This window comes from Brachypodium distachyon, chromosome 2, assembly GCF_000005505.3.
Source record: "Brachypodium distachyon strain Bd21 chromosome 2, Brachypodium_distachyon_v3.0, whole genome shotgun sequence".
NCBI lineage: Eukaryota > Viridiplantae > Streptophyta > Magnoliopsida > Poales > Poaceae > Brachypodium > Brachypodium distachyon.
The window spans coordinates 8912801-9039562 of record NC_016132.3 but is presented as its reverse complement, the minus strand read 5'-3'; the positions used below and the strand labels follow the sequence as shown (position 1 = coordinate 9039562).

Below are 126762 nucleotides of genomic sequence, written 5' to 3'. Positions count from 1 at the left end.
GTCAATTTACCACTAAAATTAAACAATTTGTTCCGCCGTCGATGGCAAATTCAATAGCATGCCTTAGGGTGTGCTTGACTCTGATCCAAAATAAGTTCGCAGCGAGCTAGGGATCGGAGGTAGTACCAAAGTGCTTCAAGCTAAAATTTGGTCATGACCAAAATTTTAGTGTTTGTTTGGATAGTTGTCTATTTTTCGTCGTGCCAACTAATTTGCCAACTCCCTTCCAAAAAAAAACTAGTTTGCCAACTCTAGTTTATTTTTGGGACCAAACTGGCATGGCAATTGTGGGCTCAGAACAAACATTCCAATTTTTGTTCAATGACCAAAAAAGTGGTATAATGTTCTTTTATGAAACACAGTACAGACGCAGACGCTCACACACTCACCCTACACCTATGAGGACCTCCGAGAAACTGGTCTGGCACAACATCGTGAGATTGACGAAGTCACCACAGGGCCTCATAGTTGACGGTTACATCACTTCCATTGAAAGCACAACGTCGGTTAGGTCCTGAAATAAATTCAGAGAAATTCGAGCACCCATGTCAAGTCGAAGACTTGAACCTGGGTGGGCTGTTTCCAACAAAAAAAAACCGACCACCTGGCATAATGTATTTTGACATCAAACCAAACACATCCCTTCTCTACTTTGCATTTTGGTAGTATATCGGTCGGTGTCAAAGATATGCGGGGTTTGGATTCATTATCAATGATGCAAAATGACTCGAATGTAATCAAGGTGCAGAGTAAAATAGATATATGATCAACTATGTTGATATTTCGTCACCGGCAATTTGGATTTGCGTTTGAAAATTTAAATTTAGAATTACATAAGTGTTTTGTTCCATTTCCTAAAATCTTACTGCCTCCATTTCGTATTAATTGGCGCGGATTTAGTACAAGTTGTACTAATTTAGAAATATGGAAACAGTTTGCCTAAGATGTCCTAGAAAAAGATTGCTTTGTAATTTATTTTGAAAATTATACATATACCTAGAACTGTTCGCTAATATTATGTAGGAGTACCATTATTTCTCTACTATTGCTAGTTTTTTCGGTTGTACTATTGCTAGTTCTTTTTGCTAGCATTCAGTTTATGTGCGGGTTTGAATGTGTGAAATACGAAGGAGAGTGTGATTTGTGCGAGCTCTCTTTCTTGCCAAATACATAACCTTCAATCCGAAAACATGTATAACATGTATTCCCAGGTCAGAATAATCCGGTCCGTTCTTTTTATCACATCCGGCCCGTTCTTTCATTATTACTAGTTCTTTCATAAAAAAAATTGAGAATAATTTAGTATTTTTTAGCAAAAGAGAATAATTTAGTATCCCTCTGTCCTAAAATAAGTGACGTGAATTTATATATGAATCTTTAAGAATCTATACAAATCCACGTACTTATTTCGGGACGGGAGTAGTTCTTTCATTTTAGGAGTATCTTGTTCCGCTTCCTCTCGTTCCGACGGGGGGGGGGGGGGGGGGCAGTTTGTGTAGCTAGTACATAAAGTTTGTCCAAATGTGGATGTACATGTAATATTTCGACAAGAATTATGAAACGGAGGGAGTACAAAGTAAGAAGAGAGTGGTATCATGTTAGGTTTTTGTTCCCAATAGTCAGGATAATTACACATGGCTAATTTACCAAACGCGAACATACATGATAGATTGAAGTGGAGTAGTATGCAAATCAAGTACTTTCTCCGTTCAACAAAATATGTCTCAAGTTTGTCAAAAATTGAATGTACGTAGACATGACTTAGTGTATAGATGCATTCAAATTTAGTCAAAGTTGAGACATCGTTTGTTGGATCGAGGAAGTACGAGTCTCGTGGTCTTATGTCTCTGGCCGAATATTAATATTCAGAGGAACTGAAGGAGGTTCTCCATCCACTTTTGATCCACGCAATGTTTGTCTTGTTGAATCGAAGGACACACACGTGCCGCCATTAAGTTGGAAGTCTGTCAAGTCTTTAATATCTTTTCTTAGCATATGAGAATGGTGATTGAAATGGTATGTATGTGAGGCCAAAAATTTATACTCGCACACGTCATCCCGTAGAATGCATGCATGCATACTTTTTTTTTTAGATTTTCCAAGCGTACATGATACTGGAACAGGTGCATAAGCTAGCACCAGAGGACGTTTGGTTTGTGCCAAATACAACCCTACCAAATGTTGGCAAGATTTGGCTTGCCAATTTTTTGGTAAAGGATTCTTTGGTCCTTATTTTGCCAACTACTCCCTCCGTTTCATAATTGTCGAAATCTTACATGTATCTAGACATTTTTAGTAATAGATACATCTAATTTTGGGCAAATTTGAGACAAGAATTATGTAACGGAAAGAGTATTTGACAAGAATATGTGAGAGAGTGGGATGAATCATATTGACAACCAAAATTTTGACAATAAAACAAACAACAACTAAATAATCATAAGCTGCCAAATTTTTGGCAAGGCTGGTTGGAAGCACAAACCAAATAGCCCTTAGGTTTTCCAAGCCACGGTACAACTTGTTTGGAGTAGTGGCGATTATGGAGTCTGATTGCGCTCCAGTTGTCACGAGCTTGAAGAAGGAGTTGACAGATTTATGCTTGCCCATGTCTTTACCGAGATGAAGGCTGTTATGCAGCTTAGTTACCCCTGATTACCCCTGAGTAAGAGGTTGCTCGTACTTAGCCTAGTTAGCTACGAGAAGTTTAATAGGCATGCTTCGGTATTATCCCACGCCAACAAACTCAAAACTCAAAGCTCAAAAGTATACTAATTTTTTTTTCTTCCTCCGTCGTCTCTTACCTCCAGCCCTCCGTGCTCAAGTCATGCCCCACCGTAGTCTCCGGCCTTGCAGAGGATTCCTTCGTCGCCTTCTCCCTCCTTCCACACACACTTCCGCGTGGCTTAACGCCACATGCCCGGTTTACGACTACGTCGCACACATCTTCGTGCTCCAGCAGTATATCATGAAGATCCAGTCTCAACTCGCGTCGTCGCATCAGCAGTATGCTCGAGCGTCAACCTGCGCCATCCGACCGCACGCACACAACAAGGGCAGTGACCTAAAGCGGAAAATCCCCAAGCACATCTGCAGTAAAGTTAGTGAGACCAAGAGATTCTATCGATGAGGAAAATTAGAAAAATAGGGTTATAATAGAAAGGGGCCTGAGGAAAGCAAGGTGAGGAAGGCGCCATGTCCGTCCAGAGCATGGCGAAGCTAGCCGACCATTGGAGCCTGGGCAAGTTATTTTCTGAACTGAAGTTTGCCCATATAATTTACTAATATAATCATCTTGCTTCCTTTAGTTAAGTAAGGTTCAATTAAGAGAGCATGGGCAATTGCCCGGGCCGGGCGTTGGCTCCGCCCATGGCCCAAAGCATGCGCAAAAGAGAGGGGTGGAGGAGCAAGCGCTGGACAAAAAGAGAAAGCTAGGAAGGAAAGGTAAAGACTTATAAATTCTAAAATTACTATCGTGCTTTTCTTACCGAAAGGGTATCATGAGATCTGATATGTTTTTTTATTTTAGAGGAAGAGTGGTGTGCATAAGGAGAAGTCTTCCGGCTATACCTGGGCATGGTGGGCTGGCCCGGCCCAGCAATAAGCCCGGCGTCTCAGGCCGGGCTCGGGCCTTACTTTCCAATCCCAAGCCCGGTCCGAAAACCCGGAAAAAGCTCGAAATGACTAAAAACGGGTATTTTTTAAGAAAAATAGATAAAAAAATCATTTATTTATTTCAAAAATAATTGTTTAAATGCTTAAATGACATATTTTCAGGATTTCGGGCCGGGCCGGGCTCGGGTTTCAGGTTTGGCCGTCAGACTTTTATGAAGCCCGGCCCGGGGTTTTCCCAGGTACACTTCCGGCGATACTTTGCCCTCCTGCATCGATAAACTCCTCCGTGTTAATCGTAGCAATTATTCACTGTGATAAGTAAAGCTCTCTCGCGTCTCACCCTGAACAAAAACGACCGATACTGCAATTTCTCTCTTGCCAGCTGCCACACCCCCACAGGATAAGGACCGATCGATAAGGTGGTGCGTGCATTGAGCGGTCCACTTATCACTACTGTCCAGTACACGTCTCGCCATTAATTAATTTGCCGGCGGCGGGCTGCTAGGAAGCAAACGGGCCGATGCATGACTCGTTGCTATCGTGCAAGCCTTGTTGCGAAAGCAAGCAGAGCAGTGAGCTAACACGGCAGTAGTGCTGTCGACGGATCGACGGCCCGGCGGCAACGTACGTACGGACGGATGCCAAGGTGACCAGATGGTGTGCACGAATACATATACACTGGGTTCAGTGGCATTATGGCAAGGCAAACGAGAAGATTCACACCGTACGTGTTTTTCTACGGCTGATAGGTTTCACGTGTTTTCGCTTGAAACAAAACGTAGGAATACTTATCTCATTGTGATGACAGGACGAGGATATATATATCGTCCTTTCTGAACTGTGGACAGTGCAAACACGTTCCTCTTCTGGTCCTCATCACCGTACGCCGTTCATCGAGATCCGTATACACTGCGTGCGCCGTATACGTGGGCGCGCGACAGCACGCGGCACCTAAGTATCCCGCCACGCGTTACATCGTCCGCTGCTGGCGAATTTACTCCATTTTGCGTTAGGTGTCCTCCATTGCTGCTCAGCTCTCTATTGTCGTGTGGGGCGTTCCAGTGCTACATGGGGGGCGACGTCTCCTATATAGGGCCCGCCTCTTATTACAGAGCGATGATAAGTGGTCAGGGACAAGATAATATATATATGACCAATGTCGTCGTGCAAGGTGGTTTTACTTTCACACACATGCATTGTGAGTTTCGACAATTAGTGAAGGTTAGTCTGGCTTTGGACATCGTTTTTTTTAATGTGTATTTTCGGTCCTCAACTTGTTGAAAACTATGTAAACGATTTCTCTCTTTTTTTCCGTTCTCTAACCGTTGAAACTTAGTTTGACAATCTGTGTATCTTTTTTAAACCGGATTATCCTTTCGGTGATAGTATCGATGACTTCATCAAATTTAAGTGCTCCATGATCCGATCTTACGTAGGTGCAGTCTAAATACGGTATCGATGATGGTGTGTAGATGTATAGATGTATGCACCTCTTTAATTTTTTTCTGGTACAAAACTAACGTCACAAGGGACCCGCCATATTGCCCGCATACACCCAGCCACGCTCTCTCGTCCTATTCCCTAGCCTAACACACATGCAACATTTAATACTATTTTTTGGTGTTTAGTAACAATGCAAAGTAATCTTTCGTTGGAGCACTTGTTACTTAGGATGTGAATTGTTTCTCTCTCTTCTTAGTATCAGCTGTGCTACCTGCCTATTGAAGATGTCCTAATTATGTTGTAGGGGTCTTCTTACAGTCTTTCTATCAAAAAAACCGCTGGTTTCACTTAAAACCAACTGATTCCTCCTTTTAAAAGAATGAGATGATTAGACATATTAGGAGAATATTCCCTTTTGAGGAACCAAATGGTTCCATTCCAGATTCATATATTTTAGGAACCAAACATGAGGATGATACTTCAATGTGAAACCATTCCATTACATTCCACCGTTTTGCAGCAACCAAAGTCGATGTGTTTGGCTGTCAGATCTTAATGTTTTATTCTTAGAACCTCGTGGAATGTAATGGATCCGTTCAGAATTTGAAGACAATTCTCGTGTTTGGTTCTTAGATTATATGAAGTGAAAATGAACCATTAGGTTACTCAAAATAGAATATTCTACCTAGAAAATGTAGTAATTAGTTGATTCCTAATGGAACCAATGGCTCAGCGTGTGGTTCATAGAATATATCTCATCTTTTTCATAAAGGTTGACGTATTTGATTTCGTTAAGACAATCTTTTGACCAACAATAATTGTACATGCAATGGTATCACAATTATCGGCAAGAACTTTCAAACACAAATTTATTGACATATATTTCATGTTTTAAAAAACACGTTCATATTAGTTAAAGCCTTGTCTCAACGAAAGCAAATACGTCAAACTTTATGGAAAAAAAAATAGAAATGTAGAACCTTTCGGTTTCATTTCATTTCTACATGAATTGAACCGTTGCATTCTATTATACCTCGAGAACTAGACACTACTCTAGTGGCAACACGTCAAGAGTGGGTACGACACGAGATCTTAATCAAATGATTCCGACTGAGATTTTAACTTTTAAGTTACAAACCAGACGCCTTGAAAATCAGACACCCTGAAATATGCCCACGTATCAAATAAAACTAGAAAAGGCTGCACTAAATAGTCGACAACGCGGCTGGCGTCGGTCGCGCCACGCCGACCCGAAACGCCAGTTCGGCCATGACCTAAACGGCCGGCACGTGCTATCGGCCGCCTCGCGCATGCATCGAATATTCGCATCCACCGTCCCCTAAGCACCGATGAAACGGAAACTGGACAAAGAAGGTCGTGTATTCTGCCGCGGGCGCCCATATCTCAACGCTGGATCACGTCACACGCGCACGCACCACATGCCTCCACACGCTCGTGTTCGTTCTCCTTTCTTTTGTTCCACAAGGCCGCTTCTGGAAGTCACAGCTAGTTCACTGGGATCAAGCTCCGGTCAGTAACGGAGAGAAATGAAGTACGGAGTACGAGAAAAATTAATATACGCCCATAAAGAAAAATACGTACAGCAAGGTCCTCGAAAACAGGTTAGACAAGTCTGAACAGTTCTCGGCTCTTTTTTTATCGCGAAAAGTCTGCGCGCGCGGAATCCCGGCACGGCACGGGAAGGGAATTACAAACTCATTCTTTTTTCCCCAGGATACGCGCTCGTACGGAAAGTTTTCCACGCCGTGGTCGGTCGTTCCCGTGGAACGACGGACCCAACCCCTGTGTATTCCTGATCGATCTCTGTTCTCTCCTCACGCCACACTATAAAGAGCGCCCCTCTCCCAGTCCCTCGGCTCGCTCTTTACGGGAGTAGTGTAGTACACAAACTAGACAGTGCTGCTTCGCTAACGCTTGCTTCCTGCGCGTTACTCCTGCAGCTTTTAGCAGTTTGCTGCCGTGCGGTGAACGGCGCGTACGGCTTTCTTTGCGACCGCACGAGCCACATCTTCGCGGCGAGAGAGAGGAAGGGGGGAAATGGCCGCCGGCGAGAGGAACGGTGCGGCGGCGCCATTGCTGGCGGCGGCGAGTTGGGGGAGGAAGAAGCTGTGCAAGGAAGGGTGCCCCGGGTGCAGGCTGGACGAGGTCAACAAGGCCAACACCGGCATCCCCTACCTCAACTTCTTCTACGTCTGGGTCGTCTGCCTCTGCGCCGGTAAAGCTCTTCACTCTCTGAGCCTCCTTGATTTACTGTCTTAGTGTGAGTTTTCTTGGTTCCGGCATGGCACGCACGCACTTTCCGGACGCAGCAGCACGCGTCCGCCACCTCCATCTTCTTCCTTCGCATTGACATCCACATGGCATGGGAGTATTATATTCCCAACTGAATCCGCCACCTCGGTCTTCTTCCTTGGCATCGACATCCGTTTATTTTATTCGCATTGCATATTACTCCTACTGAGTAGTAGTACTGGCATGCGGTCTTAATTTACTACTACTCCGTACGGATTAAACTGTACTCCGTACTGATTAAACTGCTGTCCTCTGATGGAGTACATTGGAGATCGGTGTCCAAAGTCCAAACCCCCCAAAAAATCGTACAAAGTTACAAAGCTAACAGGAAAACGTGCCCTCCACAGATTAGTAATTAGTTAAACACGGAATAGACGTTTTCATCAGAAAATTAAGGTTTAACTATGCCATGGAATTATGAAACAAGAGTAACAGATCAAGGAATCCACCGGCAGTTAAGTTAAAGCTGGAGGATGGATAGATCATAGCCTCATACTAGCTCATAGGACATGGACGACGATAACCCTTCCCACCTCCGTGGTACAGTACACATGTGCCTCCGGCTGGGGTGAAAACTGAGAAGGATGTACCTTTCTGGCACATGCCTACAGACTACTGAGTGGGGCCTAAAGTCAGTCTTAGGCAGTATTACAAGACAACGAATACATGGTGTGCGACCTGTGGGTGCAGAATCTCACCACGTTTGAACTTCAAAATGAAATGGCCCTGCGTTGCAAGCTGCAGCTTTATGTCAAGGCTTCAGTCCAGCTTGAACTTGACATGGTAGTACAGTCTTAGGCGGTGGTACAGGACAACGAATACATGGAGTAGCTTTTTCAAAAAAGAATTTTTTTTAAGGATCTAAACAGAAATCGTAGGGTCGCTTGTTGGAGCTAGAGCCAGGACCTACTCCAGTCCAGCAATAGGGCAGGTAATGAGCAACGGACAATTCGGTCCAAATTTTGAACTTTACTGCTTACGGCTTGTAGTTTCTCCTACTACTCTGAGTCGATTTAACGTGCAACTACGCGTACTAGTCATGCGTATCTGAAAATAGAGCGTAAATATCAAATGATATGGACCTATCTACGTTGTTAATATCTCGGCCTCACACATATACAGAAGTGATGTTTCTCTGTAATCTACTCTGCGTAGAACTAACGTAGTAGACCTTTCCCCTCTGCAAGCCTACAAATGATTTGGCCGTTTTGAAATTAATTTTGTAATTATCTTATTAGCGAAGAAAGGATGGACGTACGCTATATAGCTTTTGGTTTGTCTGATTCTTGATTCCTAAATCCTAATGATCCGACTTGTATGCATTGTCCCGGCTTCTGATAAACTGGCAAATAACGGCTCTCAAATGTCATAATTTTGACAAATCACTTCTTTGAGTTGCAACCAATGCAAGTCGCCTATTGTTATATTAGAAGGGTGTGGATATATCTAAATTGCCTGATTTTTAAAGAAGAGGGTTAAATCTAAGTTGGCTAATTAGAACCGTTGTATCACTATCTAAATTTCCTTTTACTCTATTTTTTCATCATCCGTTTTGAATCTAAAAGCATAAACCATATTCAACAGTTCAGGAATCAACTTATCTCTAGCAAAAAATCAGACAACTTATATATAGCAAAACCGACATTACAAAGTACTAAAAGAAACAATGAGTGGAACTGTGTAGAGGAGCAAGCAATAGAGAACACACTCCATCCGATCCAAAATAAGTAGTGATAGTTCAAAGCTAGTTGAAAGCTGCGATGCTTATTATGAATCGGAGGTTGCATTAATGTCTTGTGTAGTCATCATAAGTTCACAAGGACAACATTGTTGAGCTAAATTTAATCCGATCTGCCAAATGTATTTCCATTTCCCCCAAACCTGGAACTAGTATTGAACTGGCTCCAAATTTGCCATGTCTTGAGAGTTTCAATTCCAGAGGATAGGCGGCTTTGTGTAACCCAAAAGGTGCATGCTCTACTGCTCCGTACCTGACATACGCAGCAGTATTAGTATCATATATTGAAAAAGAATACCGCGATGCGGTTACATGCCCGAAGACGAAAGGGAAAAAAAACTACTCAAATACATTTCACTCGGAAGCCACAATACTAACACTAGGAAAAGAAAAGTTGGCCCCACGAAACAGCCCCGCTCGCCTCCACGCCACGCCTTCAGAGCGAATCCAGTGTTGCACACGGGCAACACTAAACCACCGAATTCCGATAATGCACCAACAAACCAGCGTAATACTAGTGTTTTGAACCACGAGGCTAGTCCACCAGCATACTAGTTGTACACGGTAGAGAACGGTACATATGCAGAGTATACATAACAGCCGCTCCCTGCATTAGTATCATCCACACCCCTCCACACGCATACCCACTGGCTGGATCGAATCGAACATGGGCGAGTTTCCTTTCACGGTGCACGCACGCATCACCCCGGCCGGTTCATCAATTCCCTGACAGAGAAACAGAGAGAGAGAGAGAGCGACTCACGAGCCGGGGACGGACGGACGCCCACAGCCGAGTCCGATGGCCGGCCCTTGTCGCAAAAGCCAAGACAAAATGCTCCTACTAGTACTCCTCCTTGATGCTCGATCGATCCGTCGCTGTCTGGATCTCGAATTAATTCCCGCTGCTACTGTTGTGGATCGGACGCTCCAACGCGACCGCACACGGTGGTGCTTCGTCCGATACGGCCGGTGTCGACTGATAATGATGCTAGATGGCAAAATATTCGGCGAGGTTGACACGTTATAAGTACGGTATATATCAACGTGACAGTAGGACCAGGACCATGTTTTCAGGCTGGCTGGACCAGACCAGGTGCGTTAATGCGTTGTACACGTGAGTACGAGACGTGGACAACGATCGGAAACGAGTAGCATGCAAGCCGCCGTACGGAGAGGTACGTGGCCGTACCTACTCCTGCCTTGTGGCCCACGGGCGTGGGAAGTAGGCGTGGTCCTCCTCCTGCCTTGTGGCCCACGGGCCGATCTGATCGATGGAACGTGTGCGCCGCGTCGAGTATGAGAAGCCACGACACGACTAGGTAGCTAGGTTGGTCCATGCAGGATGCAGCTTACTAGCTTGTTGTTTTCCTCCTCCTAGGGTACATGTGTTTGGAATTTTAATAATGTTGAGTTTTCCTACCAAAACAAACGAAATACTACTGTACTAGTACTCTGGTTGCCTTGAGGATGCGGCTGCAAAAAGAAAGAAAAAACATGAATGCGCTCTCTGACCGTGCATACACTTCAATTGTTTGAATTCAAAAGTTCCACTAAATTTCTAGTGAATGCGTGTCGGAATCATCTTGATGATGAGTCATGCCTCCACGCCTCACTTCCACCACCCACGTAGCAAGCGCCGCGGTTTATTAGAGCGTGCTATTTTCTTACCACTAGATGTTGTAGCAATGTTCTGTACATATATATAGTCATGTGATAAAATGTCTAATTTGCAAGTGTTTATTGGTGAGCTGATCGATCACTCCTTTCATCAACTCGTACTAACATGCTGGACCAAAGTTGAACTTCTAATTCTAATCCCACTCAATCAGTTTTCTTCTGACGTTAAACAATTATCCTGTTGTCATATGAGACGCGCAATTGTTTGTTTCGTATAATTGATAATCAATCCAAAACGATTACACTCAATTGGCAAATTATTCTCATTTTTTTCTCTTCTAGTTTGTAGCAATCTCATAGCCACTATGCTAAAATGTGACTTAGGACATCTCCAATGGGTTGCTTAAAAATGGACGCTAATGTCAAAATTCTAGTTTAGCTCGTTCGGGATTTATTTCCAACCCGAAAGCTAGCATGAACGTTTAACATAGAGTCTAGCACTTGAGTGAATTTTTAGTTCTCTAGTTTGCATTGAGAGTGTGATATTTATATAGATTTTTTTTCATCTCTCACTTTAAGCATCTGCATATAAAAGCTCTTGCATCGGAAATGGCCTTTAGAGAATAAAAAAAGGGGCTCCCATGACAGGTGGGGGGACGAAGAAGGTCATGCAGGGGACTTGGCCAACCCTCTCATCCCGCCACCTAAATTTAGCCGAAACGAAACCAAGGCAAGGGAAAACCCGAGATCCGAACGCGAGCTAGGCTTCCATTTCAGCATCTCTCTCTCGGGCGAAGATGATGCCGCGCCACGACTCTCAGAATCCATTGATGTGGATTCAGGAGCTCGAGCAGAGGAGCCATCAGGTAGCACCTCTTAGCCGGCGCCCTCAGCAACGACCGCCAGGGGCTTCCCTTGCCTGCTGCCGCCGTCGAGATGACCGGAGCCGGCGAGGCGCCATTGCTCCGCCTCCGGAAGGTGTACCATGAGCGCTGCCCCGGGTGCAGGCAGGAGAGGAAGGTGCAGACGGACGGCAGGATACCCTACACGGACTTCCTCTTCATTTGGATCGCGTGCTTGTGTGCCGGTATGATCCGTATTTGTGACCATGTTCGATATCCAAAGGGGGCTCTTTTGGGGAAGATGATTAATCCGATGAATTTAAAGCATTATACTGCAGCTTGTCGATTGTGATTTCCTTTGTTTGGTGGGTGTTTAATCAAGAACATCGACAGGTTCCCTTCCCAATTCTAGTGCAGGTAATTCATTGCAAAGTGCGATCGAGTCGCCGCCAGTTAACATCACGAGAAGATATTGTGCTCTCAGAGTTTAGACCAATAGAAACCAATAGACCATTAGGGGATGACTCCAAACATATGTGTTTGTGCATTCATTCTTCATTCATGGTTGTTACTTTAAGCCGTTTGCCCCCCTCCCCAAGGACACCGTGTATGGTCTATGTGCTAGAGTCTCGTGCATTTGATCTTAGAAATACGAGATTTTTCTGTTACCATAATTACTTTGCAAAGAAAAAACACACAGATATATTTCTGTCATTTGGTTTAGTCCAGTTATTTCACATTAATTTTAGAACTTTCTGACTAATACAGTGCTTTGTTGTATTTCCAGCCCTACCAATCCAGTCACTGTTCCCTTATCTATACTTCATGGTATGTACACATGTTGGAAATGCATCCGGCCTTGGTATATACACTAATGAATTCTTATGTGCTTGTGTTCACTTTTGTTCTGACGCAACAGATCAGGGACTTGAATGTCGCGAAGGAAGAGCAAGACATTGGGTTCTATGCTGGTTTTGTAGGTGAGCATTGTCTCCAACAGTGACAAACTACCGGAAAATATGGGCAGAAAAAAGCTTATGCTGTCATAGAATTCTTAGATTACACTGACGGTTAATAGTATTGTTTGTCAAGTGTTATTGCCTCGTAGTAGTTACTGACTGTAGTACTGTATTGTGAAAGGGGCAACTTATTTCCTTGGGAGAACCATCAGTGCTGTGCCATGGGGCATGTTTGCTGACAAATATGGGAGGAAGCCCTGCATTGTGATCAGTATCCTTGCAGTGTATGGAAGATTCAGTTACATTTTGAAAACATACTCAGTACTCCATTCGGTTTAACTGAAGTAAATACCGTTGACCTTTTTTTCAGGATTGTGTTTAACACACTCTTCGGCCTCAGCACGAGTTACTGGATGGCAATTGTAACTAGGGGGCTACTTGGGTTACTCTGTGGTATACTAGGACCAATCAAGGTAGTTTAATTGTTGTGTTGGTGACTGCTATTAATTCGGCACTTATTTGTGGAACACTCATGGTTGCACCTTTTTATACTTCAGGCCTACGCATCAGAAGTCTGCCGGAGAGAGCATCAAGCTCTAGGAATTTCCCTTGTAAGAACAGTTCCTCTTTATATTTTGCGTTTCTCTCAGTTTCATTGTTCTGAACAAAGGCTTAAGATTATCATGCTTCTATCACTGATCCACTTATGTCTGTATTATGTCGTAGGTTACATCTTCACGAGCAATAGCTCTTGTTGTTGGACCAGCCATTGGAGGATTTCTTGCACAGGTTTGGATCAGTCCACTCAGATGAGCAGAAAGTTAGCCTTTTTAGAAATACTGAACTGTTCCTGTGGAAAAAATAGAAGTGCTAAACTTTAGGGTAACAACCAAATATTTGCATCTCACATGAATGCCAGTCTGGTAAGATAAAATGCTGTATCTGACGAACAAAGCTATTATTGCAATAAACTCGTTACACTGATATAATCATGATAAGAATAACCATCTGCTGATTAGTGTGAAAACGAAACACTCGGTGAATAGGCAAGAACGTCCCTAACATGGCAGTTTAAGGAAAATGATGAAGTTCATAAGTATCAATTTTGATAGAGATTTTGCAGAAGTTAATACTCCCTCCGTCCAACAAAGGATGTCTCAACTTTAAACAAATTTGAATGCATCTATACACTAAGTCATGTCTAGATACATTCAAATTTTGACAAATTTGAGACATCTTTTGTTGGACGGAGGGAGTATTACTGTTCAAAGTGATGAATAGAATTTTGGTTGCAGATATGAACATAACCTACGTATTGTTGTATGATAATTAGTAATCTTATATATATGACTCTTAAAACTAACTTTCTTGGCTAACATTGTGTACCATCAATCCTATGTCAGCCTGCAAAGAAGTACCCGAATCTTTTCTCCGAGGAGTCTATATTTGGGAGGTAACTATTATTCGTACTATTTTAATTAGAATGTTATTTGTTTGCATCATTGGAGCATATGAGATAACCTTTGGACCATCATCCACTTTTAGGTTTCCATACTTCCTCCCTTGCTTCGTCATATCCGTTCTAGCAGCAGGAGCATGTGTTGCCTGCATTTGGCTTCCGGTATGGCCCCCTACATTTCGCAATGATTCTTCTTCATTCCCTTGAAATCCCACTTGATGAATAAATACCACCGTTCGTTACAGTATTCACTTTCCAAAATTTCATAATCTCATACCATTTTGCTTCACACATTTCTCGCATTTTGTTAGGAAACTCTGCACATGCACCATGATGACGAAGTAGAAGCTATTGACGCACTGGAGGAGCAAGTTGTTGCTCCGAACTTACAAGATGCGAAAGCTAATCAGTTTGGATCAGGAAGAATGTCATCTACTAAGAGACTGCTAAAGAACTGGCAGTTGATGTCAGCTATAACGCTGTACTGTGTCTTCTCACTCCATGATACAGCTTACCTTGAGGTAATCTCGCTTTATGAACCTTAAATGACCATGGTAGTAGCATAGTCACAAAAATACATTTCACCTTATCTAGCCTATAGAATTCCCAGATTAGCTAACGTATTAATGTGTGTTTTGCGATTTCCATTTTCAGATATTTTCACTCTGGGCTGTGAGCAGCAGAAAATACAGGGGACTGAGTCTTACATCCCAGGATGTTGGCACTGTGCTAGCTATCTCGGGTATGTGAAATAAATGAACATAACACAACTGTAGCATAATCTTACCTATTCCGTGTAGCACCCACTGGTCTGATTTATTTATCTTTTGCCTCATGACCGATTTGTTTAATGTTGCAGGTTTTGGTGTTTTGGTGTATCAACTTGTAATTTATCCGTTCCTTGCCAAGTATGCTGGATTAATCAAGCCATTCCGTTTTGCAGCGGTATGTGAAGATAATATCTTATGTTTAATATGCCTCTTTGCTATGATGAGTCTTTTTACAATACCAAATGGGTGTTCAATTTTTTAGGTGTTATCTGTACTTCTCCTGACAACATATCCATTCATGGCCAACCTATATGGCCTGGAGCTCAAAATACTCATCAACATAGCTTCTCTTCTGAAGAATATGTTTGCGGTAAGTCAGTTTTGATGGCTCTTATATATCATTAGGAAATTAAGATGGGGAAGCCTGAATGATGTAAACCGTGTTTCATTTGGAATTCTATTTGAACAAATCTGTTGACAATATCAATTTGTTGCCGCTTCTTATGAAGTGAAAGAATAAAACGAAGAAAATGAACTCGCTGCTTTTTACAAGATAATTTTACTATGAACTATTCTGAGATATTATTTGAATGGAACAGGCTACGATTACAATTGCATGCAACATTCTGCAGAACACTGCGGTGGTATGTATCGATATCCCATTCTCCAGACTCATCTATCTCATTGCTTCTGTTCTGGATAATTTTGCTATGATCTAACTTCTCTGATGAAACATGTGCAGACACAAGAACAAAGAGGTGTAGCAAATGGCATCTCTGTGACTCTTATGTCAATCTTTAAAGCCGTAGCTCCAGCAGCAGCAGGAATTCTGTAAGTAGATTGTTTCTTTTCTGTTGTGTCCGGCTTGGGATTCTTCTTGCTATTTATTTTTAAGAGGATAAAAAGGAATTGAATAGCTCCAGCAGCAGCAGGAATTTTGTAAGTAGATTGTTTCTTTTCTGTTGTGTCCGGCTTGGGATTCTTCTTGCTATTTATTTTTAAGAGGACAAAAAGGAATTGAACAGGATATTCTTGGTTTTCCAACCAAGTAACTTCTTTTCCTGCCCCCAAATTTTGTAGGTTTTCGTGGGCTCAGAAGCACATAACTGGGATGTTCTTACCAGGTGAAAACATTGTTCTTCCAAGTCACGCTAATTTCCTTAATTTGGATGGCAAACTGATACTTGATCATGATTTATCGTGCAACATGCAGGTGACCAGATCTTGTTCCTGATGCTGAACATGGTGTCGGTTATTGGGCTTGCACTGTCGTTCAAGCCATTTTTCTCTATGCCGAGTGCGATGCGATGATATGGCCATAGTTGTGCATATGTAGTTAGTTAAGTAAAAAACAGCGGCGCTGCCAGATTGCAGGCCTGAACCTAAACTAAGTGAATTCATGTATTGTATCATCACATGTTTTTCTTATTTTCGGCTGTGTAATCATATGTGATGAGTATCTTGTTTTCTTTTTTTGTTGCCTAAACTTCGAGACACCGGATTTGTGATTGTGTGATTGTACTGATAATTCAGTAACCAGATCAGGCCTTCTTCCTGGAATCCTGATCGGTAGAGTAGCAGTTATGTCTTCAACTCAATTACATTCACTACATTTTTTTAGGGTGGAAATCTGTTAAGAACCTTGGTCTGAACCATGTCAATTTACGTTTGCAAGCATTTTGGCACCTAACAAACTGAAACAGCAAGCTAGCCGCTTGTAGTAAAGGGGCAAGGCCACAACTTGGTAATTCTCCTAGCAGTATGACTATCAAGGGTGATCTTTTTCTATTGATCAATGCAGATTTCTAACACAAAATTGGCAAGGGAAAAAAACAAGGAGAAAATCAACTCCAGGACTTAAGAGACAGATGGTGCTTAATTTTTATTTTGGTTTTGCAGTGTGCCGGTTAGCTAATCCTTGTGATATTTATTTTGCTTATTGTTGATTAGTTGGCACTTCCCTGTCACTAATTTGTTCGAACAATCTTGAACACATGGAAAGTTGGAAACTAATTAGACAAATATTTGATCAATACCAGTGGCAGAATGCCGTATTTGACGAGTATCATGAATATGATGTAATATTGAAACTTTTGAAGCGAATATCATAAGGTTGGCTTTTGAGATGCTATGGGAATCATATGATCATATTTTCTAGACCAGAAAATGATGCGGGCTGCATAAGAGAAATATAAGATGCTTCGGCAGGTCCCAAGCCTCCTAGTAATCAAACATGGTGAGGTGACCGTCCTTCCAAGTTCTACACTGGTAAAAGCTTCCAGTAAATCAGTTCAATTTTCTATTATTCTCATGCATAATTACCATAAAAGATGTAGAGTAACCAAACCTCTGCAACTGGCGATCTAGTATCAGAAAAACAACAATTTTTAGAAAAACAATTCACGTGGCCAAAACTATTGCGCCCAAAAAAAGATACCGTGCGAGGAACAACTAAGGTGAACGCCTGAACGGTGAACCAGATGGTACAGAAGACCACGGGAAGAGGACATCATGCGAACTTCATCTTGATTCGGTCCTGGTCATGTTCTTTTTCACACATGGCTCTGATTGGTTGGCCCAACCGATCAAATTCCCCGTCAAATGCCTTTATTCTCAAAATTTGGGTTTTCCTATACCAGCGTAGTACTTGTGGTCATGTGAAAAAATAATCCAGGAGTTGTGGTTTTCTGATACTTCTAGATTCCCCAATCGTATGGGTTTTGTGAAATTTACTCAAAGACGCAAGATATACCTATATCAGACATACCCATCACATACCCAAAACTAGGGGAGAAATGGTTAGCTCACAATGAAAATTATGGAACAACAAAATACAATTGTTCATCAACACAATGTAGCTACACTCTTGAAAAGTTGGAAAATAAATAAACAGAGATAATCGAAGAAACAAAATCAGAAAGACCAAAACAGGATCTATAAAACCTTTAAGGCAAACAAGCATTACCCGGAGCATATGACACAGCACAAGAAGTCTCGCAGTCTTATAATGTTTTCAGTTCATTACTATAACCATCCCACAAAATAGCATCGGGATAGGTAATTTTGGTCTCTGGATTCTGATTACTGAAGCTTCTCTCAGAATGCAACTTACTTGGCCATCATGACTTTAACAAATTCATCATAGTTGATCTGGCCATCACCATCAACATCAGCCTCACGGACCATCTCGTCAACCTCCTCATCAGTCAACTTCTCACCCAGGTTGGTCATGACATGACGTAGTTCAGCAGCAGAGATGAAACCATTTTGATCCTTGTCAAACACACGGAATGCCTCCTTGAGCTCTTCCTCGGAATCAGTGTCTTTCATCTTGCGGGCCATCAGGTTGAGGAATTCAGGAAAATCAATTGTTCCATTGCCGTCTGCATCTACCTCATTGATCATGTCTTGTAGCTCTGCCTCAGTCGGATTCTGCCCCAGTGATCGCATAACAGTCCCCAACTCCTTAGTAGTAATGCAACCTGGAAAGAACACAGTCTGTTACTCAAGTCCAGGAATTGTTCAGCTCTTAAGTATCACTATGTAATGCTTTACATCATCAAGTCATGTTTGCGTATATGACAGATCTAAAGTAGAACGAAATCGAACAAGACCAAAAATGAACCTTACATGCAATGAACATAAAAAACTTGAACCTTACTTGCAATGAACACACAAGTTGTGATGGCTATTGAATTGGTAATGACACCCTCCACTTAAATTTATAAAGCGCTTGCGTATTTTGAGATTCAAACTGCAAATTTTATGCCAAAATCATTCCATCAATGCATAGCTTCTGTGAAAAATTGCTGCTTGAAACTTGAAAGTACTTTCATGTGGTCATGATTGTGTACTTACTTGGAATATATATTAAAACTGATGCTTAACTTCGGATACCGTGTTTGCAAACCCTCAAGACCATTTATCTCCTTCCCATCTACCTAACAACGTGAGAACCCACAACAACTAAGGATATTCCAACGATTGCTGGGTAAATTGTGGTTTGTCGACCTAAATTCAAGAGCAACTAGCATACCATGGCCCTTGGACTGATTCTAGCGTGCCACTTGTTATAGGATAGCATGGTGCCGAACTATTGAATTCATGTTTTTCTTTGTTTCCAATTTACATGTCCACAAGCAAATGCATGAGGCATATTTAACTCAATGCTGCATGCCATAATATCATAATATGTGTTTCAGTTTTACTCCTACGATCATTGAATTTTGCCATCAGAGACTCCAGGGAATAACACTTTGAGATGGGTCATGATAGGCAAGCAACCAAAGTGAAACCTTCAATCAAATATTCAATTGGTGTTGGTCCTCCTGATGGTAGTCTTCAGGGATGATGAATCTATGTAGGTCAAAGAAGGCATGTAGGGTGGCACTAAGGTTTTCGGGTGAATAGATTCTGAAGATCCTTAACCGCTCTAAGTTTACCTTCTCTGTGACAAAAACCTACACAACTTTTGATCATACTTTTCCTGATTTACCTTACTATCCAGTTGATAGCTTTCCGACAACTCATGTACCAGTCTAAGGAACTCTGAAACAACAAGATTGTAATTCATGGGTGGATGTTGTGTGGCCCCTAAGGATAGGGATACCCTCGTTGGATAACTGTAAACCACATAATACTCCCTCTGTTTCAAATGTAACGCATCCACCATTTCAAGATTATGTAACAGAAAGTGATATCATTGGAAAATGTTTTTGGGTACCAATCCAGTGCTATATATTCTAACTAGAATCTTGGAACGCATTGGGCCTAAAGATTTGAATTAGCCTAAACTTCACAGCACATATTTCTTTTTGTTCCTTTTGCCTTAAGCTCTAAAGGTTGTTCCTCTGCAATACGTGGAAGTTACTACAGCAAATCAGAGCGAATATCTAACTGATAGTGGGACTCATGACAATGGTTCCATGAAAAGCTAATGAAACCACGGTATACGAACGACGAATCAAAACTATGCAGACCTCCGATCGTTGACACAAACTGATGATAGATCACGCGATACGCTATCGTTTACTCCCAATCGAGTTAAGCCACTCCCAAATCAAAAAACCTATGAGCAGTCAAGCATCGCAGGCAGGCCCATTGGCTCCGAATGGATCTCAGGAAATCACAACAGGTGGGGATTTAGCAGGAGGACGGCGTGCGGACCAGGAATCGAGATCCTCGATCCCGCGCAACGGAGAAGCGATCCACGGACAGTTCCTGATCGGTTGTTGACCCATACTGATGAAGCAAAACAGATCACGAAGACGCACGATCGATCTCTTCGCCTAATAACATCCGAGCGCGAGGGGAGGAGGGAGTGAGAGGGAGGAGGCAGTACGTACCGTCCCCATCCTTGTCGAAGAGGCTGAAGGCCTCCTTGAACTCGGCGATCTGGTCGTCGGTGAGCTGGTCCGCCATTGGCCGCAGGTCGAGTCGGGATGGCGAGGTAGGAAGGTGGCGATGCGAATGAGCGTCCCTGTGGCTGCGGGCTGCGGCTGGGTTAGAGAAGACTTCTGCTGGTTGCGTCGTCAACTTGGCTGGCCGGCTGGCACGTTCAATTGCTCAAATGGCGCTGGCTGTTTCCTTTTTCTTTATATGTCTGTTTTATTTATCGCAAAATCTAAATCCTGCCCCGCGCGCGCTCTCTTCTTACGGGGTGTGCGTCATTCTTTCCCGTTGGATGGAAATCGTGTGGATGATATTCGCTTTGGGGGCCTACATGTCATTGGGTCTTGGTTAGGGTTGACCAACCGATCAGGCTATTTTTCCAGGTTTACTTTACCTGTCTAAGAACAGAGACGCACGAGACCACCCCAAAACGTCCTTTCCTCTCTCCAGTTCCTCTCATTGCTTGTCGTCTACGTCACTGACGATTTTCTCACGCGAGCACATCAATCGGCGTCACGGTTTCGCTAGGAAATCTCTGGTGAGTAGTTCATGCCATGAACATTTTGTTCCTAGTTCACTACATTGGAATCACATTTTGCCATGTTGATTCAGGATAATGACCTATGTGTCTTGATTCGACAAGTCATTTCATTTGTTATCTCTGCATGTCCATTCGTTGAGTAAGGATGGTCTCTAATTGCATATTGGATTTTTTAGATTTTTCGCTCACATATATGTATGTTAATGGGATGGATGTACTAGTATGCTGATTAACTTCAATCCTATTTCGAGTGTAGCATATAATTTTTTCCCCAGTGACTAGGTTTATCGAACCGGAAATAGATATGCTTGGTGAAGACACGTCTTCAAATCTGTCAGTCATGTTGAGTTTTTGTTTCCGGACCAACATAAATTCAATAGAGGATGTAATCAATATGGAAAAATAGGCCTGCGTAAGTTTCACCTGCAGTTTAGTACACATGTAATGGATGGATTATAAGATAGGCAATAGACATCAGAAGATACTAAATATATAGTTGACAAAAGCATAAGTCGGCGATGCGCCCTTGCAACACCACTACTTGGTACCGCAGAATTGTGGATTGTATCGTCCAACCTTGGCCCAGTTTCTGTCTCGCGAGGTTCCATGGTTATTTAAGGTTAATACCGAACTAACACGTTACCGTTCGGTGATGTCATCTCTCTTCATCAGGGAATCGGATCCGGCTAGTGTGCTCACTTCACTCTTCACCAGGTTTCGGTATAGCCTTCCTCTTCCCCTCGCTTATTACCTCTCCCTTGTACCGACCTCCGATTGCTTGGTTACCTGCAAGCCTAGGCCGAGAAAGGGACACAGGAAAAATATTTACACAAGTATATGAAGTATATCAAACCGTAAATACTGCCTTCATGTGTACATGGAGCTGCAAGGATTAGCGTTAGCCGTTAGCCCGTGAGGACTACCCACGCATCATGATCGAATCACAAAAAGACATTGTATCGATTAATAGTTTGGAATTGATAACTACAAGTCTTACAATGTCGACGATTATGATGGAATCAAGATTACAAGTAGTATGATCTAGATGTATGGCGGTTATGAAGATGTAGGTGGAGATGGATGTGGAAATCCTTGGGGTGTCGATTGGTGGCTCTTTTCCTAGCGGCTCCCTTCTCATCTTTATAGATTAGCAATGAATATGGTTTCTACCCCCAAACCAAGGAAATTGAGGCAGAGAACATGGAAAAGTTGGGCTACAATGGCTAAGAGGAGGCGGCGGTTGGTTCAATTGAGAGGATGAGGGAGCATCCATGGGAGGGCCAGACGGCCCTTGGACTCGGTCCGGGCATCAAGGCAATAGCGGCGGATAGCGCTGGCCAACAATGGAGAGAAAGAATGTGCCCGACGGCGCAGAAGGAAGAAGGGGAGAAGGATGCGCGGGAGACGGGAGCCAACTGTTGGATAGGAGGTCCCTATCCAACCCGTAGGAATTTTTTTATCCTACACCCTTAAAAACATGATAGAGATCCGGTTTAGAGACTCTTTTGAACCTCATTTTCTACCCTAAACCCTTAAAAACACAGTAAGGGTCCTCTTTAGGGGCCATATCGGAGATGTTTTAAGAGCATATATACCCTAACATCTTTCAATAAAGAAAACATGGTTTTGATCTCTCAATTGGTTCTCTGCTTTTTACAATTATTACTTTCAACAATTAAAACTATTGTACAAGTCCTTTGTCTAAACCCTAGATAATATGCGGATGCCAATAAATTAACCATTGACTCTTTTCTAAAGTAGACCCTAAAATTCTCAATAGCTTTTGAAAATTCGGAAGTCTCGAGAGTACCACTGTTTACAAGGAAATCTGATGCAAAATAAACACACGACTACTGCTTGCTTTGTCATAAGTCAGTGCAGTAGTACTTTAACAATCGTTCATACGGGTTAGGTGCGCCTGTGCAGTCAATTCTAATTCCACAACATTTACACAATGTGCATCTACCTCGCAAAAGCAAATTCGTGTAACACTAATTATTTCGTGTGTCAATGTTACCAAAATATTTTAGATTTTGTACTCCCTTCGTTCCATATTAAGTGACTTAAATTTTTTCAAATATGTACTCCCTCCGTCCAACATAGAATGTCTCAACTTTTACTAAATTTGAATGCATCTATACACTAAGTCATGTTTAGATACATCCAAATTTTGACAAACTTAAAACTCTTTTGTTGGACGGAGGAAGTACTCCCTCTGATCCTATATTGTTGTCGAAATATTACATGTATCTAGACGATTTTTAAGAATAGATACATTCATATTTGGATAAATTTGAATCAAGAATTTAGGATCAAAGGGAGTATATATCTATGTCTGAAAAGCGTCAAGATTAATACTCCCTCCGTCCCATATTAAATGTCTTTCTATTACATGTATCTAGATATTTTTTACACATAGCTACATCCATATTTGGACAAATTTGAGTCACTTAATACGAGACGGAGAATGCATTCGACATGGTCCAAACTGACAATAAGAACATGGAATGCACTAATGCGCAACGGCACACGCTAATCTATCATTACGACAGCCCTAGGATAATAGTTAAGATCTTGCGTCGCGCGGGAAGACTATCCTTACAATTGCCGTAAAAATATGCTTGGTCGGGAAATTTTCAACTGAGCCCTAGATGAATACCTCGACAAGCGCAATTTCTATGAACAAACTGTAAATGGCTAAAGCAGCTGCTAATATGAACAAGCTGGCTATGCTCTATTACATACCATAAGCATAATTTTTTGTGCTTCTCCAGTGGCATTCATTTCGAGTTTTCAACCGCAGAAATCTCAGCATACTGGAATTAGCACGGCGACTCAGTTCAGGACAAAATCCCAGCACCCCACTGGCCAACTCACAGATGAAAAGATAGACAAGACGATATGATCCACCAACTAAAGTGCTACGTTCATCACACTGGCAAGTTTCTTTACCCACATCCATGATCCAATCTCAAGTATACCGCAAAATACCCCTCGCATTACGCCCCAAGACACCAAAATAAGCAGGTACAAATGGAAACCTGCCTTCTCTCACCCAACTCTGTTGGACACCGTTTGGTAGATGGACTTGAGCTGAGTATTCCACTTGTCAATAGCTTGATATTTCCGCATCCCCTTTGACCTGAAAAATGCCAAATGGATCACCCTCAGAACTTGCTCAGAAACATGCCAAGAGACTGAGAAAGGTGGAAGTACACACCTGTCACCACATTCAAGCAGCTTGTTCACCTGATCGATGTGACCCTGGACACGGTTGTCCAGAATTAATGACACCAAGAGCTGCTCCACATCCTTTTCTGGGAAATTTAGTTCCTAAATACAAACAATTTTCATAAACATAATCAGTATTAAGATAAACTAAACATCACACAGGATATAATTCACAAAAACTAGTGCCACCTTGTTGCAAAAGAACTGTATATAATACTTTGCTATAATTAAGTGCGCAAATATGCTTGTGTTTTTAATTGAACTGGAGTGGGTTAGTTTTGATAAGGAGATGATCAACCTTCAAGTTGTACATCTTGTAATCACTTGACATAAGCCCACTTCTTTTCGGCTTCCAGGACGTGCTTCTCGGTGAAGCTGCTCCCCCTCAGCTTCCGGGAGAAGCCGCCCTAAATTTTTTGCTAGGTTTCCAGATTAGGTTAGGCTAACCTAATTTGGAAGCCTAACAAAATTTCACATGCGGCTTCTCCAGGAAGCTGGGTGAGAGCAGCTTCTCGGAGAAGCCCATCCTAGAAACCGAAAAGGAGGAGGCCATAGAATAAGTACATGCAAAGATAGCATGATATATATTCCTCATGCAATTTAGTCGTCACAATAAATTTCTGGTGTTCGTTTGGTGGAGAGAACAACATATAGTCCAGTTGAATTATGAAATTTGGCTAGCAAAGAAAGTGAAATATGCACAAGTGAGTATTCACCTGTGAAATGAATGGAATCCTTATTCTTGTATATGGCTTAATAAGCTTGAGCAGAACTTGAGTTCTGATGTTCTTCAATAAGTCCTCAATGTAATTACGGATAAAAGGATCATCCATTATTGTTCTTCTATTGGTCTGGCAAAAACTCATAACAATTACAGCAGAATCAGTGAACCGGAATGAAGAGCTTAGTATTGCCGCACCTAACAAAAATGGCATCTGTTCAACAAACACTGACCTTTAGGATCTTTTCAAATTCCATGATGTCATTCTTCTGGTATGCTGCAATCAAGTTTGTCATTGCAAGGATTTCAGGGTCATTTTTGTACCTGCACGCATTTAAGGAGTTTCAGGAAAAAATCAAGCTACAGGACTTAAGAGGGGCATCAGATGGATGTCTTACGGCTTGGCTTCTTGTCCATCAAAGGGATTCACTTCAGATTCCATCAACATATTGGCAAGAACGAGGTATCTAATGGGCAGTAAAGAAAATTATGAAAGGGATCATAATGTGTTATCTAATCTATCTAGCTACAAAGTTAAGACAGAAAAGAAGCGTCAATGATCGAGTACTTGAGGCACTGAATTCTCCGTGGATTGCCAGCTTCATCATAATTTTTGAATGCTTCAAAGAAATCAGTCGCTGCATCTGCCCACTGCCTCTCTGCCATGTGCATCTTCCCACCACATTCACGGATTATACCCATAATTCTTGGATGAGGTATTGCTGATTTGATAGAGAGAGCCCTCTGGTACAATTCCTGTAACAGCATTATTCACTTCAGATAGTGCATTTCAACTTTCTTGCCAACATTGGCCAAATAGTGGGCAGCCAAAACCTTAGTGGGCAGCCATAACCTTAGCGAACATATTAGCTTGCTAAATTCTTGGTGGGGTTAGCATGGGCTCAAAACTAACCACACCCTAATCTTGCAAGAGAATACAGAAGACCCTCACACTTGCATGATTCAGATAATAAAGAAAAATATCACAAACATGAAAGCAAAACATTTTCCCTCAAGGCAAGATAAAATTTGGTATTCCATCCAATTTAAGATTATAATCTGCTTGTAGACAAATTCAGCTAACAGTGAAGAATCCCTTGATGAAACAAGCCAACAACACTGTAGACTGACTTTGTGTGCAATCACATAGCATTTAGCTGCACTAGTGTAATGCTTTACGGGAAGGTACCGTTCGACAAAAGTGACAGAGTAATAGAGCGGCACACGAGAAGGGAGCGAAAGGTAGTCTAGGAGTAAAGAAATATTAAATGAGTATGTCTTTTTTAGAAAAAATATATACAGCTAGAAAACGGCAGCACCAGGAGAAAAGAATTCAACAGATAATCTAGAACAATATAACCTGTAATTCACTGAAACATTGCCAGTAAAAGGCAGTCGCAAACAAAGATGCCTAACCTTCAGTTTTTTGTTGTTCTTTGTTTCCGTATACATTTGGATCTCAATAGCATAGACTTCCAGAAGTTGTGTGCCTTTTTTCTGGTCGTCAGAACCATCTTCCTTTTGACAAGATTTATGCAGCTCCTTGAGTATCTGTCAGTAAAAAAGACACATGAAACAAACGAAGAATAAGGAACCAAGGGTTGCAGATTGTTTAAGTAACTCATCTACACACCTTGCTCATTCGACCATACTCCCCCATGTCAAACCAAATTTTGCAAAGCTTCAGATTTGTCTTAAACCATAATCTCTGCACCACAAACAATAGTAATAATATATGAAAAGCAACCACCCAATATATCAAATTGTAGTTTCGATAATGCAACAAACCCAACCTCATTTTTTGCCTCTTCAAGAGCTTTAAGTGTTGTCTGGTAGAACTCTTGCAAAAGAGAAAAGTTCTGGCTAGCAGATCCAGAAACAAAATCCATTATGTTGTTTATACATTTCTCACTGTAGTTACGTGTCACAGCAGATTTTATGTATGTCAACATCTCTCTGTAGGCATCCATCATTTCTTTGTACTTCCCCAGCTTGTAATAAATCTTCACTGTTTGTTTGAGAGCCTTGAATCCCCTATAAGGGTGAAGTTACAAGATAAAAATTAGATACCTGAACATGAATAATAGTTGAATAATATGACAGTTAATTTCACAGAAAATTTGTATGGCTGAAAAAGGGCAATTATTTAAGTACGCATGTGTTAAATAGATGACTATTAAATATTTCCGTTGTCATTGGAAGCATCGGACAAGACACTCCTTTTCACCAATAAATGTCCAATTAACACTGAACAACAATAGAAATCCTGATCAAGAATATTGTTAACAGGCATGGAGATGTCAACCAAAGGGGGCTTACCTTTCAGGCAGTTGACCATAACCTAGTAAGTACACATTTTATCTACCAGCCAAACCTAAAAATTCTTTACTATATTAAGATGCTGGAGTTCAAGTGACTCATATGCAAAATTTGAAGTTGGTTTTCTGAGTTCTATTCCTGGTTTTTGAGTCAGCGACTAGTCCCCAAGTCTGTGCAGCAGGCGAGACTTGCGCCAGCAGCGACTTGTAGGTCAAGTTGCACGACAAGGGGACTCGCCGGAGACTAGGTCCGACTAGTCAGTGACTGGAAACCATCAGCCACCCGACTTGCCCAACGAAAGCCCCACATGCCAGGAAAATTTCAGGCTTTATATAGGTTGCCCGAGAGAGAATCGGGCGGGAGAGAGAATCGGGCAGGAAGAGGAGGGAAAGGGTGTGGAAGAGCTAGCCGACAGTGCTGCCACCACCACTGCCCCAGGCCATGGCCTCGATGGCCCTGCTTCCTCTGCAGGGCTCCTACGCTGCCTGGCTGCTCAGTCCTCCTGTCCTCTCCAGAAATCTGCGCCCTGAGACCTGCTGCCTGACTCCTCCAACTCCCCCGCCCCAACTCTACCTCCGCCACCACTCGCAGGCAACCCACGCCTGAACCCTCTCCTCTGTTCTCAATTTCTAATGCGCCTGTGCTGTCTGATTTCTGAAATCCATAGCTGCACTGCTGTCTGCTGCTCCAGTGCTCTGTTCAATTTTGCAAACAATTTCTATCTCTCTGTCCAGGTCCAGTGCTGCTCTGCTCTCCTGTCTCTCTTTCTCTACAACTGATGCTGCTAAACCTATTTCTGATGGCCGAAATGAGCTATAAATATGCGTACTAGTCAAGTCGACTTAGGTCGACTACTCCAGCCTAGTCACAGACTAGTCTACTACGGTACTACCTAGTCCCCTAGTCTGTGAGAGGGCGACTCGACTCGACTCGACTCGCCGACTCGAAAACCATGCTTCCATTTTCTTTTGCTTTTCACTCCTACTAGCCTGAGCTAGACTAAAACATACTGGAAATGGCCTCCTACAAAAGAAAGAATGAGTAGACCTTGCTGGAAATGGCACGTTTTTTAAGGTTGCTTCAAGTAAAATTTTACAGAACAATATTCATAGAAACAGGGAGGGGCAAGAGGCATACCGGCACTTACTGCTAAGTGCAAACAAACTGGGTAAGACATAAAAATAAAGCATGTCTTGCATTCATATTGATCCAAGACAGCGGGCCTCCGAAAATGTGACTAGCATGAGCAATTTCTTATTGGGGAAAGTTCTGGTGAGACCATCATACAACCTAAATTTGTCTACGACTCACCATATGTCCTCAACTTTGGGCACGCCCACAATTAAGAGTAACGGCTAGAGAGAAACATTAGCATATTTATGTATGCAGCATATTAGTGTGTGAGGTTGCTAGAGCCAAAAGATGAGTTCAAAAAACCCCAAGGCTTTGTTCGTTTGAATATCCAGGGGGAATGGTAGGGAGAGAGAGGAATTTTAGTTCATTTTCCTCTCAATACCTCCCAATCCCCTCAATCCAGGGGGGTTGATGAAGAACCGAACAAGGCCCAAATGGGTGCAGATGAGGGCGTGGGGATGCATCATATAACTTCTGCTAAAGATAACAGATACTAGCCCATATATCAGATCTAGCATAGTTAATATTCATTAAGATGACCAATACTCAAAAGACTTGAGCATTCATATTGTCCTGTAGCAAACAAAAACATACTGATAAAATAGATTGGTGAATCAGAATAGCAGGAAAAAAGGTTATACCATTCACCCTTTTCAGGCTCCATACGGACTACAGCATCAAAACCAGCAAGTGCTCCCTCTGCGTCTGTCTCAACCATACCTGCAGAAGGATATTCTGTCAACATCATGCGGTGCAGCAGCATATGCATCAACAACTATAATGCATCAAATTATTATCATTTGAAATTGGTACTAACTGTTATACACAAAGTCAATTTATGCTATTCCCTGCCATCTCGCGGACAGAGTAGAAATAACAGTCGACTTTCTGAAGAATATTTTCACTATTAGATTGACCTAATAAGCTTAAACTTCAATTTTTTTCCAGTCTGCATCAAAATATTGCTTACAGAGGCTTATTTTACAATCTGCTGTGGAGAAGTGGCTGTCAAAAAGCAGATGAACTGTTTGGCAAATCAGATTATAATCTAACTGACTCGTGGTATGGAGAATAATCTTTACTCTTATAAAAGAGCCAATTGGTGGCGGCGGTCCGTCACCTCCTGTGAAGAAATAGCCTCGTCATCTTTTTGTATTGTGAAAAAAACAACTGCCACTCTCTTTCTAATGCAAACATGCATAAGATTGATATGTGGATAATGTTTGTCAACAAAATTGGAATAAGATGGGCAGTGCTGCTAACATGTAATAGTGATTTTAATCTAATTTAACGAGTAGTCTAATTTTTCATCCATAGCAACGCATGTGTATTTAGCTAGTAATGTAACTAAAAGTCAAGAAAGAAGGAAAAAAGCACCGTACCACCAGATAAACAGTATTTACCTTAACCGTGAAAAATTCCAAATAAAATAATAGAATAATTATTCTAGCGCATATCCTGACACAAAGATGTACAAAATAATTTCTTAGTACTACTTTGAAATAGTTAGTTGCGGTGGGGGTATCTAGTCTGTTATCCGGATATCTCGGTAATCTGGTTCAGCTCTAACGCGATTTTGCACTGCTTTCCTGCTGATTATAATTGAAGCGGGTAGCCAAACACTAAAATAGTCAAAAGCAGGTGAGAAAAACAGGATTATGATAATCCACCACAATGCCAAACGAAGCTAAAGTCATTTAGTCAGACACAAAAAACAACAGAAATTTTATATATAGAAACAACTTGCGAGATTAAAGAAACCTAGTTCACTTTGAAGGTAGAAAACACTACAGGAATCTTAAAAAGAACGGGAAAATCCCAAGAAATACTCAATCCTCGCAGTAACTAAGAGGGTGGGAAAAGAAGACATTAGACATTTATCTGGTACTGCAGTGACCATTTATAAATGATAATTACAATGATAAACATTTCTTCCATAAGAATTCTTTAGACTCTCTTTTGGAGTGCTGACCAGTTTGTTTAACTTACATGCAGAAAGAAATAGATGAACAACAGATGGTTTGTGTACTATGTAAAAATAGAAGGATGAAGCATGTGACAGCCTGAAGCATATGTCTTCATTAAATCAATGAAAAAGTATGTCTTCCTGTCCTGGCTTCGTAATACATACTCCCTCCGTTCCTAAAAGCAAGGCACATATTTTTTTTTCAGAAATTCCGAGAAGTAAGGCGCCAAACTGCTTTCTCCACCCTTCTCCCCAAATTGTCCCGGCCCTTAGCGCCCACCGCAATCAATCAGCACTTACCGTTCCATCTTCCTCCTCGGTTCTATCGCATCTCACCCCTCTCCTAAAAAATTCCCTATCTTTCCAGGGTAGAAATTGCTAGCTGCTGCTAGCTGGGGTTTCCCGATCCCAAAAATCTATTCATTGCTGGCTTTGTCTCATGCGCCGCCATCTTGGCGGCTAGCGACTCCACAGATTTTGTTGTCGCGTCCAGCATGCTCGAGCCGTGCGTTGCCGTGGCTAGCAACACCGAGAACTCCATTTCTCGCGTACGCGCAGGGAGCGAGAAGATCTGAGGCGGATTTTCAAGGTGCAGATGGCAAGAAAATTGCATAACTATATGGGTAAGAAGGTTCAAGTTGTGTCAAAAAACTCTTTACCGTTGCTGCCTTGGTCCTAGCTAAGGAATTTATGCGCCTTGCTTTTAGGAACAGAGGGAGTATATAGCCACGCTGGCTACATTTATAAGTTAAGACATAACATCAGTAAGATATACTTTTTCCTTTTTAGATGAAAAGGAAGTTTCTGCAGGAACAAACTTTGCAAAAGGGCAAAATAGAACTTAGCTAAACATCGTAATCGTGTGACAAGCACCACATGCATGTCAAATCTACATAATAGTAAATTTATTCCCAGAGAAAAATAAAATTGCAGTGGTGCCTTGAATACCTTACTAAAATCCACATCACCACATAACAGGGCAGAACAGTCACAAGTAAACTGGCACTAGAATTCAAGATGTAACCCTGCTAACACTACGAAATGACTGGTACATGATAATGCAATCGGGCTCTCTTCGAACGCCGCCAACACTCGGAACAGAAGAAATTGAAGAACAAAGTAAAACGGGCGGAAGGAACGGAACCTTTCGAGTTGTAGTACTGGTTCTCGATGTCGACGTCCTGCTCCTCCGGCTCGTCGTCCGAATACTCGAAACCGTAGTCCTCCATGTCCGCGTCCATTGTAGGACCCTGTAGGGCAAGGTAGGACGGCCGCCCTACCTTGATTTTTGCCGCAGTTACGAATTAGGGAGATGAGGAAGATGAAACGGCAAGCTAAAGGGCAGAATCGGTTCGTGGGGTGATGGGAGGAGAAACGGTCGGGAGCGAGAGAAACGAACGGGAGATCAACCGGCGGCGGCGACGCTGGAGTCGCTGGAGTCAGTAGTGCTCGACGAGGAAGACGAGCGAGGGGGATCGGGGGTGGAGTCGTGGGGAAAAACAGAGAGGGTCCGAGGGAGAGGGGATTAGGGTTTGGTTTATACCGGGCCTTTGGTACCAGGCCCTTAAGGGCTCTTTGATTTAAGGATTTTCATATACAATAAGGATTTGTATCCTTGCATTTTTTTTCCCAAGTGGTTTCTTTGATTTACCATTGAATTCTGTAGGAAAATTTTCTAAGGATTCATTTGCACTACATTGTATAGAAAAAAATTCGTTCACTCCAACCGGTTGTTAAGATTTTTTTTTTGTTCAATCAAACGAACTTTGGTGCAACCATATTCTTGTAGGATTCAAATGAGCATGCCATTACAATCGTGTGGTTTCATGTTCATGCGTTTTTCCTATCATGAAAATCAAAGAGGCCCTAAACATGCAGGTAGGGTTAGGGTCTTTCATTACTAGACCCAATGGATATAAAATTTTACCGTTTACAGGTCTAAGGGCATTTTTATTGACCAAATCCGTAACGGGTCAATACCTGTCAGGTTTGCGGGTTTTGATACCCATTGTCATCCACAGGCGTCGCCCTAGACCATGTCGTACGACGGCTGCCCAGCATATCCTTCTGCGGTCCACGCGAGCTGGCTGGCTTGGGTTGTGCGATTGAGCCATAAGCCCACACTTCAATCCATCTTTTTTTCTTGACTCGACTAAATTTTTCAAAGATAAAAATCAATCCAAATAATTCATAAGAAATCAAACAAGTCTATATTCGTATAAGACTGGTGTCTTGGAGCATCTAACAACACAAAAAATTGTCCGTACAATACTAATCAGTCACTCTCACATACATCTTGATTACCCCAAATCATCATGTACAACACATCACAACACAATATGCACAAAAATCACAAACAGAACGTGACTGCATCGTTGCACCCGCAGCAGCAACTAGCCAACTTCGCCTCGCGAGCCGCAGCTACAGGCCCAGCTTCGTCCATATGTGCGCCGCAACGGCCCAGAAAATGACCATATATCGTTCACAAAACAAATAATAAGTTAATGAATATACTTAAAACCGAACATTGAGTGGTGCTAAAAAACAACGAGTAAAACATGTGGCAATTTGAGCAGTGACAGAAACAACATACCAATTTAGGATCAAATAATCTGGTCACTAGGAATTAAAAAATGGCAATTTGGGAAGGTAAAAACAAACAAGGCAACTAGAATAAATTATATGGTGCTAGGGATAAAACAAATGGCAATTTGAGCAAGAAAACAACATGTCAATTAAGATCAAATGATTAGGTCACTAGCAGTAAGAAAATGTGGCAATTAAACAGTAGTAAAAGAACATGGCAACTGGTGTCAAATAATCTGATCCCCTGGGATAAACCTTATTACTTGGGCAAAACACATGGCTATTAAGATAAATCATCTGGTCACTAGCAGAAAAAAAAATGTTAGCTAAGTTGTGGTAAAACAACATGACAATTACGATCAAATAATCTAATCGTTACAGATAAAAATATGATAATTTGAGGGGAAAAAAGGTAGACAAGATCAAATAATATGGTCCCTAGCGGTAAATAAATATGGCAATTAAACGGTGCTCAAGAAAAATTACAACTATGATAAAATATTTGGTCACGAGGGATAATAAAATTTATGGCAATTTGAGCAAAAAAAAAGTAATACGTCGATTATGATCAAATAATTTGGTGACTAGCCATAAAATATGGTAATTAAGCAATGGTAGAACAACATGGCATGTATGATCAAATAGTCAGGTCACTAGGATAAAAAGTATGGCAATTGAGCAGGAGTAAAAGAACATGGCAAAGTAAGATCAAATAATTTGTTCGCTAGGTGTAAAATAATATGGCAATTAGACATTGGTCAAAACAAAAAGAACGACTACAACAACAACATAGTAACTAGGTAGCACTGTGTAAGATGGCAACTAGTATTTTTCATCAAACTACGTGCATATCCATCCGTGATCCATTTTGTGGACACACGGTTTTGTGCACATGCCCCGTTACCGACAACGATACTCTTATATTGATATAAATTCGCACCGTCACCGACGACACTAAAAATTCCAATGATATAAGACTGGGATAAAAGATCAACGTCGTTCTCATGACCCACGAAATATTATCACATCATATTAGAGATGATACGATGATTATAAATATTTGAAGTGTGTGTGTGCGCCCATCATGAAAATGGCTAATGGGTAGGCGTGCGTTGCGCCCGTAAAAAAATGATTTGCACACAAATAGACGTTAAACATCTCTATGATTAATTGAATAAAAAGAAACAAAACAATTGATGGCATATACAGTGGCCACACTTAGCACCTTTTGGACGTGCATGCCCTAGGTGTATGCATGATTAAATTGCATATTCGTCTTCAATTTTTTTTCTAATAATGACGGTTTCGTATCATATAACTTACACATTAGTTAGAGTAAGTTTTTGTCAAAGCTTTGTATTAACGAAACCAAAAGCGCCAACTTTTGTGAAAACGAGAGAGTAGTCTGGTAGGTGCAACCATTGTTGCTACCATGTCCGATCATTAACCATACTGGTCTAACATGATAGCATGCTCCATGTAGCCTGAAGCTAAAAGGCCGTGTTCGTATGAATCCTACTCTTTAATTCCTATGTGTACATTTAGTACAATAACCATGTCAAAGCCACGGTTGTCCTCCACCAGGACCTAACAGCATGTCATGTGTGATATATAGCATGTCGAAACAAAATTGGATGCTATATTACATAACATGTCTAAGTATCAACACAAGTTACACAACAACTTCAGATATACTTATCCATCTGTAGGAAAACTGGAACACCCACTCGGCCACTCTGATGCAGTTCACTGCCACTTTCATGTAGATGTAACAACAAAACTGGCCAAGTCTTAATACTTTACAGGTGAGCACATGAGGATGCAGATCCTGTTAACCATGGATCATCTCCTGAATCAGATCCCCTCAGGGAGAATGACGCATCACTATGTCTTCTGGAAGAGAAAGGTGGTGATGAATCTTTTTACAAAATCAGTAGACAAGCTTGGGCTCAAATTCAGCAAAATCAACAGATCCAGACTCGATCGGGGGCATGAGGTACGCGGCGATGATCTCAGACACCAGTTGGGCAATAAGAGGAACCCTCTTCAGGTTCTTCACCACGGGCATGTCGGTGGACTCTCCTATGGCAAGGATCTTCGTGTTGATATCTACCATCCTGTCTAGCTTCCTCTTGAATTCAGGGTTCTCGACGTCGGGGACAGCAGGGAAGATCCTTGCTGTTGTCCGGTTGGTCTGCAGAAATATGCACCCATTGGATCATTGATAGTGGCCTTAATTTAAGTTGAAGCTCAAATATTCTCATATGCATATAATTCATATGGGTTATGGTGTGCAATTGTCACTATTGTCATGTTCAGCAGTTGTCCAGAAACTATCTAAAACACTACACAAAGAAGCAACCAAGACGCACAGTTCATGATACAAACAAGGAGTTGAAGTTCGATTTACCTCGATGATGACATGCATGTCAAATTCTTTGGTGTTCAGACCAATTCCTTCGTAGAATGCAGTACGTTGGCAGTCATTCAGGTACATGGTCACATACACCTGCGAATCCGATATACAGTCAGCTGTTAGAAGAGGGGCATGTCAAGGCTCATGCAAGAAAATACATGGATTAGATTGGCATTACCGAGAGGCAGAAGAAGCGTGACCAGAGCTTGGCCTTCCAGTCGTTGAGGAACTGTGGCTGCGCCTTAAGCAGCGCGGAGAAGAAATCCCCATGCCGGTTCTCGTCCTGGCACCAGTTCTCGAAGTACTTGAAGATGGGGTACACCTGATACTCCGGGTTCGCCTTGAGGTGCCTGAAGATGGTGATATACCTCCAGTACCCGATCTTCTCCGACAGGTAGGTGGCGTAGAAGATGAACTTGGGCTTGAAGAAGGTGTACTTCCTAGCCTTTGTCAAGAACCCGAGGTCCAGCGCCAAGTTGAAATCGGATAGCCCCTTGTTCAAGAATCTACATAAGAAAAGCATCATGAGAATTAATTAATACTTAGTCAGTTAGTTGTGTTTCTTGCCATATTGAATTGAGTTGGACTATTTCGCCCAAATTTTAGGAAGCTTAAATTTTTATGAGAAGAATGCATCATTTATCCTTGTTTATTGCGCCAAATGAAATTGTATGACGGGGATAAACTAGAGTGTAGTAATTACATACCCAGCGTGCCGGGCCTCGTCCCTGGACATGAGCGAGAAGATCTCGGCCACCACGGGGTTAGTTTTCTGCAAGAGGAAACATGGTACCGTCACTTGAGCAAACGCCCACACCATGTTCGCTGGAATGCCTACATGCAAAAGCAGAGAAGAACCGGAGGAAGGCGTACGAACCTTGAGCCTGCGGCCGAGCTCCTTGTAGAGGAGGAAGCCGGAGAACTCGGCGGTACAGGAGCGCTCGAGGAACTCGACGAAGATCTGCCGGAGCGGGCCCTGCATCTTGTCGGCGGCCTCCTTGAACTCGGGGTTGCGGATGAAGTGGGTCTGGTTGTAGTCCGTCTTGAACTCCTGCAGCAGCGCGTCGAACTCGTCCTGGTTGAGCTGCTTGTTGATCTCGGCGTTGAAGAGCTGCTCCATCTCGTCGAAGTCCGTGGTGTAGAACCGCGGGGTGAGCAGCGACTCGTTCACCTCCGTCTTGCCCCGCTTCTTGGGCGACCCGGGCTTGGCTGCAGGGGGCGCGGCGGCGGAGGCCCTCACGCGGAAGCGGACGGCGGAGAAGGCCCGGCGCGCGGGGAGCTGGGAGGCCGCCTTCCCCGCGATGCCGTGGTGGTGCACCGTCGGGTTGAGGAGGGAGAGCTCCATGGCGGATGCCATCGGCGCTGGAGCAGAGGTCGAGTGGCACTGGAGGGAGCGAAGAGTCTGGGGAAACGCAGAGGGAAGGGGTATATGCCGAGCGCTGACACGGGTAAGAGATAGGGTGGTGCGATAAGGCGGCGATGAGGTGTAATCTACGGCTTCAAATGGGCGCTCGCCATGTGTAGCGGAGGCCAATCTAAGCACACGCTCGCTTCCATCTGGCCATCTCCTTGTTCTTTGTACTCTTCTCACAAGTCACAAGGTTTCTTTTAACCCAACCGCTAGAAATTGCAGCTGCACTTTTTGTGCCAAGAGAGCGCACGCATGCGCGCGTCGTCCGATCGAGGCGCGCGCTGCATCCAACCGCCCCAGATCATCCCGATCAGGTGTTGGGCAGTCGGAGCCAGAGGCGATGAAGACAGTGGCATGCCGTGCACGTGCAGGTCTCGCACTGGCCGATGACCTCGGTTTGCACTAAATTGTTCGGGAGATAAATGTAAGGATTTTCACTAGAGCAGATTTCATCTTTTAAGGAAGGTCGGCAAACGTGGACGCCTATATATCAGGCACTCCATCCAGGTATACTAGGCGTTCTAGTTTTTCGCGGGTACTAAGAAACTGAGTACACCAGCCTTCTTGCATGCATTTTATACTTAAGGGCACATCCAATTACTTTGCAGCTAGTCTTGCATGCAGCTCTTGGACCAATCATAACTGTTGCAGGTGGAATAGGAAAACATTTAATAGATGAAGAAGAGTGGTCATAGCCTATGCGCCTCATATTAGTGGGCTTCAGGTTTTGAACAAGACGCCCCTAAAAGCTGGACAGAGGGAGTAGCTAAAAGCTCTGTAAATTTATTAGGTAGACATGTTTGGTTTTTAAAGCACTGAATAAATAAAGTCAGTGCTCCCTTAAAAAGAAAATGTTTTATATTTTTTGTTCCACTTTCAGCCTTTCTCTTGATACACCCGCAGACTGACCAAAGGATCTCACGGCTCCGACACCGAAATTAATCCTAACATACTTGGTTTCTCTTCTAGGCTGAAAGACCACGTACATTTTGTGACACGTGAGAAATCCGCTGCATTATAATCGTGATTATTATTTTTCTTGTCTCACCCCTGATGCTTTGAGATTAGTTTTAAGAGAGAATTCCATATTTTGCCACTCAAATTTCGCCCATATGTCCAAATGCCACTCAGAATTTATTTGTTGCAAATTTGCCACTCAAATTTTGCATGGAGTACTAATATGCCACCACCATTAGTTGACCGCTAATTGACCGTTAAATAAGAGATGGAAAATACAATTTTGCCCCTAACTAGTATGTTGATTTTTCCTTTACAACAAAGTACTCATTTAAAGAACTTATAATTCCAAAATTTTAAGAATTCAGTAACACAGGTTATTCGAGGAACAACGTGAGCATGTTCTTCGAGAAGCCACTCACCAGCGCCACCCCTTTCTGTTGCGAATCACGCAGGTTCCAGAATACAATCTCTAGAATGGCGTTGCAGTAACCGGCCTCTGAAAAACTTCTTGGTGACGGCCTCGTAGTCCGTCTCCAATGGCCTCGACGACGCCTGGTCAAACTCCATGTCGCTGAACACAAACACCTTCTTCACCATGCGCTCCGGACCCTTAATTATCAGGGGTAGATTTGGGGTGTGGTTTGGTTCAAATTTATATTCAACCAGATACAGAAAATGTCAATCAAGCAATTCAAGAACTTAGTTTCTAACCTTTTATGTTCCAGGCTACGTTTTGTGTGAGCTGTCTTAGATTGAGAACTTTTTTCTTGCAGTGGATAGTGGAGATTGCAATGTTTTTAGTTGGGTTAATTTAATAAAAAGATTCGCACAAACTACGGTCTACAAGCAGCATGACAGAGATGCTTCACCTTCTCCACTTCACCTAAAGTTGGGATTTATTTACTCAATGATCAATGATGCCACCCATTAGTCATTTTCCCCGAACCGTTACCATCGAACGTAGCACCCCGACTCCTCCTCTCTTCCTCCTGTTCACGTTCCTTCTCACCATGGCAGCACATCTCCCACGAATCTCCCCCACAGCGGCTGGGGGTCCTTCTCCAGCGAGCCCCCTGTCCTCCTCCGGCTAGCCCTCTCTACATCTCCGTCCAGCCGCCGCCGCTTTCCTGGGATTCACCGCCGCCACCGCCCGGATTCGCCGCCGGTGCCGTTTATCCAGGACGCCAAGACCACGATTTGTCACTGCTACCACCGGAATTTGTCTCTGCCACCATCGGGCTTTGCCACCGCCGCTCCTCCGGACTGCACCGCCACTGGATTCGCCGCAGTTTGCTATTTCGGATTAGTTTTCTTGGAGAAAATTTCAGTTCATTAGTGATGAACTGATGACCCGTAGCAAATTGCATCAGTTTTGTTTGAAGGTCAGACGTACGGGTCAGTTTTTCCTAAACTTAAGCTTTCTCGGGATTGTTGTTGGGATTTTTTATCTGAACGTCAGATGGATCTCTTGGTTCAGTCCGTCTGATGGAACTGGAAATTTTGAAATATTCATGTACTAGCTCGCAACCAACTGTGGGGATTGTTAAAAATCAGCGATGAACTCTGATTCTTGCAGGTCTGCCATACAGGAGTACCAAATTTGTATGCTTTCGATTATGTGGTTTGAGCGCAGTGTAATTTGATGGGTCAAAACCTGGCTCTGAAGCCAATCTACTGGCCAAAGAGCAGGCAGGTGAAGTGAAGTTTGGAGGTGAAGTGGATATAAGGTATAGTTTCAGTTGTTCCACAAGTCCGAACAATATAAGAATACAATGAAGAGAGCAGAACACGCACGCGTCCCATGTCTCTCCTAGGGGCGTCAACGGGGCGAAATCCTAGCCGCCGCCACTAGGACCTCCTGCATGCTCCTCTCCATCGCCGCCGCTGCCGCCGGCCTCCTCTGCCGCGGTGGCGGCAGGCCCCACACCACAAAGGGTTCGTGCGGGTTTGCTGTGGTGGCGGCGTTCTCGGGCGGCGGGGCAAGCGAAGGCCGGGGCAGCGGCCCCGGGAGTCTTGGCGGCAGCGTCCCCGGGCGTTGTGCGCTCCGGTAGGCGGAGGCGGCTGCAAGCTCAGGCATCGGCGGGTGCGGGTGGCCGGGCGCGGCGGCGGTTCGGCTGGATCTGGCCAGGTGTGGCTCGTGGCGAGATGTGTGTCGCGGGCGGGGCTCAACGCGGCTGCTGGCGCGAGGGCGTCCAGCGCTGCTGTGTGCGGCGTGGTGCGGGGGTTTGTCGGCGGCGGCGGCCTTGCTGCTTTAGGTGCAGTTGGCGCTTCTCCCTACCCCAGTGCGAGGCTTCGGCACGTAGGCTCTGGCCGACGTGGCTGCGGCAGCGGATGCCGGGACGGCGGTCTCGGGATTTGGCCGGGTCTGTCTAGGCAGTGGATCTGGCGCCTTGGGCGCGGATTTTGCTTGGGCATGCGTTGGCAGGCGATGGAAGTCGAGGTGGCGACCTCGGAAAGGAGTGAAGGCGGTTTGTTGCGCTGGGCGTAGTCGGTATCTGGATGACAGGGCGGCGGCCCTGGGCAGCGTTGGTCCGCAGACTGTTAGAGGCAACGACGAAGGCTGGGCTCTTGAGGCGCCTCACTTCCACCTTTGCAGGGGCGGCCCAAACCCGCTCCTCCCATAGCGGATTTGGTTTCTCTCCCCTTCAACGGGGCGATGGTGTGTGCGGTGTGGTACTCTGTCAATGTTTCTTCCGTGCTCCTTCGGAGCCTGTTGAGGTACTTCAACCCCTCTCTGGTAGGTCGCGCCGGATCTGGCTTGTGTGATGTGATTCCGATGCGACGGGGATGCTTTTTCAGTTGCTTCCGTTGTTGTGTTGGTGTGTAGGTGGTGGTTTGTTTTGTTGGTTCAGACCTTGTGTCAGCCGGTTGGGGTTTCGTCCCCTTTGTATCTGGTTTTCGCCTGGTTTTCTCTAATTAACCGGACAACTCTATTTCTTCTATAATGGATTGCAGGAGCCCCCTGTCTCTTTGGGGTGTCCTAAAAAAACACATAACAATGAGATGATGTTTTTTGTTTATTTAAACTTATTTCAGGATGATACATTACTACACACAATTAATAAAAGGATTCTGACATCAATATGTAAGTATCATGGACGAGCAAAGTATTTGTTTTGTGCTAGAATGCATATGGTTTCTTTCAATTATCTTTTTTTTTTCATGTGTTCCAATGCTAGGTCCATAAGAACCTTTAATTAAATACAAATGAGGAACATAACACCATACGTGCAGACATCATACATGGCACACTTCTATACACACTTTGATTAATACTCATCACTGAATGTCAAATTATGTTGTTATCATTTCTATAAACATGAATTTAGTTTGGAAACTCCTGGTGGTGCCCCATTAATCTTAGTTTACGCATCACACGTATCGCCGGCAATAAACTTCGATATCTTCCCTGGCTACATCTTCATCATTTGTGCTCCTGTTTTTCAAGCCCAGCTTGTAATAAATAGCTTCAGCACGATTTATCTTATCAGCATAGCACTTCACAAGGTCAATGTCTCTGTCAGGATCGAAAAACCTGTAGTCCACGTCAATGGTGGTTGGGCAATCGCGGTCATCCTCAGTTTCATCTGTCCTGTGCGGATGCCCTCCGAAGTGCTCCTCACCATTTGGATGGTCAATTTTTCTTGATCCTCGCACAGGCATAACAATTATCTGCGTTTGTCCACAAAAAGGATTAGAGACAGAATCTGCCACTGAAATACGCCAAGAAAAAAGGAACTTAACATCAATCAAACATCATATTGCAAACAGGACATGGTACTATCAGAATGTACAAAAAAAACTAGGTTGCAATACTCTACATTAAAAATAGACATATGCCAATGCACACCGTGTAGATCCCAAAATCCTTTGGAGTACAATACAAGGCAATCACTGCTGCATATAAATCAGCGTAAACCTATTATTGGTTCTTTTTCTGCAGAACCATTGTTTGTTCTGGCATTAAGCAAGATCCATAAGAAGATTTCATCTACTCTGTCTATTCCAAATTATACTTTGGTCAAGTTTATAGAAAAATGCACCAACATCTACAATATCAAATTAGTTTCAGTGAATTCTCCATAAATATGATTTGATAGTGCATTTATTTGAACTTGTAGATGATAACATAATTTTATGAAAACATGGTCAAAGTTAGAAAAGTTTGACTTGGAACAGAGGAAGTACCAACTACCAACCAACAATGAGTCTTATTTGTGGAACTAATCAAACGGGGAACAGATGCAACAAATAGGGAACTAATAGAAACTTCTTGGTTACCAGGTTTAACTGGTATATGCACAACAAGCAGCCTAACCCAGAATCCGCTAGCTAGTCGAAAAGGAACACCCAATCTACTAATCATACATGAACGTTAATAACAGGATTTGCCCTGCTATTGCATTTGCAAGGCAGACAAGCAAGCAAGCATGATATGTTGCCCCAGGTGGTCAGGTGGCGCTCAACTTTTAGGAATGTATGGTGAAAAAGGGATCTGAGATAAATGAATAAAAAAAACATACCAACATGACTTGGTGATGGTTGTGCGCATCCAAGCAAGCAGCAGAAGGTGATGTCTTCTTCAGAGCAGTTTCTGGTTGCTGGATTATGAGCTTCAGCAAAGAAGCAAACTGGAATCTGGCTTTGGGTTTGTTTACCCTTTGGCCAGGCCATGAAATTGATGTGAACATATCGGTCCATGCCGCAGCAATCCCCAGCCTCCACGATGCTTTGGCCATAGATAGTATGAAGGCGATATCGTGCCCCAGTTTTACGAGCAAACTTGTGCAATGCCGCATCTGCAATGTCAATATACATTTGGTACGCGATCCTCCAGCACCTCCTCCTCTCGGCAATGATTCGGCCGATTCTTATGCTCAGCTCTTGAGAACACGGCTGCTGTGCCAGTGCATCTGGCAGCGGGAGAGGCTGCAGCATGGCGGAGAGGCGCAGGATGTCATGCGAAGAGAGCCTACGCCTGCCAGCAAGCAGCGAGAGCACATCGCGTTCCACAGGTGGCAGCACCGAGGTGACGAAGCTCATGAGGGCGGAAGGTTTTGGGTGCCGCGCAGCCTGCGCAGCCACCTGGAATGGAAAGGATTCCAATCCCGTGCGGCCGAACGGCACAGCACCGAGTGCGCCATGGGAGAGGGCGAGGTGCCAGAGGGCGTCGTCGTGGGAAAGGTCAGGGGATCGGTTGCAGAGATAGGCAACCAAGCCATCGAGAGAGCGGCGGGCAAGGCGGTTTATGGCGTCGGTGGTGACGACGTCAACATCGATGGGGTCGGCGCGGAAGGGGAAGGCGGCGGCGTACCAGACGGAATTGAGGATAATATTGTGGACGGGGTGGAGTGGGCCGTAGCAGTGCCCGCCAACAAGGAGACCGCGCGCGAGGGTGGTCCTGAGCTCGGTAGCGGGCAGCCGGGCGATGGCGTCGATGTAGTAGCCGCGGATGACACCCAGCACGAACGCCCGCACATCGCGAGCATCCCGTGTCCTCCTCGGCAGATCAGGCCTCTCCTCAAGCACCTGCTGCTGCCGATTCGGAATGCGCTGGGAAGCGCGGTCATCGGAGGACTATTGGGGAGACGATGATTCGGATGCCTCCGAATCTACCTTAGCGCGGAGACGGCGGCGGCGGCGGCTACGGTTACGCCGGCTAGCCATGCCCTAGCTCTTTGTATCGCTTTACCGCCGGTAGGGATTGGGACGGGACGGAGTTAGAGCATCCACGCTCGAGCCTTGATTTTCAGTTTGGGGTTGAACCGGTTCTGTGTGGACAGACCCTCAAACCCCTTTCCTATACCAAATTTCTTAAATAATGCAAATTGAAACGAGTACTTTATTTGATAAGTTTTGAATCACGATTAAGAAAAATTAGAACTTTTTTTCGAGCCTCCACAAATGCTCCACCAGATCATCTTGAAGCTGCTGATGAGTACCGCTGTCTCGAATTTCCTGACGCTTGCCGAGAAAATCAGCAAAGGCGGCTGGCACATGATGATCAACATCGGCTAAAGAATCTATCCGTTCATACGGTTCAATACACCGGACATTTCCGGTCGCTCATAATTATCATTTATGCACGATCACATAGGCAGTCATGACCTCCCACATCTGATCATTGGACCAAGTAAGAGCAGGGTACCGGACAATAGCAAATCGAGCCTGCAACACACCAAATGCCCGCTTGATAACCTTCCTACAAGCTTCCTGTTGCGTCGCAAACCGAGATCTTGCTCCTCCTAGTGGTGCGTTTGAGATCATCTTCACGAAAGTTGACCATCTTGGATAGATCGTAAATGCCATCTGCCAAGTTGGTTATACCTTACCAAGTCTTTTCCTTTGGCATACCTACTATGACTCGGCGGAAAGCCCACCGAAGGCCCACTACAATCCGTGAAGCCCAAGCACCTTCGATTGCGGCTCAAGATAAGAAAACCTTCTAGGGTTTGTTTTATGTTGTAACCGATCCGGACTCTGCACCCGAGACCTAGCCACCTATATAAAGGACTAGGAGGGGGAGGTGGGGAGGATAAGCCATCTCATATACACTCGCCAGATTCAATCAGCGCAACATAGCCTTCCAGCGAACTTGTAATCTCATCATCAATACCAACACAGACGAGCAGGAGTAGGGGTATTACCTCCATGAGGGCCCCGAACCTGGGTAAATCGTGCCCCTTCTCCTTGTTAGCGACAAAAATCGCCAACACACACTTCTTCTCTCGAATCACAAGTCCATAACAATTGGCATTGCCGAGAACCAACCTCGACAGTGTACATATGGCCATTGATCTCATAGTTCATCGGAGGAGGAGTGTCTTGAACAAGCTTGGCGAACACATTCAACCATTGTAGCACATTGATGTCATTGTGCGATCCTGCCATACCAAAGAAAACATGCCAAATCCACAGATCCTGATCGGCCACTGCCTCAAGCACCACACTACATGATCCTTTGTGACCTTTATACATGCCTTGGTGTGCAAATGGTCAGTTCTTCCATAACCAATGCATACAGTCGATGCTGCCAAGCATGCCTAGGAATTCTCTTTCTGCGTTCTGTGCAAGATCTGAGTTGTGTCTTCTGCAGTGGGTGTTCTCAAGTAGATATCTCAAAACACTGCCACCATTGCCTTACTGAACCTGTACATGCAATCGATGGGTGTGGACTCGACCATGCGGAGGTAATCGTCTTGTGTATCGGCAGGAATTTCATACCCAAGCAACCGGAGGGATAACGTGCATTTCTGAATTGTTGAGAAACCAAGTGTGCCGACCACGCCTCTCTTCAATTTGAAGTAAACGTCTTACTCCCTGAGGTACTCGGCAATCTTCAAAAAAAGCTTCCGAGACATCCTGAAACGGCGCCGAAAGACCACATCGTTGTGCAATGGATCATCGGCAAAATATTCAGCGTACAACATGCAGTAGCCCTCCATCCTCTGTCTCGCCTTGCTCTTACGGCAGCCCTTCCTCGATCCTCCCATGCCGGCCGTTGTGCATCCTGGGCGACCAGGATAAGAAGGGCAGAGAGGATCACCTGATGCTCCTCTTCGCCATCGGAGGCCGCATCATCGATCGCCCGGCAAAAGTACTGCTAGCAGGGCAGTTGAACTGCCGGCAAAGACTTTTGCCGGCAGCGTTATAGGCGGTAGGCAAGACTGTCGGTAGTAACTCTTTGCCGGCAGTTATGCCGCGCTCTTTAGTGATCTTTGTCGGCAGCAAATGTGCCCCTAGGTTTGGTCCATCGTGTAGTGCGACAGCAGCGACTTCCTCATCAAACAACACGGCGAGCATCTCCTTGTTGTCTGAATCCATGGCCTTGGCAAATCGTCGAACACCTCCTGCGCAAGGTGGCCGCCGGGTGGGCTTGAAGAGAAAATAGAGAAAATCTATTCAGCACACGTGTTCCCGCTTGTCTATTGAATCAATAGTTTCTAGCCGAGTATGCAGAAGAAATGAAATTGATAAAATCCCTTGAATGTATTTACAAATAGGGTCAGAAAAACTATTATACCGAGAGGAATGCTTCAGTTTTGCCACAATATAGTAGCTGAATGTACCATTAATGTCTCTTTCGAATATCACAAGGAAGAGAAGAGAACATTTCCATGGCCCTACTAACCTCATGCTCTGAAATGTAGCAAGTTTGTTTACAATACATGATTGGAGAAATAGTGCATAATCATCCTAGTCATGATAACCAGAGAGATTAAATTGATGATGCCACAGACACCGCGGTAGCTGCAGTATTCTATGCTATTTTGAAAAACAACCCAGTAGGTGTACAATCGCACTTGCTTAGTTGCTGCCACAGACACCCAACCAGTCCCTATGGTTTGTCTTCCAGGTTCAAAGATTAACAGCACGACACCACTCCTAACAACCAACCTCAATGACCCGTGCTCTCCCTCGACAAGTAATTTGCAAAACCCCCGTCTCTATCAGCATAAAAAAAGATATAGTCCGCATCCAAGGGACTTGGAAAATCATTGTCATAGTCGACTTCATCCTCTTGAAATTCACGGCCACCAAGGTATTCATCATAAAAGGGGTGAACAACCTTCTTCCTGTTGCTCTCGCAAGCAAAGCAGCAGCCTAAGAATTTTCAAGAAAGGTCAGTAACTGTTATTTGGTTACAACTTCTCAGGCATGGACTAAAACAAGAAAGACCAAATTGTAAGTCATTTTGGCTTTTTTCATACTCCCTCCGTCCCATATTTAGTGATGAAATATTGTATTTATCTAGACGTTTTTTAGTTATAAATACATCCATATTTGGACAAATTTGAGTTATTTAATATGTGACGGAGGGAGTACATAGATAGATTTTACTATGCATCTAGAAATAGCGTATATCTAAGGTTTGTAGGAAAAACTATACACCTAAAGCTAAAACGATTTACAATTTGAAAAAGAGGGAGTATCATCGAACCATATCTGCACATAGATAAGGATAAAGCGTGTTGCTGATATGAATATGTCAAAGCAATTAAATGAAGGATGATATTAGTCTGATAAACAATCAAGTAGCCATGTGAACTATCAACAAGTTCATAATCAAATCAATTCTACAGGTACACAAAACTGAAGGGCCTAAGGAAGGGAATACTAATATCGTAAGGCAACATTTAGGAGAGCTTGCAATGTGGCATAATTTTAATGAGGACAGGGGAAGTGTATATTGTATTCAAGGGAATTATTTGTAGCTGGAAAATGATGATACTGGAAGCTACTAGTGGAACGAGTCAATCAGTTGACAGCAGAGCATCGAACTCAGCTGCTAATCAAGCCTGAAATATGGAACACACCGGAAAATATGCTAATTGGTGACTGAATACTTGGACCAGAAAAGCTCTCGGTTGTTCGGTGAAGCAAGAAGAAGCACTTCACTGTGAACACTCTGGACAAAGAAAGGATACTGCCATATGTAAAATAGACGCACCTTGGCTAATTGAGATTTCAGCTAAAGAGGACCGGTAATATCAACTTTTGTACCAACAGCAAATGCTCCTTGACAATAAAAACTTGAATAAGAAGTAACTAAAAGAAAATAAATAAAGTTCATGGTGGTAGTTGCCAGCCATGCTTCACACAGATTCAACATTGTGTTTCATTCATGTACACCCAAATCAAAATTGAACTGTTTCACAGAGGAAGGGCATACCAATGTCTGTGACCGGATCAACTGGCGCACATAGGCGGATATCAGTCTCATCACAAGAAAGAATAATTGCCTCAGTGAAGAAGAGCACAGTGGCACCTACTGCCGAACCAGAGCCCTCGTGGTACGCCAGGAAATTGATGTGGTAACAGTTCTCTAGTCCCTCCTCCTTTAGCAGACTAGCACCACACACAGAATGAAGCTTCAGCTGTTCACCAGACCGTTGAGTGTATTGTTGCAGTGCCATGTTGACAACATTAACCACTTGTTTTCCTATGCCCTTAAATTGCTGCTTCTGAGATGCAATGCAGTCAAGGACTGGTGCGCTTAGCATGAGAAGCGACACAGAAGGTTCATGTGGTGATGACGGCACCAGCACTTTGGAGAGGTAGTTGATGTGCCGAGATGCGAGCACATGTTTCATGATCAAGAGCTGAACAATGTTGTGTTGCCCATTGATAGAAGGTAACGCTGATGATGCGAAGTGAGCAAAGGCTGTGGGATCGGGGTGTCGCGCAACCAGGGCGGCCAGATGAAAAGCGGCATGGCCCTGAGACGCGACGACACGCAGGGCGCTTGATTTGCTGACCCCGTTTGCCAGTGCGACGGCAGCGGTGAGGTCAGCGCCAGCGGAGAAGAGCCGCCACAGAGCATCACCGCTGGAGATGGATGGGCACAGGTCGCGGAGGGCGGCCACGAGCCCGTCGAGAGAGCGGTGGCAGATACCGTCGGTGCTGAGCAGTGCGTTGGCCTCATCTTCGTCGTCGCTGCCGGCAACGGGGAAGGCGGCAGCGTACCAGATGGAGTTGACGACGATGTTGTGGACGGGGTGGAGTGGACCGAAGCAGTGGCCACCGACGTGGAGGCCCCGCGCGAGGCCGGTGGTCCTCCTGAACTCGGCGGGGGGCAGCCGCGAGATGGCGTCGAGGTAGAAGCGGTGGATGATGTCCAGCAGCCTCCGCCTCATGGCCCTCTTGTCCGATTGAGTCCAAGACCCATTGTCGTCGTCCTGGTGCAGTTCAAGCCCAGAGAGGGGATTTGTGCTGGCAGGCGGCGCGCTCGGAAGGGGAAGAGGACGAGGATGTCGGGTCCGTGTCGGGCGGCGAGTCTTCGGCAGGCTTCGCCGCTACCTTAGCCCGACGGCCGCAGTGTCGTCTACGCCGGCCAGCCATACGAACGGAGAGGCGGAAGATGCAATTGGGATTTCGATTTGGCTTTCGTTTTGATCGATCTGGCACCACCCGCACCGGGGAGAGGCAGTGGGGGCTATTTGGGGCATGTGTTGGAACGCTGGAAAATATCTGTTTTTATGTTTTTATAAAAGTTAAATTAATTCATGTGATATTTCTTCATGATATCCGATCCATATTACTCGTCGAAATATTACATGTATCTATGCATTTTTTAAACATAGATACATTCATATTTAGACAAATTTTGAGACAAGTAATTTGAGTCAGAGGGGGAGTATAAATTTTCTGCTTCCAAACCGTTCTTAATGAGAATGAGCAGCTGCTGATCCTTAGAGGTATTAAATGTGTTGCTTATTTGGACTATCAGTTTCAAAATCAAAATACTTGATAAATTGTGAATGCTCCTTTAAATTCGCTCAAAGCATTGCATTCCCTATAGTCAAATCCACAAATCAAGATCCATGACACCTATGCTTTGTCCACGTGTCAATCTCACAGTTTTAACAATTGACATGATTATTATAAAATACCTCTCTTCAACCTAAATTTGGCTTGGCTATAAGCCAAAACCCAACACTTTAGACTAAAATTTGATCTGGCTGGTGTGGCTTGTCGCTTGGCGATGTTCTAGGCCTAGCTTGTTTAGGTTACTTCTGGTTGTCAAGATTTTTTTGGCTTTACTCTAATATAAGCCACCTTGTACTGTTTTTATGTCCGTTTTTCCTTATAGACGGGGTCACGGTCATCGGTCTTTATTTCTTAATAGAATTTTAGCGGCTCTCCTGCTAACTTTCAGAAAAAAGAAACCGGACAATAGAGGAGCCAACGATTCTTTTTTTTTAGAATCATCTGTAATTTTATTTAAATGTGACATCCATTAGAAGTACAATGCTTTGCATAAAAATCAAATAAAGTACAAAGAAACTTCTGTAACTAAAAATTACATTGAAGTATTTCAAAGAAATCTTCTCCATGGTATTAAGCTTCGCAACACGAAGTACGGCCAATGCTTCGGTAAATATATTGCAATCAAACTGGAGCAACGACACTGTCACTCGAACACCTGCACCAACTTGAATACCTCTGAAGAATTGAAAACCATGACCGTTGAACGTATTTGCGCCGGTGATGATTCCCTAAAAGTACAGATCGTTGAACCACAAAATCTTTATCGGCACACCAAAGAAGGACTCTAAAGCTAAAAAAATAATGCCAATAAAAACACTAGCACACGCTAACAAAAAATAATGCCAATAAAAACACGGGTCAACCGGTCTGTCGTACAGCGTTGGTTTTGTACCCGGTAAGGACTAGTTCGGTTATGCCCATCCCCACCGGGATTGACATGGATCGCTGTCATTTTAGTGCATTTTTTTCATGATCCCTCTCAATCCTGCGGGGAATGTTGCAACCGAACTTGCCCTAGTGGGCCACGTTTGCTTCTTTTTCCACCGCGTATATCCATTACCAGGTGGAAATTCCGCCATGGCCTACATCTGCCAATCGATCACGCACGCCAGATCCGCCGCCGCGACCCATCATACCCCCAGGTGAAAAAACGCCATGTCCCCCAGCCACCGCGATCCTTCCCTGCCGCCGGCGTCTCCGATCAAGAAAGAGCTATCGCACCTGACGCTACCCGTCGCCCGCCCACAGCCCTCCGCCGCCGTCGCATCGCCCGTCTCCACACTTCGCCAGCCCGCGGCCGCCGTCGCGCTCCACTCGTCTCCGCCGTGGCCCGTAGTTCCGCCCGTCAACCGCCCACCGTCGCGCTTCGCCCGGCCGTCGCTCCACCCGCCAACCGCCCGCCTTCGCCCGCCGGCGGTGGCGGAGAGCCCGATCCGGCCGGAGGAGTCACCTCAATGACGGGTGTGCGGGGCCGCCGGCCGCCAAACTCTCTGCAATCACCCATCGGATCTACAAGATGACAGGTAAGATGAATAGATTTATTGTGTTCATTGGTTTCTGATGGAGATGGTTAGCTGTGTCCAAGAAACCAAATTATTAAGAAGCAAATTTGCCATAATTTGGTTAATTCATACGAGTAAAACTTATTGATTTGCTGTATATTTTTCTCATAGATATGATATGGTTGCTTCTGGAGCTTCGGATGTTTTTTTTTTCTGTCAGGCACAAAGGAGCAATAGCTTATTTCTTGCGTACAGGATTTGTTGCTCCATTTAGGGACTCCATCCCCATAGTAACTAGCTGAACCTATATTTATTCCTATTTGTTCTAGCATTGTCTTATTGATGCAAGTTTAAGCGTGTTTTTGTATCTCCATTTAAGGACTATAGCTTTAGATTTGATGCTGCTACACTAAATTAATGTTCATCTTTGGAGGATCTGGAAACTACTCCCTCTGTTCCCTTTTATAAGACGTTTTGGCAAATGACTTGCCAAAAGGGCTTATAAAAAGAAACAGAGGGATATAGTGGTGTTGCTGCTCACAATTCTCTAGTCTCCATTGATGAACTAAAACATTCATGTATCCTGGAACTTGTTTGAATGAAATATTTATTAAGCATTTCCAGATCTTCTCAAGATATCGAAAACATGCATCTTATGTAGGATGGAAATGCCTATTTCTATTTATTTTCCTTACATTGTTCTGATACCTAAGCTTTTTATTTGCTTAGATTTATTATGTCCATTTTTCTTCCTAGACTTGTGCAAGTGTGGCGAATTCCTCTTTCTTGAGTGCACGCCGGGAAGGGAGGAAGAAAGACACGGTGGAGATAGTGAATCTAGCGTTCTCTGCACACAGAAACAACATGTCGCTCCCTGTTCTTGCTGTTCCTGCATCCATTTTCTTCTTCCTGACATTGCTGCTGCCATGTGAAGTTCCATCATGTTGTTCGCACCTTTTATTTTCTTACGTGCTTTCATCTACAAGGTAATGACTTCTCCATTGCTCTCGGTTAGGAAAGGCTCCGGCTCATATTTGCTAAACATTTTGGTACCATCTTTGGGCTCTGATTCTGTTTTTCATTGGTACTAGATTACTGTTATGATGGTGTTGCTTCATGTCATAGCTCGGCAAGGAGAGGGAGAGCAAAATGAGAACTGGGCGGAGCCATGAATCCACCGTGGCGAGAAGATGTTGCTCATGATGCTAGGGTTGCAGTGACGACAAGAGGCTCGCCATTCCATTACTTTTCTTTGAAAAGAAATCTATAATGTTACTAATGACTGTAATGCTTCTGATCCGGAAACAAGGAGCTCAAAGTCAGCATGTCGCCTATTCATATCTACCCATCCTTTAGTTGAAGGTGAAACTGGGCATTTGTCTATCGCATATTTCTCGGTGGTGGTTACCTAACCCATGTCACAAAGCAATTTTTTCGTTGCTAAGACTCGCTTTTCCTTTAATTGTTGCATGCAGTTAGTTAGATCGTCACCTCTTCCCAGATGGATTGCAAATGGCGACGACCCTTGCGGTGAGTTTGCAGGGTGTTCTGTGTATCCGCTCAAATATATATCCTCATTTATATAAATAAATATTTCAGGATATGGGACCGCCAATTAGAATCATCAATTGATTCATATACGATAATATTCTTTATAAGCCTTACAAGGCGGGTAAACTTGATGAAGTTTCAATATCTAAATTCATTTCTTATGATATTATAACCTATAAACCTGATGTCTATACAGATGATATACTCCTGTTATTTTTAGATACATATTTAAGTATGAATTTCCCAGTGAAAGGAAGTAAGAAATTATTAAAAGAATGGGGGAAAAGGAACAAAGATATAGTTTTAAGATACAGAATGTATGTAGAAACAGTTTATTCACGAAACTCTTTTGTAGGTTTTAAGCCAATTATTCTTTATGGTTCCTTTCTCTTGTAGAGCTTTTATATTTTGTGCTTTTTATCAACTCATTGTTTATAGAAATTTTGTTGCTGTAATAACTATGGGAGGACAACTTTGCAGCCAAGAAACTTACCTGAACAACCACAATGTAAGGCCTTTTTCGTCAATATTTTTTTCTCTCACTCTTGGGCTCTTGGCTGATAGTTCTATCATATCAGAATGTTCCATGGGTGAATTATTAATTTCTAGGAGTTCATGTATATATTGGCATCATATCCTCATCAAGCTTTATGAGTATCTATTTCTATTTTTGTTTTAGAAATATTAACAATAACAAATCAGCAGAACTATACTAGATGATCTGCCTGTTACACCGCAGAATTTTTTTTTGGCGGGGAAGTTACACCGTGGAATCTGTATGTGTTCTTGCTTTGTACAGTTCTTTTGGTTATTTGTGATAAAAATATAAACATTTTTGTGCCTTGCTGTGTAGTTTTCTCTATGATAACCAACTCACTGTGGTATCAATATCAAATCCTCGAAGTTTAACAATCATGTAATTTCTTGTTTCCCTACTAAGAAAATGACTCATGTTGTACCTGCTCCCTCTATAAGGAGCATAAATATAGTGTATCATTCAAAATCTGCATTCTGCCGTTTTCTGTTGTGAGTTCACTTAATGATAACCATTTCAATGGACAGACTTCCAGATGCTTTTGATTTGCTTCTGATGATGATTTAAGTGTGTCCTTGGATGATATGCACTAGTTTTATGAATATTCCATGGCAATGATACACTATATATATGCTCCTTATAGATGTTATTTTCCCTAAAGAACGGGTCTTCAGCGGCTAGAAGGAACCATTGGATGGTAGCAATGATGATATAGAATAACTGGATGGTTATCCCATAACCCTACCAAAGACATGTGAGAAAGTGGTTCCCAACATTGAAGAAAGCTAATGGAACTGCCAATTTGGTAATGACAACAGGACCATCAGAAAGCTTTGATTCTGATGGAGAGCTCATTACTCTTTCCAACGAGCGACCTCCAGAAGCATGGATATTGGCTTCGGTAGTTTGTTTTATGTGACACTTATCAAAGATGGCCGTGGTTATGTCAATAAGGCAGACGGGTGGCATGTATGCCGTACCTCTCGTGTGCAGGTCATGAAGGGCGATAAGTGACCGTTGAAGAACCTGATGGAGAGCGGGTCATAGCAGCCTTGCGTGGCATGTATGCCATACCTCTCGTTGTTTTCCCCGTACAATGATGTTGCGTTGCAACCTCCTCGCTAAGTCGGTGCCCTCCACCCAGATAGCGGCCACCTCCGAAGCAATCGGAGTGTCTTATGTTCGTTGATCCAGCTTCTTGTCGATGTTTAGGTTGATGCGGTACTCCGCGAGGTTGCCCACACAAGTTCCTAGACTCTTAAACGTCTCGGAGTAGGGGTTTCCTCTCATGATGTTGGCCACCTTCTTGTCCACATCTTGGTCCAGTCTCTTGGTAGCTTCTGCGCGATGGCTTAGACTGGGGTCGTCATCATAGAAGGAGAGTTGTAGATGTTTTGGCTTAGACCCAGGTTCGAAAGAATGCACATTATGGTACACTGTTCCGTGAGCCCGAAATGTGTACACCCCAGAACTCATGTTTGTATAGTTATTGTCAAGGCTGACGCCGAGGATCGTGAAGGAGAAGTGATCGTTGAAGAACCTAATGCTGTTCCGAAAATGGCGTGAGTCCGCATCAGCGCTAGACTAGAGCCTCATAAGCTCTGGGTCAGGATCTGGCACCGTGTTGTCGAGCTCTATCTTTCCTCCCCGACAACAGAAACCGTCGGTCTCGTACTCAAACTTCTTGGTTTTACAGTGGCTGCAGTCGTCGACTTGCTTCAGGCTATGGGTTCTGTCGGTGATGTTGGAATAGACAAAATCGAATGGGTCGATGACATCGCTCACGGGAGAATCCCCAGTTGGCTAGTCGATGTCCATGTCTTCGATATTAGAACCTGCAGGTGTGGAGATAGAGATCAATTTTATATGACCATTTGACACATTTTATAGCATCGGTAACAGCAAGGATAGGGCGTACATTCAGCAGCAAAAATATAGTACTCATCATTCATCAACTCATCGGAAGAGGCATCCTGGCAGGCGTACTTGTCACATGTAACATGCAAAAATATAGGACAAGACCTTCCTGAAGCGTCTCATGGAAGCCGAGGAAGGAACACCCTTCTTCGGTGTTACATGTGACAAGGACGCCTATCAGGATGCCTCTTCCGATGAGTTGATGGATGATGAGTATTATATTTTTGCTGGTGAATGTACGCCCTATCCTTGCTGTTCTTGAGGCTATAAAATGTGTCAAATGGTCATATAAAATTGATCTCTATCTCCACACCTGCAGGTTCTAATATCGAAGACATGGACATCGACTGGCGAGCTGGGGATTCTCCCGTGAGCGATGTCATCGACCCATTCGATTTTGTCTACTCCAACGTTCCCGACAGAACTCATAGCCTGAAGCAAGTCGACGATTGCAGACACTGTAAGGCCAAGAAGTTTGAGTACGAGACCGACGGTTTCTGCTGTCGGGGACAAAAGATAGAGCTCGTCAATGCGGTGCTAGATCCTGACCCGGAGCTTATGAGGCTTTGGTCTAGCGCTGATGCGGACTCACGCCATTTTCGGAACAGCATTAGGTTCTTCAACAGTCACTTCTCCTTCACGACCCTCGGCGTCAGCCTTGACAACAACTATACAAACATGAGTTCTGGGGTGTACATGTTTCAGGCTCATGGAACAATGTACCATAATGTGCTTTCTTTTGGGCCTGGGTCGAAGCCAGAACATCTACAGCTCTACTTCTATGACGACGACCCTAGTCTAAGCCATCGCGCAGAAGCTACCAAGATGTGGTCAAGAAGGTGGCCAACATCATGAGATGAAACCCCTACTCCGAGACGTTTAGGAGTCAAGGAGCTTGTGCGGGCAACCTCGCGGAGTACCGCATCGACCTAAACACCGACAAGAAGCTGGATCAACGAACATACAACACTCAGATTGCTTCGGAGGTGTCCGCTATCTGGGTGCAAGGCACGGACTTAGCGAGGAGGTTCCAACCGACGGGCTCGTGTGTGCCATCGCACGGTAGCCCGTCGTGTAATATTTTGATTTTTGGGGGAGTGCGAGCGATGTGTTAGGTTCTGCATATTGCCCAAGAAGGAATTCACTAGATCCCTGAACTACAAGCAGCCCAACCTCTTTCGTCCCAATCACTCAAATGTCAAAATCTACAAAAAAGAAGTATAATAAACACGAGGGCAACCAGTCATCAATGGTGAAGGAGATTATTTTGCTGTCATGCATGGTTGCTCTCTGTTAGTGCCTGGTCCAGGATTGATGACTCTCCTTGGATCTTCTAGTAATGATGAAGTGCCAGTATCAAGGTAGAAAGAGGCATGTCAGAGAGAGGTTTGGAAATAATGGGGTTTATTGTGATTCATTCGGCAGCCAGCTGAGAAATAAATTGTATCCTTTATTGATCTATCAAATACATTGTTTGTTGACACAATTGTTACAAAGTTATTAACTAGATGTAATAAAAAAATGTCAGATGATTAAGATGGTCACATAGTGAGTCCCTTTATGATACGTCACCCTTTGCTTTGTATCATGGCTTCAGTTTTGCAGTGCATAGTCTATGTTTCTTATGTGCATCATATTGTAACTGTTTATATGTTCACTTGTCAAGTAGAACCCCATTAGGCTGTCTCTTTCATGCATTTCCTTGCACGTCTTGTTATATTCAGTAAGTACATTGCTACTACTTGACTAGTACTTTACTCTGTCTCATTAATGAAGCACTTTCTATAGCATTTGCAAGTCCATTTACTCTTTTATGGGCTGTACCACGCTTGCGCTCCAAGCTAGCTCACCGTATGGTTGTTTCTGTTGTGTCCTCGATTTGACAATCTGCTTATGCTCTAAGCTAGCTTACTAAGATGTACATAGTGAGTTGTCTGTCTTAACCAAAAAATTCTTGGATATGTTAGCTGCATAATAGTTGAAGCTTGCCAGATTGGCAGGGATGATTTAAGGCTGAAGCTAATGAAGAAAGCTGTGTCACATCTGCGTCAACCCAGAGCTATACCAACTGGTAATCAGTTTCTTTATTGATTAAATACTAATAAAATGCTTGGATCTAAGGATAATATTTGCACCCATTGCTGCATCAAGAAGACTGCAAGCAATTGCAATCATCTCATATTTGAAGGTTCACAAGCGCTTGCAAAGATAAGCTGGTGCAAAAGCTTATAAGGGATGCGTTTGATCCTGAAACCTGGTAATTTCAAGGTTTTTCATTTTTCTGAATGTTGTCTAGTGATGAAGTTGTTAGTCTAGGCCCTATAAATTTGTTGCATGTATTTCTGCGAGAACTGAGAGGTCAATAGTCTTAAATGTTAGGCAATATCTATTTTCATCTTCTCGATTAATTGGTTATAACTTATAAGAACGTTAAGTATCCATTCAGGTAGACCTACGTAGGTTAACTTAATTGTACTAGCATATCTAATTTTCTGGAAAAGTAATTCCTTCATCTTTGTGACTGCACAGTTTAGCAAGCTATATCTGACAGTTTACTTTTGCTAAACATATTGTTAAGCAAAGTTCTCCTGCACTCCTGAGCATTTATGTGTGGTTCAAGTAAAAAAAATACTCAAAGCTATAACGGGTTGTATTAGTAAGCTGGCAAGAAGAAGAACATGGTTTTAAGGCAATGCTTATTTGCAGAATCTAATTTCTCTGCGCGCGCAAACTTGTCTTATGGAGTGCTCACTTCCCACTCCGTCCGATCTAATCTAACACATGATACAAAACACCAAATGCCTCTCTTCAGTCCTCGGTACTCCTCACCAAGTGCCCTGGCGGCTGGGAGCACTTCCCCTACATCTTTTAAGCGTGCTTGTTTTCAGTCCATCTGGGTTCTGTTTTCGTGCAGTTATGTGCATGATGTATGAAGAAGGGAGCCAGTGGTTTTCCACTCCATTACATTCTGTAACCACATGTGCCAGTTCAGTTTTATTCAGATCGAACTTCTATTTAAGACGATCTCGAGTGCTTAGAGGCTTAATTAGAAAGAATTGGGCTTTGAAGGCTTGAGATAAATCTCTACCCGCATTGTAGGTCTTCCTTTCAATTAAGGGATAAATAGATTGTGTTTCTTATGCTAAAATTTGTTTTCCTTTCAATTAAGGGATAAATAGATTGTGTTTCTTGCTAAAATTTGTTTTCCTTTCAACTAGAATCAATGATATATACAAAGCAGATTTTTTTTCCATAGCTGCTCTTTATTTGAGGGTATTTTGGCAAACTACTTGTATTAGAAAAATAAACCAATATATGTACAATGTCTAGCCATCTCATGGTTCTTGTATCAGTCTATGAACCAATGATATATGCATCCTCCCAATCTTCGTTTCATTCATTGCCATTTTTGCGAGAAAGTTCCATTCTATACTTGCTTATGGCATGGCAGGTTTTAGTCATTATTACTTTGGTGCTGTCTTTGTAACTATTCAGAAAAAAACGGCTGCATTTGATGGTTCAGTAAAACAAATCAAAATTGAGCAATGGTATGCTTGAGTGCTATATACTGTTCTTGTATGTTGTGCTTTAATTTTCTAGCAATTAACATCAATTTTTATGAACATTCTTCCTAGTAGGGAAGTAATTATGTATGTGTCTAGAACTATTGGAAATAACTTGTAAAAGTCTAGAACCATTGGAAATTACTTATCTCCTTGAAAAATCTGGAGTATTTTCTTTTCATAGCTGTGAACATGCATAACATAACTTATTTAGGGACGCTTCATGGCTTGTTGATTTGTTATTTAGACTGAAGTTGTTTTTGACCTCTAGAACTAACAATCTTGATACTACTGTTTATGGGCTGGTTTTCATCACATCTCTCGGTGGCTTGTTTGTTCCTTTGGATGCATATATGTTTCATATGAGGTGTAATTTTTGTGATGTGTAGAAGTTAGTTTTTTGCTAACATGTCTGAAACTTTGTTGATGATCTGTGTATATGTAGTCCTTAGTTCAATTTTTATGTACCGCTTCTTGCTCACAGGGATGTGATTTTCCACAGTTTCAAGGTGTGAGTTTTCCCGTACATATTATTACTGACGCACCTATATTATCTGATGAATGAGCTCGGGGAAGAATGACGCGGTAGTGTCCCCTGGGTGCGAAGTTCTGAGGACTGCTAGAAGTTGATGCATGGGTGAATAAATTGCAAATGAGGGTCAATAATATGTTCTTTTTCCCTCTTTGAAAGATGTAACTTTGTATGCTAAATCGCATCTAATATATGTTGAATTACTCTGGACAAAAAAAAAATACTTCCATCAATTTAACTGCTAGAGTTGCATATGCCATCAACACTCGTGCTCTTTAATTTTGAATTACATTAGACGCACTTTGGATGTAACTACGAACTGTAATGGATATGCCTATAAAGTATCTACATTTTGCACGCACAATTTCGTAATTCCGCTGCTCTATTGGTGGGAAGTAACTTATCATCATTGGTTGTAAATTCAAATTATATTAGATGTAATATATTAAATATGTTGGATGTAACTAGGATTACGTGGTTCATCAAGGAAATGTATATCCAACCTGTTAGCATGTTCTCGTGTTGTAAAATGAGCACTTGAACCTTCCGTCTTCCCTTCTCGGTGGGACACTTCGTCTCCTCTTAAGCTAATTACAACCTTTCTCCATGTTGAATATTTGGTTTTTTGGCTTTCTAGAAGAAAATATATACTTGGTGGGGAAGTAATTAAGTGTGTAAAAGTAATCATATGCAAATTTGTTCATTAACTGCCATGGTTCTCAATTTCTTCCTCCTTTTTGCAGACATGGATCTCAATGTGCCGCTTGAAGGTTTTCAGCATTAAGTCATAATTGTATTAGCCCTTTGAAATTCCCAAAAGTATAATAAAGTAGAAGTGAAATTATGTGCATTTTTTGAAGTGGTTGAAATTCAGGTCTAGAGCAGGGTTAAATACTTAACGATTTTTGGTTCAACAAGCAAGGAATGACGACTTTTGTTCTAGGGAACTGGCCTTTGGTTGTTACCAAAAATAAGATCGAGATTTGGACTTTACCATTGCTTTATTTTCAGATGAATATTCGTTGTTCAGAGTTTTAGTTTTACATATAGATTTGTTTTTCTTCCTCATTTCATATTAAGCTTTCTGGGAGTTTTGTTAAAAAAACAGATTTCTGGGAGTGTTGTTATAGTTTGAAAGTTTGGGCTGCTTAGTGAAATTTCATATGATCTTCATAATATATAGAAGATATACGGAGATCTTGAATCAATTTCTCTTTGTTATGGATACTGCATAGTTATTGTTATTTTTATGTGACGAAGAAACCATTTTTAAAATCAAAATTATGTTTATTATAACTTGGCAATAAAATTGTTGTGTGTATCGATTGATTCAGAGGCAAGGTATTCCCTTTTTTTCAAAAAAACAAAAAAAACAAAACAAACTGACAACTAATGCTACCACTATGTAAGAGTTCGCCAACTGAGTGATAACAGGTTTGTTCCATCTTTAAGAATCAGAGGACATCCTCACGTTTGTGGAAATATGATATTTTCATCAATATTCTTATGAATGATTTGTCGATCTGTAACGACGCACGGGCTCTTGTCCAAAAAAACATGATAGGTGGGCCTAAGTAAAAACAGGCTTAAAAATTATGGCATTTTGTGTAGCAGTCTAGGTGTCAAGAGAAGGTGTGCTATTTTGTCCAAAACAAGAAAGTATTTGCATTTAGGGCAAGGTCCAATGAAAACCTGCAACATTTTGTCATATCTCTGAGGATTCAGTGGAACGAGCAATATCAAAATCCTGTAGAATAAGCTAGCACAGTCCCAGAACCTTCAAAATGCATGTCACTGCTGCTTGCATATATAGGGACGTTGAGGAGAAAATCTCAATAGCATCGAGGCACCACTAACCGGTGAGATCAAAAGTTGTTTTCCCGAGAGCTGCTACCAAGTACTGACTCGATACCGTCAGGTGCGTAGCATACCCCTCATGGCACCAACAAGGTGCTCGTGAAAAACAAATTCTGGCATGATCACCGTTCAGAATTTACATCGGAGCTCATCACCGGCGGTGCCCTCTCAGCATCTTGATCGCGTACAAACGGACTATTATCTCCTCCACCGCAACCCTCGTCGTCGTGTCGCTGCTGCACCGCCGGGACCATAAGCAGGTCCGGCGCCTCCGCTCCCCGGTCCTTGACGTTCATCTTCTCGATGTCGCCGTAGTCCAAGCCCTGCAGGATCGGCGGGACCCCGCCGGGGCTGTAGTGCACGCCCTTGCGCCCCATCTCCAGATCAACACCGCCGCTCATCGGCGAAAGCACCCCGACGACGTCCATGGCGTCCTCCGGCTCCACCACCCATGACCGGAAGCGGTTGAGCGAGGGCGGCATCCCGGCGAGGAACACCTCGGCCAAGTTGGCGAGCGCGCCCCGGTTGTAAGGGTTCTCCTTCTTGTCGTACCTGTAGCGGAAGTTCTCGTACGTGGTCTGGTTGCTGGCCATGAGGTAGAGGTGGAACGCCGTGAGCCCGCCCACGAACCACACCGACACGAAGCTGTACACGGCCAGCACCACCGACAGCACCTCCCCGCCCATGGCCCGCAACAGCGATCCGTTGACACTCTTGGCGGCGGCCACGATGTTGAGCCACGAAAACGCGAAGACGTAGAAGCAGAGAAGCGTCGAGGTCGAGATGAAGAGGAAAAAGAACCTGTAGTTCCTCTGAACAAATAAAATCTATCTCTCGGTTAATTTGATCAGGGAAGCAGAGATGGATTAATTGTCCAGGATATGAGATGGGGATGAGGGGACTGACGAGGCCGATGCACTGGCCGACCCAGGGGCAGTGGTGGTCGAACTTCTGGACGCAGTTGTTGCAGATGGAGCAGTGGGAGGTCCGGGGCGGGCGGTAGAGCAGGCACGTGTCGCAGTACTTCACCTTGACCACGCACCCGTTGACCACCACGTCCTTGGTGCGCGGCACCCGGAGGTGGGGGCTCGCCGCGCTCACCCACTCCGTCGACGGCGTCGTCATGTCGACGACGCCGCACTCCGGCGGCCGCGCGTTCCTCGGCACGATCCCCGGGTCCCTGCTCGATGTCAGGAACAGGAACGCCATATCCTGCACACGCACAAAGACAAGAATCAGCAGCCGGCCGCGACCCAAGGGAAAATTGTGGGCTGGATTTTTATTGTGACTCTTACCGCGAGGCCGAGAATGACGGTGGCGATGAGGACCGGCAGGCCAAGGACTTGTTGGTTGTGATCTGGACTGCTGGAGTTCATCTTTGTGATGCACTGGCAGCATAGGCCGACCAGGGGGCCTGCTATCAGAACTGTGGATAGGAACAAGGAACCCGCGTCCGGGCCGAAGATTAGGCGCCCGCCGCAGAGGAATTTCTGAAATTGTTTTTGGGGAAAGTTGACCAATGTCAGTTGGAGCTTCGAAATAAATTTCTCTAGGACAAACATAAATCTTGTGCATTCTTCATGTTCCAGTTGATACAAATTTTGTTCGATTTGGTACAGAAATAACTGCTGAAATGCACTGGTTGCAAAAGGATTAAGGGCAAAAACAGTGCAAAGTCCTCCGATACAGGGGACAAATTGTTTTGTTCGTCGTCCGGAATCAAATTTGACCAAACAGGAGGGTACAAAAAAAGGAGGGGCAATAGAACGAAACCACATAAAAATGAATTTCGCTCTCATCTTAGGGAGGATTGCCATCGAATGTTGCAGGAAAAAAACACTGGTCAAAAGATGCAACGAACTAGGCAAGAAGATGAACATTGTATATATGAACGTACATTGTTTCCTCTCCAGACTTGATACAGCCTCCTCCGCTTCGGCTCTTCTTCCATCCTGCTTGACTGCTATCTCCCTCCCCGCCGCGATTCAGCAAACCTCTTCTCCAAATTTCTATTGGAGACTCCAATAGCAAGAAATGCAACTACTTCTCGGCCACCGGAGTCGGGGACAAAGAAAGGCTATTGGCAGCTCTTCAGTTTCCTGTCTCTTCTTTCTCTCTGTGTGTCTTTCCCAGCTCGTTATGGGGGGTTACAAACAACTTACAGAAGCCACGGCGGCTGGTCTCTCAATCTCATCGCCTTTCTGCCATGGCGAAGAAGGCCTTGTCCAGCATTTCCCAGGGCGCCAGGTGTAGACGTGTGCATTTGTTTTCCGCGGGAAATCAATCATCAGGAGGCTGGCTCTCAACGACCTGCCTGCACGACAGGGTGGATCGGCCGGCGCCTCGAGGTTGTGGGTGGCCCGCCTGTCGGTCGGTGTACGGGGATATTATATCCTAGGCCTCTCGCATGTTCTATTATTCTCTTCGCCTAGGTAATCAGCATCGACTTACCCTGAAAAAGGCGTACTAATATGATCATGAGCTCCTCAATAATATCATTTGTTTCGTTTTTTCCGAAGAAATTTATTTGGGTGTTAGAGGAAATTAATAGAACGTGCATGTAATCTTTTTATTGTGCTATGCTTTTCAAAAACTAAAATTCTCTAGGGAGGAAAACACCTTTTTTGTACAAGAAAGTGGCCTCTGAATGATTAAATATATTTTTCTCTCTAAATTTTTTATTGCCCGAGAGTACATATAATGGTCATGGCCTCCACGTACGTACTACGTGAGCTGCATGTACCAAACAAGTACTGTTAAGAAAACATGCGAAAACAGGAAGAGAGCAGCTGAAACCAGCGGGAATATTATGCGCATAGTTTTGGTGGTTGCGATCAGTCTGAACTGCAATCTTTGTTCTTTAGTGCAACATGTACGCCCAACACCCATTTATAGTCACCCCTTAAAAATTAATAGTCGTCTGTTTAAAAAACTGACTCACATCAGTCTCCTTTACGTACGTGCCAACATGTCATCTCGATTTTGATTTTGGACTTGGTCGCTTGGCGTGCAAGATCATTCACGAAAGTGCTCATCCGACACTCCTCCATGTGTAGTAATTGGACAGCACGTCTATGTGAGAAAATTGTCACTATGCTAGTTGTTCGCCGGCATGGCATATGTCCTTTCATTCAACTGGTCCAAATGGGCAGGGGTGGTAGATCCAGTGAATAAAAATATCAACCGGCAAAGGCCGAGTTATCGCTCATTTTCGAAAAACATCTAGCAACTAAAAAATGGTATTCCTAAGAGTTTTCTTTAGAACAACGAATATGGCTTTATTTATTCAGCCAATAGAGTATATACTTGTTTAAAAAAACTAAGACACCGACAAAGATTTTTTTTTGACGAAAAGTCAGCAGCGCTGCTTTTAATTAATTACGATGAAAGCACGGGAGCTTTTTTTGTCATCATGCATATATGCTTCACTCGGTCTATCCTTCTATTTACGATCGTATCGGCTTGATATAATGTAACAGCCTGGTTTTGCAGCTTTCAAAAACATTACCCTAAAAAGGTGGATCGAAAATTTCGTTGAATTGATCAAAACTTAGATGGAAATTTCTTACTTCTTTGGTTTCAAATTGAACTAACAATAACTAGAATCTAAATTTTAGTTTCTTTGCCTTCTGACTTGGAGTTTGTTTCATTTCAGTAGTGCATATAAAGATACACAATTCTGGATTTTTATGAGATCTTATTGTTTTCGAGCTTTAGTTGGATTTCTGGAATTTATAAGATGGAAAATCCATTTTTGTCGCTTTAGTTTGTTTCTGTATAGTTTGTTTTGCTCTTCTTTTGAAGCTTGCCTCTCTTCTTTTTGTTTTGCTTTGTTTGCTCGGCCCTTGGCCTTTGAAACTTTTGCCGTCTCGGCGCTTCTTCTAATGAAAATGGCACACACATAGTTGTCGGTTTGAGAGAAAAAATCGTTTTATTCCCACTGTCTGTGCCAAGCCCATCTCCCGCCTCACCATTATATAATGAAGAATAAAATGCACTCAAGGTCACTGAATTCAGTTTTGATTCTCGATTTAGTCAATGTATTTTGGAAATTGAAAGTTACGGTTCATGAACTTGACGAAATATCCCACGTACGGTTACCGGTAACGTATTTTGTACGTATGAGTCCATAGCCTATGCCAGTTCAGCTCGGATTTTTGCATTTTGCCCCTCCCCCCCCCCCCCCCCCCCCCCCGAAAAATGCAAAAAATGCACTCCGGTCCTCGTGGATTAATTTTTCTTCAATTATCTGCAATCCTTTTTTAGTCAATTGATGGAGAAGTGCACCTTTTATTAAAAGATTAAAAAACTTGTACTTATCAACAGGATGATTAAGGGGATTTCTCATCTGTGAGCATGGACACTACCATGGCAATCCAGACACTAGAAGCAACATACGTCGGCTGAATCTGCCTCTGTTGAATGAATGATTGCAAAATTTAAAGTACCACTGTATTACACCCTGGAACAATATACGGGCCATCCATGTCATGCTTTCATCGTGCATCCATAGAATATATGTAGAGTTCCTTTGGAATTATATACTTCCTCCGATTCATAACAACTTTGTACTAAATCGGTGACAATTATTATGGATCGGAATACTATTTACCATATCAATGCTGAGGAGAATTTGGGTCAGGTCCAGTTATTTGACTTGCAATTTGTGATGTGGTGCGTCATAGTGTAATCTCAACCATGCTCGCCAGGTTTGGACTGCTATCGCGCCGTGTATCAGGTGTGCGGGCTTCGACCCCTCCGGCTAGGAGCCGAATGATTCGATGGAAAGTTGGTAGCTGCATAGGAATGAAGCGGCGAGGACAGTGAACTTTCCATCGAATTTTGGACCTTTTGAAATTGGTAGATTATAAACCCAAACACGTGGGAAAAAATTTCTCCTCACGGCGCGCTAGGCGCGCTTCTTTTTAGGAGAACTAGGCGCTATTGGGAATAAAAACGGACGCTGGGACAAATTGAAAGGATAAAAGGACCAGGCCCAAGCGCGATAGCTTCATAGCCGGTCCAATAGAGGAGGCCCAACAGCGAAGCGACAAAGGCTCTATCGGCGTTGTCTGACGTCTCCCCGTCCATAGACCGAGCACACAGAAAACCTTCAACGCACCCCTTAAAAACAAAAAACCTTCAACGCATCCGCGGTCGGCGTTGCAAGGCGAGCGCGCATCCGCGGCGACGACGAAGATGCTGTAGAGGGCACATGCGGGCCGCGGCGGAGTGAGGGGAAGCACCTCCGGCGGCGGCGGCGGGCGGACAAATCGGGGTAAGTAAGCGCTGCTCTACTGCAATTGAGGACTCTTTAGTCCAATGCGCTCGCGGAGGTGGAGAGACGCCGGCCTCAGCTCGGTTAGCAAGTCTTCTAGGCGCAGGCCAGAGGGGGGGAGGGGGGCTATGCCCTGTATTGGGGAAAGACGGAAAGTTCAATGTGAAAACTTCAAATGCAAATTGCAAGTGTACATAAGGAAATTATGGAATACTTCTTGCGTGCTTCATGGCCATTAGTTAATTTACTCCATGCAAAAACCTCAAATGCAAATTGCAACCTTATTAGGCATGCATGAGGGGTAAAAGAACACCAACGCATACACAAGCTTCCCCAGCAGTGGGCAAAATAAAATAAAAGAAGAACATACCAACTTGCTACAAACCCAACAGCAATCTGCAGCACAATAAAAGAACAACCTGCAGGCCAATAAAAAGGGAGTTGCAGCATCTTAGCTAGAAAAGCCCACCTATTTAGACTCGTGGGCCGTTGCCTGCTAGGAATTAAGCAAAAGAATAAGAAAAACCAACACAGAATTCTGTCTAAAATCTGACGGTCCTACGAGTCAATTGAGAAATAATTAATTCTCAATCGCTTGTGAAATAGCAATTCCCTAAGAAGGAATGATATCTAGCTACTTGCACCAATATCATGACTTATCCAATGGCCTCGAGTGTATAACATTTCAACAAAACACATCTTCCTCTTTTTGGGAAATGGATCTTCAGGACCTGTGATGAAAAATATTATTGGCATTGTTGGGACATGGATCACCCTGTAACCTTACAAGCCCGTGTGCCTTTCCCTTTGAGGCCATTCATGAACGTGTCCTTTTGTGGCATGATTCTCTCATGCAGCCCCCCCATTATTCAAAGCATCTTGTGCCCCCACAACGTCACCTGGATTAACATTCATATTCCGCTCATGTGCATTGGAGATCTAGCTTGGATTTTACAAATGCACCGACAACGCAATCATTACATATATTTAGCAGGCCCAGCAACATATCTATCTCATTGATCTAAACAAATGGAAGGGATACATACATGGATGCTACAACTGACAACTGAACAAGACAAGGGATAGAAATTACAACTAGAACAGACATCGCAACATCATGGAAGATCAATTTAAAATGGTTCTGCCTGTGGAGAACAGACGACACATGACATTATTACACGACACTTCATGACTGGATCTAAGACTGGATAGGATCATGTGACCCATGCGACAACAAAGTAAATGAGACTCATAAGAGATGGATCGATAAGCGATCGACACGAGATGCACATAGCTGGCCAAGCATGCATGCAGTATGGAGATCACCTCCTTACTTGGGATGGAAAGACGAACTAGAATCGCCAGTATCATCAGGCCATTGCCATGAGAACCCTGCACTGGCGCTGGTGCTGGCCATGTTGTCAGCCGTGCTGGAGCTGGCATCATTGCCACCAATAAATCCACCTTGGACCAGGGGGGCTTCACCATGTCGAGCCAGGTCTCCTGCTACGGCACCTGCATACGTCAGAGGGGGAGCCGGCTGAGCTTGGAGCTGGAGCGCCGCCTGTGCTTGGAGATTCGCAATGCGGTCACCAATGCTTTTGAGCTTCATCTGCACCATCCAACCAACGTTGGCGACCTCCTCGACGGTAAGGCCCTTGAGTCCCGGGAGGCGGCCAAGCATGGCCTTGTGCACTAGGCACGCTGTGTGAAGCTCACGGTTCTCGTGCCTCGCCTTGTGGACCTGCTCTCTGAGCTTGTCCATGCGCTGGCGGAGGAAACCCTCCTCGGTCATGGCCTTATATCGATGCAGGATGGGTACCGCCTCATCGACGGATGGCCATACCTTGGGCTGCGCCTCTCCCTCACCATACACAATCACACAAGTGTTGACATTGCAGAACGTGGACAGCTCACTCGCCTTCTTCACCAGGTCATTGTGGAGGTTTCTGAAGGTGGTGCTCCGTGCCGCGTCATTGGGGATCCGCCGGGGGGTCGCCTTCTTGCGAGCCATTGCCTCGGCTCGCCAGACGGTACCAAGCAACTACGCAAGATGGGCTAGCTAGCTTCAGGTCTATCAGAAACCAAGGAAACAGTCAGTGTGGTGAGGAGAAAGCAATGAGGGGCTGGTGGATTTATAACGAGGGTCCGCATGGAAATACATGATCGGATAGCTAGCACATCTTTAACTCCGGTCTTAATTGTGGCCATCTATCGCTTTGTGATAAGCCATTCATTCATTTGTAGCCAAGTTAAGAAAAACAAAATCGACGAATACAATTATCTTATAATGGAAGGATGAGCTGGATTATTGATTTACAAAGTTAGACCAATTTATCCACCTATACATTATTTGTGTGATACATGTCCAGGCATAACTCAAAAGAGGCAGGTACATGGCGAGCACCACACGTAGCACTAGCCAGTGCCGTAAGATAGCGCCCCCAGGCCTGTTAGCAGCAGTGGCCCGATATACCTCCTTATACTACTGCAAAACTTGTCATCCCTGCATGGCCACCCCAGACGAATGTTGACAACGTGTCAGCACAAATTGTAATCTCAGATGCTACTTATATGGGCATGTTAGACAAATGTCGACAGACGGCGTAGACAATTCATCTCTGACATGTCCTAATAAGGAGCGTTGGAGAAGAGGGTATGTGCCACCTTCGGCTGGCACATACCTGAAGCATATACACTTCTCACAATGCTGTATATGAACGTCGGAGGTAACAAGCACATCTCAGATTGTTGAACTGGTAAGTGACACAAGGCCCAGCCCATTACTCCATTAGGCCCATCTCTTGTTTAGAAGAACTGGAGAGCCACCTCCTCCTGACGCAGCCGCCTGAGTCACACCAAGCCTAGGTCGAGGTACGACATGGTATCAGAGCCAGGTTCGGCGGCGACCTCACCCGCGACGGGGGCGACCTTCCCGGCGATGGCGGCGGTGCTAGCTTGAGGCGAGGCGGCGTGGTCCAAGAAGGGCGGTGTGCTCGCCCTCGAGCGACGGTCGCCTGCAGCAGGGCGGCGCACGGAGGTGCGTGGGCCAGGGGGGCACCATGTGAGGAGCTCTGCGTGGGGCCATGGCAGAGCCGCTGGAGAGGGAGAAGATGGGGAAGCTGCTCATGACACCAGGTTGGGAGCAGTCGCGAGAAGATGAAGCTCAAGGTGGTTGTGTGCGTGGGTTGCCAGAGAAGACATGCGGCTCTGTTGCCGGACAGGATGCTCACGTGACGTGGAAGGAGAAGGCGGTGGAGACGGTCATGGACTTGGAGGAGCAGGCATTGTGGGTACAGAAGAATTTGGCGTGTGGAGCTCGGTGCGAGGCACGGCGCAGCAGGCACTTGCTGCAGCGTGGACCGCAGTGGCGCAAATAGTGGAGTAGGGCACAGAGGATGCCCTTGATGTGGCTTTAAATTCAGGACTCCCTGGTGTCGAGAAGATTGAGATGGCGCCGGTGCCCTTGGTGGAGGGGATGGTTCCCGTGAAGGGGGAGCAGCTGACGGAGATTGAGGTGCCAACTGGGTGTTTGGAAGGAGAAGCCGGCATTGGGGAGGTCATTGATGTGAAGAAGAGGAAGATGGATGGTAAGGTTGTTGCTCCTGCTGATCTGAAGTTGAAGGTTGCAAATAAAAATGAGGAGGTGCTGATGCAAAGGGGCATCAATGAGTGGAGCCAGCATGAGCTGTTGGAGCTTCTCAAGGTGATTCTGGGTGAGATTGGTTCTCGTAGTGAGATGGTTGGAGCTGCGAACTTTGTGCATACTGTTGAGAAGGCCGAAAACGTTGTGTTTACGGCTCATGGAACATGTCCGGAATGCATTCGGCAATTCGAAGGAGTTTGAACACTACGACTCGTATCCTCCCACACACAAGGAAACTGTTTAGATTGCTAATGGCACAAGACAACCCGTCGTTGGAGTAGGGTCAGTGCAGTGTACTCCAGCTATCAAACTGTACTCGACTTTACATGTTCCTACGTTCCCGGTGAACCTTGTGTCATTGGGTGCTCTTGGAATTATTCTTGACAAAGTGGGCTGTTCAATACAGGAACAACAGACAGGAAGACAAATTGGTGCAGGAACTAGGCGTAGAGGATTGTGGTACATGGATCGAGAGGAAAATGGCCAGACGAGTTGCTCTGTGTTTGCTGCAGTGGTTAGAGAGAGGGAGACCAAGGCAATGATTAACCATTGCAGGATGGGTCATGTCTTTTGACAAGATGTATAAGGTGTTTCCGGATATGATGAAAGGAGTGGATAAAGAACAAATGAGATGTGATGCATGTGAGTTTGCAAAGCACACACGGACTGTTTATCTGAGTAGGGGATTGAGGAGTATAACCCCATTTACGCTGGTGCACTCTGATGTTTGGACATACCCTGTTACTTCTATGAGTGGAATGAAATACTTTGTGACATTCATCAATTGCCACACACGCATGACTTGGTTTACCTCATGAAACATAAAGATGAAGTGTTCACCTATTTTAGGGATTTTTATCCCTTTGTGCAAACACAATTTAAGGTGCAAGTCCAAGTGCTTAGATCTGATAATGGACAGAGTATATCAATAAGAAGTTTGGGGGTTTCCTTTCAGATCATGGAATCTTGCATCAGACCTCTTGTCCAGATACCCCACCACTGAATGGCGTACTTGAGAGAAAGAATCATCACAGCTTGGAGGTGGCTAGGTTGTGCACAATGAATGTTCCAAAGTTCCTTTGGAGTGAAGCTGTGATGACGGCTACCTTTCTCATAAATCGTACACCTTCCAAAATCTTCCAAACGAAGTCTCCATGTGAGTTGTTGCTAGGTGAAAACAAGTTTGAAGTTCCTTCTAAGGTGTTTGGCTGCACTTGCTTTGTTAGGGATCACAGGCCCTCTGTCACAAAACTTGATCCGAAGGCAATCAAGTGTATCTCTTCATTGGCTACCCCTCTGGACAGCGAGGGTACAGATGTTGGAGTCTCTCCGATAGGCGCACATTTGTAAGTGCTGATGTTACTTTTTGGGAATCTAACCCGTTTTATGGTGAACCAACAGATTTGAGCATATTGTCGAGACGCTTGACCAGCGGGAATCTGCAGCCGGTCAAGAGGGGAGTGTTGGCAATCCTTCTAGTAGTCCTGCTGCTATTTCTTCAAATGGACAACAACAACAACCTCTTGTTGGTTCTATTCCTCTGATTGTCGGTTCTATTCCCATCCCTGTAACAACGGAAGTGCATAATGGCATGAGGTGGCCAAAGGTTAACGAAGAGCAGAACCCTCGTGTCTACTCCCGAAGACACAAGGTTGAGCAGCAGGGGGTGCAACAGCATTAGGGGGAGATGCAGAATGTATGTTCACAGTGTGAAGATGAGTCATCTGAAGGCAGTTCGTCAGAAAGTGAGTCAGGAGATAGATCAGGTGTATCCCCCTCAAGCTTGCCAATTGCATTAAGAAAGGGAACAAGAGAAGCTGCAGCAAAACCGATTGAGAAATATGGTTTTGAGCACAATATCAGAACTATGTATCTTATGATGCTTTCTCCGTCTTATAGAGCGTTTGTTGCCTCACTTCAGACCATTTCGATTCCATCAGATTGGAAAGTTGCAAAGCAGGATCCTAAGTGGTGCGCAGCCATGAGAGAGGAACTGGAGGCATTAAGGAAGAATGAAACATGGGTGCTAACTGATCTCCCAAAAGGAAAGAAGGTTGTTGGTTGCACATGGGTCTATACGGTGAAGAAAAATCCCGAAGGGAAGATAGAGAGGTATAAGGTAAGGCAGGTTGCAAGAGGCTATACTTAGACATATGGGATGGACTATGATGAAACCTTTGCTCCCGTGGTGAAGATGAACACCTTGAGTACTCCTGTATCATGTACAACGAACCTTTGGGTCTTCATCAGCTAGATGTGAAGAATGCCTTTCTGCATGGCGATCTTCAAGAGAAGGTATACATGGAGGTACCACCAGGAATGGCTGCGGCCGGCAATGGTGAGGGGAAGTTATGCAGGCTGAAGAAAGCACTTTATGGGCTGAAACCATCTCCAAGAGCTTGGTTTGATAGGTTCAAGCGTGTTGTTTGTGGAATGGGGTATGGACAATGTAATGTTCATCGCATTGTGTTTACAAGCGTTCAAACCGAAAGATAACCATCCTGGCCAAATATGTGGATGATATTATAATCACTGGAGATGATGAGGCTGAGATATGTGGATTGAAGCAATGTCTCAGCAACACATTTGAAATAAAGGATCTTGGCCAGTTGAGGTACTTCTTGGGCATAGAGGTTGCAATGTCAAGCAAGAGAATAGTGTTGTCACAACGAAGGTATACTCTGGATCTACTCAATGATGTGGGCATGATTGGGTGTCGAGCAGCTGCCACTCCTATTGAATCACAATATAACAGCGGAATCTGGTGAGCCTGTAGACAAAGATAGATACCAGAGACTTGTGGGCGGACTACTCTACTTATGTCACACTAGGCCAGATATAACCTTTGTCGTGAGTGTCATAAGTAGGTATATGCATGATCCAAGGAGTGAACACCTTGAGGTTGTTAACCGCATCTTGAGATATCTAAAGGGTACCCCACGAAAGGGTTTGTTGTTTGAGAGTAATGGACACCTAGTTGTGGATTGGTACAATGATGCAGACTGGGGAAGTTGCTTGGATGACCGACGATCAACTTCAGGGTATTGTGTGTTTGTCGGAGGAAACTTAGTGTCATGGAGAAGTAAGAAGCAACCTGTGGTGTCAAAATCAACAGCTAAAGCAGAATACAGAGCCATGTCCCAGGGGTTGAGTGAGATGTTGTGGGTGAGAAATCTTCTAACTGAGTTGAAGCTGCTAAGAGAAGGGCCCCTGCATGTCTGGTGTGACAATTGGTTAGCTATATGCATAGCAAACAATCCAGTGCAACATGACAGAACTAAACATATTGAGATTGACAGGTTCTTTATCAAAGAGAAGGTAGATGCGGGGATAATCAAAATAGATCAGGTGAGTTCAGGGCAGCAGATTACAAATTGCTTGACCAAGGGACTGGGAGCTAGAGAATGCAGTTTGGCCCGTGACAAGATGGGGATGATAGATACACCCATCTTGAGGGGGAGTGTTGGACTGGCAAGTGACACAAGGCCCAGCCCATTAGGCCCATCACTTGTTTAGAAGAACTAGAGAGCCACCTCCTCCTGACCTAGCCGCCTGAGTCACACCAGGCCCAGGTCGAGGTTCGACACAGATGCTTCAATATTAAGGTCCGTCAACAATGAGGACAATGTCTTCTCTGACGCGCCTCCATGGTGAGGCGTCAGAGTTGTTCTGCTGCTGCGCTAACGCATGCTTTTAAGGTTCGTTAGAGGTTTTCCTTTACTAAGTTTAATTAATTCATTGACAGTACAAATAGATGTATGACCAATAGAGCTCGCTACAGCTAACAATACACACACATGCACTAGCACTAGCACATGCTACACAATACTCAGAGTCATCTTCAAAATTTCCATCGATGGAGGAGGAGCAGGAAGCGGAGTCCCTAAGCCACGACATTATTGATTCAACTCCTTCGCCGGTGTATCCACTATTCCACTATGGCCCATATTCGAAGATTGGAAACTTTGAGAACAGATCGAGAAGTAGCTAGGGAAAATGGTGTACATGTTTTTATATAGGTTGTTATACCATTGACGTGTCTACGCTCAAGAAGCATCAGGGGTGTAAATGGAACCTCTATTGAGCCCACGCTTCCCTAGCATTGGTAGAGCAGAGCAGGGATATAGAAGAATGAGAAGCTCAGCTCCAGACCTGCCATCATTGCTATTGGACGCTCGAATTATATTTCTTGGAATGCCAGTCAGAGATGGACTCCAGTAAGAGATCAACATTCTACCTTCCACTATCTGCAGCATAATATTTGCATGGTTCCAGTTAGCAAAATGATAACCTTGTGTTTTAACTGTTTTATTTGTAGATTGTTCCAGCAGCAACTGAGCTTATCGTCGCACAATTTCTGTGGCTAGATTGTGATGATCGCACCAAACAAATTTACTTGTATATAAACTTCACGGGAGATGCATATGCAATTGCTGATTTTTTCAATGTAAGCACTTAACTTAGATTAACAGGACACTTGACATATCTTTATACCACGCTCATTTACAAAATTTATCATGTCCAGTCTCCTGTGTCAAGTGCATAGTGGGTGCTGCATCCATGAAGGATGTTTGCATTAATGATGCACTATTTTCACTATTGACCCTATGTTTCAAGTTCCAACATCATGATTGATTATATTGTTTAACAGTTTTTCTACAAATGCACACCCCATTCCATTCAGCCCTTTGGGGTTTGCAGTCTATGACAGTGAAATATTTTGCATATTGTATTGTGCTCCTTATATTTGCTATCAGAGATGCTAGCTGTTACATAGATTCTTAAATTTTGCTTGCACATTTTTTAAGGGCTCTTGAGTTCACTTAACTAGTGATTAGTGAACCATGAAACTACATCTATAGAAGGTGATCACCTATACCTCTCAGACTGTGCAGTTACGCCGTAGCAACTGTGTTGACTACGTACCTTGTATGGGGCGGGGCTAAGCTTAAATACCCTTGTACTACTAGGGCCTTGCTTTCCCGAGGGAAGTATCAGCTTAGCCCCGCCCCATAGGTACGTAGTCAACACAGTCGCTATGGCGCTTAAGCACGTGTAATCACTTATAGCTTAACCTTATAGGAAAGCCTAGTGGAACCCACCTTCCATGTGCCTTCGACCTTCCAAAGTTTCACCAGATCACGCCCATGGATGGCGATCACTATGCTATTTTATTCACTTCAGAAAATAAGTTTGGTTTGTGTGCTATTTTAGAAGAGATAGAAACTTTTGTTAAAGAGTATCAATGGACATGAGCAAGACACTGGACATGCCAAGTGACGGATAGGTAATGGAGTTAGATGGGTTTGCTTGATTAACTCCTGCTTTTGAAAAGATATGAAGTCCGATAAGGGCTTATTCCAAAAAAATGCATCAAACGCATGAAATGCAATGCTAATGATATGCTCATGATAATGATTTAGAGAATGTGTCATAGCAAAGAATCAAAACATTTGCGAAATGCAATGCTAATGATATGCTCATGATAATGATTTAGAGAATGTGTCATAGCAAAGAATCAAAACATTTGCATCTAAGGCTTTGGGCAGTTTTATGTACTGCTCCCTCCGTTTCATAAAGATTGGCACGGCTTTGAACTAGCTCTAGTTTAAATCCGTGCCAATCTTTATGGAACAGAGGGAGTATACATTTTTATTGAGGTTTAAAGGATTTAAAGCTAAATAACATCATTTAAGAACTAGTTATATTTTTTTGAGGTTTATTAAGTCACGTTAGAAATTATCTGACTGACAGTTTATTGCTGAAAGGTTTGACATTTTGAACTGAATTTGGATTCTCCTCATAAATTTTACCATTTTGTACTGACTTCACTAAAGGTCTACCTGATTTGGTCATCCTAAAGCTAACTGATGTATACCTGGCTCAATTAACCAGAAAGTTAACTGTCCTACCCAGATTACCCAAAGACCTATGGGCACAAGCATTTTACTGAAACTCTGAAGATTTGCTGGAACTACGGATTTCATGGTATGGCTAACTAGTACTAAGCCTGATCTAGTTCCTTATTAATTACTCCCTCCGATCCGTAAAAAGTGTCGCTAATTTAGTACAACTTTGTATTCTAACAAGATTAGGCTATATGCTAGCTGAAGTGCAAGACTGGTATTCTAACAAGATTACTTGGTCTAATTGCATAACCTGAATGTTTCTAACCCTAACATGAAATTGGTTCCTGGGTTCTACTTCTTTTCAAGACATGCTACAGTACATCCCTTGGTTTCAGTGAGAGTAATCCTATTCCTGGTCTTCAAGTCAAAATGGTCCAGTTTAGTTCTTAATTGTACACTTATTTAAACAAGCAAGCAACCAGGCACTCATTGACAAGACAAAGTACTGAGTTTAGATGAAAGATTCTTCTGCAGGCCTGTGCTTCCTGTGGTTACTCTTCCAGATATGAGAAAAAGTTATGCATACGCCCTGACGCTGACGGTTATACAGTGCTGCAACGACAAAAGACTAGATCCTAAAAACCTGAAGACATTTTGATACTCAGTTTGTCATATAAGACAAAACTCTGGTACCTGGGATTTAGTTACTGTGTTCAAGCTAAAACCTGGAACCTATTTCTAGTGTTCTTGCGTGCAGGTGCATACTAATGCTAGCATATCCCACTAGTAATGGTTGTCTGCATCTCTTAAAAGGATCTTTAACTTATCAGGTTTAAACTGCAAGAGTAGGTGCTCCCGGGAGGTGTAGCTTACATATGAAACACTTGGCTGCGCTATTCTCCTCTACCTATTACTGGAGTTCACAGATGAAACTTGTTTTCAACTAATTCCCTGCTCTCTGATTTGAAGCACTATGGTTTAGTTTATTTTTCTAAAAACTTAGAGTATTTGATACCTCACGTCAAAGATATTCAAAATTATATACTCTCTCAGTCCCGAATTAACTGACGTGGATTTGTATAGTCTTTTTATACGGATAAATCATCACACCAGTTTTATTAAATCAATTTTACTCTTAATATATTTTATAGGAACATGGGGTTAAAACTTATCTAAAAAGGACCACTGAGCCAGCAGACAGAGATTCGTTTGAGCAAGGTAGCAAGGTCAGTTGAATAAACTCGTCCAAAAGGACCAGAGTTTTTTCAGCAAGTAGGAAGCTTATCTGAAAATCCACCTCTGAAGTCAGAAGCAACCGAGTATTTCAAGGCTAGCAGGCATTCAAATAGCATCTGCAATGATGTTTGACAAGTACAAAAGGTTACACAATACTACATCCGTCCCACAATAGGAAGCGTATTACCTTCTTTTTCTTTTGACCAATGCTTTGACCACAAATTACTCTGTTAATATATAATTATATGACATAGATTCATATCCATTATATTTCTACTTAAGGATATTTGCTTATGGTTATGATTTTGATCACATTAGTCATATATTCGTGAAGTAATTTGTGGTCAAAAGTTTGGTCAACCGAACCCTTGGACGGAGGGAGTAACATAAGAAACCCCAAACTTGCTTGAGACAGAGCACGGGCAGTTCTATAGCATAGATTAGCAATAATGCTGGTCTCCAAACAAAGGTAAAGCACGTCAATCTTCTGCTGTAGACATGCCAGAAGACTTCATCATGGTTAGAAAAACAACTGCATTGTACAGATAATGTGTTTTAGAACAGCAAAATTGTACATATAAAATGAACGCCAATGCATTAGTTAAGCAAAGACAGCATTGGAGGAACAAAAATACACAAGTTTACAGAACAACAGCCAGTCAGACGTTCTTGAGCTTCTTCATCTTGGATGGTGGCCACCTGCCCTTCTTCCTCAGCCTCCTCTTTTGGACAAGCCGCTTACGCCGCTGCCTCAGCTTCTTGGCCAGCTTCATCCGCGCCCTCTGCTCCAGGATCATCTGCTGCTTGGACTCAAGCGGCATGTCCTCGATCGAAGCCACCGGTTTCGGCTTCTCTGGTTGCTCTGCCGCATCAGCGGCACCAGCCTCTGCGGAGGCCTGGACATGTACCGGCATCCTCTTTGCAAGAGAGACATGGCTGGTTACATTCAGAGGGCTCGGCAAGGAGGCAGAATTCTTGCATTGCAGCCTCGAGACTACAACATCAATGACAAACAGTAAACCACTTAGTAGGATCAATGCATGCACAACTTTAAACACTGCAATTCTAAGTTCATGTATGTTGCATGGATCATAGCATATGTAATGCACAGTGGCAAATTGTAGTGTGCTCGCTGCTATCATTAGATGAAACTGGTATAGAAAACGTATAACTGGTATACTCAATTACTCATTTATAGCACAGGTATCATAATTGCATGTGGACTAAGCTCTATGTCAGTTGATAATAGCACTAAGTTTTGAAGCACTCCAATGATTTTTACAGCACCTAATTGAGGCAAAGTGTTTGATGAAATTGCTGCAGACAAGATGTTTGATGAAATTCCGCAACAAAATATCCCCATCCTCGAGCAGCAAGAATACCACAACCCAATCTGCACACGCCCAAACTAATTCCTCCGTCGATTTCTCTATCAGATTAGCGACAGGGATGACCTAGTTAGGTACTTCACCTATGGACCCTCAACGAACCGACGACAGCGCACTCTGCCAGGGAGGCGGAGGCATGAGGGCAGCTTACCGGCGTGTGGAACGGCATTGTTGTCGACGGAGGCGGAGAGAGCTCGGGCACGAGGAGGAGAAAAGGGGGAGGCAAGGAAGGAAACATTGTAGAGTAGGCACCCGGAGAACTCGGCGGAGGCCCTCACGGGGAAGCGGACGGCGGAAAAGACCCGGCGTTCGGGGAGGTGGGAGGCCGCCTTCCCTGCGATGCCGTGGTGGTGCATTGTGGGGTTGAGGAGGGAGAGCTCCATGGCGGATCCCCTCGGCGCAGGAGCGGAAGTCGAGTGGCGCACTGGGAGCAGAGAGTTTGGGGGAACGGAGAGGGAAGGGATAGAGGGAAGGGATAAGGCAGCGATTAGGTGTAATCTACAGCTTCAAATGGGCGGTCCCCGTGTCAGTGTGTAGCGGAGGCAAGTCTACGCGCGCGCGCACTTCCCATCTCACTATCTCTTTGCTCTTTGTGTATTTTTCACTTCTCTTTGTTATTTTTGCAAATCATTATTATTCCGTTTAATTATGGATATAAATGACACTTCTAGTTCAATTCGAACCCGCGGTCGAGTCTCATAAACTCAAAGGTATTCAAGCATGGAGCCCAAAAATGCACCATCCCATCTCTCTTTCCATCCTCTGAGTTTCCCCGAGGATCTTCGATCCCTGAAAATTGAATCATTTGCTCCATTCTCATAGTCTCATACTCCTCGATTAACTGCTGCACTTCGCACTTTCTTCTAAATCCTCAAACAGACATATCGCCAAATCTAAAAACCTACCCACCTTTCGGTGTTGGCCAGCTAGACGGGTTGGTCGCTACTCCGCACTTCAACACTTCTACCGTTCCGCATTTGCACCGTGTGTGCACAAGAGGACAAGCTGTTGGGTTGATCCCTCCACATGGAGGTGGTGAGATGCAACCCAAATGAAGCCCAACTCACGTGAACCGTTGATCTCAACCCCATATAACGGCTGAGATTGCTCCTTGTTGTAGAACGAGAGTAAAGAAAACCCTACCACATGTGAGAAGAGAGGAAGAAGAAGCAAGAGGTGATTTCTGTTCAGATTGGTGACTCCGTTGTCTTCAAATCGGTGATCGAAGGTTCAAATGTGTTTGGATTGGCTCCAAACTTGGTGAGCTTGTTTCTTACTTTGGGTACTTCGATCTGGTTGGGTGGTTTGAGTGTTGGGTCAGAGGAGCATCAGATTTGAGAGTGATTTCGTCAGCTTTTTTATTGCAGTTTCACAACAGAGTAGTTTTGGTAGACGAATAGTTTTTGTAGGCAAACGATGTCTGATTGAGCTGAAATTTGGAGGGCTTGTTGGGAACTCGTGGATCTTTTTGTCTGCCAAATTTGGTGCTGTTTGGATCAACCGTTTAGAACAGTTGACAGAATACCGAAGGGGATAGAAGTTGTGTTAACTCTGCTTTGTTGTGATTCTGCCTCGCATGTTTGTTGTTGTAATCATCGGTCTGTAACGTGCTAAGTGTGTTGTACATCTCTAGATGCTCTAGAGAGACTCTTGTACCCATTTGCTCATAGTGGACGTTGCGTGGACCGGTCGAGTCACTTTTGCATGTGATTGTGTTTATTCCGTTGATTACTTGTTAGTTTCAAACTATTCTCAAAGTTCATTACAAATTGAGAGGATTGTTGTGTTGTCCAAATCCCAACACAAGCGTGAGCAATCGCTCGGTTAGAAACCATGCTAAGTTGCAATTTGGGTAAACAATTTCTAATACTCGCTCGTCATAATCGGAGGAGGATCCCTTGACGTACGGCTGCTGCGCCTGACCCGTGGGGGACTGCCTGACCCGTGGGTCCCACACGTCAGCCACCGTCAGGCAGAACGTACGTCAGAGGAGCTATCTCCTCAAAATCGTGAGCCCTCCCATGATTTCCAGTGCAATTTATTCAAAACTGTAGGTACAAAAAATTGAACGGTTTGGCTCTAAAAAAAATTGAACGGTTTCATATCGATCAAACGCACTCAAAATTACCAAGAAAAATCTCCCCAAAACAAAACGAGAGGAAACAACGAATACGCAAACGCAATCAATCACACGACGTTCACCGCGAAGGGCGTCCGCACCCAGTGCGCGCCATCCGACCAGGTGACGGCGCCGTGCGCGTACCCCTTGCTGGCCCCGGCTTGGCTCGCGAAGCTCACCACGTACGCCGCCGTGGTCCACCGGTCCGAGAACACCAGCCGCTCGGGCGCCACCGTCACCGACAGGCCGGACGGCGCCTCGACGACCACCGCGTACGTGGCGTTCGGCGGGCCCACATTCATGGCGGTGCGCGACACGGCGACCGGCTTCCCGGCTAGGAGCCGCGGCACGGAGATGGACGGATAGTTGAAGCCCGTGGCGATGCGGTCAGGCGAGGCCCCGCCGCGGGGGCAGGCGAAGCGGGCGTCGCCGGAGACGGTGCGGACGGCCTTGTCGTCGTAGCCCATGTAGCAGAGGAAGTCGAGGTAGTCCTTGTCCGTGGTGTCGAACACCAGGCCCGGGCTGAGCGCGCGCAGCGGGCTGATTTCGCCGGCGCCCATGTCGTGCCCCGTCGCCGCCCCGCCCGTGCTGCTCGCCACCGGCCGCCCGAGGTTGTCCCTCGTCGTCGCTGCAATTCACCAAGATGGTTAGATTTAGAAATGCAAAACCCCAAATCCTTCGCTTTTAGTACTCCGTGCTTGATTTGTAGAGAGGAAATATACCTGTGGTCATGAGAGCTGATCTGATCATGGACGGCGTCCAGCCCGGGTGGGCCGACTTGAGGAAAGCGCCGGCGCCGGCGACGTGGGGGCAGGCCATGGAGGTGCCGGACAGGAAGGCGAAGGCAGACGGTTTCTTGCCGGCGGGCACGACCGCCGGGTTCGGCGGCGGCACCCAGGCGGCAAGGATGCTCACCCCGGGCGCCATCAAGTCAGGCTGCCACCCAAATACCGCCATCAGAAATTCAGAGCTACCAATGCCAGCTGAATCGCCCTTCGACAGGGCTAATCATTGCTCTTTTTTGCTTTAAAACGACAGAGAATTCATCAGTTTTACCTTGAGGATGGATTCAGTGAGCCCGCCAGGGCCACGCGCCGAGAAGGACGCCACTGTCGGTGCCGGCTTGAACTCGTTGACGTCCTCGGTCGGAAGGATCACGGCCGTCGGGTTCCTGAATCAGCGAAAGATGAACCGTATAAACGTGACCGAACGTGACATTACATTACTGACAAGTCCAGTTTAAAATTCGAGTGCAGTATTTGGCTACTCACTTGGTGGAGTTGATGTAGTCGAGGATCTGCGCCCCGACGTGGCTGCCCACCTGGGAGAAGGCGAAGCTGCCGGCGTCGTACGGCTCGTCCATCTTGGCGTCGTCGATGAGCACCAGCCCGCTCGCTCCGCTCCCCTCGGCGACCACCTTCTTCACCCGCCGCGACGCCATCATCGTGCCCGTACTGCCCACGCACACCACGATCTTCCCACGCACCTTCTCCGGGTCCAGCGATCCCGGATAACAGTTGCTGCAAATGCACTTGGCGACACCAATCAGTTTCGACCAATTTGCAGCTAGCCATTCATGGAGTATGTATACTACTACCTCCGTGCCATAAAGGTTGGCACGGATTTGAACTGAGTTCAAATCCGTGCCAACCTTTATGGAACGGAGGGAGTACGTACCTTGCCTCCGCCACCGGCGTGTACCGGCCTACCGCCTGTGCCCCGAACACCAGAGGGTAGTGCTCTCCGCCCAGGCTCTGGTTGGAGAAGTTTATGCCGATGCCCTGACATGCCATGGCCCGTGGATCAAACAAAGCAAAGGCAATGGTGATAGCGCAGTATATGGTGTGTGCAATGAGACCAATAGTGGGGTACCTTGACGACGTTCCCGTTGCCGAGGACGATGCTGGACTGGAAGGCACGGTCGATGGTGGAGGCGGCGACGGTGACGATCCAGGGGGCGGCATTAACAACGGTGTAAGGGACGGGCCCGTCGTTGCCGGCGGAGCAGACGACCAGGACGCCCCTCCGGTGCGCGTGGAAGGCGCCGATCGCGATGGGGTCGGAGAGGAAGTCGTCCGGGAACGCGGAGCTGACGCCGACGGACATGGAGATCACGTCCACGCCGTCGCTCACGGCGTCATCGATGGCCTTGAGCAGCGCCGACCCGGAGCACCCGCCCAGGATGCACGCCCTGTACGCCGCCACCCGGCTCCCCGGCGCGCCGCCCCTGGCTGGGCCGGCGCGGCCCAGCCCGTAGTAGTCCGCGCCGGACACCGCCGCGCCCGCCGCCGTCGACGTGCAGTGCGTGCCGTGCCCGTCCGTGTCACGCGGCGAGTCCGTCGCGGTTGTCGACGGGGGTTTGACGGTGGCTTTGGACCCGCCGGGCTCGTTCCCGTAGTAGCGCGCGCCGATGAGCTTCCTGCGCGCGGGCGCACAATGTAATGTCACGATAAGTTTCCCCACCCAGAAAGTTAGAAGCAAGTGAAAGTGTTTACTACAGTACTTGTTGCAGTTGGTCTTGTTGAAGTCCGGGCCTTCCATGCACACGCCGCGCCACCTGGCCGGCACGGCCCCCATCCCGACGTCGTTGAAGCTCGGCGACTCCGGCCAGACACCTGACGACGGCGACAGACCAAATCAACAAAGCGCGCGCGCGCGCGTCAGAACAGTTGCAGCCACTGTGTGTGCGTAAGCGTCACGAGTCATCACGGCTGCGCATTCGTAATACCGGAATCGATGACGCCGATGATGACGTCGGCGGAGGCCCGGGCGGCGAGGCGGTCGGGCCGGAGGCCGGACTGCGCGTCGAGGAAGTCCCACGACCGCGTCGTGTGCAGCTGCAGCGTGCGGTCCCGGAACACCGAAACCACCCGCTCGTGCGCTGCACATCCAGTAATGCAAGAACCCAACAAAAACCCAGCATTAATCACCGCAAGCTAATCAACAAAATAAATAACGGACGTGGGAGCCGATCGAACCGGCCAGCGCGGCGGCCTCCTCCACGGTGAGCTCGGCGGCGAACCCCTCGAACGCGTGGTGGTAGCTGTGCGTCAGCGTGGACGACGCCCGCTCCTCCTCGCCGCTCATCGGCGCCACGGACGACAGCATCTGCAGGTGGGCCGCCCGCGCAGCCTCCGCGTCGCGGCCGCCGCCTCCACCCATGTAGACGACATACGACTGCACCGATTGCAGATAGACCCGACATTAGTTTTAGGAAACAAAATTACCAGGATAACATTTCCAACAACTCGCCGTATACGCAAGTACGCAACAAGAAAGAGTACTTCGATTCTTGCATTTCAGAGAGATGCGTGCATGCGCAAATCCAACAGCAATAATTCTGCTACGACTACCTCTTTGGACTGCTGTGCTTCGGCTGAGAGGGATACCAGGAGGCGGTAGGCGAGGACGAGGATGACGAAGTGCGCGCGGTTCACCATGGATACCAATTGGTCGACCAACTCCTGGTCGATCTCCTGCTGATGGAGTGAGTGATCGATGTGATGGTTTGAAGCATGCACGGGGCCCAATTTGTAGCTGGAGTTTGCTCTTTCTTCCGTTTTTTGTTTTCGTCATCTTACATTAATAGTACCGAAAGTATCCGATTCATCCAAACACTGGCTGGCTTGGCTGGTCTCTCTTTATCTTCTTTTTTCTCTGGTGCTGCCGCTTTAAGCTCGCACAGTGGATAGAAACTTCTCACGGACATTATTCTGTCGTCGTCGCCGTCTGTCACCTGATCGGCCACGTGCAAGTCCGAAATGATATCCAAATGCAGCGCAGATTATTGTTCTTTTCTTTTCTTTTCTTGCCTGAGATGGATGAGATTGCTTGGCACAGAGGATTGGTATATGTGCTCTGCCTGCCACTCTCACCGGTGGAGACGATCGATGGAGCCCTCGCTTTCCAGACCTCGTGTACTTACCCATGCTGTTCCAGTGAACCCGACGTAACAAAAATAAAGGGTTTCGACGCTTCCCTCTGAAGCTTAGCTAGTGTCAATGGATCAATGCACATGCCTATAGCTTACAAGTAAGGGATTGGATTTTGCTATTTATGTTGATCCTGGCAAGCGACGTCTGATCAGGAAGATAACTTAACGTTGGAAGGATACTACTGCATTATCACAAGAAAATGATTGGACGGTAAAATCGGCCAAGAATTTGTTACCGTGTACACTGTTTCCGTTGTTAACAGCACATGTGCACATGCTGATGATAAGGTACGGGCCGTCATTGCTAGCCGTGTCGGTGCTTCTTAGCGTGACTGAACAACGGTGGGCATGTCATTTTCGGTGCTTCTTGTTCCTTTCCTGATTACTGCCTCCTTTCATTTCTTCTTCCTTCGATCGTACTCCCTTCATTGCATAAAGATTGGTTAAATCCGTACCAATCTTTATGGAAAAAAAGAGTAGTATCTTACTTGTGGCGGGATTGACTGTGGATGGCGATGGATGATGATTTGTTTAACTCATGATCGGTCCGGCCAACACCCATGATATTGTGTACTTTTCCAATGGGCCTGAGATCAAGGAGGGGATCGGAATCAGAAGAACGCACTCCTGGAGGTGAATAGTAAAGAGAAAGTAGGAGGGAAGTGAGTATTACTCCCTCCAATCTTAAATTCTTGCATCAAATTTGCCTAAATATGGATGTATCTATTTTTAAAAGTCACGAGCAAAAGTGTTCTGGGCTTCACAGCAGCGCTCTCCTGGCTTTCGCTCCAGATCGGCCGTTCCATCACTGCCCCGTATCCGATTTCTTGCCTGCCATCTCGTTTCAGTGGAAACATGATTACATTATAGACTGGGGAGATAAGAGGATTGATACTGCAACGAATCTAAATAGACAGGGTAAAGACTTAAAATGGGACTCGGATTTTTGGCGCCCGTGATCCAGGATTCTCGGAGTGTCGTGTATACCGGGTTACTTTTGGTCCAGTACACCGTATTGACCTCCTGGGCCGGTCCATCTCTCAACCCCCGAGACCCTCTCCTGGGCCGGTCCACCTGATACACGTACCCCCACCCTCGCTCCCGATCCACGCCGCGGTGGGCGCCGCCGCAGCAGGCGACGTGCGTGTCCTGGCCATGGGCTCCTCCCGCGCCGACCGGCTCTTCGTCCTCCATGGCCGGCGGTTGCAGATCCGGTGGCGGCCGTTTCCTCCTCCGCTTCGGTACAGCATGATAGCATCTGGAACCGACGGTGACGCGCGTCTCGGCAGCGGCAACGACCAGATCTCCCTCTTCCCGTCTCGGCAGCGGCAACGGCCAGATGCTCTGAAATTTCATTGATTTGATTTCTCCCCACCTTGGCGACCGTAGCGGAACCCGACGGCCTTGACCGCGAGCGCTTTCCCCGCATCACCCCGGCCATGCCACCGTCTCCTTCTTCGTCGGTTCTACTACGAGTATCTGCTGTACCTTTTTGAAAAATTGGACTGTCATCCTGGGCGGCCGCGAAAAGGAATGGGCCGGACCAGGACTGAAAAAGCAACAATCTTTGTCAGTGGACTCGCATCTTTGTCAGTGGACTCGCGGAATACCGGGCTATACGATATAGAGTGGGTATTGTACTGTGGACCGGTCCAGGTTGGCCATCGGATGGGAAAATGACCGGTCTAGGTTGGCCATCGGATGGGAAAACGAAGGTACAGAATACCAGGAGCCCTGGATACCATGATCCATTAGGAATTTTCGCTTAAAATGGTTGTTTTAGCTCAGAGAACTGAGAAGTAAAAAGACTGAAGAATTTGATGATGTTCTTGTCCTTCCTTGATCGTCAAGGACCACAAACAAAAAGATCGTCAAGGACCACAAACAAAAAGAGAGGTGTGGTTGGAGTATTTCCGATACTGCTCAGTGTAACCGGCTGAGCAAGGAAACAGAGATTCCTTTGAGCAACTTAGCAAGGCCAGTGGAAACTTGTCCAAACGGACCAGCTTTTTCCAGCAAGTAGGAAACTTATCTGAAAACCCATCTTCCAAAGTTAAATTCTAGTTAATGTGATTCACGGACGATGTAGTTTTTGCCCAATGAGAGTGTTTTTAGGGGAATTTGATACTACGTCGTTTTCGGGGACGTCACAGTTGAGCCAGACCATTGCACACTTGCTTGCATGCGTGACCCGATCGAACAGACATTGAGATCATCAATTAGTTGAGATCCACCTAATTGAAGGTGATATTTTGAACCCTAGATCGATTCAATGGCATAAGAAACGTACAAATTAAAAAAAAAATTATGAGTCGGGACCGATCGATCATCATTTTTTTACAGGAGGCAATCGAATTCATTTGTTTGTATCGATGGTGGGTTACACATGAACGCAGATAGTACGTGACAAAATTGAAGGCAGAATATTGACTCGAACAGATGAACAAAATCGTTCTGCTAGAACGACAGACAGATGAATTAATCGATGGAGAAGACGACGACTGATCCAGGCTACTATCTACAACCAGTCCTCAGGAAACATCTCCAAGTCGTCTTTCTTGTCTTCTTCAACAGACAGGCTTCATTTATCAGCTATGCTTCTTGCCACAGCTCGGAACAATCCCTCACCACCATGAACAGAAAGAAAATCAACAAAACTCGAGGTCCAGATCTCATTCTTCTGTAATAAAAGCAATAACAAATATTAAATTATTGTGGCTTCACCTAAAAAAATACTAAAAGTGTAACAGCATAAATTTCTCGATTAACGTTTGAGCAAATTCCATTTTTTATCCTCTACTTGAGATTTTTTACACCAATTGCCCCATTTAGTGGGAATTTTCAAAACTTACCCCATTTAGAAAAAGGTGTACCAGATTTTACCCCATTTAAGATTTTCATCAGATTTACCCCCAAAACTGACCGCTAGGACCCAGAAACAGAGGACGGCGCAGATGGACCTCACCGCACAGGCAGTCCAGAGCAGCCATCAGCTTCATGATGCCGCGGCTCATCGTTTTCAGGATTTGGCGGGCCAACTGGCAGAGCAGATGCACGATCTGGCTTGGTTGAGGCAGGAGCGTTCAATCGACGAGGACGATCCTGACCCCTCGATTCATCATCCTCATGGTAAGGGCACCTGTTCGGCTCATCACGAGCATTCCCCTGGGTCATTGTCGGAGATGCAATATCTGGAGGCAGGTGCTGGCGGCGGTAGACCTACTGGTGGCGCTGGGGGTGGTCTTAGTATCTTGAGGGGTGGCGCGCTGGGCGGCGGTGGCGCACATGGTGGCGGTAGACCAGAGCTGCAGGGTGCTCATCGCACGCCTCTGCCGAAGATTTCTTTTCCCCGGTTCGATGGTGCTCAGCCACGAGTGTGGTGCGACAAGTGCTTGGATTATTTCCGGGTCTTCAACATTCATCCAACCCTTTGGCTCACTTCCGTGACATTGCACATGGATGGGAAGGCAACACTCTGGTTGCAGACATTCACCATGCTGTGCTGGAATGGCCGGTGTTCATCACTGATGTGGAGCGCAAATTTGGGGCCGATTCTGAATGCAAGTCGATGAAGGCTTTCCTGCAGTTCAACCAACGTGGCTATGTCGATGAATATTGTGAGCAATTCGAAGAGCTGCAGTATGAGGTGGTGATGCATCATCCCACCTATGATGATCACTTCTTTGTGTCCCATTTCTTACGAGGTCTGAAGGCCGAGGTGCATGGTGCCGTGGAGTCTCAGGTGCCAACTTCCGTGGACCAGGCCATTTGCGTAGCTTTGATTCAACACGAGATTCAGCAGTACATCCAAACACTATGGTGTGAGGGCTCCCGCTGCTCAGAAACTTGACTGACCAACCTAGGGGAGCTGCTAGGCAAAGGCAGGGGTACTGGCGTGAACATCAACTCCGGGACTATCTGCGTGCTCAAGGCCTGTGCTATCGTCGTGGGGATAAATACGAGCCGGGTCATCAATGCGCCAAGAAGGACCAAGCAACTGTTCATGCGCTGACCGTTGAGGAGCATCAGTCTGAATTGAGTTCTGAAGTTTTAGATATTCTGGCTGTAGCTGATTCCACGGCAGAGGAACAGTACCACCTCTCGGTGCATGCTATGGCAGGTACAGTTGACAATGATACAATTTGCCTCCGTGCCTTGGTAAAATATCAGGTGTTGCTGATTTTGATCGATTCTGGGAGTACTCACAGCTTCCTGAACAGTTCGTTCCTTGAACGTGTCTCGCTTCCTCTGACGGATATGCCGCCTGTTACTGTTCGTGTGACAAATGGTCAACAGTTACAATGTGACAAAATGGTGAAGCACATGAAATGGTGGACACAAGGCCATACGTTTGAAATGGATATGCATGTGTTGTCTATGGGGGCATATGACACCATTCTGGGCATGGACTGACTGCACCGTCGTAGTCCAATGTTGTGCGACTGGGAGAATCGTATGCTCCAATTTGATCAGCGTGGACATCGCATTCGGTTACAAGGTGTGCCACCTCCTTCCCCTCTGCTCCAGGACGAGCTGTCCGTTGAGCAATTTATCAAGTGGCAACAGGGCAATGAGATCTGGGGGCTGGCGGTGGTTCAGGAAACCTCTTCCTCAGTTCCAGAACTGCTCGCTGCCGCGGTGGTGTCTGTTCTCGATGAATTTCATGATGTGTTCGCAGAGCCCCATGGCCTTACCCCTCCACGCATGTATGATCATACTATCACCTTACACCGGGGAGCAGCACTTCAATGCTCACCCGTACCGTTACTCTCCCTTGCACAAGACCGAGATCGAGCGCCAAGTGTCTCAGATGTTAGCTGATGGCATCATCATCATCCCGAGCATGAGTCCGTTTGCCTCGCCAGTCTTGTTGGTGCAAAAGAAAGACGGTTCATGGATATTTGCATCGATTACCGTTGCCTCAATGATCTGACTATCAAAAACAAATTTCCCATGCTGGTAATCGACGAATTTCTCGGCGAATTGGCCGGCACACGCTACTTCTCCAAACTGGACTTGCGTGCTGGGTACCATCAGATTCGTATGCGCGCCGAGGATGAGAAAACTGCATATAAGACGCATCAGGGGCATTATCAGTTTCATGTCATGCCGTTTGGCTTGACGAACTCGCCCGCAACTTTCCAACGCGTGATGACTCTGTTCTCCATGACTGCCTCGGTCGTTTTACACTGGTGTTCATTGATGACATATTGGTCTACAGTCCCACTCTAGAAGCCCAAGTCGAGCACCTGGGCACAGTCTTGCAGTTGTGCAACCATCAGTTGGCGGTCAAACGCAGCAAATGCTCTTTTGCCCAGAACAGCTTGGAGTATCTCGGGCATATTATTTCAGATCGTGCTGTGGCTACTGATCCGAGCAAGACACAGGCTATGCAGCGCTGGCCCCAACCTACCCAGTGACAGAACTGCAGGGATTTCTTGGCCTCACAGGGTATTATCGTAAGTTTGTTCATGCTTATGGGATCATCGCGAAGCCTCTGACTTCTCTGTTGAAGAAGTTTTGTGTGGACAGAGCAAGTTACAGCAGCTTTTCTTGCTCTTAAACAGGCCATGGTCACTACCCCTGTGCTGCGGTTACCTGACTTTTCCCTTCCTTTTGCCATTGAAACCGATGCATGCGTTTTGGGTGTGGGTGCAGTGTCGCTCCAGGAAGATCACCGGGTGGCGTTTCTCAGTAAGGCTCTGAGTCCCAAACATCAGCAATTGTCCATCTACGAGAAAGAATTGCTTGCCCTGTTTTTGGCTGTGGAAAAGTGGCGTTCTTACTTACAACGTAGCGAGTTTCTGTTTAAAACTGACCACCAGAGCCTTACGTTTCTGTCCGAGTAGACTCTGCATTCTGATTGGCAGCGCAAGGCAATGGCTCGCCTTATGGGTCTTCAGTTCAAAATTGTGTATCGTCGTGGCCGGGATTACGCGGCTGCGGAGGCTCTATCCCGTGTTGGTCATCTGATGGTTATTCAAGCTATCTCTAGTTCTCTACCGCTACTCCCATGTGGATTCAGGAATTGTTGAACTCCTACCAAACTGATATTGTCGCCCAACAGAAAAATTGCAGTCTCTGGCGGTACACTCTCCTGATGAGGCTGGTTTCTCGCTGAATCATGGATTAGTTCGTCTCCATGGCCGGATTTGGATACGTAACAACTCAGCCCTTCGCACTGAACTAATTCATGCCTTTTCACACTAGTGCTCTCGGTGATCATTCAGGGGTGCAGGGCAATTACCAACTCTGAAGTTGCAAGCAGATCGCAATCGGTCTGAGCACGTATGTGTGGTTGGTGATCAAGTGTTTCTGAAGCTGCAGCTGTATACTCAGTCCTCTGTCACCAATCGACCGTACCCCAAGCTCGCCTTAAAGTTCTTCGGGACGTATCCTATTCTGGAGTGTATTGGCGCCGTTGCTTACCGTTTTCAACTACCGCCTGGGAGTAAAATCCATGATGTGTTTCATGTTTCCCAGCTAAAGAATTTCAATCCAGACCATACTCCTGTGTTCGCTGATCTCCCCAAAATGCCTGATTTCACAGTGGCCGCACCTGAACCCGAGGAGATTCTGGATCGTCGTTTGGTGAAGAAGGCGATGCTGTGATTCCACAAGGTCTTATCAAGTGGACTGGCATCCCGGCTGAGGATTCTACTTGGGAAGACTTACAGGTCCTGAAGCAGAGCTTTCCGTTCGCCATTGCTTGGGGACAAGCAACGTCTTCAGGCCCTGAATTACGACCCTGAATTAGTTGTTTAAATCCATCATGATATATATTTGCAAATAAGATCTTTATGATGTTAACCAGACTGAGACTAACCTTTCATAAGGCTTCCTCATTGGTGATATATGGATCCCATAACCGTGTGCCTGCCCAGCAGCCAACAGGGCACTATTGACGTTGACGACGCCACTTCCATAAACTGCCTCCTTGACATCAGATGCCAATCCGCCATACCAACCATAGTTAATATCCAGCTCTGACATAATTTCCTCGAACGCCTTCTCGAACGCCTCAAGGTGTGGCCAATGAATAGCACACTTCTGAATGGAATTGATTTTGAAACTTCCACAGGTGCCCTCAGTGAAGGCATTTCTCACCATTTGCTCATCGGTCCATAGAATAGGTTGGTTCGTGAAGAACCAATTATCTTTGTCACCCATGAAATGTTCCATTTCTTGAAAGGTTCATCAAGATCAATGATCACTTTTCTTAAAAAAACAAACAGAACCCTTTGTCCACTGGGCATAATCTGTACCTCGACAATTGCTATTTTTTCTGTGAAGGTGGCCGCTATTGAATCGATCGTGGCGCGGGGAATGAACCTGGTGTCACCCTTCAGTTTGACAGAGATACTTGTGGGAGGTCCGCTGCGGCAGAACTCATCCCACTGCTGCCGCAGGGATGAAGCTGATGAGTCAGCTGCAGGTTCAGTTGTGTTCCAGTAGACCTTACGGCGTCTGTCAGTCCAGCGCATGCGGTAGTTCTTGCTGGGGTCGTCAAGGTTGACGCAGCGCTTCTCCAAGAAATCAAAAAGCATCCGCCTGCCGCGATATTGCACCTCAAAGATGGCCTTCCCCTGATCAAATGCTTTCTCTAAACCTGCTAACCTGCAGGGTCTATCCCCCTCAATTTTGACTTCAACGGGCAGGCCGCTGCTGCAGAGCTGACGCCATTGCCACGGCAGGGATGACTGAGACGAGTCCCCTGTCTCTTCCGCAAGGAGAGGCACGCCATGCGAGGGGTTGCTGGCTGTGCCGTGCTGACAGAGAAGGCGAGTATGGAAGCCAGGATCGCAGGTCCCTGACTCAGGGTCGACTGATCCCAATTGAGGGTCAGGGTTCAGTAGGGGTCGCCCTGGGTCCACGGCCGGAACACGACCCAAGACGGTGGCTCCGCTTCCTCGACGTCGCTTGGCGGTCCTCACCTCCGGCGTCACTATCGCGATGCTGCAGCTGTTGTCCGGCCTTTCCCTCGGCTGCTGTTGCCTTTCCTTAACAAACTGTGGGGTGTTAATCTGATTTTTCTGCAGCAAGACAAAGGAGAAATATCATTAAAAGTATAACAGGCCCCATTAACTTAGAGAACATTCAAAAAAATGAAAGTGCCTTCTCCTCAAAACACTTGCAAAACAATATAAGGATCATTTACTTAAACTTGTACTAGCCAGGGAATAATTGTGAGCCCTTGTATATTTGTTACTCCTATTAAACGGATTGAATGTCACTTTTATACAAGGGGACCAGCACTGCTGTCAATCTCTTTTTCAACTTGATTAACCTGCATTCCAGACTTTCTAGTGTGCACATTGACTAGTACATGCAAAAGAGACTTCATGTGTGTAGTAAGATCCAGTATCATGGTCAGGAATCAGGACTAATCTTTCCCACATCACTTAGGGTATGAGAACAGCTGACTAACCGGTTGAGGCATCAAGCAGATTTTAGTATACTTATTTGGATGCCCACTATTTTGCACGCAAAGAATTGCATTCATGCAGAACATGTATTCATCAAAGAGAGCCTCCTGGTACCCTTGTTTTGACGGTACGGATTATTCTAGTTACTATGCAAAGGACAATTGACAAGAGAAGCAAGACTTGAGCACTTTTTCATTCAATTCAACAAGACAACTAAATAATTAAACAGTTGGAAATCAACTTTAGGAACACCAATACCATGTATACGTTGCAGCACCTCTCCACAGCCTGCAAGTCTGAGGGTGGCAAGGACTTCTGGATCTCATCATAAACGCCAAATGGAGACAGCCCTATCAGCAAATTTAAAGTAGAAGAAACAGAAGTCAGTTAAGATAAAAAAAAACATAACCAATCCCATAATCCACAAGTTTGAAACACGCACCAGGGGTTAGGACAGGATTTTTGATAAAGCTTAGGACATACAGAGGTACTATTTGGTTATGCATCCATCCACTCCCGAATATATACCAACTTGGATAAAATTTATTATCAACACCAGTATCATAGGGTTTGCCAGTGGGGCTGTTCTGTAGTGATCCGGCTGGGATAACCTCTTGTCGGCCCAATGCTATTGAGCAGAACAACAAATGAGCTTCTCCTTTTGTATCCACCTCAGCAAGCATGGCACTGGGAAATAATAGAACTGCACAATAAACTTCTGAAAAAACATATGATGCTATTTTGCTCTAGTTCGTAACAAAAAAGTTTGAAGGATTAGTTTATGATCAACAAGTGTACACTTTCAGTTGAATAGGTATAAATGTGTCAGGACATACACATCGGACTTGCCAAAGTGTCTGGAGCTGATAATTCTGAACCCAAGTAAGTGTAAAAGGGAGGTTAATTAAGCAAAAGCTCTAATATAGTATTTATATAAGCATATCTTGTTGTATTTGTATAACAGCAATAAAACGTAACAACATATTAGTATATGTGTATTCAGATCCTCAAAGAAACAGGAAGCAATGTCTTAGGGATGCATCATGAGGAATAGGTTACAGAATACAGAAAAAAATTCACATCTGAACAATATCAGGTTGATCAAGAAAGTTCAAAGCCTGAGCATATTTTCAATCTTTGGAGGCGAACCAATCCTTTTTATTAGCGTAATCAGGAAGTCATGGCAGATGGTACAATAAGTACCAGAACATCGAAACAAGCATCCTAACTCTTAGTGGGATACTGGGATGTTACTGCATAGCAAGTCAGATGTACACTGGAAACACAATAATTAGAACTGATAGTATTTGGGATTACAATTGTCTTTACTGGCATTAGCAATCTTATTTTTGTTAAATGTTCTACATGTCTGAATTCATTACTATAATCTGTTTTCATCAGATCTGGTTGACATACATACTGGAACAAATCTATCCAATCAATCCATAAGTTCGACCTTAAGAGGTAATGTCATCAGAATTAGCATGTCGTACACTGGGTATATGAACACCAATGGAACTTAGCAAGATTAACAGGAAGCATGCTTGCTTTTACTAATAATAGTATCAAAGCACAACCTTGATATGTAAGTCAACACAAGTGCAGAAATGACTACATGCCATTTTTATTTTAAAAAGGTCAATCACCAAAATGGAAAAGAAGTTAAGACATTGCTTGTTATTGAAGTATTATATTATGTTCTCTGTACGACTTCCGAGCTTCTGGATTCCATATTGCACTAACCAGCAATGGCGCAGCAGGTGTCCAGGTATGCATCCTTAGTTAAGTATTAATCTTAACGGTAGGTTCAAAACCTTGCGGACAAAGTCAGGAAATAAAAACAAGAGATGTAGCATATCATATATTTTCAATATGCAGTAGAAATATAAAATCAAGGAAGTAATGGTAATCCCAGAACATGACAACAGTTGGGCAAAACCCGATTCTCACATAAAACCATAAGGTCAATCACCAGAAGTAAAAAGAAGTTAAGACATTGCTTGTTATTTATGTTTTCTGTATGGCTTCCAAGCTTCTGCATTCCATAATGTAAACTAACCAGCAGCGGTGCAGCAGGTGTCCAGGTATGCATCCTTAGTTATGTATTAAATCTTAACTAAGCGATAGGGACAAAGTCAGAAACTAATCACAAGAGAAGTAGCGATAGGCAAAACCCGATTCTCACATGAAACCATAAGTCGACTGGCTGGAGGCCTGAACTACTACAAGTGATCGACCTCATTTCAACTAGTCGATGAACTGATCGTGTTGCTATAGGTCTTATGACCTAAAGCTTTCCGTCAAAAAAACTGATCGACCTTATCCATTCGAGCAGCAGATACAAAGTGACCTAAAAACATCAACATGAGTACTCTCGGGCTCTCGGCAAGCATCATAAGATGATCAAAGGTTTTGAAATGTATTTGATTTTATATTATGTTACAAAAGGCATGGTCTCAAGAAATAATCGTATCCACTTAGGATGTTGACAAATCTACCTCAAGCACATGCACCAGCATTACTGAATCCTTAACACACCATCATTGTGGGACCGCCAGGTTCTGAGATATGCTTGATTTTGTGTTATATACACAGTAGTTTACAAATGGTACAGTCTGAAGAAATAATTGTACCCACTTACAATATTGACGAATCCGACTCAAATACATCCACCAGCATTACTGAATCCTCACAGTTCCATCATTATGGGACTCTCAGTTTGGGCTTAATAGATGCCTCAAGAGTAAAGGTGGCAATCTTATCCATGGGTAATGGCGCCCATGGACACCCGACCCAAATGGGTAGGGTATGGGTTGCCGTTTTAATAGTGCTAATACTCAAAGCCTAAGATGTACTGGTTAAGTAAGATCAAGTTCTGCAACTTCACTTTGCCATAATGACAAACTAATTGAAGCATTAGAAAACTTCATTATAAAAGGAGGATAAAGGATGATAGCTATGAGCTAGTTTTCGTACAAAACAACAAAGTTAACATTCGTTTGATGAATTCGTACAGTATGTTTATGGGCTCACTATATAAGTGAAGATACGCAATTGGGTAATTTGACATTTAACATTGATGATGCAGGTATCAGGTCAAGATAAAAGGGGCAAATTAGGACACATTCTAAACAAGACATTGATATTCTAAAGAAAGCATTAACTCCATGTGTTAGGTCAGGTTACTGATCAGGGTGGTCAAAACTCAAGACCATTAACACACAAACAAGGCCTCAATAGCAAAGCTATGTTTGTAAATAACAGATTTGTGATTCTAAAAACCACTCTGATGCTGACCTTTCGTAGGGTTGGCTCATTGGCGACACATGAGCCGCATTTCCATGTGCGCGTCCGGCAGCTAACAAGGTGCTGTTTATGTTAACGACTCCGCTTCCATACGCTGCCTCCTTCACATCGGACACCAATCCCCCATACCAGCCGTACACAAGAGGCTGAGGATAAATGTTTGCCTTGAATGCCTCAATGCGATGGACCAAACACTTCTCTATACAGGTGATATTGAAACGCCCAGAGGTGCCTTCGGTGAAAGCCCTTGTCACCTTGTGCTCATCAATACCGAGCACGGGTTCGTTTGCGAAGACTCGCTGCTGGTTGTCCACCCAACGGATGGGGGACTTGTTGGAGGGCTCGTCAAGATCGACGATTACCTTCCGCAAGAAATCGAAAAGGACGGCTCGGCCCTCTGGAAGCCGTGCCTCAACGACTGCTTTCCCTATAGCGAAAGCCGTCGCTACGAAGTCGATGACCTTGCAGGGGACCGCGGTCCTGGCACCACCCTCCCCGTCGATGGCGATAGCACGGGGGAATCCGCTGCGGCGGAACTGGCGCCACTGATGCCGAAGGGAAGAAGAGTCTTCCATGTCTCGCGGCAGGGGAAGGGCTGGGTGCTCCGTCGCGTTCCCGTAGACCTGATGGCTGGCGTCGACCCAGCACATATGGTAGCTCTTGGAGGTGTCGTTGAGGTCGACGCAGCGCCTCCCCAGGAAGTCGAAGAGGAGCAGTCTGCCGCATGGAAGCTCTGCTTCTATTACGGCTTTCCCGTCGGAGAAGTCCTCCGCGACTAACCCCTCTGCTGCGTATGGTTGCTCTCCGTCAATTTTGAGGTAAACTGGCGGCCCGCTGCTGCAGAAGGCCCGCCATTGCTGCGGTAGGGAGGAAGGGGACGATTCCCCCATCTCTTTCGCGAGGAGGGGAAGGGGGAAGGTGAGGAAATGTCCGATGAGGGGCGGCAGGAAGAGGAAGGAGACGACGGGGGACGGCTGACGGGATGGCGAGGCGGGATGGCACGATAGAGAGACAGAGAGAGTCTACTAGAGGGAAAAGAGATGAGACGAGGGTTAAAAGAATTCTGCGGTCAGTTTCGATGTTGGTTTTCGCCTTGGAATTCGAAACTGACATTCTCAAATTGTGTTGTTTGGTTGCGTGTGGAATTGAAGAATGGAAATTGCATTACCAATTGAACCACAACTAAAATGGTCCTGCTGCAAAACTGAGCATCAACCCTCCATGTCATATGGAATTGACTTTTCTTATCTAAAACCATCGGCAGCAGCCAACCACTCACACTACTTGAAGTTCGTCGCCGCCGATCACTCCTGTCACCGGAGTTTGCCGGCGACCACCATCGTTGGAGCTTCGCCGCCGACCGCCATCGTCGTCGGAGGCTTCTTGCAATTTTCCTCAACTCAGAGCAGCCGCCCCACGAGTCTGGTCTCTGCTCCGGCCATTCCCTCGCCCCGTCGAAAGAACCTATTGGTGCCACTGCACAGATTGTTTTTATTCCGAGGGATATCCACATCTCCCAGCATGCCTGGATCTAGGTCTTAGAGTCGACATCCACACCTTCCTGGTGCGCTATTTGGCATTCGCGTCCATAGTGCGTGGATCTAGTTCCCATGCGACATCCACACACGTTGGAGCCGGAGTCAGCTAGAGCAGGAAGGACGCCTCCGCATGCTGTCGAACAAACAGGTGCTCCCGCTCACACGCTACCATCGCGGGAGCTGGAGACGACGATAACAAGTAGACCGAGGCGAGAAGACGGGGAGATGAAGAAAGCGAGCATGTGTGTGCTAGGTGAGCTCGTCGAGGTAGGTGTGCTTGCGATCATTCCTACACTTAAATTCCATAGGAATTTCAACATCCACTTGCGTCCGATCGAGGTAGTTTTTTTGTGGTTTTTCCGTTTTCCACCCAAATGACTATTTATGCAATGTTGCTCTGTCTTGCAATCCTTTGTTTTGTTCTTGCAATCCTATCAAATTTCTTGTCTTTCCTATCCATGTGTTTCATAATGCTATTATCCAAAGAAGCCCTCAGGGGAGAGAGGACGCACGGTTGGACGCCTAGACCCACGGGTGGGCACGATCCCTGCCCCTTGCTTTTGGTCGCTCTTTTTTTTTTGAACTCAAGTACACCTTTCATTAATTAGCAAATAGGTTTACATCTCTTATAAGAAAGGGTACAATGGAAGGAGGGGGAGTCTCCAGCCAGCTTGCCGAACCCGAGGACTAACAAAGGAGGTTTACATCGCCGAAGGAGGTGGGCACGGTCCCTGCCCCTTGCTTTTGGTCGCTCTGGCGTCAGCGGAAACGCCGAATCTTCAGCAACTAGGAACGGTTCAATGTTACTTCAACGAATTGGGCTGGACTAACAAGCTGTTGGGCTTGTTAACTCGCGCTCGTTAAGTTTTATGAGCTGAAACCTGCGATCGGCTCGGTTTGTTCAAAGCTCGTTAAGCACGCGACATGCTAAATTTTGACATTTATTTTTGTCATGACTTCATGTAAGTCTCTTGACTTCATGAGGAGTTGATGAGACAGATGAGAAGGTGGAATAGGAAAAGAGATCGCTAGATGCGCTAGGTTGGCCTACTGGAGTCTGGTCGTCTAAGACTGCAAAGATTTGTTGAATTTATTGGTCACATGAAAAAATAATGAGCTGCTGGTGAAACTCGTTTGCTCGCTCGTTAAGCTTGTTAGTATCAACGAGCTAAAATGGGTGACTGGCTCGGCTCATTGGTTAACAAGCACGGGCTACCGAGCTTTTCGTCCAGCCCTTGTCCGTTCGTCTATCTTATCATTACTACTCACTAACTTGTTAGATAATTATTTCATTGTCACTCATTTAATATGCGATACATGTTCTGATTATATTTTATTTGTCGTATGTATAGTAGTATTAAATATTTTTTCACAAAAAAAATCAAAAATTCTTATTTAACATAAGATTGGAAAATATGAGTACAAAATTGTCGGCTCTGGGGATACGGAGGTATCCCAGATCCTAGGAGTACGGGACGTGGCCCCACCATATCTGTGTAAGGCACCCCAAGGACAGGGTATCCCGGGGACGGTCTTCCCGGGAGCCCTATGTCTGTTCTCTCCTTTTCCGGACCCGGAGCCCAAAGGTTCCGCGGGGGCGCCTGGTCTGGTGACCAGGGAGAGAATACGTCACTACTTACCTCAGCCGGTACTGGGCATCCACTTTAGCGCCCTCGAGCCTGGGCTGTTACAAATCTGCCCGTTCAGAGGCGTCCTCGGGACTACGAGACTGTGGTATGACGATCACCGGCGAGGACTGCAGGCTAGGCGTGGCAGGTTCACCTTTATCTTTTGACCGGCCAGCTTCCATGCCGCGCCAGGACTATCACCGTTTCGGCCCAGACAAGGCCGAAAGCTTCTGTGCACCCCAGACCGGGTACAGATCACTTTGGACAGAAGCCACCGAACAGAAGGACATCTTCATATTCGTCTTGTAGCGGGGATGTTCCCCTGTAGCAGCACGCATGCCGTGTGCCCTACTTCGCCACTGTGGTGTCCTCTTGAACTATAAAAGGAGGCCCGAGGCTTCCACCCAAAAAAGGATGGCATCAGGGTTAGACGAGGCATGGGGAGCTCGAGGTAGGAGAAGTGTTGGTGTTTTGACTGCCGGAGACGAGCAGCGTCTGCTTCTCCCTCCTCCCCGGGCCGCCGTAGTTAGGACTGAGCTTGCCGCTCCAGCCGCTCTTTGTACTCTTCCCTTGCGACATCCACCCCGATCAATACACACAAAGCAGGACATAGGTTATTACACCTCCGGATGGCCCGAACCTGAGTAAAACGATCGGAGTCGAAGTCCTCACTGGTGAAGTTCGGAGCGCTATCCCCGTGCCACCCTACCTAAACAAAAAAAGGGGTGCTCGCACCCCCGGACACAACAAAAATCATTTAAAAAAATCATATATGCAATATATGTTTTAAATTCCGTGGCAACACACGTACATTTAGTTGGTTGATGAATTGAGCTAGATGCATGTATGTTGCCGGTGAAGAAAAATCATGTTAGGACGTTTTCAATAAATATCGAGATTATGTTGTTAGATACATAAGTATAACTATATTAGCCGCTATTAATTTTCATAGATTTGTGATACAGAGCTTTTGTTAAAATGGTTAGGAAGACCCAAGGAGCGACGTTGCTATCTCCCCTTTCTCCGCCCGATATTTTGAACCCTAGATCGAAACATACAAATTCAAAAAATTATGAACCATTTCATCATTACTTTTTACAGGAAGCGATCGAATTCATTTGTGTGTATCGATGGACATGAACGCAGATAGTACGTGACAAAATTGAAGGTAGAACATTGACTCGAACAGAGGAATTAATAATAAATAATCCATGGACTCAAGAGTCAAGACAGATGAACAAAATCGTTAGGCTAGAACGACAGACAGATGAACTATATAATAGTAGTTGGAGAAGACGACGACTGATCGAGGCTACTGCCATCTATGACCAGTCCAGACTCTCCAAGTCGTCGTTGACGTCGTCGATTGCCTTGGACGGCGGAGGCGGCGGCCTGACCGGACCCGTCCTGGGGTCCCCCGTAATCCGATTCAGTACCGCGATCATCTTCCTGGCTTGAGCGGCGTACTCTTCCGGCGTCCTCAACACCACGGCCGGCTGATCGGATGCATACTTGCTCACCAGCGGCCGGTACGTGGGCGTGGGAAGGGCCTTCAGCTGATCCTGGCCCGTGCCCTTGCCTACGTGATCCAAGCGTATGCACCAACTGTTTCTCTATCCATGATCGCTTTGCGCGCCTTCTTCGCAGGTCGGATCGGATCCATGGAGAACTGGAGATGTGTTGTCGATTTGTTCCTTTTCTTTTCTGTCAAAACCGTCACAGGTCGGATCGGATCCATGGAGAATTGGAGATGTATTGTGGATTTGTTTCCGAAACCGAGATGGATGATCGGTTTGGTCTACTGGGGATCGAGACGTGTCGAGTTGTGCTTTGGATGAGCATCTGCAGCCCTCCCCCTCTCAGTATATATGGAGTACTCAGCGCCAGCGACCCCTGCTACCCTCCGACTCCGACCTGGACACGGCCGGGATCGTTGGACGTTTTCTTTACGCTACGAACCTTTTGACTGGATCGATCGAGGGGTGCACGTACAGGTAGCGGGCTTGCGGGCCGGCAACCTGCCTCACGTCAAGGCCCAATTAAGGATCCCCAGTTTCCCCCACGGACCGCGCCGTTTTGGACTATTAGCATTGTTTTTCATCGTTGGGATTGCTGGGCTGGACTTCTTCGGTCTGAAATCTTTCTGCGTAAGGAATGGTCACTCTGGTCCTTCCCTCAAAAGAAAAAAAAAAGCAATGGTCTGGTCATTTTCGCTCAAAGGAAAAAGAAAAGCAATGGTCTGGTCCCTCTCAAAAAACAAAGCAATGGTCTGGTCAATTGGCCAGGTCGCCGTGAGGCCTGAGTAGCATCGAAGAGATATCCAAAATTAAAATCATCTAATGAAACTGAACGACAAATTCTTTACTATCTAGACATGAACAAAGCTAAATCAATGTCTAAGAATGATACCAAATATTTATCGAATATCTTGATAAGGAAATTGGTATGATCATCCATAACCCATACGAATTTTCGAAAAACACAAACAAACACCAATTTTATTGTCTAACAAAATAAAATAAAAATGCAATGATTATCCATAGTAGCTATCTATCTTATGTAATTACCATGTGATGCCTTGATCGACAGCAGAAACAATATAGTTGAAGAAACAAATTGATGGCAATGTGCAAAAAAATTACATTTAATGAGGAGATTGCACTAACTAGGTGTGAACAAATTGATGATGTGGTGACATGTGGCATGGTTGCATGTACAGAGAACTTAATTAGTGGGGATGGCTTGATGGCAAGTTGCAGGCATGTGGAAGAGATTCTTACTAAGTAGGTGTGAACAAACTGATGATATGATGGTGTTGCATGTTTGTATGTATAGAAAAAATTTGTTAGTTGATATGGCTTGTATAGGTGGAAGCCGCCACAAATCAATTTTTGCTTATACATGGAATAATTAGGCATCTTTTTTTTGTGGGGAATAATTAGGCATCTTTAACAATATGCGCTACTTCATTTTCAGCACGCCAAAAGATCTCTCAATGACATTACACACATATGAATGCACCCTATTGAACATTTTCTTTGGGGTAGATGGCTCTGCACCTCTATCAAAATCAGGGACATGATACCTCCCATCCTTGTATGGAGCACCATGGCCGGTTAGGATAACCGACATCAACTAGATAGTACTTACCTAAAACACAAGATAATTTTTGCAATGAACGCATTGAAGATTAGATGAATGAAATCATCCATATGTTGAACAAGCTCACCCTTCGAAGGATGCGTAAAGATGTCGTGGTCCACTCTCGTGGCATGGTATAGCAGACTTGTTTCTTGCATATCACCCGACTCTCCAATAGACGTGTAGGCGAAGCACATATCAAAATCACAAATTGCCAACATGTTTTGAGATGCATTGTCCGACCTTCCAATGTATCTCACTTGTTTTTCTTAACGGGTATCTCACTTATTGATCAACAAGAAGTGATGCACGAATATGAGTACCATCTAGTACACCAATACAATTCTTAAGGTGCAAATAATCCCTTTTATCACCGCTAATCCTCTTAGGTCAACACAGAACTTTGGATCCTTTGGTCTCAAATAATGAGTCACCATCTTTACGCCACCATGAAGAATCTCATCAAACTTCCTGCAAATGGTCTCACCGGAGTGCTTGAACCAGTTTTGTGTTTTCCGGTTTGATTCACATTCACCAATAACCCAAAGAAAAATCATGACTTGTAACTACTTACTTGTGTGGATGTTGCTACACTATACTTTCTCACCACATGTCATGTAGGTCAAAGAAGGCATGGTTGTTCAAACTCAACATCCTATAGGTCTCTTCAGGTGTTGATTGTGCGTTCTTCAACCAACCTATCCCACTCAGAATAGAGGTCCTTGGTCCCGAAACGCGAGACCATGGGGCGTCTAGATGTCAACCGAAATCGGAGTGTTCTGACATGTCTTTTTAGGGTTTGGACGCTAAAACTAGCCTGCCAGGCATAATAATAATACTCCTCTGGACCTCCGGAGTGAGTATTTCCGTTTCTGGACTGGATCAAGAAAAAACATTACTGGGAAATTCAGGAAAACTCCGGTGCCAAAGAAGGCCTTACCGAAGTCTAACCCGGCCCATCATCCGTGGCAGACCACAACTCCACAGCACACGGCAAGTACGGCGGCACATCATCGGTCCCCACTCACACATGACACGCGCACTTAGGCAGAGTGGCACACACGCTCCCCAGCCCCGTCCTCCTCCTATTTAGCTCTCTCCATTTCCGTCTCCCGCACCGCAAGTTCCCCTGCCCCCAAAACGCACGCCTCCGATCTCCACGCCGAGACGGCACCCTTTTATTACCTATTCCACCACAGCCGCCGCCGGACAGTGAACCCCCGCGGCGGATTCAGTACTCACTGGGATAAGGTAGGGCAGACGCCCCCGAACGCTGCGATGCTTTTGCTATGCGATGAGTAGCTTCCAGTTGCCCGCGCCGCAATTTCGACTCGGTTCAGGGCCGGGCGCTTGATCGTGCCCGGGTGGCGGCGCCGCCCGCCGCCGCGGTGCTGGTTTCGTTGTTTTACTATCGGAATTCGATGGGGTTGCTCGGGGCTTGGGGGATCTCGACGCGGGGAGAGTTCGTCGGATCCCCCGATGATGCTTATGGGATGGTTTGCCGGTAGATGATAGCTTGGTTTGGTTTTCCGATGATGATCGGATCTTCAGTTTTGCTTTCTCGTTGCTCGTGATATGCTTAGATAGTTAGATCCTTGGAAAGGGTGGCGAAGTAGACCGCTTTTGGTGTACTGACGGTACTGAGTTGCAGTCTGACAGATGATGTGATGATTAGGATATGATGCCACAAGGTTCTAGTGCTGTGTTCCTTCTTCCGGTGTGCGTGCATACAGAAATGGGTGTTATATGAATGACCTGCTTAGCAAATGCAGCATCTTCAAAAAGAGTTGCCATCTCATCATTCATCAATCTGTACCGTGCTATATTTTTTAGCAGATATGTGTTTGTTTGTGCCCTGCAAAATATAACGGCTTACAGATGCATCACATATTTATTTTTGTTTGTTATGATGTCGTTATGCATAAAATAGAACGTCTTAGCAGATGCATCACACGGTTATTTTTAGTTGATTATTAGGCTGTCATTATGGATAGAATAAAATGGCTTAGCACATGCACCACACAGTTAATATTTAGGCAATTATTATGCTTTCATTATGTATAAAATACAAAGTCTTAGCAGATGCATCACACAGTTAATTTGTAGTCAATTATTGTGTTGTCATTATGCATTAACATAGATCGGTTTAGTAGATGTATCTAGAGTTATTTTTGGTTGATTATTATGTAATTATGTATTGCTGTACATGTGGATGTTTGCTAGCGCGCATTTGTGCATGTTATGGGACATAGTGGTTACCAAATGCAGCATAAACTTCTTGATAGATGATTTATTTGTCATTGTGCTGCTTTGGCCGTCACTGAGTCTCGTATTTCCATCTGTGCAGATCACACTACCCCAGGCTGAGTTGTGGCCGGTATAGGCAATTTAAGTGTTTGTTAGCTGTTTTCTCTTGTGTCTTAACCTTTGATTAAATTTCATTGAAAGACTGTACATGAGAAAACCGTGTTGTTGGAACATTTCTCTTGTAATATGAATATATTGTGACAATCCTTCTTCCTGTGCTAGAATCATATATTTCAGCTTCAAAGCTCTTCTGGTACTTTTTTAAGTTCCCTACTGAACCGAATACCTAATGCATTAACTTTAAGCTTGTCGTGAACATTCATGAAAATTCGTGGATATTAATTCAGAACCCTGTGGCATATTAACCCTGGATACTTGGCCAAACGGAAATTGGAGCTCCTTGTTTATGTCCTCAATGGAGAGCCTAGCTCAGTTAGAGGTGTTGTGCGAAAAGCTTTACAATTCTACAGATTCGGCTGAAAGAGCACATACAGAAAGCACCCTCAAGTGCTTTTCAGAGAACAGTGACTACATTTCACAGTGCCAATATATATTGGAAAATGCGTCAACTCCATATGCCTTGATGTTGGCCAGTACAAGCTTGTTGAAGCAAGTCTCTGACTGCAGTCTTTCTCTGCAATTGCGCCTCGATATCCGTAATGTTTCTTTCCTGACAACATAGCATGATATCACATATAATTCAATTTTGAATTTCCTGTTCCTTTTCATCTGCATGGCATGAAGGCATTTATGTCTCTTCCTATATGTTCGCATACCGGTTGCTTGTCTTGTGTAGGATGTAACTGTATAGAGTAGTTGTAATTCATTTATAGTGATGTTCAATATATGTTACCATATGTGTAGGTTTTGTCGTTTCCTTGGTTCTCAACTTATTTCCATTTTGTCCGTCAAGACATTAATGCTTCTGTAGCATAGCTGAAAAACACAATTTACTTATTTCGTTGTATCCTTCAGTTTTTTGTGCTTCTGTAACATAGCTGGAATGGATAAGTATCTGTTTCCATTTTATCCTCAGTTTATGCGTCTGCAATTTAGCTGAAACGGATAACTTTTTTATTCACCTTCCCTTATGCACTTACGTTCCGTGTCACTCTTTACTACTAGTTTTAGACTATTTATTTGTGATCCGTGTGAAGGTAATTATGTCATGAACTATCTGGCGGCAAGAGGACCTAAATTGCAGAACTTCGTGATCATTTCCCTAATTCAACTCGTCTGTCGGATTACAAAATTTGGATGGTTTGATGATGACAGATTCAGGGAGATTTTCAAAGAAGCAACAGATTTCTTAGCTCTTGTAAGTATGGCTTGCATTTTGAAGGCATTCCTCTGGGGTTTACCTAATTGCCCTTGGATAAGTATTGTTGTTTAAAGTGGAGTTGTATCATCATATAAGCCATAGGTGACTGACACATTTTCTTTAAAACTAATCATCAAAGTGTAACCAGCTCTGCCAGATACCTGCATTCATTTATAAAAATGTACGGATATAATTTTGTACTGCTTAACCATTGATGGCTCTAGATGTATGATAAGGAACTTTAGCTACTCTTGGAGGCATTTAGCAGAGTTATTTCAGTTTTGCATCCCTTGGTTAATCCAACTTAATTTTCTCATATGAGAAGTAAGCACTAAATGCCACCTTCTTAATCTGCCAGTTGATAATCATATCAAGAATTGATTTGTTCTGAGTTATTCTACCTTTCATTGTACTATATGCAGTATAGTTGTTTCCAGATAGAAAAGATGATTAGTTGTACTTTGAAAAACACATTTACCCTTTTGTCATGCAAAAGTCTTGTTAATGCTAAAACTTAATCACATGTCGCATGCAACATTAGTCTCAATTTCAGTAAACCTATTTACTGAAAGGGTAATCAAAATTACAAGCAAGTTTCAACTACAAAATATGTCATGCAATGTTTTATTAATAAAATCCATCCCACATTACAACTTACCTGATGCAGTTTACTATATTTGTTGCTTATGATTCTATCATTTCAGGCATCTCAGGATCACTACTTAATAGGATTGAAGATATTAAATTTTCTTGTAATGGAAATGAACCAGGTCAGAGCTGAAAATAAGTTATATTGGTAATATAGGTTCCATATGCGTTTTCGTCCCTATCCAATGTGTTCAGGCATTAAAGCTAACACATAATACATTGGTTGAGTTAAGTAAGATACTGAATTTTGCATCTAAAAGATGTTGATGTGATTGCTCCTACCAGTCTGCACTTTTTTTGTTGTTGTTCAAAACTATTTGTCATGTATAGTGTTATTGATGCCCATATGAATTTGCACTCCTGAGAGCCAAAGACTGACTCACCACATTAGTACTGTAACAAAATGTTATTTCTGGCATGCAAATGAGCATCTCAATAGTTGGAATTTTCCTGTTGCTCCTTAGTGTTGCTTGCTGGAACCGGACTGGTTTGACTTGGGATCACTGTAATAATACCAAGGATAGGGTGAAGAATGCTAGTGCTACGTTTAGAGGGCCCAATTTCATGTTAATTTTGTGTCTGTGCGGCCTGCCACATTTGGAAGCAACACAATGATCTTGTCTTCAATAGGTGGTTTGTTAGTTTTAAGGAGAGCTGATTTTTCATTGCTCTAGAGTCAAGGACACCTTAGATTTCCCTTAAAGAAAAGGGAGGCTCTTCTGGCCAGTGTCGCTGTGTCTATGTGTCTTGGGGTCTTCCCCCTCCGTTGTAAATTTTGTACATATTGCCTTTTAATATATTTTCACTGTTGGAGCCTCTCATACAGTTTTATTCAAAAAAAATATAGTACTGTTTACCCCACCAATATTAATTAGTGGGCATGTTAAATATTAGTACGATAGTTGTCATATCTTTATATACATCTCCATGCTAATAAATAGAAGGACAAGTTTTAAGTTTTAAGCATATCCAAGCATCCTAAATTCCTGATCATTCATTCATCAGATCAGAGGGCTATCATTCGAATTCTGCCCCTTTCCCATATATAAACCCTTTATTTAGTACATATCCAGAGATTAATTGCTGCATTACATCTATATTTTATGTGTTGCGCGCTTATTTTAGGAATAGCTTCTCTAATTTACTCCATGCCTTGTATGGACTCCAGGTGCACACTAATTTATAGAAGGGCTTTAGTACTGACTGTAATAGGTGGTAATATAGTAGGTGGGACATCAGTTAATTACTAGTGGAAGAGGGAAAAACGTTCCTTACCTCCGTAGATCTGTTGTGGGCTATTTACCCACTCAACTCGGTTTGTAACTTTTTTTCTTGTATATTTCTTGATAGATGATTGCATGCTACTTTAACTCCTCATAAAGGGAGTTCTATTTGAATAAATAGTAGAACCAAGGCCTGTGCCCTTCATAACATGAAGAATAACATAGCCTGCTTAGTATGGAAGGAACATATTCTAGCTGTCATGTATGCCTCCACTTGTTTCAATCAGCCGTATTGCTTTATGTTTCTGTAACACTTCTCTATGAATAGTTGGAACAATAAATTTCTCAGTATGAAGTTGACTGCTATATTCACTTAAGAGAACTAACTTCTGCTTATGTATTCACTAGCTTCACTTCGGTTGAAAATTTTATTTGTCAGTCCGTGACTTTAATGTGTAATGCCCATTTCTTTTACCATTCCTTTTCCTTTTTAATGTGTATTGTATGCAAAATTTGAATGTCTATTATGTCTGTTTATGCACATAGGCAACCTCGGCAATGCCTTTGACACTTCACAGAAAAATTGCAACTTCATTCAAGGACCAGTTCCTTCAACAGATATTCCAACTCTCTGTTACCTCATTACATCAACTGAAGAGTGAAGGTAGTGTTCAAAGTGTTATGTGGGCGTGATTTCTCATTCCAGTAGATCATATTAGAATACCTACACTGATTTCATTTTCTAATACAATATACTTAAACTGCAGTACCAGATGACATTAGGCATGTCCCTCTGTCCCTTGCATTGAGGTGCTTGTCATTTGACTTTGTTGGTCCAGTGGATGAAAGCTCTGAAGAATTCGGAACACTGCAGGTATATTGTTTGCTTGACTGTTCGCTTCCCTTTACGACGACTAACCTCTCATTCTGCCACACATTTATATCTTGATGCAGCTTCCTGCATCCTGGAGGCCTCTTCTTGAAGATCCTTCCACTGTCCAGATCTTTTTTGATTACTATAAAGTGAATGATACATCCGTTTCAAAAGAGGTATACTTTGATTGTGGGATTTGAATAATGCATTACTATGACGCAATCTGCAGTTATGTATGTGTGCACGTGTTTTGTTTTCTACAGGCTTTGGAATGTCTTGTTAGACTTGCTTCTGTGAGGCGCAGTATTTTTCTGGAGGACCCTGCAAGGTCCCAATTTCTCTCTCATCTGATGTCAGGCACCAGGGAGATACTCCAAACAGGCCAAGGTTTAACACTTACACCTTTTGCTCGCAAGTTTATGATTAGTGCTCTTTTTTTCACTTGAGAACATTGGTCTTAGATTGAAGTCATTTAAGTGGAGGTTAAAAATCCTGATATCCATTAGTTAAGAAGCATTTAGTAGTCTCACGGAATTGCTTAATTCATGGCTAGTTATGTTAACCTAAAGTAATTAATGGGCTCAATGACAAGTCCCAGCAATGATGAAATGCCAAACTTGTCTATGCACTTAATGCAGGAAAAAAATAGATTATTTCATGTAATGTCTTCTGGCCTGCCATTTACAGGTCTTGGTGATCACGGCAATTACCATGAGTTCTGCCGTCTTCTTGGACGTTTTAAAGTGAATTATCAGGTTTGGAATCGTGTTACTTAAATTAAAAACGACCCTGCTTCATTTCTTGGTTGTTCTGTAACCAAGGATATGATTTGTATTTTTTTTCCTTTTAGCGTTTATTAGGAAATAGACAAACTTGTCCATTGTCTGGTAATAATAGTGATGCAACATTTGTGAAGTATGCACATAGATTTCCTCCACAAGTACTCTTTCCTGATACCTTGATGCATGGGTGTTACAATTTTTATTTCTGTAGCTTCTCCTAATCTTTTGGCTTTATCGATTGAGAAAGCACTTAGCTTTCCCACCAGAACAAGAAAAGAAAAGCAGTTAACCACTTAATGTACACTTGAGTTCCATCATCCTGTGGTGTGACTTCTGATGTATTCTTTATATCATTCAGTTAGTAGCCATAAAAAAACATTACTGTACTCTTTGGAACAATTAATTCATATTACTTTTTCATTATCCTTATCTTTACTCCTATGAAAGACTCAACTGGTGGCGGCAGTCCATCGCTTTCGGACTGGATCACTTCTTGTTTTTTGTGTCACTTGTTGATTTGGCACATCAAGATAAAAATTAATACATACTCCCTCTGATCCTAAATTCTTGACTCAAATTTGTCCAAATATGGATGTATCTATTCTTGAAAAGCGTCTAGATACATGTAATATTTCGACAACAATTTAGGATCGGAGGGAGTATTATACAATATAAGAAAATACATAATGGCACAACATGTTCTTTAAACATATATATTTTTAGTCCGCAGCGACGCACGGGTATTGTGCTAGTCATTTTGAGTGGTGAACTGTGGTTAGGAATGAACCCATTTTGATTAGTGTTGTGAACATTTAATATATATGTGATGTTTTGCAGTTGTCGGAGCTTCTGAATGTTGAGTTTTATGGTGAATGGATTGGTCTTGTAGCAGAATTTACAACTAAATCATTGCTATCGTGGCAGGTTTGTCCTTCTTCGTGCTCAGTTACTAATCATTGTTGATTGTTGTGCGTACTATGACTTGTCTGCTATCAATTTATTTTTATAGTGGGCCAGCAACAGTATCTACTATCTTTTAAGTCTATGGTCAAAGTTGGTGACATCTCTGCCTTACTTGAAAGGCGACACACCAAGTCTGCTTGATGAAACTGTACCCAAAATCATGGAGGGTTTTATCACTTCTAGAATTAATTCTGTTCAGGTACTGTCTTCTGTGAGAGATCAACTACTATTTATATTTCAGTGCAAGGATGAAGGAACTATTTGTCATTCTCATTGTTTTCTCATTTCTGTTCATTATAGGCCAGCTTTGCAGACAACTCAGCAGATACAGAAAATCCGTTGGATAATGTGGAAGGACTCCAGGATCAGCTGGAGAGTCTCCCTTACCTTTGCAGATTCCAGGTTGCTACTACGTCACTAATTCTGGTTTCTGATTTTAGAAATAATTATTTTCCTTTCAATACTTCTATTTGTTCCATCTAAATAAGGTCATTTGGAAAAAAAAACGTCGCCTTCTTAAGGCTTTAAACCAAACAGTTTCATCAAGCTCCGTCACTGCTTCAAACTAACGACTAGTCATTTATAAACCCATGAAAGAAGCACACTGCTTGGTGGCCTAATCTTGTATATTTTGTTGTTTTTCTCCATGAAATGATATGGAAGGCTTTTCAATGTTTTCTAAGTACAGAAACACTGTAGTGTTATGAATTTTGCAACTTGAATAAATTGTTCCATAGTACATGCCCTGATTATTACTTTCTTCTTATGAGTTGCAGTACGAAAGTTGTAGCCTTCTCATTATAAATATCATGGAGCCCCTTCTACAAGCTTATACGGTATGTCAGTGTTGTTCGACATATTGGTTTTTCCAGAAGAGATTAAAAATCAAATTTTTTTTACAGGCAAGGTCCAGATTACCAGCTGCTGGAGATTTAGCTGAGCTGTCTGTCATTGAAGGGCAGATTGCATGGATGGTCCACATAATTGCAGCTATTCTCAAGATTAGGCAGAACGTTGGTCGCATGTGAGCAATTAATCCTGCTTGCTTGTTTTCTTTATTTTCAGCTAACTTTTCATGGATAAGGTTTTTATTTTTCTCTGCAGCAAAGATTCACAGGAGTTACTCGATGCAGAACTTGCAGCCCGTGTGTTACAGTTCATAACTATTACTGACACAGGAGTGCACTCACAGGTTAGATGAAAATGATTTGGTCACTTCACATGAATGCTGAGCTAGTGTACTTATAGACAGTTCTATTCTAACTTCTAAGTGCTATCTGCTATGGATGCCTGTGTAAGTACTAAAGGACTCGTATGATACTATAAGGGTGCTACAGGTAGCAGTTTAAATCACTTTGGCAACCATAGTCAACCATAAAAAAAAACACTTGGAGCAATCATACAAAATATCACTTAGGCAATTTGTTTGTCTTCGCCTTTCAGGCAAAGAAACTTGAATTTGAGTATATAATGAAATGGCTCAACCAGTGGGACCGGTCTCGGAGAGGCTGGCAGCTGTTGGTGCTACCTCGCACACCACCACTGTAATTTGCGACGGCAGAGCTCAACGGGACCGAGTCTGGTGTCCTAGGTTGTAGTCATACCGCTGGGTGGTGGGCCAACCCGGGTGGGTCCTGAGCCACCATTGCCGACCGAGTCAGCAGCCGAGTCGATGGTAGCCGGGGGCGGCGGTAAACCACCGTCTTGGTCACGTGAATGAGGAGGTGGAAAACCTGTGTCTTCACACGTGGTGGCATGACCAAGTCCGCTGGAGCCGCCATGTCTTGCTCCGAGCTCCAAGCACAGAATGCAGCGCAGTCCGAGCTGACACTCGGGGTGCAATGATCTGTGCCGAGGCACAGGAGGCACTTGCTGGTGTAGGAGTCTGCGGCGGCGACCAGCTTCGTCAGCGGGGAATTCGGTGGGGGTGGGTGCCGTAGCGGGAGTTGCTCATGGACGCGATCTCACCACTGTTGTGGTCATGGATGCGATCTCGCTACTGTTGTGCAACTTGACTGTTCGGAATTATATGCCAACTTTCATTGACCATGATAACCGTATATGATTGCAGTAGAACAAATCTCCATGGGAGCTAAGATTATGGTCAGTTCGGTATTGTGGTGGCTTCGCAATAGCGCTTTTTAATAGAGTATATTTTTTGATACAACATTTAGTGGAAACCGGAAAGCATTGTTTTCATAGACATGATAGCAAAATCCTACTAGACTCTGTAAAGATCATCACAGCAACCATAACTGGCCATCTTCTTGCGTTGTGTTTCTATTGCCCTCCCAAGGCATGACCATTTGCCCTCTGGTTATGTTTGCTGAGCTCACATGATTTCTATGTCGTTCATTCCATATTTTATGGCATGTCTTCAAAGCTGACCTTTACTTTGCTTATCATATACTCATTCCGTTTCAAAATAGTTGTACACTTAGATTTGTCCTAAGTCAAACTTCATACGTAGAAATATATAAAATATTGAATACAATATGAACACATCTTTCATGACTGATATGATTAAACTAATTTGGTGTTATAATTTTTTGTATATTTTTGTATTAGATTGGTTAAACTTAGAGAAGTTTGACTTAGGACAAACCTAAATGTACAACTATTTTGAAACGGAGAGAGTACTGGTTTTTTAATAAGCTTCACATGATGTACTGTCTTTGCAGAGATATCAAGAATTAAGCAAGCAAAGGCTTGATCGAGCCATTCTTATCTTTATGCAAAATTTCAGAAGGTCATATGTAGGGGACCAATCCATGAATTCTGCAAAGGTTTAGAAGAAATGAAATTAGATGATGGACTAATTTTATATTTAGTGCTTGATATACATTTCTGTCATGTCATAAAGCAAAGTTTCTTTGCTGCAGCAGTTGTATGCAAGATTATCTGAGCTTCTTGGATTGACTGACCATTTAGTTTTACTCAATGCTATTGTTGGGAAAATAGCTACAAATCTGAAGTGCTATGCTGAGGTGACTATTTATCACTGATACAGATTTCAGCTTTAACTTTGATCTGTAAGTTGTTGTTGACCTTTGATGTATTTGCAGTGTGAGGATGTTATTGATCATACACTGTCATTTTTCCTGGAGCTTGCATCTGGGTAAACTTGTATCTTTATGTATTCAGTTTCCATTTTCTCATGTTTAGCACGATTAAAATTCTTCATTTTGTATTGCCATAGCAGCTACATGACTGGAAAGCTTCTTCTCAAGTTGGAGAGTACAAAGTTCATCATTGCAAATCACTCTGTAAAGTGCTTCGAACTAGCTTTCGTTTAACATGATCTCTGTGTTTCTCAATCTTACAAATGATTCCATTTCATTTTTCATCCTGCCAGCCGGAAAACTTTCCATTTCTTGACGAATACAGATGCGTCCGCAGTAGAACTAACTTCTACTATATTCTTGGCTCCTTGGTCTTTATGGAAGATGGCCCAGTAAAATTCCAGAGTTTCATGAAGCCACTTATGCAGGTGCATATGTACTCCCTCTGTTCCATTTTGTAAGACGTCTGGTAAGAGATACAGGACGTCTTACAAATGGGAACATATTTATTACTTGTTTTTATGCTCATATATATTTTTGTTGCTTCCTTATCTGATTTATTCTTTTTTTTATAACTTTGGTCTATTTTACTCTTTGTTTCCATTTTAGGTTGCAATAAATTTGGACGCAAGTGCTGATGCTGCTTTCAGGACTGATATCGTAAAGTATGCATTCACTGGTTTGATGAGAGACCTACGAGGCATCGTGATGGCTACAAACAGGTGCATTATCTGAACATGTGCAGTATAAGTGTGTAACAACTCCTATATTTTTGCAAACTAACTGCACCTTTGTTGATCTAATCCAGCCGCCGGACGTATGGCCTACTATTTGACTGCTTGTATCCATCCTGCATGCCACTTCTACTGAGAGCTATCTCCCTGCTGGCTGATGAGCCAGAGGTTGTCAACTATCACTGTGCTACAATATTTTCTAGAACTGTTTGGTGTCATAGCATACCTAACTTTGTTATCTAGAAGCCAAGGCTTATAAATCTAAAATATCACTACATGCAGGTCACCACACCATTACTCAAATTCATTTCTGAATTTGTTTTGAATAAATCTCAACGATTGTCTTTTGAATCATCATCACCAAATGGAATCCTTCTATTCCGCGAGATAAGCAAGCTGATTGTGGCTTATGGTTCACGAATTCTATTGCTTCCAAATGGCACTGATATTTATGCAAGTAAATACAAAGGCATATGGATTTCATTGACTGTTCTTTCAAGGGGTGAGTATATAAATTTTGTTTGGAACATGCTCTTTCTCAACTGCTAGTTGCTTACATTTTGTATGATAGCAGCTCTATTGTATGATACAAACTATTCAAACGTTCAAACACTCATTTAGTAGACTTCTTTCACCCACTTGAATAAGATCCTTACCTTGTGAACTTTATATCAGTCTAGAGTTCTAAATTTGTGGCATTTGAGTTGAACCCTTGGAGATCTCCTGAAGTGAATATTCAAATCGGCTGCAGGGATTGAGAAATTGCAAGATAGTTTTGTAGTTCCGTAACATAATACGATTCTACTGCCCAAAGAGTAGTTCATGTCATGTCAGTAATTATTTTCTGAGAAACGTACTTAGGCCTCTCCCAATGCTCCAAGGTGGATTGTATCTTAGGTATGCCATATAGGCAAAAAGCTGATGTGGAGGCCTAATTAGTGAGGAAAGATAGGTGTCGTATCTTATGCAAGATACAGCTCTTAGCGTGGAGCCAACAAGGCAACAAACGCTATGTTTCTCTCTCACAAACCTATTAAATGATAACTATTTTAGATACAACAATAAAATACAAACCATTGGTGAGTTGTAGCTAAATACCTATGCGTAAGATACAACCTTAAAATACAATGTGTTGGGAGTGGCCTTAGGAGGGCCCTGTGTTACTGATTTGTGTGTATTTTGTACCTAATATTATTTGGTCTTTCATGAGTTGAAATTTTTGTCTTGTTGAATATGCAGTACTATTTATGAACAAATAATATGTATGCAGTCCGTTCAATTTTTATGTGATTCACCAGGCTTGTTAATAATAGCGATTTAAAATGCTGCGCATTTGCACTGCTGAACTATCATGTTCGTTTGGGACTTTTTTACTGTTCTAGTGAGCGTTCAGACTCTTTCTTTAACAGCAGCAGTTACAAACTAAGAACTGGCTGGTCCCACCTGTTTCTAGTCACACTAGCTAGTAGTTGTTCTTGATTCCTGATGGTATTAGTTTTTAATGCAATGAGTTATGATCTATCCCAATTACTGAAGCCATTCTTAATGAACCATGAATTCTTGTCCAGTTTCTAGGTTAGTCTTTTGGGGCTGGGGGATAACTTCATTCAGGTCTTGTAATTCTTGACCACGTTCTTATTTTTTTTGTAGGGTTATGTTTTGAACTATCATTCTGTTTCCATTATTAAGGTTAAAATAAGATAATAGGTCATTACACAAATTTGAGCTTATTACTATGATTGTCTCTATTCATTGAGAAATATATTGAGTCTCATTGCAGACTTGTAATCTTATTGCCGATTATTTTTACTATTCTTGTCGCCGGTCTTTTACTTGAGTTATACATGCAGCCTTATGTGGGAACTATGTCAATTTTGGTGTATTTGAGCTTTACGGTGACAGAGCACTTGCAGATGCCCTCGATATATCTTTAAAAATGATTCTTTCAATACCATTATCTGATGCATTGACATTCAAAAAGGTATCCATGCCATCTTTGGTAATTTAGTTTACAATTTTATTGTTGTCCTATACAATTGTTTTTCTAAAAATATTTGGGCTAAGTTCAGTAGCGCATATCAAGTAAAGTTGTTCCCCGTATCACATAGAATGTGCATAGGAACAATGTATGCATATCAACTTAGCAGAGGCAATTCGCTCATTAGGAACTGGACCAAGTGATTTAAGCACCAATACTGTTTAGTTAGTTTTTTTTTTCCATTTAGAAATTAATGCCACATATTTACATGGCTGGTGTGTTAATATGCTGGAGTTGCATTGTGGTGCAACCTGGGGGCAACCAGCCATGCCCACGACCTTGTTAAGACTGGGGTTCCTAAATTTTGGGAAATGGTACGTTTTGCATGTGCACTTTTTTCTGTGAGTATAAGTGGGCTACCGTTTATTATACTAACATAAGGAAAGTTCAGAAAATATTGAGTAAAATTGCATGCACATGGTGAGAATAAAAAATAAAACACGAAATGATCCATGACAAATAGTGGGGGCCGCAGCCTGGGGCTGATAGTGATGCCCCCTCTGAAGAGTAGTCACAATGCTGGTTTCTTAGGTGGTTTTCTCGATGTCTCCCACACAGAAACACGTCCCTAGATAGTACTACCTCTGTTCCTAAATGTAAGTTTTTAGAAAAATGTACTAACATCTACTACCTCCAATCCATATTAATTGTCTCAAATTTGCCCAAATATGGATGTATCTATGCCTAAAAAGCGTCTAGATACATGTAATATTTCGACAAGTAATATGGATCGGAGGGAGTACAATATAAAATAAGTATACTATGAGGATATATCATGACGGATTTAATAAAACTATTTAGAGTTGTAATATTGGTAGATTTTTCTATTAAAAAATCAAACTTTAAGAAGTTTGACTTAGGACAAAGATAGAACATCTTATATTTAGGAACAGGGGGAGTAGATGTAAGTAAACTTGTTTTCTTATCTTGTTAATGAGTAGACAGTCCTGCTGATTATTCCCGGGGAATACAGTGGCGCCCAGAATCTTTCCACAAGGCAGTTTCTGGAATCTTCGACGCTGCAATATTTTTTGCCTTACAAATCTAGGGATTTAGAACAACCTAACTTATATTCTAATCCCTAGAATTCTACTTGTCTATCAAAGATATATAGAAAAATACGAGTCTAGATGGTCAGAAATACCCCTTGTTTGTAGTTCCATTGTATTTTTATTATGTTCTGGTTATCATAGGTCAACTCTAAATGTTAAGCAGTATCCTTTGTAGTGTGGACTCGTTTGTTCAGATTAAACCATCAGCAATATGTTCAACTTGCTTGGCCATATGCGAGCATATTCACATATTGTGACAACCCACACAACTTTCTGTTCAGCTGCACATATGTGCTTGAACTGTTTTAAATTTGGTCTGCAGAATCATTCAGAATAATGTAATTGTTTTGTTTCAGTTATCAAAAGCATACTATGGATATATGGAAGTTCTGTTCAACAACAATATCACAATCCGCTCTGTTCTCAATTTGGATACAAGCACATTTGTGCATATTGTCAACTCGCTTGAATCTGGCTTAAAAGGATTTGATACGGGGATATCAACACAGGTATGCTACTATGGATCTTTTTGACCACTTAAAAATGTTACTGTAACAAAGTGACAATTGTGACGGATCGGTGTTTAAGCTATGGTGTCCTGTGGGGGTGACTTTCTTTCAACATAGTTATTTCCTGCACCAAAATAATAATTAAGTTCTGGTGTCTTTTATGTGTTTGCCTGAAGCTATTCCCTCCAATCCATAATAAGTGTCTCAGATTTAGTACAACTTTGTACTAAATTAGTACAAAATTTGATACACTTAATATGGATCGGAGGGAGTAGTTTATTTTTTGTTGCAACGAAGCTTCTCTGTTACATGTCTTGTTAGAATAATGAATTCTGGGAATCCTTTCTTTTCCTGCAGTACCTGCAGGTTGGGCTAATCTGTATTCTGTTGTTTTCTTTTGGCAGTGCGCTTCTGCCATTGATAGCTTGGCAGCTTTCTATTTTAACAATATTACATCTGGTGATAATCCTCCATCACAAGCTGCACTGAATCTTGCTCGGCATATTGGAGAGTTGCCCAATTTGTTTCCTCAGGTTTGTGATGCTAACCTTCTACCATGTTCTGAAAGGTTACTATGTAATAATAACATTGTTTCTGCAACAGATATTGAAGACACTTTTTGAAATCATTATCTTAGAGGATGTGGGTAATCAGTGGAGTCTTAGTAGACCAATACTGAGTTTGATATTGATCAGTGAGCAGGTGCCTATCTTACTTTTCTTGCTGTCATCATTAACCAAGTTTCCGTTTTCTCTTTTACTCTTCCGATTTTATGTCGTTGTAATTTATTTATTTGCGTGTATGTGCAGATGTTTAGTGATCTGAGAGCACAGATATTAGCGTCACAGGTTAGGATGCTCTTTTGCTCTAAGTTCAAATACACATTCCTTCCTTTCCTCTCATTTTGTTTTTATCCACCTGTTGAACTTTCTATCTCGTCGTCAGTGGTTAAACCTTTTTATTTTAAGGCGGGGGTATAACTTCCTTGAGTAAATCAATTTATTTTTCAAAATTATCACAAAACCACCTTAGCATGTATGACACAACTGTACTTTTAATATGCAAGCTTTCACAAAATCGCTCACCAAACTACTGTAATCCTATAATGGGAACTGCAGTTTTAAGACATAGCATACTTTCATCATTTGTGAAATGTTGCTTAAAAGTGTACAGGGAAAACTGTATTTGAGTTTCATTTATACCACCATCATGGTGTGTATCCAGTTTTGGGTGACTCTTTGGTATCATCAGCTTACACTTTACCAAATACTATGTGGTACATGTGAGCAATTACATCTCTAGTGTTTCCTGTTATTATGATGTGTATGGAATAAGGAGTGGAGTACATGAGTTGGTGCCGCAAAAAAAAAAAGATTGTTTCTGATATAATAAAAAAATGCCAGGTTTGATTGCACCAGAGATTGCAATACATTTTGCAGATATTGGCGAGCTTTGAATAATGTCTGCTTGATAGTCAATTTGTGGGATCAGTTAACTTATTTAAAGTGGTTCCTTTGGCATCACTCCTAAAAAATAGTTCTTGTGGGAACTTTTTGCTAGAAGATGAAATATTGAATGTTTGATATCTGTAGCATAACAGTAATGTTTATTAGAAAATGGAAGTGCTAGAGGCTGCAACTAGTCTATTGAAGTTACATTGTGACATCTCGATTTTGCATGTTCTAAAAAGAAATCAAGTAGGTGGGGAAAGAGCATATGTATTTGGTGTTGTTGATTCTAGGTCATGTTCTTGTGAGAAAATTGAATAATCTTTTGATAACCTCTTAATTGTATATTGATATTAGAATTAGCTACTGTTATGTTCAACTAGTAAATGTAAAAATGAAAGAAGATACTGGGTGAATTATTATTTGTTTCACTAACATGCTTCATTCTTTAATTTTGAACCACATCAGTCTCACTAGAGTTATGCTGGGATAGTTACAACGAAGTTTTAGACTGGTTGAAGCCTTTCAACTTTTTTCTTTTTTATATATCTTTAGTCCTATAAAAGATTCAACTGGCCGTCACCTCCAGACTGCATCACTTTTTTTGCATCACTTGTTAATTTGGCACATCAAGATAAAAACGAATATGGATTATATAATTTAAGACAGCAGATAATGGTACAACACTTTCTTTAAACGTTTTTTTTAGTCCGTAACGATGCATGGGTATTGTGCTAGTAACTGTAGCAAGCTGAATGGACTATTGACCAGAAGAGCTAATGCACATGTTTCTGCAGCCTGTAGACCAGCAACAGCGCTTCTCTCAATGCTTTGAGAAACTCATGACCGATGTCACAAGGAGCTTGGAATCAAAGAACAGAGACAGATTCACTCAAAATCTTACAACATTCAGACATGATATCCGAATGAAGTAACAGCCGTTCAGTATGAGCTGTCAATTTTGGTGGTGCTTCTTTGCTGTAAATACCCAGCTTATTTTCCATCTTAGGAATCACCTTTTGTTGGGAAAAAGTACTTGAGATCAAGAACCCAGTCTGGCTCGCATTGCTGAAAGATGAAGGGTTCTGTCAGTGCATGATGTGGCGAAAACCAATTGTAATTTGTAGATCTATTAGCTGGCCGTTCTTATCAGAATAGTGAATGGTGGGAATTGATTTGTCTTTTTCTATGCATCTCTTTGTTCGTACAACAACATTCATTGTGACCTGCCGTTTCCCCAAAGTGTTAGGGGGACAATGGCCATCACTTGCCTAATTCATTGGTTAAGAGTTAGAAGGTGATGTTGTAAATGGCCGCTGTGGCTTTGCTAATAGGTGAAAATGATAGTCTGGGAGAAAGGGGAAGTTTTGCCCCCATGTACATCAATGTCCATACTTTATCCCGTGTACATCAGTATCCATCTTTTAACTTCGTTTCTGCAGATCAAGCTATTTTGTTTTGTCTATGTCAATGTTCTATTTTGGTGGTTTTACGCAGGTGGATGTCGTGCTCACCAATATTTTTCACTTGGTTCTGTGTAGAGTACTAATCTGTTTGAGGGGCTTCAAGCTTGCACTTGGATTGCGTTATCCTATGCATCCGATTATCAGATTGTTGCTGATTCACTTTTTATGTATATTTCTTACTCATATCCCACTTTATAGGGAATTCTGGCTATTGTATATATGGATAGCTAGCTCTTTCATGTGGTCAAATTTTTGTTCCACTTCTCATTGGTATATTTGGGCGTCTACTGGCGATGCCAGTTTGCCAAGAACAGTAATAATAAGCTCATCCTATCAAGCAACTGCATGTGCATTATTGTGATGCGAGTTGAAGGGTGGTTTATAAAGTGATCGAAGCCAAACGAAGCCTCGACAGGAGTACTGTGGCGTTTCAGCAGGCAAAACAAGCCCAATAATTTTCGACGACGTAAACGAGAGCTGGGTATACGAGCAAGGTATTACGGATCGTTCAATTAGATGCGCAAATGCACACATCATCCAGGCTTCATCGACCCAATTGAATATGCGCCTGTCACGCGAACGACATTCTCTAGTTCCACACTAGACAGTAATCAGTTCCGAATCTTAGTTCGTACAAAGGAAGGACGAACTTGAAGGGAGTACAGAAGAACACACAAGTTTTTAGAGTTCAGATCTAACATGCCTTCTTCCGGAAGACGATGCCAGCTACAAATAGATGACCGTCATGCAGCTGGTACGGGCCTTAGTCGCGGATCCTGGGCTTCTTGACGCGGTTGCTCCTCCTGGGTTGGGCCTGGTTCTCTTGAGTTGGCCCATCAACGCTGGTGACTGTGGATGTCGTGACATGGCCTCCCCCTGTAGCAGCGGTTTGCCCCCAGGCCGTCGAAGAAGTCATGCCATTTGACCAATACTTGCGAGAGAGTACCAGCCCCGAGCTTGATCAATCGACGAGACAAGACTGCCTCTGGAATGGCAACATGGTCAGTGTCCATGCAAATATCTGGTAGGTCAGAACATACCTCAGTATCAGGGGCAATGGCACGTTTCAGAACTGAGACATGCACCACAGGGTGTATCTTGCTACCAGCTGGAAGAAGCAATTTGTATGCCACTTTGCCAATGCGTTGCACAATGCGAAATGGCCCAAAGTATTTGAAGGAGAGATTTTGATTGGTACGATGAGCGACGGTCATCTGCACATAAGGCTGCAATTTCAGGTAAACCTGATCACCAACAGCGTATTCACGTTCCAGTCTGCCCTTATCAACTTGAAGTTTCATGCGTTGCTGCGCCCGTAATAGATGATTCTGAATGACAATGTTCATATTGGCACGTTCTTGCAGCCAGACATCCAATTTTGAAACACTCGTGGCAGATGCAGCAGTAATACCCAGTTGTCGTGGAGGATGACCATATAAGACCATGAACGGTGTGGTGCGTAGTGCAGAATGGTAAGATGTATTGTACCAGAATTCAGCTAGGGGTATCCAGTGGTGCCATTTGGTAGGACAGGAGTGGACAAAACATCGTAAATAAGTTTCCAAGCACTGGTTTAGCCGCTCAGTCTGTCCATCAGTTTCAGGGTGTCGGGCACTGCTCATATTCAGGGTGGTGTCAGTCAATTTGAACAAATGCTGCCAAAAATGACTCGTAAACACCTTGTCTCGATCAGAGATAATAACCTCAGGAAGACCATGAAGTTTATAAACATTATCCACAAACAATTGGGCAATATGTTGAGCAGTATAAGGATGGCGCGGTGGAATGAAATGACCATACTTACTAAACTTGTCAATGACCACCAGAATAGAGTTGAATCCATGAGCCAAGGGTAAACCTTCAATAAAATCCATACTGATGATGGATCAAGTTTGGTTTGGAATGGGCAATGGGTGTAACAACCCTGGCAGTTTAGCGTGGTCCACCTTTGCTTGCTGACATACAGTGCAATGTTTCACATACTCTTCTTCCACACACTGTTTCATGTTAGGCCAAGCAAATAAGGCTTTAATTCGATGGTAAGTAGCAGTGGAGCCTGAATGCCCTCCAATGCCTCCAAAATGTAAAGCTTGTAGGATATGTTGTTGAGCAGTTGGATTGGCACCAACATAGATTCTGTTTTTTTTTATCTCAACAAGCCATCTTGTAATGTATAAGAGCCTGCAGAATTTTATTGGACAACTAAGGAGGTAATGAGTTGCTGAGCCTGAGGATCATCAGCATAGCCAGTAATCAACTGGGCCTTCCATTTAGGAACACAGGTGGATATGTCATTACTCTCCACAATCTCGAAATAGCGACTTAAAGCATCTGCAGCTTGATTAGTAGAACCTTTCTTGTATTGTAAGCCTAGTAAGGTAATGAATGCCTTTTGCTGAATTGGAGTGGTAAGTTTTTGATCAGATAAGTGGGCCAAACTCTGATGATCTATCTTGATGACAAATTCTTGATGTTGCAAATATGGTCTCCATTTCTTGATAGCCATCAACATAACCATACACTCTTTCTCATATGTAGACATCCCTTGAGATTGAGGGCCAAGAGCTTTGCTGAGGAATGCAATTAGGTGGCCTTCTTGCATCAAAACAGCTCCAATACCATTGTGACAAGCATCAGTCTCCACTGTGAATTGCTTGGAAAAATCAGGTAAATGGAGAACAGGGGCATTAACGAGAGCAGTCTTAATGGCATCAAATGATTGTTGCACCAAACTTGTCCAAGAAAATACAGTGCCCTTTTTTAGTAAATCAGTCATTGGGCGACTAATGACACCATAATTCCTGATGAATCATCTGTAGTACCCTGCTAAGCCTAAAAAGGCTCTGACCTGTTTAACATTAGTGGGTACTGGCCAAGTACACACAGCTTCAATCTTTTTGTTGTCAGTGGCAACACCATGAATGCCATTGATGTGGCCAAGATATTCCAACTGCTGTTGAGCAAAGGAACACTTGGAGTACTTGACAAAGAAGTTAGTTTTTTGCAAGATATCGAACACTTGTTGCAAGTGAATCAGATGGTCCTGTAAGGTTCTACTGTATATCAGAATGTCGTCCACAAAAACCAAGACAAATTTCCTTAGTATAGGTTGAAAAATAGTGTTCATGACTGCCTGAAATGTGGCTGGAGCACTAGTCAGTCCAAAGGGCATAACCCTGAATTCAGAATGTCCATTATGAGTTTTGAAAGCTGTTTTAGATTCTCCCCCAGGGGCCATTCTAATCTGGTGATAACCAGTACGAAGGTCAAGCTTGGTGAACCATTGGGAACCAGCTAATTCATCTAGCAGTTCTTCCACAACTGGCATAGGACACTTATTCTTCACTGTGATAGCATTGACTTGTCTGTAATCCACACAAAATCTCCATGTACCTTCCTTCTTCTTGACTAACAACACTGGAGAGGAGAAGGGACTAGTGCTGGTCTGAATGAAACCTTTTGTGAGCATTTCATGAACTTGTGTTTCCAGCTCATCTTTTAGTTGAGGAGAAATTCTGTAAGGTCGTATGTTCACAGGTTGGGCACCTGAAAGCAATGGAATGGTATGGTCATAAGGCCTGGATGGTGGTAAACTGGCTGGTTCAGCAAAGAGAGTGACATGCTGTGTCAAGAGTGCTTGTACTTCAGTGGGAATGTCAGCATCATCAGGTGTTTGCTGTTCTGAAGTAATTGGACAGAGATGAACAACCTGTTCCACTTGTCCTTTTGTGATCATCTTGTTGAGGTTGGTTGCAGTGATTGAAACACAGGTGGACACTGTATTCTTTAACCCCCTGAGTGTGATGCGTTTGCCTTGATGTGTGAATCTCAACTTTTTGGTTTTCCAGTTCACAAACATTGGGCTACAGTCGGAAAGCCAATCCATGCCCAAAATGATATCATAACAGCCCAGAGATAAGACTCTCATAGAGGTGGTGAAAGTGTGTCCTTGGGTCCACCACATGAGATTGTTCACAATTTTGTTACTCTGCATGGGCTTCCCATCTGCCAAATGAACAGAAGTAGCTTGAACTGGGGAAGTCACTAAATTCAGGGCCAGGACAAGCTGATCACTAATGTAGTTGTGGGAGCTGCCAGAGTCAATAAGAACTAGCACAGATTGTTTGCCCACTAACCCTTGCAGCTTGATGGTTTTCCTTTTGGATGTACCTTGAATGGCATCTTCAGAAATACTCATGAGGTCAGTGTCAGATTCTGAGTCACTAGCAGTAAGTGGAGTGGAAGCAGAAGTACCAGGCAACTGTAATGTATCCAGTAATTCATCCAACACATGTAAGGAGATTTTATCAGCACACTTGTGACCTGGACTGAACTTATCGCCACATTTGAAACACAGCCCTTTAGCACGCCGCATAGCATGTAGGGATTCATACTTATCAGCAAAGGAGACCTCCTTGAGCTTGTCAGGTTCAGGTGTACTAAGAATAGCATCAGAGGATTTCTGAAATGGTTTGTGATAATCCTTGGAATCAGCCTTATAATAGGGCTTGCGCTTCAGTAATTTCCAGTTCTTCCTCCTGAACAAGGGCCAAACACACTACAGTATCAATTGTTCTAGGAGTGTGAAGTCTGACAGCTATTCTAGTGTTAGACACGATTGACTAAAAATGTTTCATCATAACCAGGATTGTGAACTAAAACTTTATGCATCAATTCCTGAAACTGAACATGATAATCCTGAACAGTGCTGAATTGCTTGAGTTTAAGCAGCTTCTCCAATTGCTGTTCATATTTATTTTTATCAAATTTGGCAAACACAGCTAAAACCAAATCAGACCAAGTGTCTAATCTATGCAATGCCTCATGACTCTGTAACCAGGACTTAGCTAGACCATGGAAATGTAATGTAGCATAATTTGACCAATTAGCATGAGGAACTAAAAACATCTGAAAGTATTTTTCACAGCATTCTTTCCACCATTTAGGATCCTCGCCGTCAAATCTAGGAAAATCAGTACGCGGCATCTTGCCATGCCCAAAACGGCCACCCATGTGAGAACTCTCGCCTCTATCAGTAGTATCCTCATGAAAAGCAAATTGAGCAGTAGAGGGGCCATTCGCACGCTCACCTTGGTCCAGGGGCATCCCTAGAACACGAGTGGTTCGAGAGGTAGGCCCCTGGGTCTGTTTGTCGCCGCCGTGGCCATTGGCCCGCTGGTCCTCACCAGCATGAGAAGTTGTCGAGTGGGGATGAGCCTCGAGCATGTCGATGCGGCAAGTGAGCACCGAGAGCTGGTCATGGAGGTCATTAGTGGAGTTCATGAGCCGGGTAACAGTCGATGCTGATTGCCGATGCTCGGACAGGATGGTGGTGTGGTTCTGAAGGACGGAGTCGATCTTCTCCATCAAGAGGTCGATCTGCTTCGATTGGTGTGCCGTCACCAGAGCGTTGTCCTTGCCGATGGTCGCCGTGGAGGCGAGCAGATGTTGGAGCTCCTGGATGGTGAGCTCGGCGGCCGTCATTCTTGCGGTCAACGTAGGTTTGCTGGATTTCGCCGTGTTCGTCCTTTTCGGGGCAATTCAACCTAAGCGCAGGTACACCGAAGCATTTTGCATCGGTTCTCAGACGAGAATCAACACCTTTTGCCAGGAATTTTACAAATCGCACACCAAATACAGGACGAATTGGGGAAAAAATTCGCACGGGATAGAAGTGGGTCTGATACCAAAATGTCACGCGAATGACATTATCTAACTCCACACTAGACACTAATCAGTTCCGAATCTCAGTTCGTACAGAGGAAGGACGAACTTGAAGGGAGGAAGAGGGGATTACAGAAGAACACGCAAGTGTTTAGAGTTCAGATCTGAGACGCCTTCTCCTGAAAGACGATGCCAGTTACAAATAGATGATCGTCATGCAGCTGGTACGGGCCTTAGTCGCGGATCATGGGCTTCTTGACGCCGTTGCTCCTCCTGAGCTGGGCCTGGTTCTCTTGAGTTGGCGCTGGTGACTGTGGACGTCGTGACAGCGCCCTTCCTTGTCCTCAACTCCTCATGAACCTAGCTGCGGGTCTGTGATCAGCATCAGCCCGATCGAGCCGATCTCTGGCCGCTCCGTTTCTGCTTCGCGCTGTGGGGGAGACGTCACGCTGACGCAAGCGTGACCCGAGTCGTTGGCGGTGAGATCGCCGTCGTTGCAGCATCACGTGAGCCTTTAAAAATCAACGTCAACGACGGCCCATCTGCGCTCTAGGTTAGCCATAGCCCGCCCCATGCCCTGCTTAAATTAAGCTAATCAATGTAGCTACGTACGCCAGAACTACTAGTGTCAGTTGTCACTCTTCTACCCCAAGGAATAAAATAATGATATTCCAGTATATTTCTGTTGGGTCGCATGCCGCCGCTATCGTACAGAAGAGATGTGCAGCGCATCTTTGACTTGGAGGGTCAACATGCATGGGCGTTAACCCACCGTCCAGGCCACACCGCCACATGCATGGACCACGGTCCTCCAACCGATTTCTAGCTAGGTAGCAACAAGGTCGTCTATCCGTGGACCACACACGTACCGTACCTGAGATCTGACCTGCCCGGACGGCCAGATGTTCGTAGAGTCATCCGTATTTTATTACTAGTAGTACAGTACTGCATTCGTATCACTTAATTACTCGCACCAATTTCTTACTATACCAGCCATTAGCTAGTCTTCTGCGAGTGAGAGGAAT

General features: G+C 44.0%; 13 protein-coding genes and 4 long non-coding RNA genes across 45 annotated transcripts; 5 read left to right on the top strand and 12 right to left on the bottom strand.

Annotated features, from left to right (window-relative positions):
* Nucleotides 1-6935: 6935 nt before the first annotated feature.
* On the top strand, nt 6936-16351 carry LOC100838170 (probable peptide/nitrate transporter At3g43790). 2 transcript variants are annotated; one of them, XM_003567256.3, is made up of 17 exons: nt 6936-7291; nt 12353-12393; nt 12485-12545; nt 12706-12808; nt 12895-12997; nt 13082-13135; nt 13251-13313; nt 13928-13977; nt 14070-14145; nt 14295-14504; nt 14638-14725; nt 14843-14928; nt 15016-15123; nt 15353-15397; nt 15496-15584; nt 15834-15877; nt 15967-16351. In XM_003567256.3, the coding sequence occupies exons 1-17, from the start codon at nt 7114-7116 to the stop codon at nt 16062-16064; spliced, it is 1497 nt and encodes a 498-aa protein (XP_003567304.1). In that variant the 5' UTR covers nt 6936-7113; the 3' UTR covers nt 16065-16351. The 2 variants fall into 2 exon arrangements, with proteins under 2 accessions (XP_003567304.1, XP_014753613.1); XM_014898127.2 differs by lacking the exon at nt 6936-7291 and adding an exon at nt 11381-11810.
* On the bottom strand, nt 9326-10419 carry LOC112270641. The gene is made up of 2 exons (XR_002962968.1): nt 9485-10419; nt 9326-9359 (listed from the first exon to the last, which is right to left on the bottom strand). It is a non-coding gene; the product is annotated as an uncharacterized LOC112270641 (long non-coding RNA).
* Nucleotides 16352-17549: 1198 nt separating the features above from the next.
* On the bottom strand, nt 17550-20306 carry LOC100839997 (calmodulin-3). Its single transcript, XM_003567260.4, has 2 exons — nt 20099-20306; nt 17550-18235 (listed from the first exon to the last, which is right to left on the bottom strand). Exons 1-2 carry the CDS (start codon nt 20172-20174, stop codon nt 17862-17864), a joined length of 450 nt encoding a protein of 149 aa, XP_003567308.1. The 5' UTR covers nt 20175-20306; the 3' UTR covers nt 17550-17861.
* Nucleotides 20307-23379: 3073 nt separating this feature from the next.
* LOC100836634 (COP9 signalosome complex subunit 2) lies at nt 23380-31614 on the bottom strand. 2 transcript variants are annotated; one of them, XM_003567251.4, is made up of 12 exons: nt 31456-31614; nt 31201-31332; nt 28732-28810; nt 26431-26671; nt 26271-26345; nt 26054-26188; nt 25206-25393; nt 25036-25104; nt 24871-24961; nt 24633-24767; nt 23906-24018; nt 23380-23827 (listed from the first exon to the last, which is right to left on the bottom strand). In XM_003567251.4, the coding sequence occupies exons 2-12, from the start codon at nt 31295-31297 to the stop codon at nt 23737-23739; spliced, it is 1314 nt and encodes a 437-aa protein (XP_003567299.1). In that variant the 5' UTR covers nt 31298-31332; nt 31456-31614; the 3' UTR covers nt 23380-23736. The 2 variants fall into 2 exon arrangements, with proteins under 2 accessions (XP_003567299.1, XP_010230790.1); XM_010232488.3 differs by having other exon boundaries at nt 31201-31336; nt 31456-31613.
* A 2640-nt stretch (nt 31615-34254) lies between these two features.
* Nucleotides 34255-36470, bottom strand: LOC100828682 (magnesium-protoporphyrin IX monomethyl ester [oxidative] cyclase, chloroplastic). The gene is made up of 5 exons (XM_003567228.4): nt 35936-36470; nt 35766-35830; nt 35237-35564; nt 35053-35151; nt 34255-34836 (listed from the first exon to the last, which is right to left on the bottom strand). The coding sequence occupies exons 1-5, from the start codon at nt 36413-36415 to the stop codon at nt 34573-34575; spliced, it is 1236 nt and encodes a 411-aa protein (XP_003567276.1). The 5' UTR covers nt 36416-36470; the 3' UTR covers nt 34255-34572.
* A 188-nt stretch (nt 36471-36658) lies between these two features.
* On the top strand, nt 36659-40374 carry LOC112270640. The gene is made up of 2 exons (XR_002962967.1): nt 36659-38824; nt 39006-40374. It is a non-coding gene; the product is annotated as an uncharacterized LOC112270640 (long non-coding RNA).
* A 252-nt stretch (nt 40375-40626) lies between these two features.
* LOC100840714 lies at nt 40627-42534 on the bottom strand. The gene is made up of 2 exons (XM_014898791.2): nt 41953-42534; nt 40627-41101 (listed from the first exon to the last, which is right to left on the bottom strand). Exons 1-2 carry the CDS (start codon nt 42470-42472, stop codon nt 41064-41066), a joined length of 558 nt encoding a protein of 185 aa, XP_014754277.1. The 5' UTR covers nt 42473-42534; the 3' UTR covers nt 40627-41063.
* A 2930-nt stretch (nt 42535-45464) lies between these two features.
* Nucleotides 45465-48357, bottom strand: LOC104582550. Of its 2 annotated transcripts, XM_010232486.3 has the most exons (3): nt 47103-48357; nt 46881-46948; nt 45465-46033 (listed from the first exon to the last, which is right to left on the bottom strand). In XM_010232486.3, the coding sequence occupies exons 1-2, from the start codon at nt 48064-48066 to the stop codon at nt 46902-46904; spliced, it is 1011 nt and encodes a 336-aa protein (XP_010230788.1). In that variant the 5' UTR covers nt 48067-48357; the 3' UTR covers nt 45465-46033; nt 46881-46901. The 2 variants fall into 2 exon arrangements, with proteins under 2 accessions (XP_010230788.1, XP_010230787.1); XM_010232485.3 differs by lacking the exon at nt 46881-46948.
* A 1412-nt stretch (nt 48358-49769) lies between these two features.
* LOC104582549 lies at nt 49770-58664 on the top strand. Of its 11 annotated transcripts, none has more exons than XR_002963578.1 (5): nt 49772-50223; nt 50423-50492; nt 50959-51188; nt 51294-51564; nt 51678-58664. It is a non-coding gene; the product is annotated as an uncharacterized LOC104582549 (long non-coding RNA). The 11 variants fall into 11 exon arrangements; XR_002963579.1 differs by lacking the exon at nt 49772-50223 and having other exon boundaries at nt 50230-51188; nt 51678-55648; nt 56173-56276; nt 56360-58664; XR_002963577.1 differs by having other exon boundaries at nt 49770-50223; nt 50423-51188.
* Nucleotides 58665-60073: 1409 nt separating this feature from the next.
* Nucleotides 60074-62427, bottom strand: LOC100840105 (probable protein S-acyltransferase 1). 2 transcript variants are annotated; one of them, XM_014898830.2, is made up of 4 exons: nt 62055-62427; nt 61453-61647; nt 61064-61369; nt 60074-60984 (listed from the first exon to the last, which is right to left on the bottom strand). In XM_014898830.2, the coding sequence occupies exons 1-4, from the start codon at nt 62106-62108 to the stop codon at nt 60280-60282; spliced, it is 1260 nt and encodes a 419-aa protein (XP_014754316.1). In that variant the 5' UTR covers nt 62109-62427; the 3' UTR covers nt 60074-60279. The 2 variants fall into 2 exon arrangements, with proteins under 2 accessions (XP_014754316.1, XP_014754317.1); XM_014898831.2 differs by having other exon boundaries at nt 60074-60969.
* A 4338-nt stretch (nt 62428-66765) lies between these two features.
* Nucleotides 66766-67449, bottom strand: LOC100839802 (agamous-like MADS-box protein AGL80). The gene has a single exon (XM_003565619.1). It carries the CDS (start codon nt 67447-67449, stop codon nt 66766-66768), a length of 684 nt encoding a protein of 227 aa, XP_003565667.1.
* An 817-nt stretch (nt 67450-68266) lies between these two features.
* LOC106865959 lies at nt 68267-76466 on the top strand. 4 transcript variants are annotated; one of them, XR_001405827.2, is made up of 4 exons: nt 68269-73298; nt 73400-73528; nt 74998-75069; nt 76082-76466. It is a non-coding gene; the product is annotated as an uncharacterized LOC106865959 (long non-coding RNA). The 4 variants fall into 4 exon arrangements; XR_002963554.1 differs by having other exon boundaries at nt 74977-75069; XR_002963553.1 differs by having other exon boundaries at nt 68267-73298; nt 73400-75069.
* Nucleotides 76467-76665: 199 nt separating this feature from the next.
* Nucleotides 76666-78048, bottom strand: LOC100845895 (50S ribosomal protein 5, chloroplastic). Its single transcript, XM_003567203.4, has 2 exons — nt 77706-78048; nt 76666-77160 (listed from the first exon to the last, which is right to left on the bottom strand). The coding sequence occupies exons 1-2, from the start codon at nt 77935-77937 to the stop codon at nt 76826-76828; spliced, it is 567 nt and encodes a 188-aa protein (XP_003567251.1). The 5' UTR covers nt 77938-78048; the 3' UTR covers nt 76666-76825.
* Nucleotides 78049-79626: 1578 nt separating this feature from the next.
* Nucleotides 79627-83312, bottom strand: LOC100843764 (CO(2)-response secreted protease). 2 transcript variants are annotated; one of them, XM_014898359.2, is made up of 10 exons: nt 83063-83312; nt 82652-82850; nt 82402-82554; nt 82177-82288; nt 81546-82092; nt 81351-81454; nt 80945-81193; nt 80730-80844; nt 80396-80609; nt 79627-80301 (listed from the first exon to the last, which is right to left on the bottom strand). In XM_014898359.2, exons 1-10 carry the CDS (start codon nt 83111-83113, stop codon nt 79742-79744), a joined length of 2304 nt encoding a protein of 767 aa, XP_014753845.1. In that variant the 5' UTR covers nt 83114-83312; the 3' UTR covers nt 79627-79741. The 2 variants fall into 2 exon arrangements, with proteins under 2 accessions (XP_014753845.1, XP_003567246.1); XM_003567198.4 differs by having other exon boundaries at nt 83027-83311.
* Nucleotides 83313-85873: 2561 nt separating this feature from the next.
* Nucleotides 85874-96452, bottom strand: LOC106866273. 5 transcript variants are annotated; one of them, XM_014899792.2, is made up of 6 exons: nt 95331-96452; nt 92476-92720; nt 92292-92383; nt 90434-91640; nt 90167-90342; nt 85874-86287 (listed from the first exon to the last, which is right to left on the bottom strand). In XM_014899792.2, exons 1-4 carry the CDS (start codon nt 96227-96229, stop codon nt 90711-90713), a joined length of 2166 nt encoding a protein of 721 aa, XP_014755278.1. In that variant the 5' UTR covers nt 96230-96452; the 3' UTR covers nt 85874-86287; nt 90167-90342; nt 90434-90710. The 5 variants fall into 5 exon arrangements, with proteins under 5 accessions (XP_014755278.1, XP_014755279.1, XP_014755277.1 ...); XM_014899791.2 differs by having other exon boundaries at nt 85895-86287; nt 86460-90355; XM_024459436.1 differs by having other exon boundaries at nt 85895-86287; nt 86460-90342.
* A 6237-nt stretch (nt 96453-102689) lies between these two features.
* LOC100841022 (exportin-7) lies at nt 102690-120072 on the top strand. 7 transcript variants are annotated; one of them, XM_014899410.2, is made up of 30 exons: nt 102698-102897; nt 103994-104206; nt 104301-104609; nt 105111-105271; nt 105979-106044; nt 107692-107809; nt 107913-108019; nt 108100-108195; nt 108283-108406; nt 108707-108774; nt 109639-109725; nt 109811-109963; nt 110065-110166; nt 110541-110600; nt 110667-110788; nt 110869-110956; nt 112446-112550; nt 112647-112751; nt 112830-112882; nt 112964-113030; nt 113120-113254; nt 113436-113548; nt 113635-113728; nt 113843-114062; nt 115411-115541; nt 117007-117159; nt 117564-117692; nt 117763-117861; nt 117969-118007; nt 119405-120072. In XM_014899410.2, exons 3-30 carry the CDS (start codon nt 104360-104362, stop codon nt 119540-119542), a joined length of 3183 nt encoding a protein of 1060 aa, XP_014754896.1. In that variant the 5' UTR covers nt 102698-102897; nt 103994-104206; nt 104301-104359; the 3' UTR covers nt 119543-120072. The 7 variants fall into 7 exon arrangements, with proteins under 7 accessions (XP_024315722.1, XP_014754898.1, XP_014754896.1 ...); XM_014899411.2 differs by having other exon boundaries at nt 103994-104609; nt 112650-112751; XM_014899409.2 differs by having other exon boundaries at nt 103994-104609.
* Nucleotides 120073-120585: 513 nt separating this feature from the next.
* On the bottom strand, nt 120586-125579 carry LOC106866214. Its single transcript, XM_014899197.2, has 2 exons — nt 125164-125579; nt 120586-124611 (listed from the first exon to the last, which is right to left on the bottom strand). Exons 1-2 carry the CDS (start codon nt 125555-125557, stop codon nt 124589-124591), a joined length of 417 nt encoding a protein of 138 aa, XP_014754683.1. The 5' UTR covers nt 125558-125579; the 3' UTR covers nt 120586-124588.
* Nucleotides 125580-126762: the final 1183 nt, after the last annotated feature.

Bases quoted from the DNA above. Each gene is read 5' to 3' on its own strand.
- LOC100838170 (XM_003567256.3), top strand. From the start codon at position 7,114: ATGGCCGCCGGCGAGAGGAACGGTGCGGCGGCGCCATTGCTGGCGGCG. The intron at 12,394-12,484 runs GTATGTACACAT...CTGACGCAACAG, and splicing joins TCCCTTATCTATACTTCATG to ATCAGGGACTTGAATGTCGC. The intron at 14,146-14,294 runs GTATGGCCCCCT...GCATTTTGTTAG, and splicing joins TTGCCTGCATTTGGCTTCCG to GAAACTCTGCACATGCACCA.
- LOC100839997 (XM_003567260.4), bottom strand. From the start codon at position 20,174: ATGGCGGACCAGCTCACCGACGACCAGATCGCCGAGTTCAAGGAGGCC. The intron at 18,236-20,098 runs GTACGTACTGCC...TGTTCTTTCCAG, and splicing joins CTTCGACAAGGATGGGGACG to GTTGCATTACTACTAAGGAG.
- LOC100836634 (XM_003567251.4), bottom strand. From the start codon at position 31,297: ATGGACGCGGACATGGAGGACTACGGTTTCGAGTATTCGGACGACGAG. The intron at 28,811-31,200 runs GTTCCGTTCCTT...ATCCTTCTGCAG, and splicing joins CCAGTACTACAACTCGAAAG to GTATGGTTGAGACAGACGCA. The intron at 26,672-28,731 runs GTATAACCTTTT...TCACCCTTATAG, and splicing joins GAGCCTGAAAAGGGTGAATG to GGGATTCAAGGCTCTCAAAC.
- LOC100828682 (XM_003567228.4), bottom strand. From the start codon at position 36,415: ATGGCATCCGCCATGGAGCTCTCCCTCCTCAACCCGACGGTGCACCAC. The intron at 35,831-35,935 runs GTTCGTACGCCT...TTCCTCTTGCAG, and splicing joins AGCTCGGCCGCAGGCTCAAG to AAAACTAACCCCGTGGTGGC. The intron at 35,565-35,765 runs GTATGTAATTAC...TTTCTTATGTAG, and splicing joins GACGAGGCCCGGCACGCTGG to ATTCTTGAACAAGGGGCTAT.
- LOC100840714 (XM_014898791.2), bottom strand. From the start codon at position 42,472: ATGAGCTTCGTCACCTCGGTGCTGCCACCTGTGGAACGCGATGTGCTC. The intron at 41,102-41,952 runs GTATGTTTTTTT...GGACAAACGCAG, and splicing joins ACCATCACCAAGTCATGTTG to ATAATTGTTATGCCTGTGCG.
- LOC104582550 (XM_010232485.3), bottom strand. From the start codon at position 48,066: ATGAGGCGGAGGCTGCTGGACATCATCCACCGCTTCTACCTCGACGCC. The intron at 46,034-47,102 runs GTATGCCCTTCC...GAAAATTCTTAG, and splicing joins TGATCCGGTCACAGACATTG to GCTGCTGCTTTGCTTGCGAG.
- LOC100840105 (XM_014898830.2), bottom strand. From the start codon at position 62,108: ATGGAAGAAGAGCCGAAGCGGAGGAGGCTGTATCAAGTCTGGAGAGGA. The intron at 61,648-62,054 runs GTACGTTCATAT...AAACAATTTCAG, and splicing joins AAGTCTGGAGAGGAAACAAT to AAATTCCTCTGCGGCGGGCG. The intron at 61,370-61,452 runs GTAAGAGTCACA...GTGCGTGTGCAG, and splicing joins CCGTCATTCTCGGCCTCGCG to GATATGGCGTTCCTGTTCCT.
- LOC100839802 (XM_003565619.1), bottom strand. From the start codon at position 67,449: ATGGCTCGCAAGAAGGCGACCCCCCGGCGGATCCCCAATGACGCGGCA.
- LOC100845895 (XM_003567203.4), bottom strand. From the start codon at position 77,937: ATGGAGCTCTCCCTCCTCAACCCCACAATGCACCACCACGGCATCGCA. The intron at 77,161-77,705 runs GTAAGCTGCCCT...TTGATGTTGTAG, and splicing joins CAATGCCGTTCCACACGCCG to TCTCGAGGCTGCAATGCAAG.
- LOC100843764 (XM_003567198.4), bottom strand. From the start codon at position 83,113: ATGGTGAACCGCGCGCACTTCGTCATCCTCGTCCTCGCCTACCGCCTC. The intron at 82,555-82,651 runs GTTCGATCGGCT...CTGGATGTGCAG, and splicing joins GGAGGCCGCCGCGCTGGCCG to CGCACGAGCGGGTGGTTTCG. The intron at 81,455-81,545 runs GTACCCCACTAT...ATGGCATGTCAG, and splicing joins GCAACGGGAACGTCGTCAAG to GGCATCGGCATAAACTTCTC.
- LOC106866273 (XM_014899792.2), bottom strand. From the start codon at position 96,229: ATGGGGGAATCGTCCCCTTCCTCCCTACCGCAGCAATGGCGGGCCTTC. The intron at 92,721-95,330 runs GTCAGCATCAGA...ATTATTTCCCAG, and splicing joins ATGAGCCAACCCTACGAAAG to TGCCATGCTTGCTGAGGTGG. The intron at 91,641-92,291 runs GTATTGGTGTTC...GTCTTGCTGCAG, and splicing joins GGTGCTGCAACGTATACATG to AAAAATCAGATTAACACCCC.
- LOC100841022 (XM_014899410.2), top strand. From the start codon at position 104,360: ATGTCCTCAATGGAGAGCCTAGCTCAGTTAGAGGTGTTGTGCGAAAAG. The intron at 104,610-105,110 runs GTAATGTTTCTT...ATCCGTGTGAAG, and splicing joins GCAATTGCGCCTCGATATCC to GTAATTATGTCATGAACTAT. The intron at 106,045-107,691 runs GTCAGAGCTGAA...TTATGCACATAG, and splicing joins TTGTAATGGAAATGAACCAG to GCAACCTCGGCAATGCCTTT.
- LOC106866214 (XM_014899197.2), bottom strand. From the start codon at position 125,557: ATGACGGCCGCCGAGCTCACCATCCAGGAGCTCCAACATCTGCTCGCC. The intron at 124,612-125,163 runs GTGAGCGTGCGA...GCCCTTGTTCAG, and splicing joins AGGGATGCCCCTGGACCAAG to GAGGAAGAACTGGAAATTAC.